The 144179-nt window shown below is 34.6% G+C and overlaps 2 protein-coding genes and 1 pseudogene across 2 annotated transcripts; 1 reads left to right on the forward strand and 2 right to left on the reverse strand.

The window, feature by feature from the left end:
* Positions 1 to 8431: 8431 nt before the first annotated feature.
* LOC129244260 (ecdysone receptor-like) lies at positions 8432 to 36096 on the reverse strand. The gene is made up of 2 exons (XM_054881877.1): positions 35194 to 36096; positions 8432 to 8511 (listed from the first exon to the last, which is right to left on the reverse strand). Exons 1-2 carry the CDS (start codon positions 35822 to 35824, stop codon positions 8432 to 8434), a joined length of 711 nt encoding a protein of 236 aa, XP_054737852.1. The 5' UTR covers positions 35825 to 36096.
* A 348-nt stretch (positions 36097 to 36444) lies between these two features.
* LOC129246455 (putative transcriptional regulator cudA) lies at positions 36445 to 96804 on the reverse strand. The gene is made up of 2 exons (XM_054885304.1): positions 95217 to 96804; positions 36445 to 36482 (listed from the first exon to the last, which is right to left on the reverse strand). Exons 1-2 carry the CDS (start codon positions 95515 to 95517, stop codon positions 36445 to 36447), a joined length of 339 nt encoding a protein of 112 aa, XP_054741279.1. The 5' UTR covers positions 95518 to 96804.
* Positions 96805 to 115143: 18339 nt separating this feature from the next.
* Positions 115144 to 115261, forward strand: LOC129246609 (5S ribosomal RNA; annotated as a pseudogene).
* Positions 115262 to 144179: the final 28918 nt, after the last annotated feature.

Genomic DNA, 144179 nt, shown 5'->3' on the forward strand with positions numbered 1-144179 from the left:
GGGGTGAAGTAGATCTTTGGCAGCAATTATTTTTGATATATTAATTGTTTTTGGCCACCTTTCGCGTTAATTGAAAAGCAAAACTTGCATGCGTTTTGTTGTTGTTATAGCATAAACATTCTCCATACATGTAAAGAGAACAAGAGTGATAGATTTCCAGGTTTCCCCTTCAGCCATGATGAACAACAAAATTTTGCGAGCAACTTCGGCTGCCTGCCACCAGGTACTCGGCAGCAGAATTCTGTTCGCTCATTTCATACGTAACTATTCACACATCCGTCCAGTCAGTAGTTGTTCAGATGGCAACGAAGCAAACTGAGTGAGGATTGTGTTAATTTTTTTTTCACATATCACCAACACAATCTCCGTTTTTTCGTAAACAGCCCGCTGTAACAGCCAATCAGCTGATTATCTCCAATTCGCTGAGAGCCGGTTAACGGTTTGATCCTGGCCACACCTTCTGAATACTTTTCACCATTTATGGAGATTACTGCTGGAGTGACAGTTCTTGTTCGGGTTACTCCGGTAACGTAGAACCGACCAACGTGGGAACGTGGTATTTTGTTTTTGCATTTGGTGAGTGTAATGTTAAAATCAGCTGATTAATACTAAACTGAATCACGGGCGGAAAAACACTAAAAATAAATATGTACCAGGTATATACCTATGAAGTGAGACTTTCAGCTATTAGTCCATAGATGTCGCTAGGAGTATTTTTAAACCTTCCCAATTTTTTTTCGTTTGTCATCTGTCAACAATATTCAGTTCATCGTTTGTTACATTTCATACAACAATGCATTTTTGTCGCTCTTAAAAATATCGAATTTCGTGCCTTCAAACTACGATTTGCGAGCATCGTGAAATGCTGCTCTCCCGGTTCAAAAGAAAGTCTTTTTTGCATCGAATCGTTACGGGTCATGAAACATGGGTGTATTTCTCCAATCCCAAGCGTAAACGGTCGTATGGTCCGCCCGGCCACAAGCCACAAACAATGGCCAAACCAAATCGCTTCGTCCGCAAGGCAATGCTGTGTGTTTTCTGGGATCAGCGTGGTATGATTTGGTACAAGCTATCAAAACCAGGTGAAACAGTTGACGGTGCACGCTACCAACGACAATTGGCCGATTTGAGCAGCGCTTCACACCGAAAACGCCCAGAATATGCCGATCGGCGTCACAAAGTAATTTTTCTTGATGATTTTCTTGATGACAATGCACCGCCACATCGAACAAGAGCGACCCGGGAATTGGTGGAGACGTACGATTGGGAACCGCTTGGGCATGCGGCTTACTCACCAGACTTGGCGCCTTCCGATTATCATTTGTTTGCATCGATGGGCCACGCACTTTCCGAGCAGGGCTTCAATTCTCACGAAGAAGCCAAAAAATGGCTCGATGATTGGTTTGTGGCCAAAGACAGCCAATTTTTTGGCGCGGCATCCACAAATTGGCTGAGAGATGGGAAAAATGTGCCGCTAGCGATGGCTATTATTTTGAAGATTAAATTTGCAACCCTTTTTTGTGTTAATAAACGTTTGAAATTGAAAAAAGTCTCATTTCATAGGTATACACCTGGTTTAGAATGAAAATTGAATTGAATTTTATTTTTACAAACAAAATAATTGAAAAGTTTTCTTTTTATTTTTAACAAAATTTAAAGTCACTGTATTGAGGATTGAATTTTTTTATAAAAATAAATTTCTCGCTAACTCACCACTAGTCTCACAAACCCACTTCAAATCAAAATGTAAACCACGAGAACGTAAACAAGGAATTACAAACAAAATATTTCATTTTAACAATTTAGCCACAAAGGCGATGAACCAAATTTCGGAGCAGCTGTTCTAAGGCATCACCTCATATGAACTCGCCTTGAACTACGTAGGAAAGAAATAGAAGCAGTTCGAAGAGGATTTGTATTAATTTAATTGCCTGGTGTTAACAAAAATAATTTTTCGATGTTCTAAAGAGATAATAAAATATAAAAAATTAATTTTTTTTTTAATTAAAATAAAAACAATTTAACTGCTGCTAATCAACCCCTGTTTGCTTGCAGGTGATTTACAACTCTCCTTAATTGAAGGGAACGTGAAATCAGCAACCTTGTGGTCTATTTTGGTAGCAGCTTGCGTAAAAATTTCAAATTTATGCTTTATGTTTACTTTTTACAGATTAGCAAAGGGCTGCATTTTATTATACAACAAATTCTAAGCCAAAAATAAATAACAAGAAAAACAGCCACTATTCTTGCAACGCTAATCAGCCAATAGTAAACAAAAAATAAAATAAAAAGGGCCAACAACAATAGGTATGACGCTTAAAAAGGGATTTATAAATGTCGAGTTAAAGCGAATTAAATAAATAAATAAATGTGGGAAGCCGCAGCCTTGTGGCATTACTTGGCTAGTGCTACTGAGTAGCTTCCGTGAAATACCCGCATTTACGCTTTTATGTTTATTATTTACAGGTCACCGAAGCTGTTTTTTATGTGTAGCTGAAATGTAAGGCAAACAGCAAAAAAAGCAAATACTTACTTTTCTTTATAACACCGTGCAACAGCAATGTAGTTTTTTGATTGCCCAACGAAAAATTTCGTATGCGCGTGAAAATATAGATTTTATAGAGTTGTGCTGCATACTCAGTTTTTCCACTTTCTCAGCAATTTAATTTTTGTAAGAACTTTAAGGCTATTCGGTTGGGGAATAAGTTCATAGCGTTTTTATATTTTATTTTGTTTTAAAACGATTTGTTGGCTGTTTGGCAAAGGATAAGCATTCAGTCAATTGAATTTTTGATTTATTTAACTTTTTGTTAGTCTTGAGGCTGAGAAATGGAATACCCAGGAGGCAAAAATCAACACTTTCGACACCTGCTCTTCTTTGCTTTTCATCGAGCGTAAAAAGCTGCCGAAGTAGCCCGAGGCATTTGCGACACGTTTGGAGAAGGTGCAATAGGTGAGTCTACAGCACGGAAATGGTTTGCGAAGTTCAAAAAGGGCGATGGAAGACATTCTGAATTTGATGAAGAACGTCTCAAATCACGTTTGAAGGAGAACGATCGGTAAACCAGTCGTAAATTGGCGGAAAAAATTAACTGCGATCATAAAAGATAGATGAGAAGCAACAATACGAAACAAAGAAAGGATTGGGTAGCAGCAGGAGATATGCAAAAGTCGAGAGTCAAGTCAGATCTTCATCCAAAGAAGATCATGATATGAGTTTGGTGGGACTGAGGGGGCATGAAGGAGCTCATCATTACCCTGCTACACCGCGTAAAAAAGGCTATATGACTGAAAAGACTGATCGACATGGTCAAATTATACTCCTTCACGACAACGCCCGGCCCCATGTTGCACAAGTCGTCAAAGCTGCACTCCAAGAGCTCGAATGGGAGGTCCTTCAGCATCCACCGTATCCTCCGGACCTTGCACCGACCGCTTACCATCTCTTCCACTCCCTGTGAAACCATATGAAGGGTCCTTCCGTTACCTTTGATAGCAAAGAGGTCCTTAAAAATTGGCTCAACAACTGCTTTGACACCAAACCAGGCGATTGTTGGAGGAACGGCAGCAACAAATTGGTCCAGAGGTGGGCAGAGGTTGTAAACTTACACCCGCTCTTTGATATTAATATGAATATGAAAGGAAAGTGGATATATCCAGCTGTTAAAGCATTAGATGATGGAGAGTTTAGCGAAGGCTTTTTTTTACAAAAACACAAAGAAATCAAAAGACAAACCCTGGCATGCCTTACTTCCCCTAATGACTCGTGAGGTGACTCGCACTCAACACTTTGCTTGGTGCAGAAATTCGATGGGCAGGCCAGAGAGAGAAAAATTACAAAGGCTTAAGAAATTATCTTCGTAATTTTAATATATAAAAGTTGTACGTGTTTCCTTATGTGTGCAATCATTTTAAGTTAGATGTAAGAAATTCAATTCTAAAAATTCAACGAAACGCTTCGAGTTGCTGACGTTAGAGCGCGCGAAACGGTCCCGAGTGTAGAGTGTAAATTGGCAATCCTAAGATTTTTTCTCGTATTTACTCCATAGGACGCAAATTTTCAAACTTTGCACAGAATTATGCAAGATTTCATTAAATCTATTAACTTTTTAACAAGAATTTATAGAATTTTTCTGGGTATGCGGTTTTGTGGATGCTTAAAATTTAATACGAGTATATCCAAGTGCAAGTTTTAAGCGACTACAAAATTTCTTTGATTGTTGACAATTTTTTTTTTTATTAAAATGGTAAATTTTATTTTCATGAAAAAAAATTCTTTTTATTAAAATGGTTATTTTTTTCCATGCAAAATTGTATTTATTTTTATTAAAATGGTTAATTTTTTCATGCAAAATTTTATTTATTTTTATTAAAATGGTTAATTTTTTTTATTAAACATTTTATTTATTTTTATTAAAATGGTTAATTTGTTTTTTATGAAAAAATTTTATTTTTTATTTAAATGTTTAATTTTTTTCCAGGCAAATTTTTTATTAAAATGGTTAATTTTATATTCATGAAAAAAAATTGTTTTTATTAAAATGGTTAATTATCATTTTTATGACAAAAAATTGTTTTTATATATTAAAATGGTTAATATTTTTCTTGCAAAATTTTATTTATTTTTATTAAAATGGTTAATTTTCTTTTTATAAAATTTTTTTTTATTTAAATGCTTAAATTTTTTCCATCCAAAGTTTTTTTTGATTAAAATGGGTAATTTTATATTGGTTAAATGGTTAATATTTTTCATGAAAAAAATTGTTTTTATTAAAATGGTTAATTTCTTTTTTATGAAATTTTTTTTTTTTTATTTAAATGTTTAATTTTTTTCCATCCAAAGTTTTTTTTTTATTAAAATGGTTGATTTAATATTCATTTCCATGCAAAATTTTATTTATTTTTATTAAAATGATTAATGTTTTTCCATGCAAAGTTTTTTTTTTATTAAAATGGTTAATTTTTTTCCACACAAATTTTTTTTCGATTTTTTCTATGCAAGAAAAAGCCTGCATCGCCGTGAATGGGATACGAATTAATAGCATCGAATTAATAATTCGTCTTGCCACCCAGTTAAACCAGCTGGAACTGCTCCGCGGATATAGGAAATTCCAATTTTCGCACCACAAAGCAAGCGCCCGAACACGCACGTCTCAATAATAAAATAAGAAGACGTAAACAAGAACTACTCGAAAGGCCAAAAATGGCAGAGACCTAAATTTTTACGCTCACTTACAAAAAACAAAAAACATGCCACAAAAAAAAAAAAGACAACAACAAAGATAATATACATATATCATTTCGCAACTTTTAAGAAGGTAGATAAGGAACTAAATAATGAAACAAACAGGCAAAAGATTAACAAGTAAACAAAAAAAAAAAATACTCCACTCTTTTACGCTTGCCTGAAAAACAACAAAATCAAAAAAAAAACACTGTAAGTTTGTGTAAACGCTTTTAAGCTGACATTGTAAAATGCGAATCCATTTACGATTTCAAAAGCAGACAACAAGTAGAATTACAAATAAGAAATGAAAAAAAAATGCAAAAAAAACACAGTTCAGAGTAAAATCCCAAAACATATGTGCATATGTATGTGTGCAATCAACTTAAAGGCTTTTAAAAAGTATGCCACCAAGCCAAGCTGTGTATATTTAAAAAGCAAAGTAAATAAATAAATTGGGAAGCAAGAATTTTGGGTCACGTGCCACAAACAGCGACTCAGATTTCATACGGCAAAGCACGAAGAACGGAGATCTCGACGAAGCTGGGTGTCCAGCAGTGGCACGCATAACATCGATCGACAGGGCTGTCATGCTGAAGGTTGATATCCTATGTAGATACGTATGTATGTATGTATGCATGTGGACATACGACGAGCAGCCGCCGAAAGAGTAAGCGCGGCAATACAACAAAAAGTATCATTGGAGTAGCCGCACCGCAGTGGATTTGTAAATAAACAATCTAGATGAACGGGCGCTTGTAGTGGGCGCTGAAACATTTATGGCGTGAAAATGTTTGTGGTTGTGTATGGAGCGAACGCTTTCGAAAAGGCTGTTTAACGAATGTTTACGTGTTTTTATTGCTTCGATTATTTTACGTTGTACTCTTGTTTTGTTTTTATTTTTAGGGTGTAAAAGTGATCGTAAATAACAAGTGAACGAGCTGAATGGAATGAGTGCATGGATGTACAAGCACACACATATACACATCCTACATAGATGCATATGAAGTTGTATAAATTGGACAGAGACAAGGAGAAGGAGAAGGAGAGAAGGAGAAGAACGAAGGAGAAGCCAAGTGCAGCATGCCGTGAGTGGTGTGGTGGAGAGGGTGGCTGGTGGTAAAAATTTCAAGGTATAAACCAGCAAATTTGAAGAAGCTTAAATGTAAGGCTTCGCAAGAATTGCAGATCAACGTGTCACTGACCCAGTTTCTTTGCCAAAATACGGTTCTGAGAAGCGCCGCACGCTGTTTGCGCTGTTGCAGCAGTAAAAAAGAAAAGAGTAACGGTAGTTTTGGTACTTTGTTTTTTTTTTTTTTTGATTTATACAAACGTAATATTTTATATGCCTGCAAAATCACGAAGTAAACTAAATAATTATGAAGGAATAGAAGAGAAAGTATAAAACAGAAAAGAAATTTGCATGAGTTTTAAGAGAAGAGCGCAGCTACTTCTACTTTTGCGAAGTATGGGGGAACAATCTGAGCTCGTTTGCCATTCTATTTATCAAAACTCAAAGGGTATGAGTCAATGTGATCTTAGTAAAGAAGATTTGTAGTAAGGAAGAAGAAATGGAATTTGAAATAAACAGCTGATTTGCTAATTTGAATTTGCACTTATTTTACTGTTGTGTTGTCTTTAATTTTTATAATTGTTTTAATTTTGATTTTTTTTTTTTTTTTTCATGAACGAATTTTCCCTACAATGCCGTTTTCTTTCTTGCTAATTCACCTGTGTTACCACAGCAAGAAATACTCTCACGGACGTCGCAATATTGTAAATGATCATTCTTAGGCTTGGCACATCGCGGCATCACTACTCGATTCTTAGTGAATCAGACCGTTAACCGGCTCTCAGCGAGTTTGAAAGAATCAGCTGATTGGCTGATGTAACTGGAGTCATGAGAGAGATTTCTTTATGAAAAAACTGAGATTGTGTTGGTGGTATATGCAACGCAGCTTTTGTTACTTCGTTGCCATCTGAACAACGGCTGATTGGACGGGTGTGTGAATATGTGTGAAATGAGCGGGCAGAATTGTGCCGCCGAGTACCCCTTGACGTGGCAGCCGAAGTTTATTCGCTCAATTTCATTTTTAGTCGTAACTAAAGGCCAAACATGAAGATTCCCATGACAGTCGGTTCTACGTAACCGGAACGACCCGGATTTACATATATCCGGCCAAGAACTATCATTTCAGCACCATTTCCCGTATATGTATGGTAAATGTTTATGCTGCTACAAGAACAGCAACAACAGCCAAACCTGCAAATCTATTATTTTCGTTTACTAGCACCTTTTTGCTTCCTACTCTCATCTTTATTTACTTTAACCTAACCTAACTTGCCTTTTTCATTTACCAACGTTCGCTATTTTGATACTTCTATCGGCCAAATGACTCAGAAAATTCTATCTCAGTTTGCGTAATTGGGTATTCTACTATTCTGAAAATTGTCAAGAGGTATTTCCAAATATATGGCAGATCCAAGAATGGAAGAAACAAGAACACAAGAAAAGGTAGAAATTACAACAACAACAACAACACGATAGCCCTGGTAGCTTGTGCTGTAGACATATTACTTTATAATTTTAATTACAATTTAATAAATAAATAATAACAATAATAAATAATCACAAATAAATTGCACAAGTGCGGTGTCACACACACCGTGATTCTGTCAAATTCGCTGCGAACAAAGTAGCGGTACCACGATCGGCGCCTTCTTATTATGCTCTCCATCGTACGGCAGGTCTATAAATTACTTCATAAGTCTGTTGAGTATTTCAGCGCTTATGAGAGGCGCATGAATTATTAAAATGAATAGTGCGGTTCGCTTAGATAAACTAATTCATGGATAGCGTTCAGCTGCACTTCAGTCTGGAGTGGAAGAATTTTTTCTCTTACAAAAACAAATATTTAGATTCTAATATCTTAGTGCTCGAAACACTACCAATACTCCTAAGAATATTTTTTAAATTATTAAAATAAATTAATGAATTCACATTAATTTAAGTTTTAGTTTTTCTTAAAAAAGGACACTAATTCGACACTTTGGCCAATTTCCTCTCTCTCTCTCTCTCACTCTCTCTCTCAGCTGACCTAAAACTAACACACCATAAATTAGTCTCACATAGCATTTTCTTTTCCGTGTTTTATTTCTTTCTGTGTTCGATCCCTCTCTGGGACGATTACTATGACGTAACTTAGGCTAACTTCCAAAATAATTTCCTGCCAGCTTACCCATTTCAACTTCCGAAAAATAGTCAAATGAACCTGTTGGAAACATACCTGAAACGAGACGAAATAAAGAGAAAAAAATTAGTTTACTATTTAAAAATTTACTTAGTAAATATTTTTTAACCTCAAATGCATTTAAATTGGGTTTTTGTTTTTAATAATATTCTATATATAATAATTATACATATGTACGTAAATTGTCATTTGCAATACTGTTTTTACGCACACCTTAAATATTTAGGTGCCAGTAAAGTGAAATTTTTTTTCAAATTTTTTGTTGCAATGAGACAAAAAAATGCGCTTTACAAAGCTTAATGAATAATACATGTATTCGGCGTGCCCATTACGCCCAGCTGTCATGAAGCTGTCACTCAACAAAACAAGCATACATTCTGTTTATAGAAATTGCGAAATTTTTCGCGTAAAAACTCAAAATTTACAATTAAAAAAATTAAAAGAGTAATTATTTTCTAGAGTGGCAAATGGCTGAAACAACCACAAAAAAGAAAGAAGAACATGCAATAGGGAAGAATGTTTCAGAAATAGCTGAACAAACGAATAAAAGTACAGCGAAATTATACGCACTCTGCCTGCATGAGAAAAGAACAACTTGGAAAAAAGTGAAAACACTTTCCGCCAGCGCAGAAATAAGAATTATATCATTTTTATATATGTATGTACATAGATAATATATGTATGTATGTAAGCTTATGTGTGCATATTTTTAAAAATATCAAAATGAATGAATCGTCAACGAGTATGAAGGCACGCACGAAGAGCGAGGGTATATTTTTGATAAGTGGCTGCAATGAATTTACCACACTATCCCACCATAGCAGCGCTTGCATTTCAGCACATACATACATACCCATACACACTAACAATTAACAATTACTCTCTACACTTTGTTGCGCACTCTCGTTGATAATTCGCCACCGCCGTCGCCGTCGCCGCTATGCATTCGTCGCGTCGCTCGTGCAGCCAGCCATACGCCGCAGCAGGCGGTTTCAATAAAATGGATGCCGGCACCACCGCTCGGTGGAATGGCAGCGCGAATTGTCGATTATATATATGTATGTACATACATATGTATATGCATGAACATTGCTGCACACCACATGTATGATGCATGCGCTCGTATAATAATTTTTAATTGCGCTAATTGCATAGTGCCACAGAAATTCTACACAAACCTACGCAAGGCTGAATAAGATAAAAGGAGCAAATAATACGAATTTTAGATTGAAGCGATAATGTTGCTAAATTTCTTTTTCTGTTTTTATTTATTTGTCTAAGACTTAGTTCATTACCCCACTCAATAGTATAGAGCACATTTGATAGAATTTGTAAAAAAAAACAAAGTTCGTTGCATTTTAATCCATTTTATATGACGTCATTTAGCAGCACCATACGAATATTATTTTTAGAAATGTGTAAATACACATTTTTCGATTTTAGCCTGCCATTGCATGCTGACTTTTCATATTTTATTACATGCGAATGCGAATATCTCCCAGTAAACACATAAAAACACGGTCCCAAGCATGTCCACCAAAAGGGCCAATCCACTACCAGTATATAGAATAAACACGTTGCATTGCCATCAATTGCCTTGCCTTGCACTTTGCACTTGTAATGATTTTCAGTCGTTCGCCTCGCTAAAGTGAAAAGCGAAAAGATGAATGTTAGAGCGAGACAGTCACTTGTATATTACCTAGATATTCAGTTACTTGCATATGAGCGCGCGCGCCTCACATCAGTCAACTCAAGTCAAGTGCATTGCTGTTCTGCTTACGAGTATTGTACATTGCAGAGACGTTGACGCCGCTGCTTGCGTCATTGCCAACAATACTAGTGCACTATAGCAAATATACAAACAACGCTATAAACACACAAATGAGAAATCAGTTCGTCGTTTATGGTTACCGGTGTTTCGTGTGCTAGCCGATCGACCAACGACCACCCGGTTCATGTGTGCTTGCCGCGAACACGTTTTTATAGGTTAATGACACAAAATGAAATTAAAATAAAATACAAATAGAAAATGGCAAAACTACAACTGCTACTACTTGGCGACGCAGGCGGCTTCAACCAGTCGCTGCAATAATATACATACATATATAAGTATGCACTAATAATAGTTGGCTGGTTGTCGTAATAATAATAAAAGTGAAAGAAAATTATTTTTTCTAAACAATAACAAAAACAAAAGCATAAACTAGACGATGAGTACGAGTAGAATTTATTGCGGGCTAAGTGGCAGCTGGACATAGCAAACAAGTGCATGCATGCATACATACATACATATGTACATATGTATATGTACATATTCTTAAGTTTTAGTTATGAAGACAGAACAAGTAGGCGTTTAGAAATAATTCAGGTATTGAAATAAGCCGCACGTGCGAGTATTTATTATTGCCAAAACTTAATCGTAGACACTGTTAAGGCATGTAAGCATATGGATGTTTTTAAAAGTAAAGTAAATACATACATACACACATATACATATATTCACTTATATGTATGTAGTTTTCGCAATCAAAGTCAAATGTCAATGAAGCAATGAAATAAAACAAGCGAGCAGTGTGACTCGTGACTCACTACTTGGAAGAGTAAATAGTTAATTTATGCAATAATTTATGCAAATGCAGTAGGAACATAAACAAACCTTTAACCTTTTTTTAAGTACTTAAAATGCGGTATATATTTCTACGAATATTGACATTGCATTTGAGCTGAAATAAAATTCTTTAGAATAGAATTTTTTACAACAAAATGCGATATTAATTTTTGAACTATAAAGTCAGCTTGAGTTTTGTTATGCAATCAAGTTAGTATAAAGCGCTTGAGGAAACACAATAAAAAAGACTGGGGTAAGAGGAAGAGAGTGCGTGATCGATACAAAAAGGTTTGAAACATTGGTTAAGCTAAGCGAAGTAAGTATTGAGGAGAAGAGAGAGATCTAAGCAGGTCCTACTAGCAGTAAATGAAAATACGAAGGCAGCTCGGCAAGTGTAATTTATCCGGCATTTAGAAGGTACGAGTTTAAATAAAAAGTATTAAATTCATTTGAGAACTCAAATTTTATCTGAAGAACTTAAATAATAAAACTGGCGCTGCTATGAAGAAATGCTTAGCGTGAATTCTTCTCCTTCCAATGCAATGCAACTCGCTACTGCAAGCAAATCTGTGCAATCATAGCCTTCCTACGCATTAAATCTGTTTTTGCGCTGTATAATTCAGCCCTGTATGCAGAGAGGTATCTAGCCAAGTAAAACATTCGTTGCGATTTGTAACAGTTTCTTGAGTTGCAATTTGCATTTAAACGAACAGGATTTAAGTCTGTTGAAGTTGTGAGAGAGTAAACGGTGCACGTCTGGGCTCGTGTGGGCCGTTGTAGAAATGGAGGAATGTAGAGAAGTATATATGTATGTACATCGGTATGTATATATGTATGAAAAATCAATATTCACTTGTATACAAAATGTTTTGTTTTACAACCTTTGTCCCGTCATGCCTCCCAGTGTAGTTCTGCCATGGAAAAGCTCCTCATAAAAAACCCTTAGCCGTTGGGAGTCAGCTTAAAAAACTCTACGTCCCTCCAATTGTGGAACAACATCAAGACGCACGCCACAAATAGGAGGAGTAGGTCGGCCAAACACCTAGCAGAAGGGTAAGCGCCAATTATTTATTTATTTTCATTTTAGTTTTAAGCTTATGGAAAGCAATTAGTACTTTTTTAAGAATTCCAGCTTAGAAAAGCAAAGATGAGTGCTTAACTTTCTTCATTTATAGGTGGAAGTGGAATTTTCAGTTGAAAGCATTAGCTTGATTTCAGTAGGAAAACAATTTTTTTAATTTTTGGAAATTTAACTTAATTTATTTAGGTTTAAAATATATCGAAACAGAAGCTATGCCTTCAATATTTCAGAATTTTTGAATCACTGCAACATATAACAATTTTCAAAAATAATGAGCTGCATAATTTGCTAGTTTACCAAAGTTTTAAAAATTAATCGGTTAATAAAAAATATGAGATTTTAATCGCAGCTTAGTTATGATGAAATGTCGTCTGTCAATAATCACTACTTAATTTCTCGTTTATTTACATATTTTACATTGTAGTACTTCAAAGTACTTCTTAATGCTGCTATTTACTATCACCTTGACTTGCACACTCACACCCACCTGATGATGACTTTAAAATTAATGTGATTGTGTATGCGCCATAAAACACACTGCAAATTCTATAGATCCGTACTTGGACAGTTGCAAAAACAACATATGGGAGCGCGCATCTGTTAGCACGTGAAGATAAGGAAATACCACAAATATATGGAATTACATACAAGAAATCAAATGCAATACAATAAGTTTTTAAGCGAAAACATTTATTAAACATCAACCAAAAACTTAGAAGCATACAAATAACAGGCATTAGAACATTCAATTTACTTAGGCAGTGCTCCCACACAGCTGACTCTGAATATCTCAAATATGTGGCTCCATTATGTACTTATATGTGGCTGCATGTATAGTAACATTTACATATACATACATACATACATACATACATACATACATACATATACACATATCGCATACAGATGTATGGGATCCATTAAAAAATTATTATCAGCCTATTTGTCGGTTAGCAAAAGTGATATGATGAGACGCCGGCGGTGGGGTGCAGCTAAATTACGTGAGTAACGACCGCGTCAAGCTGTGTGCTAGTGAAAAATGTAGGCTTTACTGATAAGCGACTATTTTGAAAAAGTGCACAAAGTAAGAGCGAAAAGCTAGAGCTCGTCAAGGAGATTAAAAGCAGCTCAGTAAAAGGGCGCCTACATAAAACTGTTGCATTGCCGTACACTTGCAGCTGAGATGAATACGAATTCATGCATTTATACGAAGCTACGCGTATTCATATAGGAAATGCCAACACGCATTTAGTAACGCAAAAAGTTGAACAATTTGCCACTTTTCGTATGCGTTGAGAATCAGCTGATGTAGAACAAAAATTATTTAAAAAATTCACGGTTGAACGTATTCAGAGAGAGAGTTGAGCATATTGCGATAACGCCACTCGGCTCTCAGTGAGATTGAAAGTATCAGAGAAGATGTGGAGAATATAATACCGCTATTTCCAAAGTGGCGGCCGTGGCCGAATGGGTTTGTGCGTGAGTACCATTTGGAATTCAGAGAGAGAACATAGTTTCGAATCTCGGTAAACACCAAAATTAAGAAAAACATTTTTATAATAGCGGTCGCCCCTCGGCAGGCAATGGCAAACCTCCGACTATAATCTGCCATGAAAAAGCTTCTCATAGAAACCATTTGCCGTTCGAATTAGGGCTTCAAACTGATTCCCTTTGTGGAATAACATCAAGACGCACAACACAAATAAGAGGAGGAGCTCGGCTAAACACCTAAAAAGGGTGTACGCGCCTATTATATATATAATAAAAAATCTTTATTTACTTGCTTGAGTTACAAGATTTTCTACGCCTAATTTCTTCCTCAAAAAATATATAAAAAATGTCTAACTCTTTAAATTTCTTGCAGTAACCTAACCTAACTTTTTTTATAGCAGCTAACTACCTTAACACTCTCTCTTTGGTTCTCTCCCACATCCCATCTATGTGGAATGTTTACCTTCTCTCAAATGTGCGCTCTTTTTTCCATTTCAATCTGCGCAAACTTGTGAGTACATCTTCCTTGTATGTGGATACCTCCTTTAGAGAAATACTCACTTTTTTATTTGTTAGAAATTAAAACCATCGTAAACTCTATGTGCAAACAATTTTTGAAATGAGCATAAAAGGTGGCGCAAAATTAATCAACCAATATAGCGTGTCGACTTAATACAGAAAATGATTTTATGTAATGGAAATCTTTATTTTGACCTATACGCGCTCCATTGCTTGTCTAATCATTCAATATTTTTTCTTTTAATAAATTTTTGACTAAATAACAAACAAATTATTTTAAATGATGAAAATCTCACGTTGCAGTGCTTGTCTGTTTGTATACTGCAGCTACATAATTTACAAGTGTCAAATATGATTGACGTACGACGCCATTTGCAAAAGTAATAAATCTTCCTATAGGGTGATTAATTTTGTGCCACCTTGTACAACTAAAATGCCTGTGTAGTGCCGGCAAGACAAGCAAAATAAATAAGAAATAATTCAAATAATAAGATAAGAAAATAAAAACAAAAACAAAAACAAAAAAAAACAAAGCACAGCACAATTTAGCTATCATGTAGCCGGAGTGAAATGAAATAATAAAAAAAGTTAAAAAATGTGATATTTATAGCGAATTTATAGTAATAAATTGTTGTTGCAGCAGAATTTTTGCAATACTGTTTGCTCAGCTAAACATAAATAGTAATAAACTGGAGAGCATTTGCACTACTGACACAATTATTTCGAAACGATTTTTGTGGTGATGGTGGCAGAAATTTTGCGCCCCTTCGCACATTGTTGTTTTCGTCGTCGTGTTTCCCCTTCTGCTTTATGAGATTAATAGGTGAATTGTATGACGATTGCGTGGTGGTTAATAGGGTACCTACATTTACTTATTTGTGCGGACGCAGCGATAATTAAGTAATGAATGAAAAGGAATTAAATAAAAAATATAATAATGAAAGCAATAGGAAAAAGCAAAGAATGGCAGCAGAAAATATGACAAATATTTACGAAGTGGCATGCAAATTCAAGCAGATTTGAGAAAAAATTTGCTAAGAATAGCAAAAACACGCCTGCATGGCATGTATGAATATGCAACTGTCAACGCTTGACAATCATTTTATAAGATTTACGCCACGAAATTACTTTCTTTATAGATGTTTCAAAAATTTTAAATCCTCATTTAAAATAGCAACCCACTCAAATGTATTTCGTGCAATGAACGCATTTAATGGCCGCCGCTGTTGTGACAAAAGCGAATGTCCACTCGGAAAATGTGAGTAGCGGTTCTTTAATAGTCCACATTAATCAAAGTGGAAATGCTGTAAATTTTTAATCTGTCAAGAAAAAATTTGCAATGACTTGCAAAAACAACAACAACAAAAAACAGAATTTATGGAGACAAAGAAAAAAAATACTTGTGCGTATAAATAAAATTGTAAAATGTAAAAACAAAAAAATTAGACAGTAAAAATTGTAATGTAAAAAAATTTGTGAAGTTAATAACTGAGAAGAGCAACAGTTATCGTTCCGCTGATATGTAAGGCAATAGTAAATCACATTTTATTTATTTATTTATTTATTTTTTAGCCTAAAAGTAATTTCAATTTCATCTAAAAGCTCATTAATGATGCTGATTACTGTATTGCTTATACACTGAAAATATTGGGAAAACAAGTTGTATTTATTTTTAAATAAATATTTAGAAAAAAAGTTGTATTTATTTTTAATTTCTCTTCCCAAATTCCACCAAACTTCATTTGAACCTGTCAGTTTACTACGAAGAATATACCCAAAATATACCAAACTTCATTCTAACCTAAGAGCTTGTCCAAAAGGAGAAGAAAAAGCACCCAAAAGTGGCAACACTGCAGCTCAGTGAAATTTTGCAACAGTGCAAAAGCACCCAAAAATGGCAACACTGCCGCTCAGTGAAATTTTGCAACAGTGCAAAAGCGCCCAAAAATGGCCACACTGACGTGAAACCAGTGCACCAGCTCTGAAAGCTCTGCTAGCAGCTCCTCAGCCTATGCAGATTTGGCATATGAGTTTTGTGCGCATCTGGTTTCGTGTTCTTTCTATTACTTCTTAAATCTAAAGGCTTATTATTTTTACTTTTATTTAAGTATCCAGTTTTTGCTTTTATTTCTACTTATTTTCATCGTCCACTTTGCTGCAGCTTCACTTTATTGTGTTTACTTGTAATTCACTTTCTTCTGACATAAACTCTAGTCGCGACCAGTCTTACTACTCGCGTTGTAGAAGTCGCTTACAAACATTCAGACACACATACATACATTCAATCGATTTAATGTGACTGCTTCTTTCGCTTATCGAGACAGGCCAGGTTCAAGTCCCCAACTCAGCCAGCAGTTGTTGGCAGAAAAACAAGTTTTCATCTTCATCTGTTCAGCTGCTGAGGTGTTTTATTGAGCGGCTCAAAGTAGAAATTTCGTACAACTGAATACACAAACAACAGCAACTAGCTCACGTATGTATGTACATATGTACGTGAGTTTGTGCCTGTGGTCATGCAACGGTATTTATTACTTTTCTTTAATGTCAGCGTTTTCTTCAATATACATACAGTTCAAGTTTATTGGTACACTGGCTGTGTATGTGGTTTGTTGCTGTTGCTGTTGTTGTTGTTGCTTTTGTAACCAATCGCATGTGTTGTGTGGTAAATAAGTAAATGGTGAAAGTCTTGAAATTTTTCTTTTCTCCAGCGTCGCACGGCACACTGCACTACGCCAGCACCACTCTTTTGCGCTCCGCTTCACCTCTTTTCGCGCACGTTTCACTTTGATTTTTTGAAGCGTATAATTCTTGTGTTTACTTGCAGCAAGCAATTGGCTAGAGCAAAAAACAAAAACGAAAGCAATCAGCGTAGTGAGTGAAGCTGTATTGGCTGGTTGGCTGCATTGGTTTCTTTTTTTTCATTTTGATTTTGCGATTGCGGTATTGTTTAACAGTTGATTTATGCATTTTTATGCATTTCACGGCAATGTTTTGGCGAGGTATCTGTATGTATGCATGTGCGAGCAATATTTTGTGTGTGGGTATTCACTGCCTGGCTGACAGCTAGATTTGAAAATTAAAGTAGCAACTTTCGATTGTTTCAATTTAGTTTTTGTACAAACAAAAAGAGAGGATGCAAGATTTGAAGTGGAAGTTCTCTACCAACCCCAGTTTTTCTGTGCAAAGTTAATAACATTGAAAAATAGCAACTAACCAAATAGTATAAAAATAATAAATCTAGCAAAAATGTAAGATTAACCCATTCACGATAAAAAACAAATATATATATAAAATAAAAACCAAAAAACAAAAAAGAAAACAATAGTCCTTTCACAATCCTTAGTTCTCACATAAATATAAAAAAATTCCAAAACAATTATACTTCTAGCAAAGGAAAGTGGGAACTAACCCATTCACGATCAACAAAAATTAACCCTTCCATGACCCTTACACAAACAAAAGCATAAAAAGGATTAATTCGAGGAAATCAGTGAAATTATTGTATACATACAAAAAAGTTTAACCCTTTCACGACCCTGTATTTAAACAAAAAGAAGAATAATTATAGCAAGTAAAGAAAATTAACGCATTTGCGAAACTGATTCTTACATGACCACAAAAGGGCATAATTATAGCAAAATGAGAAATTAACCCCGACACCGCCAAAGAAAAATTAGCGCTTTCAGGATACTTATTTGTAAAATAAATATAAAAAAGTCATAAAAAATCATTCAAAATCAAAGTAACCCACTCACGTCTCAAACAAATTAACACTTTCGCACACTTACCCAAACTTAAGCATAAAAAGGTATAATTTTAGCAAAACAAAAGGGATACCTATAAATAAAATCCAAAAAATTAGCTCTTTCGGCATTCTAATTTCGAATATAAATGCAATCAATTAATAAAAAAAATAGTTCTAGCGAGAAAATATAAATTAACCCATTCACGACCAAAAAAAATAAACCCTTTCTCGCCCATTATTCACATACAAGCATAAAAGCGAATACTTCTAGCAAAAAAGTGGTACTAACCCATACAAAGTTAACGAAAAATTAACCCTTTGATGCCCCTTACTTCACATAGAAAAAAAAATTGTTCTAGGAAATAAGGAACGGAAAGCAAAATTAACGTATTTAAGACGCTTGATTCATACGAATTCAAAAAAAGGTATACTTCTAGGAAAATATAAAATTAACCCTCGCACGGCCAAAGAAAAATTAACTCTTTCACGATCTTGATTTTTAACATAAACATAGAAAGTCATAAAAAATCATAATTCTAACTAGAGACTAAAAATTAACGCATTCACGACCAAGAAAAATTAACACTTTCACGATCCTTAATTCAAACATAAAGAAGAATAATTCTAGCAAGTAAGGCAAATTAATTCAATTGCAACGCTTGATTCATACATAAACATAAAAGGTGTAATTATAGTAAAATGTGAAATTAACCCATACACCACCAAAGAAAAATTAAAGCTTTCACGTTCTTCATTTTTAACCTATATATATATAACAAATCATGAAAAGTCATAATTCTAACAAGAAGCTGGAAATTAACACATTCACGACCAAGAAAAATAAACCCTTTCTAACAGAAATATAAAAAAATCATAAAAGGTCATAATTCTAACAAGAAACTGGAAATTAACCCATTCATCATCAACAGAAATTAACCATTTCACGCCCTAATGCATAATTTTTTTTTTGTTTTTTTTTATTTATTTTTTTATTTTTTAATTTGTTATTTTTTTATTTTTTTTATTTGTTTTTTTATTTTTAATTTGTTTTTTTATTTTTTTAATTTGTTTTTTTATTTAAAAAAAATTTTTTTTTGCTTAGTAAGCTACTTACGTGGTTTAGATGTGCTTAAAATATTGCTTCTGGCGCATTTTTTCAGTCAATCTCAGACAGGTCGCCATTTTTGATATCGCGGTTACATACAAGAAGCGATATTACTTAAAAACCGCACCTTATTTCAAATTTTTTCTTCTTCTTATTAGAAAAATTTGAGGAATTTCGATAAAGAAATATAACTTTTCCGAATTTTTTTCATTTTCCTACTAAATACAAGTCTGGTCGAGCTCAAAAATTTATTCGGATAGCAGAATTCTCTAAACCAAGGAGATGTAACTCTGTACAAGCCTGGAATGACACACACTGTAACAGTTATTTGCAACTTTTTGCTCGTCATATTGAATTATGATATGGAAAATTTGTTAACTAAGAAGAATTTATTGCATGTAAGCACACACATACATACAAACGTTTCTACCAACACAACAAGCATTATCATTAATTACAAAACACCGCAGATTAATTAAAAAAAATGATGATGTACAAAAATACTAACACATACGTGCATGTGTGTGTGTGTTGGTGATTATTAATATGCCATAATTGGCTGGAATTTACACAAAACTAAAAATAGCAAAAAACCAAAAACAAATAGGAGAAACAAAAAACGCGTTGAATAATGACACCATCAGGGCGGGCGACTAGTGGCGCGCTTGTTTTTCTTCTGTACAAATTTTTTTTTCTTCTGTGACAAATCGCGTGTACATTTATGACAAGCAACGGATGGCAGTCCCACAAGCAATCAACTCACCTGACTGGGACGCTCGAATGGCATTAACTGCCAAGCAAGACCGACTGATTATAATAAAACAGTTAAATAATTGGGTACACACACAGACATTTACATATACCTTCATATATATACGCGCATGCATGTCGTCGGTGAGTTGTTGTGTCCAATATAAATTAATTAATTAAGATGCAACGTACAAATAAACGAATAACGGAAAGTAGAAAAAGAATTAAAGAGTGTAGCTTTGTTTGTAAGGCATAACGCGGATTGCCCAAACTTGGCGTGTGTGTGCGTGGAAAAGGGATGCCGCACAGCTGATATGCATATCACACACCCACATACATATTTGCCTTAGCCAACTAACAGTTGACAACTGTAGAGCAACATTGTGATTATTTCTTTTTTTTTGTTTTTTTTTTGGGATTTTAATGAGCTCATCGCAAATTGCTATCCACAAAAAATGCAAAAAACAAACAAAATGCATGACTAAAGAAAAATTGCAATGGAACAGGCAAAATTAAATTATCTATAGAAAAATTGTGAAAAGAAAAAATTTAAATGCGTAAAAATCATATGTAAAAAAAGTGTATAATCTGTTTTAAGGTAAAATGTATGTATGCGATTAGTTAAAAACTGTATTTTGAATGGTAAATTTATTTATGCAAACATACATACACAATATATGTATATATAAATACATGCACAAAACGAAAAACATCCTAAACAAGCAAAGGCGCGTATTCGCCTAGTCATAATTGCAAATTACAATTTTTTCAGCTGATTTTTGTAAGTTTTATAAAATGTTTTTTGACACAAATCGTGCTTTGTGCGCATGAATCAACTAAATTACTGCCATCAATAATATGACAACTTCAAGGTGCATGCAACCCTGTGCAGCGCACAAAAGTCGCCGCAAATAGTCGTACAGCAAAAATAGCCTTTTGTCTAGTACTTTTGCAGCAAATTGTGTCAAGGTTGCGACTTGAAAGGTTTTTTGCAATATGCCATTTTTTTTTTTTATTGCTTTATAATTTTATACTTTTATAGCTTTCGCATTTTTACAACCTTTTTAACTTTTTAATACAGCTCATGTATGTCAAAACACACCCACAACAGCAAAAACAAATAAATAAATACAAGAAACGCACACACTTGTACTTGTATGCATGTACAATATTACAATTTTCGGTTATTTATTTAATTTTTCTTCGTTTTCGATTTTTAGTTTTTACTGTTATTCGACAACAGTCAGTCAGTCACGTTTCGTATACGTATACAAGTTTTAAGCAGATCTTTTGTGACAGAAAAATACAATACGCTTATGTATATATGCTTGTACATATACATGATACATATGTGAGCGCTCTGCTTAACAGCCAGTAAATCCGCTACATATCCAAATTATCACGTTATTTTGCGTAAAAAGGCATAGAAATCACAGCTGCAACATTGCATTTTCATGTTCACATACTTACTCACATACAGTTTTGTTATTGTATATTTCACTATGCGCGCATTGTGAATTTGAAAGCAAAAGTCAAAGTCGCACCGCAACAAGTCAATGTCAAAGTTATAAATACAGCTACTCATTTGTCTACATAATTTTCGTGCACACATACATACATATTTATCTACACTTGCACATAATTCGGTATGTTGTACTTTTTTTTTGTTATTTTTTCCCCTCCTTTGAGTGAACACCGCATGATGCTGTCGAAAATATAATTATATGCGCGCTGCCGTCAAACCGGATTAGCAGAAAAATGCAGAAAAATATTTAAGTTTTTTTCTTTATTTAGTTAATTCAGAAAAACCCCAAACAAGTAACCAAATAAATAAATTAAAAGAAAAATTCATCATCTTTCACTAAATGGCGGCGTTGAGAAGTCTTACTCAACACCGACTTAATTGACCAGTTACAAGCAAATGTATGCATACGATTGCAATACGTGCATGTGCATGTGCATATGTGTGTATGCGGGCTTTCATCATTGTTTTTGCACTTTTTTCTGCAATACTTCTCAAGTCACCACATTTAATTTGTACAATTTCCAAGTAATCAAACCATTGACCTCAATTTTGTCTCTAGATATTTCTGATGCACGTTTACTTAATATTGTTGTTGACATTTTTTCTCTTTATTGCTTTTTATCATTGACAACATGTCGTATGAGTAGTCCGCGTCGTCGTCGTCGCATTCGCTTCTATTCGCTATTTGCTGCTCGGCTCTCGCTATCGCACATTCAATGTGTGTGGCTCACTCACTGCACACTTACGCCGGCCAAGCATTCATGTATGTACGAGTACAGTGTTTAGTTGGGTGCAGTTGTAACGGCATGCTTGGAATTACCAACAACATTGCATTTCCATGCGGGAATTTCTGTATGCATACGAGCAGTATTTTGCGCACACACCGAGCAACAACAGCATGGCTTTTAGTAAGCGATAGTTGATTATGGTAATAAATTCATGCATGCTGCACGCACAACTTTCAGCCCAACTATACGTATGAATGCATGTACGAGTATGTTTGTAGGTACATATACAACTACATATACAATCGTGTTGTCCGATTTGTTGTGCATTATGCTAGTACTTTTCATTATTGTTTCTAGTTAAAAACGGTACTGGCATTTATTTAGTTATAGACTGCTAAAAGCTATTGACATACAAATTGAGTCAAGCTATTCGCCTTTCTTCGTTTCTTTCGAGTGAGCGTACGTATAAAATGACGTAGTTGGTTTTTTGGACATGTGACTTTTGTTTTTGTTTTTTATTCTTTTATTTTTATTTTTAAAAGCCACAGCCACGGCAAACCAGTTTGCGGGCTACTAATGAATTAATTAGTTAGTCAGTCAATGCATTGCTGCTTGGCATACATAAGTGCGGAGGCCAGTTGCTGACTAAGAAGTTATTGTGAGTATTTGCATTAAAAACCTGAGTGACATTTCGAAGATTATTGCTAAAAAGGGAGATACAATGCAGGCTTTTCACAGCAATTCTGCGAATTGAAGAGGCAGTAAAAATTTATACAACGGGTTTGCTGTCGACCTTAAAGACTAAGATTGCATTATAAGCATAACTTGAGCTCAAAATTTAAAAAAACTATAAATTCGATTGATTTGTAAAAAAATAATAAAATAACAAAAAACTACGAACTATTAGCATCCCTCACAATGGGAGCGCTGGTTTAAAAAACAAAGTAGTAAAACGAAAAATAGTAAATATAAAGTGCGAAATTTTTTATATTTTATTTTAGATAAAGCCACAGGTTAACGACTAAGATTGACATAGTTAGAGGTTAATAAGTATTACGTAGTCATGGGTCAATAAACTGGGAAGCAGAAAAAAAGTTTTTTTTTTGAAATTTTCGCTCCAGTTTTTTAAGTAGTTTAGTGAAGAAGAAACTAGTTTGTCTGTAATCTGAATAGATGGTGTCATTGACTCTCAAATTAATTTTTTTTTTCACGAGTATAGGACGGCGTTTAGCTCAACGGAAATAATTTTTTAAGATACACACATTGTTTTTTTTGGCTTGGAAGAAACCCGTAATGGTTGTATGACAGGTTGGCCTAAGTTCAGTAAAATTAGGAAAAATAAATTAAATTAAAGTAAAGTAAATTAGTGAAATTGGTAAAGTAAGAAAATCTGCACTAACACAGTGTGCAGATCCATACGTTTAGAGCACGAACGTTTCAAATAAATGCAGTTCAACTGTTTTGGCTTTTGTAATGCTTTTTTCGTGATTGTTTCTCCATTTTTTTTTTTTTTACTTTTATACCACAGTTTTTTTAAAGACTGATAAAAAATATGAAATTAATGATAAAAAGGAATGATAAATCAAATGAATGATAATTTGTTGCGTAAATGATTTCTTAATAAAATTTTTTTTCATAAATTTTTCTTTTATAAAAATAATTTTTTTATAAAAATTATGTTTTTTTAATAAAATTAGTTTTTTAATAAAAATAATGCTTTTTTAATATTTAATATTTTTAATAAATTTTTTTAATAAAAATTATTATTTTTATAAAAATTTAAAATTGTTTACGAAACTAATTTTTTAATAAAATTTTTTTTATAAACTTTTTTTTATATAAACATTTTTTTTGATATACAAATTTTATTTTATAAAAATAATTTTTATTAAAAAAACATAATTTTTTATTAAAAAATATTTTAATCGCGGGTTTTCTTCTCCCCAGATGTGGCAATTTTGTTTGTTTACAAATGCGTCCAGTGTGAAATGGTATGAATGAGCGAAAAACCAGCATCATTTTCAAAGAAACAACGAAATTTCTGCGTTGCTACAGATTTGTTGGCTTCAAAGCTTTGGTTAATTAAATTTTGTAAGGCTGCAACTGCAAATTCTTATGCAAAATCCACCATACAGTCGATTCTTCATGTGTGCCTAATTGTTGAAAATGTCGAAATGGGGCTATTGAAGGTTGTTCAGCAACACTTGACGCTACAGTAGCAATACTCTCAATACAACGTCCCGTTTTTGGTCTGCCAGTCCTTTTTCTATCCACAACAGAACCAATTTCTTGAACTTTTTTCAACAACCATTGAATGAGTCGACATATTTGGATGATTATTTCCACCAAATAAATCACGAATTCTGCAATATTTCGTTGTTAAAGGTCGACCATTTTCATTGTACGACCAAAATTGTCTGCTCAACAAATGTTAAAGGTGACATAAAACGGGCACCGTCTAGGAATTATTCACTCTTGACATCTAGATGTCACTTTTGATAGACTCTGTATAACTTTACGCAAAAGTATACTGTTTAAAGGAATTTGACAATTTTGTTTTTATATACCGGGTAGTTCAAAAACAACTACTTTGGCTATGCATAGAAAACAGAAAACCAAAAAAATGCTTTCGGCATTTTATTACCGGAGGTGTGAAATGTTCTTTACTCTTAGTTTCTGCACATACGTCAAATCTTGTTGCATTGTCGGCAAGGCCTGGGTTATTCATAACCTATAAAGTGTTTTAAGTAAAGTGATCTAGAAGTAGAGGCAAAGTATCAGCAACATTCCAGCAATTAAGAAGTTGCTTGATGAAGCTGTTTGAATGCTAAAAGGTAATTTTCAATCGCTTCAATGGTGGCACAAAATTAATCACCCTATCGGAAGATTTAAGATTTATGATTTTTGAAAACGGCATCGTATGTCGATCACAGTTGACACTTATGAACCAGAAGCTGCAGTAAACAAGCAGACAAGCAATGGAGCGCGTAGAGAACAAACTAAAAAATTCAAGATTTCCATCACTCAAAATCATTAATTTTTTATTTAGTAAACAAGTTATTGAAAAACATAATTGGATGATTAATTATGCGCCACTTTGCATGAAGTACAGTTAAAGTTTTTAAATTTATTCCTGGCAATCTCATACCTGCATACATGGAAGGTGAACTTGTTCGTGTTTGTATTTTTTTAAAGCAAAGTCTTCCCCTTTGAAGAGAAAAAAAGCGTGCAATGAAAAAAAAGTTTAATACATCTTAAATCATATTTTGTAACGACTATTTAAGCAGATGATTGATTTGACAGCAGTACAAGCAGTGGCACAAATTAAGAGAAGTACAAAAGAAATCGAAGCAAAGCAAACAACAACTACACACAGTCATAAAACAGCAAACCGTTATAAAGCCTTGACGAAACGTCACTCAGTGACGCCCATACCACACAAGCGAAGTGACAAGATGGATGGCTGGCTGAGAGGCAAGCGAAAAAATCGATTGTAAAAACTTGAAAAGCGGAGAAATACCGCAGCTAAGTTTTAAAATAAATATCACTTAAGTTATGACGAAATGAAAAAAAGCAAGAAAAAATAAAAGCCTTGCACAGTGCAAAATAAAAGCAACAACGGCGAGTGAGGCATACCAATTGCAAGACAAAAGGAGTGCAAAAATAAAGAAAAAAATAAAATAAAGAAAACAAAAAAAAAATACGAAAAAACAGAAATGTACTTTCTGAAAAGAGACAAAGGCAGCAGCAATTTAAATAAAAACAATAAAAGGAAATAAAAAAGAAAACTTAAACCAAATTGCGTACGATTCGACGAGCAAACGAGGTCGGCTGCACACAATGAGCAAAAATGAATGGAATAAAAACAAAAAGCTGCCGCGTCATCAACGCACAGCGCGCACTCGCTTGCATCTCATCGAGTGTCCATTAAATGCAGAATTTCTTGAGGTAGGACCTAGCGATCAAAGTGAAATGTGTGCAACACGTAGTGTATGCAGCAGCAGCAACAACAACATGCGAATGGGAAAAAACCAAACAAAAGCAGAACAAACCAACGTAGCGTTAAATTGACGAGCAGCCACATAAACAATGGCGAACATGCAATACAAAACACGCACACATACACATGCATACATACATATATTACAAACATGCATGCATAAACACTTATCCATATCAGTTTGCGAAAAAAGCGATATGAGTGCAGCGTGCAACGCAAAATGCGCTCGAGCGAAGCCGTAACCGTGCCAAACTGCAATTAGGCGCATGCAACCCTGCAAGGCATTCAATACATAGGTGTTATGTGTTCGTCACAAGGAGGGAATGTCATTGCATGCGCATGACTAAAAACCAGCACACACACAGCCACACGGACACAGACACGCAATAAAAAGTGCTGAAAAGAAAGAGCTGTTGATGTATAGCAGCAAGAAACGTGCGGTAGAAGGCAGAACGAAGAACAACAAATGCATTTGCGTGCTGCCAACATTTGCTCGCTGGTCGGTCGGTCACCCCTTTCAACAACAACAACAACAGTGGCAGCAGTAGCAGCAGCTTCGTTGCAACGCATGCAACAGTCGTGCAGCATTTCAAGAGTGTTGTCGTTGTTGCTCACTGAAACGAATGCGAATAAGCGCAAAAGGACGACAAAGCATCGAACGCCAATGCATTGAAATAAAATGAATGCAATGAAAAATGCAAAAAAACAAAAGCCACTACACAACAGGAATACCTTTGCATAGAACAGTGCGAGTGGGTATAAAACGGAATCCAGGCAAAACAGAAAGGCAAACAAAAAAGGAGAAATACGTGCATTACTTAATTTTGCACGCTCTTGACAACAGGCATCGAGTACAGTGTCCTTCATACTTGGCAGCAACACGAATGCAAGTGCGAGAGCCTGCTGCCGCTGCCGATGACCGACTGCCACTTGCGTTATTACACGGCACTGAGGTGACAATGACATTTTCGCCCGATTGGCATATACATGCAAACAGAAAACAAAAAAACAACTAAAAAACAAAAACAAAACGAAAATACCAACAAAGCACATTAACGCAGAGAAATTGCATCATTGCATGCACCGTTATCGGGTTGCAAATCGGTGGTCATGCGTTCGCTGGAACGATCATTGCCGATTGGTTGACGCAGAACACACACACACGCACACACAGCCAAATACGTTGTGCGTTTTTGCATTTGCTCCTCCTCTGTGGCTGTATGCAAGTTGTTCGTGCACTCGTCAATGCACCTTCGTCGTGCCGAAATACTTCATTCATACAATCGCACAACCGCCGTTAGCTGAATTCGTGTGCTCGTGCCTGCATGGGTTCGTTGCATTAACATTGAACTGGAATTGGGTTAGTGGCGCAATGTACGAAAATTTTGCTCCTTCGGTGCGTCCTTGTGCGCGATATTGTTGTTTTATCTTTTGTGCTTGTTTTGGTTTTTGATTTTGACGTTTTTTTTTTGTCTGTTTCTTGGTTGATGTGCTGCAGTGGCCTAAATTTTGAGGGCAGTTGATGACCTGAATTCGTGAGTATGAGAATAGCGAATTTGATCTTGACCTTTTGAAGGTGAACTATGTGTGTGTGTGGGGGTGGGGGTGTTTTGAAGATTGCACAAGGTAAGAGAGAGAAATTGATCACTTTTTTACGAATATTAAACGAGGAAGTAAAGGAAAGTTTGCAGCATTGGAAAAATTTGTCAAAATGTTAAATAATGTAATGTAAAATAACAATAATAATAGAAATAATTATATTAAGCCCGCTTATATATATTAGATAACGGAACACCTCAAATGGTGCTTTTGTGGTCCTATTCTTAACTTTTTCAAAATATTAGCAGAAGAACGTGCAAATGTTTGGGAACACCCCTTATCTTGTAATTTTCGAATCACCATCGCTCATTGTTTTTTTGATTATTATTATTATATTTAATTAATAGCTGAAAATATGCTTGGTATAGTAACGGGTGTTTTGTAAAAGCTTGAAAACTTAACATGATAAAGCATTATGACTCGCCAAACTTTACCTAACAGAAATGCCAACACGATTTGCCATTCACAGCTGTTTATGGATATTTATAGCAACATTCCCCGCGCAACAACAACAACCATTCTTAGTAATCCCTGAAAGTTCCAAAGTGGAATTCCGATAACCTAGTGACAGAGCACCAGTGAAAAGTACTGCGAATTTGCTTGCTAATGTACGTAGCGTCGTTTGATTTGAAAATGAGCGCATTCAATTTTTTTCTCAATTCATGTCAGTCGCCTTTATGCAAGCGTACAGTTTTTAGCCACTGCGAAAAGCCTATGGCTTTTATAAGATTGCTTTTCTTTTTGTATGATACAATGCACGAGAAGGCCGTCGGCTATTATAAAACAATTTTTGATGATTTCATGCTTAATTTTGTTGCGAGTTTCGAGCAGGCACCAAAAGGTGGTCCATATAACTCAGAAATTGAAGATTTGTGTAAAATTTTAACAAACTTAAAAACTTTTTTTCGAAATGAATCTTTTGTGCAACACATTCAATTTTGTTATGTTTGGTACATCGAGCGCCTGGATTGTTTATAACATTTCTTGTTGACAAAATGTTTCTTATATGCAGAAAATGCACAAGACCACCAGCAAACACAAAAAAACAAATGTCCAAAAATCAATGCACTTTAAAACAAAATTCAATGCGGTTAAAACTGCATACCCAAAATTTTTGCTCCAAATTCTGCGAAAAAATTTTAAAATTTGTTAAAATTTTAAATTTTGTTAAAAATTATTTTGTTAAAATTTTTGTTAAATTTTAAATTTTCTTTAAAATTTTAATTTTTTTTTAATTTTGTTAAACTTTTTTTGAGTTTTTTTAATTTTGTAAAAAGTTATACGGTTCTCGTTGTCGTATGAACCGTATAATATTTTATAAAAAATTATAAGTATAAAAATTTATTTAAAAAACTTTGTGTTAATAGTAAAATTGGAATAATAAAAAATATTAATTAAAAAAGCCGCGAGGACACAAAGGATCATACATCACATAGCTAAGTATTATTGTGAACCCAGGTGTAAATATGCAACACTGCACCGACATCATTACGATGATGAATGAAGAAGTGTAAAGTGAGGATTAGCTATCGATTTTCGATAACTTTTACAACTATCACTAATAGTTTTTTACGCTCAAAAAGAAAGCTGCTAGATATTTTATTTCGAGGCGACAACGTAGAAGCATGACCGGGCAGTCCCTTGAGTTTCATTTCTTTGGATTGCTGTAATGAATCCATTTTTCATCACCCGTCACGATGCGATGAAGAAAACCCTTCCTTTTTTGCCGCTGGAGCAGTTGTTCACAGACGAGAAACCAACGCTCAACATCCCTTGATTTTAACTCATAAGGAACCCAAGTCCCCTGTATGTTCTGAATCATTCCCAAAGCATGCAATCGCTTGGCAATGGATTGGCGACTCTTCTTGCGTTTGACACGGATACTCATTGAGCAAAATAAAAAACGCAGCTAAGGTACAAAGGAAAGGCAAACACGTCAATACGAAGCCCTCTATTCATGTTAATCCAACTAATTGGAGCAGACGATTGAAATGCAAAACAATCAAATACTGAATTGACGAAACAGAATCACACCTTAAGTCTTGTAGGGACCTCAAATAATCAATTCAAAAAAATTGCTAGTTAGTTAATAATATTTTTCTCTGTAACTAAACGCAATGTAAACTTAAAAAAAAAAAAATAAATAAAAAAAAAATAATAAAAAAAAATAATAAAAAAATGTATCAAAAATTTGACAAAACTAATGGTTTGGTGCAAGCATCTATAGCTAATGGCCGCACATTTGTCTAATTCGATGCTCCTTTTACGAATTTAGTCCATGCCGTCACTCACGTCGAAAAGCCGCTCTTTATTCAGCGAAATTCAAAGTGCGCCTTGCCACAGCCTGCGACCAGTAATAGAACAAAAACTTTTACTATCATTTCCTGCATTTTTAGCTGCAATAGACCTACACTGTCAACACGCCATGCGCAATTGCGCTTACCGATAATTACCACATTTAAAGAATAACCGTTAAATACACAAATAGACCATTACAGTAAAACAAACTAAGCGGCAGGCTGAGCATTGAAGCTCACCAATGCAAATTTCACTTTTAAGCGCGGCCACTTTTCGCTTACAGCCAACGCATGAGAGCGAGAGAGTAACCAGCCAGCAGTCCGGCAATCTGGCTAATTTGCATAATTACGCGATTAGTATGTAAGCCCGCAATTTGTTTGTAACTAATTTATTTTATATGTATGTATGCGTATGGCTAGCATTTCTTTTTCTAAATTTGAACTGCCGTTTTGTTTTTGTGCCGCTCTGCAGTTTTTACGCTCCAATTCACGAAATTTGCCCACCAGCAGAAAGTGAAAAAAGTGAAAAAAAGAATACAAAGTAATTACTGCCAATACAAAAATGAAGTGGCTGAACGATTTCACAAAATGAGGAAATGAGGGTGAAACACCGAAAAAATTTAAGAAACAAAAAAAAAAAAAATTAACGCTCCTAAAGCGAAAGCAAAGACAAGCAAACAAAAAACTGCAGTAAATTTGCGAGTGACCCTGAAATTTGGTAGAACAACAACCAGCGCGGCAATAGCGCTAATAGTGAGGGTAGGGTAGTAATGTGAAATTTGTGGTTGCTACACGTGACCTTGCCCCAGTTTGGATATGTACAACGAGCAAAAACCACCACCACCAACAACAACAAAAACAACAACAACACAAGTGACACACATAATTGGCATTATTGACACACAAATAACGAAATGGTTTAGTTAAATATGTCACAAGCTGATAAATAAACTGCACACATACGCACACACACACACATATATGCATATATGCAGCTATAACTAGTAACAGTAAAAACTTTACAGCTGAGTATATATGAGTTGCTTCACCTCGTCCTTAGCCAAAGTACAAAGTAGTGCATATGCGGTCAAGGGCGATCGCCCAGGCTGACGAGTGGTGCATGTGACCAGGATGCCACGCAGCTATGTATGTACCTACGGTGTAGTGAACCCATAGCAATATTGCATTAGTATGCACATACATACATACGTGCATACTTACATACATACATACATAGAAATATATACTAGAGTTTGCTCTAAATTTGAAATCTCTCTGCTTATTTATAAATGTCTACAACAGAGAGCAGCTGCTGCAGCATCGCCTCATAAAGCAGGGTCAGTGGCGCATTATTGGTATAACAGCAAGCAGCCTGCTAACCAGCAGCGGGCAGCCTCGACCTCAAAATCACAGTTCATCATCCATGCAACGCTGCGGGTGAGCTTCACATGCACTGGCGCCACACAGTGTTGCTGCATTTCCGAATGACGAAAACAGTTGTGTATCTTTTATGTCAATGACAATAGTCAAGCATATGGAACGCATTGTTACTGGGGAATGCTGTTGCTATTTAACTGTTAGTAATGGAGGGTTGTACTTTTTGTTGTAATAAAACATTAGTGCATTAGTAGATGTCTATAAATTAAGAATTTGTGCATTCTATAGCAAATTTTGTAGTCTGCAATTTAAATCTGCGTTTCGCAAATCTTTCGTTAACCAGATTTGAACCGTAACCCTATGAGGCTAACCAAATTTCGTTTGCATTTTATATAGAAAATACATTTTCGGACGTGTAGATTATAGAAAGATATCAGAGCACATGAAATAAATGAAATAAAGGATAAAAATGCAGATGGCTCCATTGCAAAAATTTCGTCACGACAGAGCATTAAATTGCCTTTGAATACCAAATGAAATATGTGGGCTATGCATACATTTTTCTCAATGCGTAGCCCCCAAGTGGAGCAGAAAAAATAAAACTGCTGGAAAAAGCTAAGATTTTTTTCATTTGAAACTTAACTTATTGCATTTCTTAGGCGGAGTAAAAAATTCAGAATATTTTCCGCAAACGAATTTTCCGAATCGAATCGAAATGCTACTTCCCAAGTCTATCATCGCATTCGATCATAATAAATAGCGATTTAAAGGTAATATTCTGCTTCACAACAAATTCTTTGAAAATTTTGTGTTGAATGAAGCCAGTTTTGTGTTAAAGCTAGTAGTAACTTCACGGCCGTGAAATTTCGCCAGCCACAGATATTTGGCTTGCCCTAAAATGCTACTCGTAACGTTGATTGTCAAATGAAAAGTAGCGTCAAATTTATGAGCATCACTTCAGAAGCAAATTGCATCGCAAATTGGAAACTTTTGGTGAGAAAAGTATTTTTTTTTTTTAATTTTAAATTAACACACAAAAAATATAAAGAATAGGTAAATCTTCTTTCTCTTTGCAAAGACGTTGCACTTAAACATGCCATATCTTCGGAGTACTCGAACTCAGGCACTTCACTCGCAAACGAGCTGTCTGTTTTCGCCCAATTTTAAATGGCATGTGAGTTTCGAATAGGTGTGGAAAAAATGTTGCTGTAATCATGTTGCTGGCACGTTGTTCTCACTGAGTACAACTTCGCCGTAAAACACATATGAAAGTTCCCGCGTATTTCACGGCAATGCAACTTATACGGATTTTGACAGGCATTTCACATGAAACGCGAACTTAGTGCTATGCTTTGTAGGTAAAAAAGAGATACAATTCGATAAACTTCTTGATACCATTAGGATTATGCTAAAAAGTCGAGGCAGGAGGACAAAAAACTGGGTGCTGGTCATGGACCAAATGTAGTACCGAATGTAGTACGAAAGCCAGGTGGTGCCAATGATTCCATTGTGGTAACATATGTAAGCCATGAAGCACATTCTGGTAGGACAATCGTCGAAAATTCTGTTGATAAAATCACGAAAATGGTTAACTCGGATCGGCCTCTGAGTATTCGCAAGTGTGTTCAGCATAATAGCAGTGCGATATATTGCAAATTTATAATAATTTTTATTTAATTTTTTCCCCCTTATTTTAATTTTGATTTTATTTTATTTTTTTCTTTATTTTTTTATATTAATATATTTTTAATAAAAATATAATATAATAAATATAAAAATTAATATAAATATTTTTTTTTGATTTTTTTAAATTTTTTTTATATAAGCGTAAAGTTTTGACTATTGTTTTACTTTTTATAATTTTTATTTAATTTTTTCCCCCTTAATATTTATTTTCATTTTTGTTTTATTTTTATTTTTTTTCCAAATTTTTTTATTTTAATTTTTTTTTTTATATTTATATTTTTTTATATTCACTTTTTTAATTTTTACTTTTATTTTCATATATTTATACAAATATCATTCATACTATAATAAAAACCATATACCATAAAATTTGAAACTTTGTACGATTTCTTTCAAGATTCAAAAAATTTTCAGCTTTCTAACCAGAATCTATAGAATTTTTCAGGGTATGCAGCTCAATTTTAGTATAACAAAGTGAAAATGTGAAGTGACTATAAAATAACGTTGATTTTTTTAAATTTTTATTTGATAACTAAAATAGAAAAAATTGTTTGTCTTGCTTGAATTTTTTCTTCTATGGCGAAAATACGGAAGACCGCCAGCAAAACTTTGCAAATTTTTCTCTTTGCACGAAAGAAAAGTGGTGACAGGTCAGCAAAAAAACAAAAAATTGTCAAAAAATCAGCAGTATTTTGTAGGCATTTGAAACTTTAACTTTTTTAATTTTTATTTAATTTTATTTTATTTTTCTTACAAATATAATTCATATAACAACAAATACTGTATAACTCAAAGTATCAAATTTTGAACAAAATTTAAAATAATCCAACAAATTTTCAACAAAATTTCAAGTTTTTTAGTCAGAAGTTTTAGAATTTTCATCAAAATTAGAAATTTTTGGTCAGAATTTATAGAAAAATTTTAATTATGCAATTTTATAACCCAGCCAGCTTAAAACCCCACAAATTTGGCTTTGATTTTGATAATTTTTTTTCTTGTCTGTGTTATGCAATTTTTCGCTCGAAATTTTCATTGCAAGGCACAAGACCGTCAGCAAACAAAAAATAGGCAAAAATCAACTCAATGTTTCAGCTACTTCAAAAATGTTTTTATTATACCAAAATTCATTTGGCTAAAGAAAAACATACAATAAAAAATTTTAAATTCTGTTGGAAAATTCTAAAACTGCTGAGTCTCTGCATACTCGAAATTGTTCTAAAAATTCTTATTAAAAAGTTTGAATTTTGATGGAATTTTTTTGTTTTGAATTTTTAAAAATTTTGTACAAAGTTTGAAACTTTAACTTAAGTAGTTCTTATTATGAAAAAAATATTTTTTAGAAAAAGTAAGAAAAGTAAAAAAAACTAAAATTTTTGGTTAAAAAATTTAAAACTTTGGATGAAACTTTTTTTTTTGGTTTTTAAAAATTTCGTACAAACTTTAAAACTTTAAGTTAAATAGTTGTTATTGTAAAAAATAAAAACATTTTTCGTATAAAAATACTTGTAATTACGTTAACTTCAGCACCGAAAGGAAAGCGAAAGAGGTGGGCAAATTTTTACTTCCCTAATACCACATTGGGCAGAACTATCGTTAAAAAAATTAATTAAAAAGTTGTTTAAAAAATTAATTAAAAAGTTAACTAAAAAATTATCTAAAAATTTAATTAAAAAATTAGTTAAAAAATTAATTAAAAAGTTAATTAAAAATTTGTTAAAAAAGTAATTAAAAAGTTGAGAAAAAAACTATCTAAAAATTAAATTAAAAAATTAACTAAAACATTATCTAAAAATTTATTAAAAAGTTAGTTAAAAATTATTTAAAAAATGATCTAAAAATTAAATTAAGAAATTAATTAAAAATGTATTAAAAAAGTTAATTATAAATTTAGTTTAAAATTAAATAAAAAATTATTGATACAATTTGCGCCACCTTGTACATACATACTTCCTACAATACCCTATAACTTAGGTATTAACCATCGCCAGATATGCAATTTTATCTATTATTTACGTTGAAAAAATGTTTTCCCACACTCGAGTTGTTTCTACATACATAATTTCCTCACACTTATTTTTAAATAAAAAAAAATGTGCTTTGTTTCAAAACTTCACGCCTCGTTTCTCATTTGTTACTCGACGAGTTTCCTCAACATTGCATCGAGCGCACACCCCCTATCTCTCTTTCCACTCACCCCACGAACTTACCTGATGATATCGAATTCGCCGAATCGCTGCGCGGTGTGTGCTGCTGCATGCTGAGTCCATTGTGTTGCATTCCCACATTTCCACCCAATACACCACCCATCAAACCATTCATTAGACCCTGATTCAGAGTGGCATGCAACATATTGCTGCTATTATTCAGATTCAGATTACTACTATTATTATTTTGTGCGTTTTGCTGATTTCCAAGATGTCCATTGCCCAGCTGATTGCCGTGAGCCAATGCAATGCCACCTACACCACCACCGCCGCCCCCACTTCCGCTGCCTCCGTTATTGCCATTACCGAAATGTACACCATTCGCGGCATTGCCAGCACTGTTGACATTCATATTGGGGATGCCACCTAATGGGTGCAGGGGAATTATGGAGGTTTGAGGTGGCAGCAAATTGGCACAGCCATGAGCCGACGTGATCACGCTGTGGCCACCATGCCCATTGAAGGCGGATTCGTACCAAAGATCCTGTTCGCCATAGACAGGCGAATCGAGCGGTGAGGGTGAGAGTGTGGTGCTAAGCACAAGGCCGGTGGAGGATGAGCTCACTTCGGCGGAAGATTCTTCGAGCATGCGAAAGGCGAAACCGCCGTTATTCGACCAACGTCGCTTCATCATTGTTGTTTGCCTCTGACCAATCAGGGTGGAAATTTTTTTGGTTTGGTGTGCCTGTGGTGTGGACAGCGTGGATGTTGATGAGCGACGAGTTGATTTTGCAGTTTCAAACTGCAATATTTTATTGCACTTTTGTTTTCACTAATATTTTCTGCTACTTTTGCTACAGTTTTTCACACTGACTTTATGTATGTACTTAAGCAATTTTTCTAATTTTTGTTAACTAATTTTTTTTTTTAATAAAATTGTATTGTATGCTCTCTGCTGCTTTCCTAACACTTTTGTTTTTTTTTCTTTTGGATACCTTTTTTAATTTTGGTACTTTTTTCGCACTAATTTGTGCACAAAATACATACTTGCAGTTTTTTATTGGCGTAAACAAAATTTGCTTTCAAAATAAATGCCGCTTTTGTAATCTAAAATCGTAAGTGAAAAACAAAATTTTAAAAATTAATCGATTGAATTTCAACAAAAAAAAAAAATTTCTTATTTTTTTAGTTTCTTTTTTTTTTTTTTTTTGTGAAATATCGACAACAATTCTGTGGCTCGTGTGTATTTGAGTGGCAATCGGCACCGAAAAAATCTTATTAGTTTAGCTGTTTCTGCGATTTCTTTGAACGACTTCATTTGCTTGCTTGTTTTCGAAATGCGCGCTTTATCACTGAAACGAGACACAAAACAGAGAGAGAGGGAGAGAGAGAGGGAAGAGAGATATAGAGAAATCCAATCAAGTTAAAACTGCTTTCTTTATATTAGGGTACATACTTTTTCTTTCTCAAAGTCGCTTGAACTGGTTGAACATTTATTAGTGGTTTTTTTACTCCTTTTGACTCTACTTATTTATTTATTTCGTTGCAAACTTTTATTGTGTATTTTGCACGACGTGTTATTGGTTCGTCATTTTGCATCGTTTTCTTTTTCTGTTTATTTATTTTTTTTTTAATGCTGAAAATACAGTTGAGTGAAAAATGCGGTTTGAATTCTTCAACTCGACTGCGCTGCTAACAAATTTTTAAGAATTTTTTTTTTACCCACAGAAAAAAAATTTTCGATACAAAAAAGATTGGGTTAAGATATTTAAAAAACAAACAACAAAAAAAAAAAACAAAAAAAAATTGTGAATAAAATATTTTGTGATCGGTTTAACTATCGCTTGAATGCACTGCTTTCGGCTGAATTTAGTAACTCGGCGGCAATTTAGGTTTATTAAATGAAAATGAGTTGCATTTTTGTTGTTGTTGTTGTTTTTATGTAAATGGCATTTAATTTGTTTGGTTGTATGCTATTTGCATTTAGTGAACTTGAAAATTTTCGTCTTGAAAATGGAAGTTTCTTTGTGACTTAAATGTCAAAGATTGGACAACAAGTTCAAACAGCCGTTAAACGGCATTTAGTGAACTTCAAAACCTTCACCTTGAACATGGGAAGTGTTTTTGTAATTTATATGTCACAGATAGGTCAACTAGTTCGAACAGCCGTTAAGCTGGTACAATTTCAGCTAATAAAAGTCTGAGACATATGAATAAATTACAAAAAAAAAAAAATTAAAAAAAAATTAAAAAAAAATTCAAAAAAAAAAATAGATAAAAAAACAATTAAATTAAAAGTTTCTAGTCTAGGCAGCAACAAAGGCCAAAAACGAAAACAAAAAATAAAAACTAAGGCAATAATTTATGAGCTTCCATCCACGCTATTTTTGATACAGATAATAACATTTTTCTAGACATTCGGTTGCCATTGGTCACCTAACCGGTCATAATCGACTACCACATTTTTAAATGCATTGGTTAGGCCTGCCTGCTTAGCCAGGTTGCCGGCTTTTCTTGAAGTATGAAGATGAGAAGATCGACCATATTTTATGCAAATAGCTGGCCCTGATCAAACAGAATTGGAGACAGACAAGCGTTAAGAATGCATCTATCAAGAAACTTTTACGAATGCTGAGCGATTTCTTGAGATAAGCGCTTATTATGAGGGTACAAAGAATCTTAAGTTTCCACTTTACCTTCAGCTTCTATAGAAACCCACTTCTTTCTCTAACTGTGTTTGTCACATTTCAGAAAAAAGCTGTCAAAAATTTGCATGAGCGAAACTATTAGCTCAATACATTTACAACTCGAGAGCATTACTGTTTCAGAAGTTCAGAAAATATATTTTAATGCAATTGCGCGCTCAGCAACTGTCCCATTTCCCCAACCAGTGTTCCAAAGTTCAGTATTAAATAGACAAGTATTTCTGCGAAGATATACTCGTATGCAACATAATTATGATGTTGGGGAAAATTATTGTATGGAGATTTTTGTTTCCATTAACAAGAGAGACTGTATTGGAGGAGGATTGTTGATGAAGCTATGGTCCGCCACAGACTGTGAAGCTACGAGAGAGAGAGAGAACATTTTTTACATCTGCTATGCTTTCATAACCTCAAAATAAATAGCCCAACTAGCAACACCATTCAATAAGCCTTCTTTAGAGCAAAGGTCAATGTTGTATGCTTTACGAATCATCGAATTTTGGTCGATGCTTTAAAACTGCGGAAAACATCGGAAATATAAAAATGTTAAGTGAAAAGCTACAACAAAAAACACTTAAAGCAAAATTTGTACAATAAAAGGCAATGTCAATGTTTCGCAACTTCAAAAAAAAAAAACAGCGTTAATATAAAAAAGTGCTTCAAATAAGCTTTGAACGCAAGGAAAAGCGAAAAATTGCACAAAAAAATACACCAAGCTAAATTTGCACTAGAAACACAATGTTTTGCTTAATTCAACATGAAAGAAATGCCTGAATTGCTTCTTCCTAAACATGCGATTATTTTTAAAATACAAAAAAAAATTCTAAAATATGCCCCTGAAAGTTCAACCAACTTGTTGCATTGAAGGGGGAAAAAAACCAAATGGCAAAAAAAAAATGTATTTAAAATTAATCTCTCACTAGTCGGCCCAAACATCACAGCAAATTACGAAAATACACAATTTCGAGTATTTAAAAACAGGCAGAAAATGCATGAAGAGAAAAAGATTGCGAGGAATGTTTGGGAAATGTTTAAGAAGAACACTGGGGACACTTTGCCAAAACACTCAAAAAAGGCAGAAAAAAACGCCAAAAACAAACAAACAAAAAAAATATTAAAAAAAATAAGAAACTGCCGTTTCGCTGATTTCTCAGCACTCGGCTGGCGTTTTATTGTTGCATTTAAGTGTCACTCACTGGCATGTTAACGAAAATCTACGATCTATAAATGCACATACATAGAAACATATGTATAAGAGTACTCGCACTGTCACATGCATGTACATACATACATATATTAAAGTAACTTTGGTCAGCAGTAGTCGTGTTTTTTCGTGCATCCATTTAAAACTTAATGCGTCTATGTAGACATGTGCGCTCGCTGCTTCTGCATTAATCGCACAGGTATGTTACGTGCTGTGTGTTGGTGTGTATGTGTGTTTTGGTGGGTTTTGGTTGTGCGTTGTCAAACGCGTTCAAGGTTAACCTGACGCTGACGCTGACGCCTTAATTAGAATGAAATGGTGCGCTGCATTGCACTCGGCGAATACGAAGGCGTTGAACTTTACAACGACGAAAAACAACAAATCACATTGAAAAAATGAAGAAATTAAGCAAGATACAGTATTTTTTTTTATTTAACACATATACGCGCCTTTCAGAATCGCAGTTAATTGCATTTTTGTATTTTTTTTTTTTTGTTTGTGTTATTAAGATTATCAATCAAAGCAGGTGATTGTGTGGTTTTATAGCAAATTAAATTTAATTAGCCTCTTAACATTTTTTTTTTGTTTATACTACTTTCGGGTTTTTGCGTGATGTCAAATTCCAAAAAGTTTGCGTAAAATTTACAATCTATTTTGAGCGATGTTTACAATATCGATGAGTACAACACAGAAGTTGCTGCAAAATTTTGATTTTTGGATGACTAGTTATTCAAGTCGCTCTCTTCTCATCCGCAAAATATCTCGTTTTGGCCATTTAGCGTTCTCGGAAGCATGGCGTTTCTATTTTTTAGAGTATCGCTGCGATGCTGTTGAGCTTGTCGCGCTAATCGACATCAGGACAGTTCGCAACAATTACGCGCAAATAACCTGGCATCATGGCATTTGCAAATTACCACGCCAACACAACAACAAAATGGTTTTATTTGCATTCATAACTTGCAAATGCCATGATGGCAGGTCATTTGCAATTTATTTTGAATTGTGCAATTTTGTTTTCTGAACGACATTAATTTTTATTTATGTGTTTGATTATTTTTATCAGAGTGCAAATAAATGGAATAATTGAAATTTGAAGTAATAAAAAGGTAAAGAAAATGTTAAACTACAAGCAATTTGGGACTATGCCTGCAAACTATCAGAAGTGCGGAATGCAATGCGCATGAATTAAGCCCAGCGTAGCATAGGGGAAGGTATCCTCCCGAATTTCCTATAACTGACGGGAACTTATTTTAATTCCAGTTGCCGTGCATATAAAAAATAGCAGTAGCATCAAATAGTAGTTGAGTAAACATTTGTAAAGTACTAAAATATGAACAAATAAGAAGAAAAAATGCCATTGATTGTGCTACGATAATGCGCAATAGCAAATACAGACATAGAATTTGCCCATCAAGCACCATCCACATGTGTATGTACAGAATTTTTCTTAATTGATAAAGCTCACTAAATTTTATTTCATTTCAGCCAATTTTTACGTCACCAATTAGATATGAGCCAGCTGATAAGCAACTTATTGTATGAAACGGCAACGGAAGAACGCCACAAGAAATAAAAGGAATAAAAACAATAAAAAATAAATGAAAACATACAAAGAACGCATAAAGTTTGTGAAAAAAATATAGCAACTCCAAATTTTGACGAGGTTTGACTGTTTATTTATTAACTTTTAAATTTAAATTATTTTAAAATATTTATTTTTACTAAAATAAATTTGAAACAAATTTTAAAATTTGTTTAGTGTAAAAAACCAATTGGGAACTGTTTACTTACTTATTGTTTTAGTTTAAATTATTATTATTATTATTATTTTTTAATAAAGTTCATTCTATTATAAAAACTATACTAATTGAAGTTTTACACTTTTTTCAACATTTATAAAAATCGAAAAAAATTATTTATTTTTCTTTTTTAATAAAATATTTTTATACAAAGGGTATTTATTTATTTATTTTTTTTTTAATTATTTTTCTTTTTTTTTGTATTTAAATACCCTTAAATATTTTTTATATTATATTAATATATTTTATACAAAAAAGAAATTTTATCCAAGGCTTAAAAACACATTTTGGTCTACTTATTTATTTATTTTTTAACACAGTTTTTTCTTCCCCAAAACATACTTCATTCTATAAAAAAGGCCACACTAATTAAAGTTTCGAACGGCGAACGAGATTTTTTTTTAAATTCGAAAAAATTCCATCAGAGTTAAAAAAAATATTTGTAGCAATTCATTTATTTATTTTTTAACTTAAATTTTTTTTTTTAATAAATTTCTAACCGGATTAAAAAAAAAACAAATTTGGGACTATTTACTTTTAAATTAAAATTATTTTTTTGTAAAAATAAATTTTCAATCGGAGCTTAAAAACATGTGATTATTTATTTATTTATTATTATTTTAATAATTTTTTTTGTAAAAATATAGTTCATTCAATAATAAGGACCATACTAGTTCAAGTTTCAAACTTAATATAAAATTTATAAAAATTCGAAAAATGATGATGAAGATCTAAATTTTTAAGCAGTGTAAAAAATCTAAATTTTTAAGCATTGTAAAAAAACACATTTTGGACTATTTATTTATTTATAAATTTAAAATATTTTTTTACAAAAATAAATTTTTAATCAGAGCTTCCAAAAGCATTTGTTACTATGTAGAAAGTTTTTTTTACAAAAATTTAGTTTATTCTATAAAAAAAAAAACCATTCAATTTCAGGTTTCAAACCTTGTACAAAATTTATAAAAATTCGAAAACTGTTCATCAAAATGTCTAAACTTTTAAGCAGAGTTAAAAAGAAATATATTGGGCATTTATTTATTTCTAAATTTAAATTACTTTTTTATAAAATTAAATTTTTAATTATTTTTTAGTTTAAAATTTACATTTATTTTCTGTAAAAATATAGTTGATTCTATAATAAAGATCATATTAATCCAAGCTGCAAAAGTTTTAATAATTTTTTTTTATTCAAAAAAATACGCAAAAATTTCTTCAAAATGTCTGAACTTTTGATTAGAGTTTAAAAAACACTTGGAACAATTTATTTACTGATTTTTGTAAAGCAAATAATTTTAAAAGTAAAAAAACATTAAGCATTATTTTTGTTTAATTCACATTATTTATGTACAAAAATAATTTTTTAATCGGAGTTAAAAAGAAATTGAATTTATTTTTAATTTATTTATTATTTAAATTCGGTTATTTTTATAAAAATATAGTTAATTCCATAATAAAGACAATATTGATCCAAGTTACAAATTTTATAAAAAATATATAGAAATTCGGAAATTTTCAACCAAATTCAGAATTACAAAAAAAAAACAAAAATTATCAAAACTCAATGAGAAGTACTTGCTGAGGCTTGTAAGCAATTTAGTTTACTTAAATTATTATTTTTTTAGTTCTTACTTAAATTATTTTTTTAATTTTATAAAATTACTTTTTATTCATTCTCACTTAAATAATTGTTTTTATTTTATCAAATTATTTTTTTTTTATTTTTACCTACATTCCTTTTTTTAATTAATTAATTAAAAAATCAAAATTGAATTATTTAAATTTATTTTTAATATTTCATTTTTTAATTTAATTGACTAAATTATTTTTTTAATTTTATTAAATTGTTATTTTTTTAATTCGTACTTAAATTATTTTTTTAATTTTATAAAATTATTTGTTATTAATTCTTACTTAACTTATTTTTTTTTATTTTATCAAATTCTTTTTTTTATTTTTACTTAAATTACTTTTTTTAATTAATTTATTAAATAATCAAAAATGAGTTATTAAAATTTTTTTTATTATTTAATTTTTTAATTTGATTTACTAAATTAATTTTGTTTTTTATTAAATTGTTATTTTTTAATTCTTACTTAAATAATTTGTTTAATTTTTTTTTTTTTTTTATTTTACCAAATAATTTTTTTTTATTCTTACTTAAATTACTTTTTTTAATTAATTAAATAAATAATAAAAACTGAATTATTAAAATTTTTTTAAAATATTTAATTTGTTAATTCCGAAATCGAACATTTTGACGAAATTTTTTCGAATTTTCATTAATCAATTACAATAAATAATCAAAATTGAATTATTTAAAATTTTCTTTTAATACTTAATTTTTTAATTCTGATTTCGGACATTTGATGAATTTTTTTCGAATTTTTATTCATTTTTTATAATATTTGAAAATTAAGAAAAAAATTCTGCACACTCTTTTATAGCCCATAAAATATTAAAATATTACTTTATTGTACTAAGTTTAAGCAACTTTACAACCAAGTAATTTAAGTTGATTTTTGATAAGCTCTCGCCCTGCCGGTGTCGCGCATTTTCTCCATATAACAATTCCAAGAAAATTTTTTTAAAATACAAGTGGCTTTTTTAGCAATTTTCACCTTATTAAGTGTACTAGAATTTAATGGGGCTATAAAACTGCATACCCAATATTTTTTTGTTTTTGTTTTTTTTTTTTTGAGTCTGACAAAAGTTTTGAAATACTAATGTAAACGTGTCCAATTTTTCTAATTTTTGTATAAAGTTGGAAATTTAAATTTATACGACTTTTTATTAGCTCGTTCGCTATACTTTGATAAAACAAATTAATATTAAAAAAAACAAGGAAAATTTACTAAAAAACTAGTCCAATTGTTTGCCAATTGCCATATTTTCTACGCGGGCTGTATTTACAACGCAGCTTGTAACACATACGCACACACACATCTACCACAACGAGCAATGGAATTTACCCACAGAATTAGCCTTGAATGCGAGTTGGATACAAACAAAATAGTTTCCAACAGCAAAATAAGTTAAAGAAATTGATTCAAGAATTATTTGAACGCAGCTATTGCCGCCTTGCATAGATCAATCATTTACGAAGTTGTTCACTTTACACAACCGGTAGCGTAGCTTATCGCTGCGAAGGTGTCGGAAGATATATTCGAGCGTGTGTAATCTGGCACAGGCATGAGGTGGATATGGATGTGGAACTTCGTATAGGCGCGCCAGAGGCCCCAACGCTAAAGGTAGGTAAGTACTTTCCATGATTTTACGATGTGTATCCATGTAATGCGGTGCGTTCGTAAGTGTAAACAAGCAGATTGTAAAAATAAATATAGAGTAGTGGAAAAAGCACAAGTAAATAAGACAAAGTGTACATATGTATGTGCATATAAAGGAAAAGTCAATAGACTTATCAAAACAATGTGCGAGTACACTTCCCCGTGGACAGAGTGAGGCATGACTCTGCGTCAAGACGCGCAGAACGTTTACAGTATTTATTGTAAGTAGTTGAGTAAAGCCGCCGCCGTCGCCGCTTTACTGTTTACTAATTTGTAGCTTTTCCTATTCAAGCTCATTATGTTCTTTTTATTTTTATTTTTTATTTTCAGATATGTACTAAAATATTTGTGTTTCGATGTATTTAGCGTCACGCAGCGGGGCTGTATAAATATTCGTTACTTGGCTGAAGCGAGTTGCACACTATGAAACACTTAAAAATAGTATTTTCCCTATATATACCAGTGCTTTTAGAGTCTTCACTAAATGGTTGGCTGGTAAACTAAGTAAACTGATGTTGACCTTCCCTACGTTATTTTCATTTTTTTTCTTTTTTCTTTTTTATGCTTATTTATTTAGCTTTTTACACGCCAAGATAGCTGCGACTGTGAGCACTATTGTTTGTTGTTGTTATTATGTATGTAAATAGGAAATTTTTACGATAAGGTTTATTGGCTTTAACAAGCCAACATATGTACATATGTATGTATGTCTGTATGTATAATAAATAATATTTTTCAGACTGTGAGTGCGACGGTTGGACAGTAGCGTAAAATATGCGTAAAATAAAGTCTTTGAGTAATTAGTGAATTGAAAAACTAATGAGCGGGCGACAAACTTCTTTGCGTAAAAGTAAGACTACTTGAATAGGCTTTGCGGACTGACTGTATGAATGGAAGTTTAAAGTGGAAGAGGAAGTATTGATTTATTGGGGGTATACTCGTATACAGGTTTTATGGCAAAGATATGTAAAATGAATATTAAGCGAACTTAAAGCGAGTTGGCATATACAGTCAGTGTCAAAATAAAGTATACAGCACATGATGAGAAGTTTTTATTGTATTTTTTTTAAAGACATAGTTTATACTACAACAACTACCATATAAAGCAAAGTTTGCATAAAATTTTGAAAAAAAGGGAAAATTCTCATCAAATTTTTTACTCAGAGTTTTTAGAAAAATTTCTTGTATGCAGTTTTATAGATCAGTGAATTTTGATACAATAACACGTACAAAGTTAGAGACCGAACCGAATTGAAGTGCGTGATTCAAAAAAGTTGAGAGTGAGAGGTCGAGCGAGAATTGGAGGTAAACTGCAGACAAAGTGGACTAGCATTGCTAGGCCTCTGGATGCTGCATCATTAGCAAGTGAAAATATCCCCGCTATCAAATCCAAAAATCAAAAAAAATTTTGCTCATTAACATCTATAGGCAAAAAAAAGTTGAAAAATTAGTGTATATGAGAAGTAGCTGTTAGTCCACATAAAAAATAATAGAGTAGCTTCCCTATAACGAGGATGTGGCAGGAAAATAGTGCGGAAGCGCTAGTTGGATTCTGGATGAAACACCGCTCTAACCAACCAACCAACCAGCCAACCAGCTTCCCTATATAAATGTACATTTTTCAATCAAACTGACGTGTATCACCTCCTCAGGCGAGCGGTTTGAATGTAAGTGGTGGTAGGCGGGCGCACTAGGGCTCAATATTTCAACTTTTCTAATATAATGTTCCACCAAACGGAATCGAAATAAATATATATTATGCTTATGCTTCATTTCCACTTCTACTCAACGCAGGTGGCTCTACCTACATACATAAGTATATGGCTACTTTTTAACTCAAGTTGAAACAAGAATATAGTTAACACCTGCGCCCGATATTTATTTTATTTTGGCTCATTTTGCACGAATCTCCTTTTTGCTATTTGGTTGTATCTTATTTTTATCTTAAAAAGGGAAGTTGGGACTTAACTTAACTTGAAAATTATTTATACAACAAGTTGTAACCCGAGTTAAGTTACAAAGTTTGTATGCCGTATACCCTCTAGGACCGCAAGTTTATAATAAAAGACTAAAAGTGAGAATTATATATAAGTATATACAAATTTTAATCAGAGTTAAAAACTCAACTGGAAAATGCTCTAAACACAAACTCAAACAGAAACTTAATTCAGCTTGAAAATCATTTATGCACTATTTTAAACCCGAGTTAAGTTGCAAAATATGCATGAAGAACACTCTCTAGAAATGTACGTTTATTAAAAAAAAACTTAGTTTCAAAGTCTTTTATGTCCATTTTTTAACCCGAGTTAAGTCACAAAATATGTATGCAGGACACCCCCTAGAAACGCAAATTTATAAAAAAACTCTACTTGAAAATCATATATGCACTAACTTTAACCCCAGTTAAGTTTAGAAAAAGTTCAACTGGAAATTACCTTATACACAAATTCAAATAGAAATTTAGCTTGAAAAAGCTGGAAAATCTCTTATGCACGAATTTTAACTCGAGTTGAGTTACAAAATATGTATGCGGCACATGCCTCTTATTGTCGTAAAAGGGTTTCCCTTAATTTTATTGCTTTTTAAGGCTCATAAGTTGGCAACGCTGCTAGCAGCAGTATGCACTCGTTGACTATTTTACTGATACCCTAAATCGCTTTGCGCCACCTTGTATGTGCTTTAAGGTATTCACTTATCTCACTATTTTGACCAGCAATAGCGTTTTGAAAGCGTAAAGTTCTAGAGCATTGAATGCAATGTTGTTGGGGAAATACTTAGAAAAATATGACCTCATATTTCTAGAGATTGCTAATCGGAATAATATCAACAAATTCGAAAATAGTGGGCCGCGTTAATGTAAGGCCATCTTATTTATGGATATCACAGAAAAGCATAATGCAGAAAAAGTTGAGAAAACCGGCAAACACCGCCAACTTTCAAGTAAATAAAGAAATGCAATTTATTTTTAGTTCACATTGACTATTCTTTGTATCTTCAAAGCATAAGAACCTCCGCCGCTTATTACTTTACTGGGCAAATCCTCCCAGCTAATTGACAACTAGATTACGCGAAGCAAGCACCTTAATTACCAACGTCACAAGATCAGGAACAGATAGGCTCAGTAATGCCACCATTACACCAAGAACTCATCATTCATTGCAAGGAGGCGTGTAACTTTTCACAAACACTTTAATTGCACTTTATTTGCAATTCGCGTGCAAAAGAAGAATGCAAGGCAAATAAGAGTAAAACAAAAAATTTAATTTGACAAAAACTCATGAAATTTCTCATGAAATTTTTACGCGCTGTCTATCGTTTACCGTCATGGTCATTATCACTGGCGCCTCCCCCTGCGCGTGCGCCGCCATCAATGATATTCGAGTTATGCATGTAATGTTGATATTAATACGCAAACATGAGTACGCATTACAGCAATTAGCTTTTTTTCATAATTTTTAATTACACCCTATTGTTTGTTGTTATCGTCAATGATGAGCAATGTTGATGCTGCTCGTTTTGATAATAACGACTGGCTGAGTGACTGCTTGCTAACACGCCGGTCCATACAACAAAAGGGGCGGGCAATTACATAATTTCTTAACAACCAACTAAGAATGAAAATATTTACAATAAATATAGTTTCGGAAAATTAAAAAGTCGTTTGGGGTACAATACACTTTTACAGTCTGTAGTTATTCAGAGGTGCTCAAAATAGCTCTGCTGTATGTGTTGTTGTTTGTTAAGTGGTGAGCAGTAGAACAGCTGCTATGCACAACTTTGCTTCGCCACATTCTATGAGTATTCTAAGCGTCTCGGCAGCGGTCGCATACATGCATACATACATACATACATGAATAACTACACCCCTGCAGGGAAAAGCCAAAATAGTATGGAAACATTCCAGTTCATATACTATATTTTTTATAGAAGAAATCATACTAGTTCGCCATTGACTCGAACAATAACAGTAGTAAAATAGTCAAATTGGTTTTTTTTTTTTTTTTTTTTTTTAAGAATGTTTAGGTTTAGATACGAAAGTAGAAGCTGATGAATACATTTATTTGAAACAAAACTCAAAAATCACAATCATCAAAATATCCAAAACCATCAAATAAAGGCTGCAATTCTAATGTCTACTTGAAATTTATTTACTTTATTCTCGAATGTAGCCTCGCATCACAAACCAGTAAGATTAGAGGAACAGTTGAATAATAATTTCATTTTTATAAACATTTTATAACATAAATATATTAAAACGCCATTACGCTAGCTCAATTTAAGATTTAAAAATTTAATTTTCAAAATAAATTCAATTTCAAAATAAATAATTATTTCACACCATTTACCTATGACATATTTCCACACACTAACCGTACAATATTTATTCCCTACTTTTGCCGCAACTAAAATTTTTTTGCAAGCACTCGCAGCAGTTTTAACTCTCTGAATCATATGCCGTTTACCCAGATGTCTAATTAAGAAAGGCACTTCATCATCATCATAAATTCCTAGAGTTAAAAGTGTGGGACCATAGGGCCATGCAAGGCACTTCAAGTGTATAAAAAACATTTTTTCCAAAAACCAAGGACACATAAAATATAAATCTGAAAATAATTAACATTAATTTTATGTTTGTTCCTGCAGTGAATACCTAAATTTTACTTATTTTTTTTTTGTTTTTGTTTTTTTTTTTTGCTTGGTACGAATTTGATTTAATTTCTTACGTTTTTCCACTACGAGGCATACTCAAGGTTCATACCCAATGTAATACCGCATAGGGAACTTTTCTGATCGCCCTGAAAGCAATGCGAACTTTTCAAATATTTTTGAAGATCCCAGGTCATTATCTGAAGTGGTGAATCTTCTTCTGGAAAAATTAGGATAGCGACATAGAAGGTGCATAGAAGGCGTTGGTCGTCTCTTCTCTTACTCCCTTACACAGCTCTTACAGACACATCATGTGCTTGCACGCCTAGCATCTGAGTGGGCCTGCTTATAGGAAAAAGCCTCGTTATAACAGAAATCAGTGCGTTAATGCTATGCTTATTTTGGCTTAGCAGGGATGGTTAGCGTTTACTATTGAGAGTCGGACACAATTGTCGAGCGATTCTGCAAGATGGGGGATTCGTTACAACATCTTTCATTCGGTTTTCATGAAAAATGTCTTAAAAATAAGTAGATTACATAGAAGTATGCCAACCAATAGCATTTTCAATATTCTCATTAGAAAGTATAGTTCGGCACTATCGCTAATTCAACGGTCCTTCTATTCCCGCCGATGTTGCAATGGTCTGAAACCCATGTTACATTTGGGCGTAATGACTCAACCATCTGCGGACTGATTTATAAGGGACTTACCTACTTTTAGTGTAGGTAAGGTTAGCTTGTAGCAGTTGCCCACTATGGAACACACTCAGGTTCATAGCCCATTGTGATGCCCTACTGCTCACACTGCGCCAACACGATCGAAGATGCAGAGCATGTTGTCTTCCAATGTGACCGTTTTCTAGACGAGCGTCAAACACTGGAGGTACTACTTGGACTTGCAGGTAAACAATCTGATACCAGCCATTTGTGCATCAATCAATTACTGGAATGCTATTAGGACATATTCCACAAAAATAATGCAGTACCTCCGATATGCGGAGTGGGCGGTTGAAGAGTAGCAATTCTTGAGTAAGGAGGTACTAACTGTTTGACTCACGACTATATCAGACGGGAACAAGTCGGTACTAACAAATTTGATATCGCATTCTACCGATATCTCTTTTACTGCAAAACGCGGAGCAATTGAGACTATCGACGGCATGAAATCTCCACATGTCAAAAGGAGAGGACATAGGAACCAATTGTGGTCAATAGACACAAACGCGGCACAAATAGAGATATAGGAAGACGAGCCTACAGCAGGAAGCTGGCTAAAAATATAGTGGACCCAGAAGTGGGTGAATAGAATTGGTCCTTTATGGACGTCGTTCTGGGCCTTCCCGAAGTAATGCAGAAAGTAGTTCCGGGAAAGGAGTCTCTCTATAAGAGGAGGAGGGATTGTTTTAGTGGACACACCATCCAACGCAGTAGACGACAGTCGCTGTAAGTGCGAAGGCATTTGGCACCCTACCTCACCCACCAAAAAACGAAAACAAAAAAGCCCTGAAAGAAGTGTTACTTAATTTAAAAAAAACCATAATGTGAAACAGAATATTTGAAAACATTTGAAAATAATGAAGTTAATGTTTTTTTTTTATTTTAAACTGGTCTAAAACTAGTAAGTTTGGAATAATATGGGGCTGGGATTTTTTTGTGAGCATGAACTGATACGAGTTTTTTGCTGATTCGTGGCCTGGCAATTGATACTTCGTGGGGCATCGCCTAAATAAAATATTAAAACTGCCATTTGCTAACATGGAAAAATATGCAGCACCAACCGCTTGCGCCGAAAAGTGAACTGGTAGTATTCTGGTACACAACTGGTATTTTTCCCTGCAGGGCAGTTATAGAATTCATTGTAGTCGTAAGCCGCGCCACTTTAATTGCATCTCTATGCGTATTTTGATTTTATTCTTGATAATTGCATGTGCGGCTATGTGTGTGTGTAAGTGTGAGCGACTATTTGTCGGGTGAAACGAAAAATGAGGTTAAGGTTAATGTGCGCACTTCTCACAGCTGACAATGTAGACAGCGCGCATTTTTTTATTTGTACAATATTATTTAATACATTAATTAATTGTAAATGGCTAATGAAATACTTTTTTCTCACTATCAAATGTAATTTGCATGATAAAGTAGGTGTGTGTGCATTTGCATTTACTACTACACCTGAACTCGCGCGATCTCTCTTCTTCTCTCTCTCTCTCTCTCTATTGAATCGTGACTGCCCGTTAACCTTTTACTGTAGAAAATCTGCTGTCCGAGCAAAGTGCAATGTAAATGCTCGTTATGACTAATTATACTAATACATAGAAAGGGAACTATTTGAACTTTTGGTAAGTGGAATTTTGTGAAGTGGTGGGAAGTGAATTAAATCTCAGCTAAGCCTGTAGAATTTAGTAAGGAATAGCGCGAGAAAGGCAAGCAAATATTTTAGCAAATTAAATTATGAAGATCAAAGCAAGTACGGCTTAGCTGCTGTAGCTATTTTAGGAAGAAAATTACGGTAGAGAGATTTATCTAAGCGATCAAAATAATTAAACTAGGCGTGACTTTTAAAGTAAAAGTAAAATCAAATTATTCAACTTTGCTGCGTTTCCAGAATAGCAAGAAAAGGATAAACAGCAATAGAGCGAAATCTTAAAATAAAAGAAATAAAAAGAAAAAAGGTACAGATAATTAGAGCATTACGAAAAAAATTAGGGCACAAAGCAGCTGGACAAACAGTAAACAAACAAACTTAAAACGGCGAGAAGCGCAGTAAAACAGATACAAACCTACGCAAATACGATACAGCACTGCGGCAAATGAGAAATATTAAACACCACAATGGGAATCACTTAAGAAACTCATACGTGTAGAAAAGTAGTAGCAGTTGGAGACAAGAACTGAAGAAGAAAGTCAAACCAACTTTGAATTAGTAGGCGGCTAGCCTAAGATTTGTAATGGAAAGCTGCTTAAGTGGCGCGCCAGCAGACGACGGAGGCTGCATACAAGAAAAAATTCAAGGACATACTACAAAAGGCAGGAGCTGCAAGACAGTATTGAGAAAATAATATTCAAAAAGGCTAAAGCATGCACCTATGGCGCTGCTAATGGAAATATGCCAACGAATGGTTTCAGTTTGAGTGTGCGAAAGTGTGTTAGCGCCAAAATTGAAGTGCATTGAAGGAGAATGCTAGTCAATCTTAGGCGAAAGTGAACATATGGCATCAAGGAAATCATAAGTAGCCTAGCTAAATTACAAGGCGAAAGCATAGGAGAGCAAACAGCGGGCGGCCGCCAACAGGAAATATAAATGAAAAATAAAATGGGGCACGGAAAAGCAAGAGCAACACAGCAAGCAGCGCATATACACTTATGGGCAGAATAATAGAGTTGCATGTTTTGTTTATTTTAATTGATTTTTGTAAAAAAGAATAGCTTATTTTTATTTTTATTTTGATTAATTTTCTTTTAAAAAATTTTATTTTGCCATTTTTTTTTACTTTTTATTATTTTTTTATTAAAAAGTAACTTGTTTTGCTATTAATATTTTTTTAGTTTTTATTAATTTTTTGTTAAAAAGTACAATAACTTATTTTTTTATTTTTAAATTTGTTTATTTTTTTGTTAAAAAAATTTATTTTGCAATTTTATTTTACCTTTTTTTTATTTTTTGTTAAAAAATAATTTATTTTGCTATTTTTTCAATTGTCTTTATTTTTTTTTTTAAAGTAACTTGTTTTGCTATTATTTTTTTCAGTTTTTATTAACTTTTTGTTAAAAATTAACTTGTTTTGCTATTATTTTTGTTTTTTAGTTTTTATTCATTTTTTGTTAAAAAAATTTATATTGCTATTTTATTTTACTTTTTATTATTTTTTGTTAAAAAAATTTATTTTGCTATTTTATTTTACCTTTTTTTATTTTTTGTTAAAAAATAACTTATTTTGGTATTTTTTTCAATTTTTATTAATTTTTTGTTAAAAAGTAACTTGTTTTGCTATTATTATTGTTTTTAGCTTTTATTAATTTTTTGTTAAAAAGTAACTTATTTTTTATTTTTAAATTTATTTATTATTTTGTTAAAAAAATTTATTTTGCTATTTTATTTTACCTTTTATGATTTTTTGGTAAAAAATAACTAATTTTGCTATTTTTTCAATTTTTATTAATTTTTTGTTAAAAAGTAACATATTTTTTTTATTTTTGATTAATTTTTTGTTAAAAAATTTTATTTTTTATTTTTTTGTTAACAAATAACTAATTTTGCTATTTTTTTTCAATTTTTATTAAATTTTTACTGAAATATAACTTACTTTGCAACAAATACAAGTTTCTTACTTTGTACAAGATTTATAAAAGTTCTACAAATTTTCAACAAAATTTCAGAATAAAAAAAAATAAAAATTAGATACACAGTTTTATGGCCCATTAAATTTTAGTACAATAAAGTGCAAGTTTCAAGTAGCACAAAAATGGCGTTGATTTTTAATCATTTTTTCGCTGGCCGTGTTGCGCATTTTCTCCATTAACGAATGGACTTTTTCTTATAAATCTTGTACAATACTTAAAACTTTGACTTATATGATATTTATTGGAGGATGAATTATATACTTATAAACAATTTATGAAAACAAAAAACCAAAAAAAAGACTCAAACTCTCAAACTAACGTGACTCTATAATTTGTCCCATAATTGTAAGTAAATAAAATGAAATAAGAAGAAAAATCACTTATACAATAGCAGTGGGTGGCAAACAGCTATCAAGTACGCTAAGTGCCACCGCACGAAGCAGGCAAGGAGTTGAGGACAACTCTGCGCGCAAACAATCGAGTGAATCTGCGCACGAAAGAAAAAGTGGTAAAATACTTGAAAATCATTTTGATTATTATGCGCAAACACCGCACGCCCTTAATTGGTTTTGTTGGTCAATAGCGGAGCAAAAACAAAAAAAAAGTAATTACGGCCATATGAAGCGTCCAAAGGGCATTAAAGTGAGTAGCGCTGACATAAATTGCGCATACACGCACGTATTTATGTATGTATGTATGCACGTTTACATCTATGTATGCATGTATGCAAGGAAAATGTGAAAAATATGTCAAAGCGAAGAAAAATATGTCAAAGCATGCGGAATGGGAGTGGCAAAAGCATTTAATTAACCCATCATGGTCAGTGCTGCTGAGTCTATAAGTAGTTTTTAATAAAAAAGTACAGGATAATGGACGCTGAAGGTTAATGTAGACTGGACTCTTGCTCACTTGAGCGCCACACGAAGAGTTTTTGCCATTTACAGCTGTTGAGAGCGAGTGACTATAAGGCGATGTAATTAAAGTGGAACTCGTACAGTGCGCATTTTCTAAGAGGGGGAAGGGGAAGAGAAAGAAAAAGTCAAGCGATTTCAAGTGAACAACTGGAACTGAAATGTGTGCGCCATAAAAAAGTCATAAAAATTATGCGAGAACGAAAGAGAATAAGTTGAGGCGTAATAAACAAATAACGAACACTGAATTCTACAAAGCAGCAAGAATGTATTGTAAAGGTGTAAAGGTATAAATTTAAAAAATAAATACTACAAAAAACAAAAATTAAAAATAAAAAATTAAAAAAAAAAAATTAAAAAAAAATAAAAAAAAAAATTATAAAAAAAAATTAAAAAAAAAAATTATAAAAAAAAATTAAAAACAAAAAGTTGCAAAACCAGAAAAATAGTAAAACAACGTAAATTAATAAAAACGACTCGCTGTAATTATGGTTGACACGAAAAGTCTGAACTTGCGCCACTTAAAAGTAAAGAGACGGCGTATTATTTGCTGCACGATCTTCAGCAGGCTCGTGTACTTTTTGAGATTTGCGTGCTTTTTTTGTTTTGGTCTGTTTTTGCTCAAGTTGAGTGAGCAACAGACAATTTCAAAAAATTAAAGCTTGCAGAAAAAATAAAAAGCCATAAAAAAATCACAAACAAAACAACTGCACGCTTAAAAATAATGCGATGAAGATAAATTGTTGAGGCGCAGCGAAATCTACCACCACTAGCAGCATAGCCGCGGCAAACGCGTTCAGCAGGGTGATCTCAATGTCGCGCCACTTTAATGGATCTTAGGCTGCTGCTACTACCAATTCGGTGCTATGGCGCTTAAATGCTAAAAAAATGATTCGGCCGAAAGCGCAAACGCTCGGGTATCAGCACCCTGAGAACACTGCAGTGGAGTTGCACAAAATTGTACAGAAACGCTATAGCTATGTATGGGTATGCGTGTGTGTGAGTGTGTGTGTGTACGCTTTCATTATAAGCTGATGTTAATGATGATCAAAATGCGATGACTAAAAAGAGAAAATGAAAACAAGCAAAAAAATAAAATAAAATAAAATAAAAAATTATAAAAATAAAAAAAAATTAAAAATAAAGAATTAAAATCAAAGCAAATACAACAAATAAAACTTACACAAAAACCAGCATCTTTTGTAAGCCGCACAACAGCTTCGTCGATCAGTAATAAGATCGCATTCTTTTAAAGGCTTACCGGAGGGTGTTTGTTTAAGAGCTTGACAACTTCAAATATTAATACAAAACGGAAATATTGTTAGAATGATTTTTTTTGTCTTTTTTTTTTTTTTTTTTTTTTTTTTTTTTGGTTTTTTGTATGGCATTTATGTTTTGAAAAGAGATCTGGTGCATGTCAAAAATTCGCCTACTTTTCCCAATAAATCGGCATAATAAATCTCAATGTGCCCAATCAGCAAAAATGCGACGCAAACGACGAGTATTTGGCTGTCATTCTTACACGAGCTGTATTTTATAGGCACATAAGCCAAGATCCTTACGTAAAATTTTCCATGCAGTCGAGGAACGACGGCCAACAACTTGAGAACGACGACGAATCGACATTTCGGTGTTGTTGCTGTTGTTGTAGTAGCATAAACATTCCCTATACAATTACGGGGAAGGCCACTGGAATGATAGTTCTTGACCCTGCATAAATCCGGGTCGTTCCGGTAGCGCATAACCGACTACTGGGGATGGCATTTCGCGATCTACTTCAACAGTTTGCTCTATGAATTTCACGAACAGATTTATTTATTTTTTTTTGTCAAAGTAAGTGAATTTGCACAACTTGAAAGCGCTGTTCTGGCGTTAAACGATTCATGATGGCTTGCCATAGTTTACTGAACAGAAGTTCCAACACAGTTGGCCATGCTCAGCTATCAAACCATAGCCAAATCATGGATTAAAAAAAAATACAAAAAGAGTTCTCCTGCAGCTAAAAAAACACCCGATACCATTTATACTTTTTACTTTTTATATCTTGTGCCTTTGCCTTTGTGTGTGTGTTGTATGTGTACGCACTGCTTTGTGGGTTTCACCATGCGCCGCCTTGAATGTCCAGCCATATCGAAGAAACCAGTCTTGATTTTAATTTTTTCGTTACTTATTTTTCCGCCAAGTCTTTTTCACAGCACTTTTGGAACAGGTTGTTTTTGTCTGTGGACAAACGCAAACCGAATGCGCAGCTCGTACCTTCAGCATACAGCGACGATCATCAAGTGCACGTTTAAGACTATGGCGACAGGTAGCCATAGAAGGCTTTTTCCTTTCATGCTTTGTTTTTGCATGGCATTTGTGGTATGCTTTATGGCTTTCGCGCGCGTTCTAGTCAACCAACCAACGAACTAAAGCAGCTTTACTTTGGATTTTGTTTACAAAAATGATCGACTTCGATTGCTGTGGCGTATTGAACTACTTTTTCGCACTCTGCCATTCGAACAATAGACTTATAAATTGAGAGTGTGAAGAATGTAATTACTATGGGATGAAAAGGCGGTTTTAGTTACATGGAATACAGGCAACTGCTAATCACTACTCGCATCAGTTTAGAAAATGAGTAGAAAGAAAAAAACCTGTTGATAGTGGGGTTTGTGATCAATTCAAGCTGGAGTGGAGACGAATATGACGAGTGAACTTTTTAACGATCACGAGGGGTAAAATACTTCTTTGAAGTGCGCAATATTTGTTTTGTGTTAGGCCAGAGGAAACATTAGTTCTTAATAAATTTGATAACTAGAAATAGTTTTAAGTAGAGTTTGGCCCAGGAGTAATAGCTAAAAGTTTTTTGTAATAGTTGTTGCCCCTCGGCAGGCAATGGCAAAGCTACGAGTGTTTTCTGCCATGAAAAAGATCCTCATAAAATAAATCTGCCGTTTGGAGTCGGGTGAAGTCTGCAGGTCTCTCCATTTGTGGAACAACAACAAGACGCACTGCACAAAATAGGAGAAGGAGTTCGGCCAAACACTTAACAGAAGTGTATACGCCAAATTTTTTATTTTTTTTTATGACCAAACTTTGTAATCTGTAATTCTTGGAAGGAGACGAAACACGCTAACATCTTTGCCATTCTCAATGAATTTGTGAGAATCAGTGAAATCTTGTAATATATCAGCTCTAGAAGGAGGCAAAATACGCAAACCGTTTTTCCACTCTCAATGAATTTGTGAGAATCAGCTGATTTTCTAGCATAATAATTGAACATTTATATTTATTTTATTGTTGTATTGTGTTCCATGTTTATTGTTATTAAAGAGAAAATTTACCGTGCTGCGGCGTTCTTCTTTGTTTTTGTCGAATTGCTATGTCACATACTGAAATACTCTCATGAATATCATAGTATTGTGATCTCTCATTCTTGATGTAAGCGCTCATTGGTCAGTTTTACACAGCTGCAAATTTATGTGAGAGGCACAGAGCGTGCATAATTATGTGAGAGGTTCTTAGTGTGGCATGTGTTTACAGATCGGTTGAATTTCGAGTCTCGATGCATGCTTAGTTACCGCAACCTATTCGAAAACTATTACATATTTCGTCTGCTGTCTAATGAATATTTTTGGTGAACTGTATTGTTTGTATGCCAATAAAAAAGGAAATCATGAATTTTAGCTCTCTTGACTGCTCAGAATCTGTCTGACACTATTTTGTAAAAGAAAACTAGTCAGAATATATTGCTACCTATCGTGGTACCCGTACTTTGCCCTCAGCGAATTTGACAACGAGTTACATGATTTTAGCTCCAGTATGGCCAGATTACCATTTTCGTAACTTGATTTAGCATTTTTTTTGTTATTTAGTCTCGGAGTTTTCTTCATGACATTTTTCTAGCCTGTTGTAATTAAAAGTTAATGTTTATAATTTTGTAAAATATACATTTTTTAATAATTATTTAAATAATTCACTCAATTTTATTTATCTTTACTTTTTTTAACATCTGGTGGCATTGCCCGCGATTGCAGGTGTTGTTGGTATTCTTCTGCTTTCGGCAGTCAAATCTCTCTCTCGCTACTGCAGTGTTGCCTAGCTTTGGATAGAAAAACGCACTAAAATGCCCATTTAAAAAAAATAAAACACCAAATTTCTATTGAATCACTTAAAGAACTTTGTATACGTGACAAATTGTCTTAAGAATGTGCGTTTTTTTTTTAAATAAATGTGTTATGTTTATGTACAATTTAATTTATGAGTTTTTTTTTGTTAAGCGAGACTCTTTTGTTAAGGGAACGACTTATTTGCTATATCTGAGGTTATGTAACTAGATAAGGTACTCTTTTTGTAAAAATGTCCGTATGGTTTCTTTAGTATTTTCTGGTATTTTGTGGCCTATTTTTACAATGAATGATGCCCTATGTCCCACTAAGGATTGATGGCCGGGAGGAACGATTACACCTCTATGGTTTTAATCCACATTCAGTAAATTCAAACGTCTTTTAAAATGTGTAAAAAGGTTTTCAATCTTAAGAAGAGTTGAGAGAGGGGCATTTAATATTCTTGCATAACCTTCAAAGGAGCAAAAAATCAAATTCACACTTTCAAAATATCAAATTTTATAAGAACCAACTAATTTTCATTAGCACTAAAATCTTCTCAGAGTGGCCTTTTTTAACCTTTTTTTGTATAATAATACAGTTTTTTTTTAACTTAAAGTTTCCGTAGCCTTAAATTAAACAAAAGAATCAAACACGAAACTTCATTTTTCGCATTTTCGGTATAAAAAAGCACTAAATTTATTGCGAAGAGCAAATGGTTGGGAATACTGCACAACTCGGAAAAACGTGACGTCACTCACTCTCTGATGGGCGCAATCTTCTTTCTATCATTCTTGACTGCTACTGTATAGTAAGTAAAAAGAAAATGTACCGCAAGAACAAGCCATGAACAGCAAGTGGGTTGTGTGGGTTCTTTTATGTATATACACAGCTTTGGCAAAGGGTCCAACAACCATGGGACGGTACACATCAGTAAGTTTAATTACAATGTAAATGAAGATACACACACATGCGAACAATTATACACACACAGCCATATGCATATACAGATTTAAGCATTCCTTGTATTGGATTTTAAAGTAGTCGAGCATAATTTTTCTAATATAAATATTTTATATGGTTATATACATACGCACGTATGCATGTATGCTTGTGTTTGTCTAACTATAAAAATATTATTATTACATATAATGTGTTAAAGGTGCGTCAAAGCTCATTTTAATAGTATTTTTTAACTTAACTACTTTTAATGGTGGTGAGCTCTTCGTTGCTATTCTGTGGAAGTTGAAAATCTAAGTCGCAAATTACTTGACAACAACGAAATGAGAGGTAAAACGATTACATAACTTTGTTTATAGCATACATACATATACATATAGTAGTGCCAATAATAATACAAGTCCACTATTTTTTACGTACAGATATTTAATTAAAGTGAGACGTGTGTGACCGAAAGTTGAATGACCAAATGAAACAAATTTGATCATTTTTAATTCACGAAAATTACTACGCAAAAATGCCGCATAGGTTTCTTATTGCTTTCAAAAGGAATTAAAATAAAATTTGTGTAAATTCTGAAACCCTCATACATTTTTGGTGCAAAAAATTTCATAAACAAGTTGAGAATTGAATATGCATGGCGTTGTGAGAAAAAAATGTATTAACACACGAGTGCCTCTTTTTTGCATTCTAACATTTTTTATTTGTTGCGTTATGCGCGCTGTACTACTTCCTCTGTGGGCAGGCTGTGCATTCAAGCGCCTTGCTTGTAGCCATTCATGTGTGGAAGAGAGAGAGAGGGAGCACGCGCGCTTACTGAGCTGGGGAATATCGCAAATTGTAGTGCAAAACTTTTCACCTCAAAAGATAAGTTTGAAGATCTAAATTACAAGCTGCTCACTGCTTTTAAGCAACTGTGTTAAAAAAAGGAATTTGACAAAGCTCTCAGGTAATCACAAACAAATGAAAGTTCTTGCAAATTCATTCAACAAATAAATTTTTTCATCTTTATGTTTCGCATTGAGTAAAGGCAACTTTTTATTTATATTCTTGCGCATTTCTTACGTTAATACAACCTTTTTTCCTGCACTCGACCCCTAATACCACATTTTCTCCCGCTCTCGAGCACACAAATATTTAAAATCTTCACACATCCGCGTATTATTAGCACTTGATGCCGTTATTTGTGGCACACACTTGCATACTTTCGTGTACTGTATACAGAGCTACATATGTAAATTTAAAAGGGGTAAGAAGTTGGTCAATTGAGGAGGTGGGTTTTAAATTGGAAGTCAAACGAACAACTGTCAAATGAAACGGGAAGTCGGGAGAGAGTGGCGAGCATAAAATATGCCAGCAAAATAAGAGAAAATAAGCAAATTAATGCCATATAACAGCGAAAAGGTGAGTAAGCCGATGAAAATTATGTGTTTGTAATCAATATCACCTTTTTGTACGACATCAAAGGAATTGACTAGAGCTCAACTACACAGCTTTGCAATAACAAAAATTGTAATTAAAAGTAAGAAAAAGAAACTAAAAAATCGCAAATAAATTAAACTGCGGACAAGAGGAAGATACAAATCACCAAAGCATTAGCAGAATCAACCACTGCTATAAATTGTATATTTATATATGTATGTATGTGCCACCACAACGCTGTGTATCTCGCTCAGCAACATTTTTGTAGGTCAGTTGTGTGGTGTGTACCTTTCCAATTTTGACCCTCCGACCAAACAATAAACCGAACAAACAGCTACAGTCAATCTGTGATTCATAGCAGGCGAAGCAGACAAGAAAACGAGGAAGCGGCAGCAGCTGAATAATGACAATCTGCAGCGCTACGATTCTGTGGAATCATTTTACTCGTATGTACCAAACTCTCTCGCTTCGCAATCAACCTGGTAGTAAACAAATCGACTTCAAAAAGGAGATACCAAAAATCAAAAAACAAAACATAAAAACGCACTAAAATTTCCACTTTTGCTGTAGAAGAGTGCAATGCGGAAGCGTAAAAGAACCCATTCCAGTGAATGCTGGAGGAAAAATAACAAAATCATTACAAAAACAACACACGAAATCAGTAAGCTGTTTAAGGAACAATCGTGTTATATGAGCAGGCGAGTTCTGGAAGCCAACGGGCAACCAACAACAGATGTGTTGGACAACATGCCAGCGCAGCGAGTGGAGTAATGTTTGAGCAGTGAACAAAACAATACAAAAACAAAAAAAATATATAAATACAAAAAAAAAGCATGTTTATTAGAATTTGCTGTCTGTGAAGTGAAAATGGCGTTGTGATGCACACTGACGCCCTGAAGCGTTTTTAGTTTTAGAATAAATAGCAGACAAAATTTGAGCCAAAAGGGAATTGAAAAGTGAGAAGTTATGGTCGAGAATAGTCGTGCAAGGCAGGGAAAAAAAAAGAAAGTTGTTTTTCAGAACAAGAACGCACGCACACACACAGCAAGACACATAGAAGCAGCGCAAATGGCTACAAGAAATCAGTGACGCATGCGCCGCCGCTATGGTTGAGAGAAAGTGAAATCAATTTGGAGAAAATTAAGGAACGTAGAAGATAGTACAGTGATGAGATATTGAGATGTGTACATAGAATGAATAATTTTGTTTTTATTAAAAATACTTTGATTTTAGAAAAAAAAAAATACTAGAGATGCTAATTATAGGGATGAATGAATGGATATGTTATTGATTACCAAAAGTTGAAAAAGTTAGTGATGATATCAGCTTATTATTTCGTTCTCAACAGGTTTATGAGACTTTAAATAGGCCAGTGGTTACAGTGGTCACATCCCTTGAAAAACAGGTATTAATACTAGCCGTGTTGTCAGTCTATTAGAGATTAATTAAATTACCTAAAAGACAGTAGATTAGTCCTGCGCCGTCAGGAAGAGAACTCGGTCTAGTCTGAAAAAACGTGCCTTGAAATAAAGCCCTTTTCGTATTGAGCCAACCAATGGGTGAAGGGGAAGTGCTTTGTTGTTGTTGTTGTAGCAGCATAAACGTCTCCTCCCTCTCCCTAGTGCTACCGGAGTGACAGTCTTTGGCCGAATATGAATCCGGATTGTTCCGTTAACGCAGAGTCCCGACTGTCGTGAGAATTGAGAGAGGTGCCTTCATTATAGAGAATTTGACTCTCTACTCTACTCTCTTTTGGGCTGGCAAAGTACTTGGAAGTTTGACTAGCAATTTAGACTAGCTGCCGCATAGCCATCAGCCAGATTTGTTAACAGTTCAAGAATTGAGTTCAAATGCAGAGCACGCATCCATTTTTTTATGTAATCAATGGTGCTGAGTTTTAGGATAATATATAGTACTTCAAACTGGCATTATTTTAACGGGCACCAAAGAAAAATTCCAATAAATCAACTTTCTAAAACGTGCGAATTCTTATAGTAAACATTTGTGGGCGAACTGTGGGAAAAAGCAATATTTGGGTAAAGACATCGAGTGCAGCTCGAAAAATTGGAAACAACGCAGGCATCTCAAATTTCAGAGCTTCAATTTTAAATTGAAATGCGTTTATTTCCAGAAACAAATTTTTACGAGACCCAGAGAAAAAAATTATTGATCCGATGGGAATAAAATTTTTGCTGCTTATTCTGCTTCTGTACTTATAAAATTAACTTAATACTTTGAATTCCGCCATTTTATATTTTTTTTTTTTTCAGTATTTAACCAAGTCGAGCTTGTCAAAGCGAAAGGTCTACTCGTTACTAATAACTTTTTTTTTGTTTCATTTCATACCCTGTGGTGTCAAACATTTTTTAATAGGCAGCCATGCCAGCCGTAGAGAGAAAAAAGTTTTGTTTTTTGTATCTTTGAAAAAAAACCAAAAAAAACATTTTTTTTGTTAGTCTTTGAACAAACTAAAACAAAAAAATTTTGTTCTGATAGTATTGAAAATCCAGCCGGACTTATCTTTGAAAAAAAAAAAAAAAGAATGTGTGTTAGTATTTGAAGACAAGTCGCATTTATCTTTGAAAAAACTAAAACAAAAAAAATTTTTGTTCTGATAGTATTTGAAGTCCACTCGGATTTATATTTGAAAACACAAAAAAAAAATTTTTTTTGTTAGTATTTGAAGGTTAGCCGGATTTATATTTGAAAACACAAAAAAAAATTTTTTGTTAGTATTTGAAGGTTAGCCGGATTTATCTTTGAAAAAAAATTGTAATTTTTTTTGTAGTATTTGAAGCCCAGCCGGATTTATCTTTGAAAACTCACAAAAACTTTTTTTTTTTTTGAGTTAATATATAATATATTTGAAGTCCAGTCGGATTAATCTTTGAAAAGATCAAAAACCATTTTTTTTTTGTGATAGTATTTGATGTTCTCTTTGAAACAACAAAACAAAAAAACATTTTTGTGATAGTATTTGAAGTCCAGGCGAATTTACCATTTTAAGCATTTTTGTTTTTTTTTGTTTTTTGTATTATAAAAGCATTTGAAGTCAATATTCATGAGCAAGCGGCATAAATCAAAACAATAAATTTTAATAAGAAAAGAATTCTTAAGAAAAAGTTAAAATTTTGGTATCACCTAATTCGCCGACTTCGCCACTATCGCCGAGCAAACAAATACTCATATTGGTGAACTTAAAGCAACTCATCATACTGAGACCATGAAAAAAATATCTTCTCCCCTCTAAATTTCGCCAAGCTTTGACTATTCCTTTATTTATTTTTTAATTTAAATCTTTTTTACCAAAACATAGTTCATTCTACAATATAATAAAAGAAAAAAATGTCCGGCATTTTCTATTTCTTTTCAGAATTGGACTAACTATATTAATTTAAATTTTTATTTATATTTTATTTTTATATTTTTTTTATATTTTTTGACATTTTATTTTTATATTTTTTTATATTTTATTTTTTAATTTTTTTATATTTTGTTTTTATATTTTTTATATCTTATTTTTATATTTTTTTATTTCATTTTTATATTTTTTGATATTTTAGTTTTATATTTAAATTTTTTATATTTTATTTTTATATTTTTTTTTAATTTTTTTTTTCAATTTTTTTATATTTTATTTTTATATTTTTTATGTGTTATATTTTATATATTTTATTTTTATGTTTTTTATATTTTATTTTTATATTTTTTTTAAATTTTATTTTTATATTTTTTGATATTTTATTTTTATATTTTTTTATATTTTTTTTATATTTTTTTATATTTTATTTCTATATTTTTTATATTTTATTTTCCTATATTTTTACTTTTTATTTGTATGTTTTTTTTTTAAATTGTATTCGTATAATTTTTTATATTTTATTTTAAAATTTTTGTTCATTTTTAAGAAAATATGATATATGTCCATACATACATATATTCTCATCCAAGTACTTGTTAGCAATAAGATAATTTCAACTACAAACAAAAATCGCTATACATAACGAAGTGCATAGAAGTTGGTACACTCCAGTGGCGGCAGCGCTCGTTTCCAATTAACCATAAAATATGAAAATTATCTACAGAAAAGCGCATTTTACCGCACACATATACACATGCATGCATGTGTGCATAAATATGTAAGAGCATACCTGCATATTTGTGCATGCAAATATATCTATTTTATACATACACACACATACATACTTGTGCTTTTCATCTATAAATAAAAAGAGAAATTTTCTACTTTTAATAGCGAAAATGAAATAAATAATTTTATTATAATCGCAAAGAAAATATGAGCAGCAAATTAGCGATGAAAGAAGGCAAAGCTGCCATTGCAAAACTCCGCTAAACCAAGAGCTGCAGATAGAAGCTGAAGATAGCGTTGCAAATTCCAGGGAGCTGGAGCAGAAATCGCTACGAAATCAATAATTCATGAAGTTGTGCGAAAAAAAGTGCATAGACACAGTAATGACGAAGGTATGGAGTGGAGTGGAGTTCAGGCCGCAAAGTGAGAAAAATTTTGTTCGATAAGCAAATGCAATAATAAAATGTGTGTATGTATGTAAAGAAAATTAATATATATTTATATATGCACACATACATATATACCTATATATAAAAGAAATAAAATAAATTGATGTTATAGGTAGACCAACACAGTCGCCCCACAGTCAGCTCAACCACAAAACCCGAGACGAATGCGCAGAAAAAATAACTGCAACAGCAACCAGTTGCATTGCAATCACATGCCGTCAGATATGCCGTCAAGAAACTCACACAAACATACGCGTAAACACATACACACACTCGCCTATTCACCGTCTTCACCGTCGCTGTGTGTGTGTGTGTATCAATGTTTTATTTCTTTTTTTGTGTTTTGCCGCTTGTGGCAGCAACTTTCCATAAATCGTCGCGCTTGCAACAACACACAAGACTGCACCAACGCTAACGAATTTATCTCACACTTCGCACAGCCAGCGCGCCATTGAACTTGGGCGCCATTGAATGCTTGGCTTTGCTTATTATGTGCTTTTCTTGATTTTTCTTTCGCTTTCTTGTAGCTGCTGGAAAAAATTGAAAATCCGCTACATTTACCCCACAAAACTCTCTGCCCTCACTTAGCGCAATGTTGCTTGCTGACATACAGACAAGCAGTCAGGCAAGTTGCGCGCGCATTTCGATTTCTTTGTGCTGGTGATTGTTGTTGTTGCTGTTTTTATGCCTTAAGCTTTTGTTGACTTCTGGGTTAAGTTTAGTGTGTCGACGGACGGACTGACTGAGCGATGATGAAAAATGGAGCTCGTAAAAACTCTCGAAAAAACAGTATTATCTAAATGAAGCGATATGGAATGGAACAGAATGAGGGGAAATGCAATCGTGTAAAGTTGAAATGATTGGAATGAAATAAAATTGAATCGATTGAAATTGAATAAAATATGAAAAAAATTATTTAAATAAAATTAAATTAAGTAAAAGAAAACTAAAATTAAACCCAATAAATAAAGGAAATACAGGAAAACAATAAAAAGTGAACAAATTAAAGATGAAAAAATAAAATATAAATAAAATAAAATAGAATAAAATATAATAAAATAAAATAAAATAAAATAAAATAAAATAAAATAAAATAAAATAAAATAAAATAAAATAAAATAAAATAAAATAAAATAAAATAAAATAAAATAAAATAAAATAAAATAAAATAAAAAACAAAATAAAATAAATTAAAATTAAATTAAATTAAATAAAATAAAAATAAAATAAAGTAAAATAAAATAAAATTAAATTAAACTAAATTAAATTAAATTAAAATCGATTGAAATTGCAATAAACTAATATCATTAAAATAAACTAAAATCAAAATAAACGGACGAAGACAACTAAATTAAATGGAATTATAGAATGTGAAAGAAAATGAAATGGAATGAAGTCAAAATAAATGGATCGAGATAATTTTTCGAGTTAGGAAAACTCCATTCATATCCTTTCTTCATTAATTTGCGGGATAAATTCGCTTTTTCTAATTAAATAAAGTACAATATAATAAAAAAATTATTGAAATAAAATTATGAGAAAAAAATTTAAATTAAATTAGAATAAAATCGGTGGAAATTACACCAAATTAAATAGAATGAAGGAAAATGTAAGAAAATGAAATGGAATAAACTCAAAATAAACGGATTGATAATTTTTAGAGTTAGGGAAACTCCATTTATTTCATTCGTGTGCGGAAAAGAGCGATTTTTGTAATAAACTAAACAATTTTTGGAGTTAATGAAGCGCCATTCATATCTTTTCTTTATTGATTTCCAGAGTAAGGCTGAATTTTGTTATGAAGAGACTATTTCCAGTTGTTATATATCTTCGAGAAATTTATTAAACTTGAAAAATTTGGCTTCGATTATAGAATTTTTGCTATAATTATCATGTTTGGTATGAATTAACTTTCCGTGAGTTCAAAAAAGCAGAAATTTAAATTATTTATTTATTTTGAAGTAAAATAGGAGTAAAAATAGCTAAATAACCGAGAACTGTGGCCTTCAGCATAAGAATAGAATTAAATCAAGTCAAATAAAGTTTTTTTTTGTTTTTTTTTTTTTTTTTTGAATTGAAGAACTCGACATTAGAATAGAAATTAAATAGCGTAAATCATTTTTTTTTTGTTTTTTGCTTTTGAATATTAGAAACTCAGCTTTAGAATAACTAACAAAAAGTAAAATAACAAATTTTTTTTTGTTTTTTTGGACCAAAGAATTTCAGAAACTCCAATTTAGAATAGAAATTCAATTAAATAAACTATTTTATTTCTTTTCGTTTGACTTCAAGAATTTCAGAAACTCAGCTTTTTCGTATTTCGGTCTGCAATACTGCCAAATGAAAGATAGAAAGATTTTTGACGATTGCTATAATTTTTTTATACCTATGCAGTATTTATTTTATTTTTCTTATTTATAAATTTCTTTACGCGTCTACGACACAGTCAAATAGGTCTTATCTGTCCTTCCTATGTGTTTTTTTGTGTTCTTTTTTTTTTGTTGTGCCCAAAAGATATCAACATTTTCTTAGACCTCCACTTTGTCTTTGAAGATTTGCTGCCTATATTTTCAAATAAAATTCGTGTATAAAAAGAGGCGACGAAACAAGTTTCTTTTCGTTTGTTCCCTCTTTTTTAAGCCCCCTTTATCGTTCGTGATTATCAACTGCAAGTAACTTCAAAACAAACAACAAGCTTTTTTCCACTTCTTTCAATTCCTCGCACATTCTACACTCCAGTGCGCCCTTCTGCCACCCCTTGCCCATATGCATATACATATGTATCTCTTCCTTTTTTGCATTCGCCACATAATTTGTTTTGCTGCGCAAGCATTGTGGCTTTGATGCATATTTTTTCATTCAATTCGTTCGCACCACATTTCATTCTTGGCGAACCGCCTAAAGCTGCCAACAACTGCCTTTTTCAATACAAAGCGCAGAGAACAAAAAAACTCACATTATAACAACAAGAACAAACATTTATGTATCAAATGCATTCCATGACTACGTCACTACTGGCATTGACTATGCCAAATGAGTTTATCCGGCGCCTTTTAGGAGCACAATAAACCTACAGTGTGAATTTGCAAGAGACACACATACACACGAATGCATACGTACATATGTATATATGATTTCCAAAAATAAAAAATTAATTGGACAAATTATATAAACTGAGTTTTTTGTTTAGCAGCAAATTGGCGTAGATACTTTTTTGTTTTATGTGGTATTAAATATTTTTAGTTTGATGCAACTTAATATTGGATTTGAGATACATTTTCAGAGCTCATTTTTTAGGCTTTGTTTGTGTTTTCCAAAAATGAGTAATGGAATGAAATGAAATGAAAAAAATAATGAAATTCCATTTCATTGCCATTCCGAGCCTTGAGAAACAGAGATTGAAGAAAAGTAATTTACTAAAAAAATGTATTTTTCAACACTTGCAAATATTTCCATCTTTTTCATTAAAATGTTTTCACATCTGACTTAAAACTGCCAAATTTCCAAAATTCACAATAGTATTCGAACTGCTGTCAGCTGCAGAAACTTTGCAATGTGTGCGAATTTCTTTTGCTTTTGTTTTTTTCTGTTTCTTTCAATTTTCATAATGAACTAATTAGTTTTACGCAAATTTTGCCAAGAAAGACAAAACAGAACGTGGCAGCTAAGAAAAAGTAAAATTAAAAATAAAATTAAAAAAAAATATTACAACTATAAAAAAACCGTAAGGAAAACTAGAAAAAAATATTAAATCTATAAAAAAACTAGAAAAAAATATTATAACTATAAAAAAAACTAAAACAAAAACCAGAAAAAATATTATATTAAAAGCCTAACTGATTTTTTTTGTTTCTTTTCTTTCAATTAACAATTTAACACTTTCCGCTTTTCAGCCCATCTGGCTGCTACTCAATCTAATATTTATGGAAATAGCATTTTAATGGACCAACATTACAGCCTTCATTTGCTGCCGAAACTTTAAGCAGCGCGTGGCCCATTTGCTGCCACCTAATTTTTTCGCTCCTCTCTCTCCTTTGCCTCTCTGGCACTCAGCTTTAGACGGCTCGCAGAGTTGTTGGTCTAAATAAAATTACGCCTGTGTTGTAAATGGCAACGATATTTGCTGTTGTTGCTTGTCTGAGTAAAATATTTTAATTAATTTTGAGAACGAAAAAAAAACGAATATTCGCACAAATTTGCGTTATTGTTGTTTTATGATTTGTTTGGGTTGGTCCTTCACTAGCCGCATGTCGTTGGTGCTTCAAAGCGTTTTGAGTTTATTTTTCCATCCGGAGGCTAAGTTTATCTGTAGGAAATATTTATATATGGTAGGTGGTGGCAAAACGTTGTGAGGTAGCAAGAAATATTCCGACCCCACCTAACCTTGCATTTCCTGCTGCTGCTGTTAGCCAATGCATACCAATGCGTCTGACTACCGATTACTAAATGGAACGATAACAATATTTTGTAGTAAATTGGTGGTAATCTTAGGTGAAGTGCAGAATATAGCTATGAGAAGGCAACAGCAGGGATCTTCCATAATTTCACAGACATCTTCAGAATGCATAAATATAACTGATTTTGTGTTATCTTTTCAAAATGTTGAGAAACGTATCAGCGCAGCGTTGCTTTTTTACACCTTGCTTATGATCTACGGCTATGAAAATGATTCCTTGATCTTTTCTAAATCTTGCCACTATAGTGAATAAAATATATCTGGCACAGACGACGGATGACTATTCAAAATAATTCAGCTGAGAAATATTAATTTATGTGGAGAACTATTATTTCACAATAGTGAATATTTTTCTTCATTGTTTTATCTAGAAATAAAAACTAAAAAAAACTAAACTATTACACAGTGCGACATCAAAAATCAAACCGCATCGGACCTTTTTTTTCTGAAAATATACCTATTCAATAGCAAAACCCTCGCCGGGGTTGCGTTTTGAAGTTTTCTATTTTCATGAGATTTTGGAGTTTTACCGGTACGCTAAATTTGACTTATAAATTTTAGTCAACAATTGTCGACAGAATCAGATGAGCAAGGAGAGCACTACCATCAAACTGCGATGCCACTTGAGTCAAGATACCGAGGAAAACGAGCTCCAGGTGCCATACTATCCGAAATATGTTGGTGGAGTAAACATATTTTTCAATACGACCAGGAAGAAAATGAAGGAAAATGGAGTAACCAGGAGGAAAAAGAATATGAGGTAGAAGAAGAAGAGACAGGCATGGAATTCTTTACTGATGAATCTGATTACTCTGATAATGATGATGTTGAAATTCAATCATTGTCGAAAAGAGCTCGTCTCTAAGGTTTTAGTACGTAAAAATTCTTTATTTTAATAAAAAAAAAAATTATAAGAATTCAAGTCTATATTCTTTTTACTTAATCTATTTAATATTTTTACCTACAGAGTTTTTAGATATTTAAAAAAAAAATGAAAGCAGAGTATAAAAAAATTATTTTTATGAAGAAAAATCTTGTTAAAAATTTATTTTTTTAGAAAATAACAAACTTAAAGTTCAGTTTTATGTTTTTATCTTATAAATGACTTTTTTAGTACATTTTGCAACATTTTTGCTAGAAGAAATAGTGAGAAATTTTAATTATTTTCATAATTACAGTAAAAAATGGTAAAAACATACAATTTTTCGAAATTTTGGTATTCAAAATTGCGTATTGAGTAATAGGTTCTTCTCAAAATAAGTTTATTTGTACATGTACGAAATTTCTGCATCAAGCTATGACAAAATAAATCGATTAAATCAAACAAAGGTCGATTTATAAGTCAAATTTAGCGTACAGGTAAAACTCCAAAATCTCATGAAAATAGAAAACTTCAAAACGCTATAAAAGAAAAAATCGAGCTAACTTTTAAAAACACAGCGAGGGTTTTGCTATTGAATAGGTATATTTTCAGAAAAAAAAGGTCCGGTGTGGTTTGATTTTGATGACCCCAAAATTGTCGCACAGTGTTATAAAAGCGAAAAAATATTAAAATAATAATGAAATATTAAATAATAAATAAAAATATTTTTTTTTTTTTTAATTTTGCATTTTTCCTTTTATCGAGGTTTATGTGTTCTATAAATATAAGGATGAAACGCTGAATTTACACGATGCTTTATAATTCGTTATATTGACGTTCCACTGTATTTAAAATTTTTTTATTTTTACAAAAATATTGTTAATACTACAACAAAAACCATATAACTCAAAGCGTCCAACTGCAAATACTAAAAACATTAAAAAAAAATATTAACTTTTTTTTTATATTGAAAAAAAAAATTTTTTTAATTAAAAAAAAAAATTTTTTTTAAATTTCAAAAAATTAAAAAAAAAATTTAACAAAATGTTCAATAAAAAAAAAATTCAATAAATTAAAAAAAAAATTCAATAAATTAAAAAAAAAAAATTTCAATAAATTAAAAAAACAAATTTTCAATAAATTAAAAAAACAAATGATCAAAAATTCAAACTTTTTAGAAAAATTTCTGGGTATGCAATTTTTTAGTTCATACAATTTTTGTATAATATTATGCAAGTCTGAAGTGGCTCAAAATGAGCATTGATTGTAGTTTTTTCTTGTTTTTTTGTGACAGAGTTACGCATTTTGCTCCAAATAACCAATGCATTGACTTTTCATATTTTTTTTTTTTTTGTTTGTTGATAGAATTATGCATTTCCTTCCAAATAATGAATGCTTGGAATTTTTGTAGGTATAGGCCAAAACTCAGCAATCTGATGCGCTGCTATTATTTCAACCGCCACTGTATGTTCTCCAATTTTTTCTAACAAATTTGGCCTTACAATGAAACGACAACAAGTGAAATTTAACCTAACCTAACTTTCTACAAAAATTGTATTGCAACTTCATGGCTCCATAACTGAAATACTTTCACGATTGTCTTAGGCAGTGCGGGCGTTATAAAGTGTCACGACAAAAAAAAATCGCATTTAAAGTGAGTCTTCTCGAAGCAATGCTTTTGCTCTGAGGTACAGTAGAAATAAAGTTCTATTCCACCGATTTTCGAAAATTCAGATTTGCTTTGAAATCAAAGCAGTTACTTTACACCTACCATACAAATTTATATGTAACCTCTGGTAGTATTTTTCATGTCACACTTTTTTAGTAAGTTTGCGTAATTAAATAGAAATACACAACAACTGAAGCTGCAGCTACAACAATTCAGGAACTTTAAATTATTTTTGACAATTTTCTGAATTGACAACAACAGTGCCATAAGAATATCTAAAGTAAAACTATAACTCGCAGCACCATCAACGCGCAGCAAAATCACAACCGCAGCTCGCACTAAAAACAGCTTAAAGCTCACTTAGCTAACTTGAATACTAACAAAGCGAAGTAGATGCAACACAAAAAAATCAAAAAAATCCAAAAGGTCATATCTTCTTCACAAAAACTATCTACAGCTACCATAACAGTAACAAGGCTGGATACACAAAAGAAATTAGTCAGCACACACACATACACAGTTACCAGTGTCATTATTGTGTCAAAGCCGCGTAAGAAAAGGCGAATAAGAAATATAAAAATACTATGCATTGAAAAATCATATAAATGCATAAAACACTTCAAATAATAAATCATATAAATCGTATACAATACAACAAAAATGCAAATTGTGTATAAAAAAAGTATTAAATGTTTCTTTCAGCGCGCTTTTCTTTCTTTTTTTCCTTTGCCTTTTTAGGCAGGAAACTGACAAATGTGAGAAACAACTCACAGTTCAGCGTCGAGCAGAAATGCAAAGCCAAAATGCAACGTCGCTGGCTACCCGCTGCCACGCTGCGCGTCTCTAACACGCTGAGCGCAGTTTTTGGCGGATGACAGTTGGCAAGGCACACACATTTATTGTTTTTGTTTTTTGGTTTTTTTTTTCTCTTATTTCGACTGTTTGCCTTTGAAGGTGTCGTTGCTGCCATTGAAGACATGGTTTTGCTTTAAAATACCAGTTTTTTGCGCTGTCCTTAAGCAAAAAGTAAACAAAAAAATTAAAAATTAAATAAAAATTAAAAAAATTAAAAAAAAACTAAATAACAAAAATTACAAAAAAAAACCTAAAAAAAAAATAAAAAAAAAAAATTTTAATGTTTCGCTGTATTTGATCAAGTGATTAATTTAGTATTTGGGCAACATATGAGCGTTACAAAAAGCTTCATAAATTTGCTTGGTTGCTGCTGTTATGTGCGACGTATGTGTGTGTGTATGTGCATGTAGAGTTCATATTTTGTAACCCGCTGTGTGCAAACAAATTTTATCTCAGTTTTGGAATTTTTGCATTCCCTCTTGCGCTGTCAAAATTAACGGATATCCGTAGGGGAGCAATTTATTAATATTTATGCAGATATTTTGAAGTAATAAAATTTTATGCGCACTTAAAGGATGTTTTAAAAATTGTTGAGCCATATTTTGGCAGCTTTTTCAAATTATGTGGAGTTTTAAGGGGACAGATACCTGTAAACGGACATATTATTTTAACAAGCACTCCCTATTTAAACCCAGCACTCGAACGCAAAGAATAGCGTGGTTTCGGTTGACGATATATAATATAAGAAATACTTAAATTTACGTTCTGAAGTTTTTTTGACATATTCTTAAAGGATTATATTAACATTTTATGAAAAAAAAAATTTCGAAATTTTACAGGTATCTTGTATGAGTGAAATTCTGACCACTTTAGCAAAGGTTGGACAGTAATTGCAGCGAGCTTGCACTAACTTTTGCTAATACTTCACGAGCTTTCGGCAGCTTTTGGGGAGCTTTCATAGACACGCCTGAGTCCGCAATAATTCACATCCAAATATTAGAACTCCAGAATAATAAAACTCCTGAAAAGTCGCTAATTCACAATGACTTCAAAAAAGCGCGTTGCAAATCGAGAAAACTCGGCGCTTTCGAGTGACGCAGAAGTGACAAAATTTGAGACTTCATAAAAATGCAGACAAAACTAATTTTTTATACAACAAATGTGCGATAAAACCAATTCCAACATTTACTCATTTCCTTTTCCGGCACGAATGACCAGTTAACAATGTGTGACCGCAAAGAAATAAATAAATAATAAAATAATTCAGACTGCCGATTGCCGCTTGCCGAAAAACAAAACAAACGAGGTACATAACTCAAATATGAAATCGCATGAGGATGTCGCGGCGACAAAGAATTTAAAGACATCATTCACACAGTAAATAAAATAAATCGTAAAAAGTATAGATAATAAATAAGTAAATATAAAAATACAAGAAAAAGCGCCGCTAACAGTAAAAAATTCAATAAAAAAAAACACACACACACATAAATAAATACTTCGAAATGAATTTGAAATGCAACAAATTACCAAAAAAGCAGCCAAAACAACTAAAACCGATTGTGTGGGGAATTTGAAAATACGTAAAATTAAAATTTGAAATCACGAAAATAAACACATTTTTTGCTAAGCTCAGCTCTAACGAAAAAAATAAAGCACATAAAAATATTTTATGTAGTGGCCGATTCCGCGAAACGTCGCGCGGCCAGGCGGTTGAATGACATTTGATCGAAGCGCACACAAAACCAAAATAGCCATACATGAAATTCAATAAATCCACAGCTAAAATTTTTGTTGCTGTTGATGTGGAATTTGCATAAGACTTCTGTGTGTTTTGGTTGTTTTCCAAAGCATTTGGTTGCGTGCTGCTTTTAATATTTAATTTATGTGAATTTTTTCGATGTATCAAACTTAGTTATAACCTTTGAACGGCTTTTTTAACTACATTTTTTCCGACTAGTTACTTGTTTTTTGTCTTTTCTTGTTGTAGAGCAGCATACTAATTTGATATATGCATTTTTAATATATAATATAAGGCCGACCTTGATTCTTAAAAGGTTTGATTAGATTAGGCTGAAGAATTTTTAAGCGTTGAAGAATTTTTAAGCGTTGAAGAATTTTTAAACGCCGAAATATTTTCAAGTTTTTTAGAGCGCATACTGAAGACACTTTTGGTTTGTGGGAAAATAACAAATTGAGATAAACAAATTGAAAATAAAAAAAATATATATATATAAAAAATTAATAAAAAAATTAATAAAAAACTTAATAAAAAAATTCATAAAAAAATGTATAAAAAAATTAATAAAAAATTTAATAAAAAAATTAATAAAAAACTTAGTAAAAAAATACGATTTTCCAGCAGGCACACGTTTAGAAAATTACTAGAATTTCGTAGAATTTTTAAGATCGCGTTACCTAAGATACTATTGGCTGGCGAAAAAAAGTATAAATTGAAAATAAAATATTAAAAAAAAGTAATAATAATAAAAATACTATTTTCTAGCAAGCACAAGTTTGTAAAATCACTAGAATTTTTAAGACAGAGCTACTGAAAATACTTTTGGGGGGTGGAAAAAAATTATATAATAGATTGAAAATAAAGTATGTGCGTATTGGTATTACTGCATTTCCAATTAGATTTTCCAATTTTCCAATCCAATTTATGCTTTCTAAAATTTAATTTACACCTTCTAAAATTCAATCGAGTAGTTTAAAATTCAATTGACGCTTCGAATTTAAGCTTTTCTAATTCCAATTGCCTATTCTAAAATCCTTTTGACGCTTTCTAAAATCTAACTCATCATTCTAAATTTCAATTTACGCTTTCTAAATTTCAATTGACTGTTCTAAAATCTAACTTACGCTTTTTAAAATCAAATTTACGTTTTCTAAATTTCAATTGACTATTCTAAAATCTAACTTAGCTTTAATTGGACAGCTTTTTAAAATTCAATTAAGTATTCTAAAATCCTATTGACGCTTCCTAAAATCCAATTGGCTATTCTGAAATCCTATTGACGCTTTCCAAAAGCTAATTCATCCTTCTAAATTTCAATTCACGTTTTCTAAATTCCAATTCACTATTCTAAGATCTAACTTAGAGTCCAATTAATGCTTTCTAATATTCAATTAAGCATTCTAAAATCCAATTGGCTATTCTGAAATTCAACTTACTTTCCTAAACTATAATTTACGCTTTCTAAAATCCAATTGACGCTTTCCGAGATACAATTTGCCCTTTCTAAAATTCAGCTGATTATTCTCAAATCCAGTTTCTTCTTCTTCTTAGCATCATAGGACTTGGTGAATCATTGCTTCATTAACAAATTTTCGCCACTCGTCTCTATCAAAGGCTACTTCCTTCCACCGTCGCACGTTCAGCTTTGCAAGGACATCTTCAATGTCTTCGAGCCATCTTTGGAGGGCGTCCTCTTCTTCGGGTGTAATTCAACTGCCTTTCGAGTGGGCATTCTCAACACGTGTCTAAGCCATCTTATCCTCTGAAATTTAATAACTCTTTATTTAATAACACAATTTCGTGTTTGTTCAAATCCAATTTACGCTTTCTAAAACTCAATTGACTATTCTGAAATACAATTGACGCTTTCTAAAATTAAACTGCAACTGGTTTAGAACACACCAAAAAAAATCAAAATAATATGTGACAAATATTTTCAAAATCAAGAAATAATTAAATAAGCTGAGATATACAAAGTGCCCTCACAAGGCTTCTCCAACGTAAGCGATTAGACGCTATCGAGTAAACAAAAACAAAAAATACAAAGGCAATACATTATTAAAAAACACATATTTTATTTTTACTTTTTCCCGCCAGGATATAGACTCTTTAGCGCACTTTTTGCCCATCACATTGAGCAGTAGATTCTATGCTCACTGGACTCACTGCGAAATAACTCATCAAAATGTGATAAACAGTTCTTTGGCCAATCGGCTGAAAAGAGTAGAACCTTCGAGTGCATTTACGTCATTAAAAATCTACAATTCACCAATTCAAAAAAAAAAACAAAAACAAAAATGACAATGAACACGCAGCACACAACAATTCGTGATATGGAGTTTTTTTACTAACTGGACTCTAAGCGTCAACACATTCAGAATTCGCCATGTAGAGACTTTTGAGTCGCCACTTCGTGATATAGAGGCTTTTGCTGATAGGACTTTCACCGTCAATATATTTCGGAGGCTTTCATGCTCAAAATCATTTCGCTATATCTATGGAACATTTTTATTGGTACTTTATTATATTGTAAATTCCACAACGAGACTTTTTTCAGGGGACTTAGAAAAAAATCCTTATTTTTCGTATTTCTAAAAAGTATTTCTATACTTCCCCAAAGTGCCACATAATTCGAAAGATGTTGAGGTAGCGCACAACTAAAAAGTATCAATATTTTTTACAACTCAGAAATTTACGCATACAACTTTTTTCTAAAAATAGCAAAACAAAAAATTAGAATCAAGAAAAAAATTCGTTTATAAAAAAAATTGCTTTAAATGAGACCAAACGTAAATGAGCAACAAAACATGGAAAGTATAATTTTGCGTTGCAGCAAATTACAGTCAATTCAAATTCTTGGTAGACACAAGAAATAACCACATAAATAGTTGGAGACAACAGCAAAAGCAACAACATTAAATCACACACTTGCGACCGGCAGGCAGCCAAACGCATTCTAAATGGTGTCAAACTAAAAATAAAATTTCCATTTCCAAATCTAAGTATGTGCAACAGCAACAACCATATGCATATGAAAGCGACATATACATACGTATGCGTGTGTGTGTGTGTATATGTAACAACAACAATAACACACGCAAATAGCACCACTACGACACCAGAATGACAATGTTTCTTTACTCGATGTCTGGCAAACGAACTGAATAACAAGTAGCTGCCGCTCGAAAGCAGCGGAAGACGAGAATCAAAAGTACGAAATAAAAAAGATAAAACGAAAAACAACAAAAACAATTAATGTTATAGGAATACAGGAAGCAACTGTAGGTTTGTGCGCGTGTGTGTGTGTAACTAATTGAGTTGCAATATGTTGTTGCTGCTTTGAAATTGGCATTTAAATTTGATTTGCATGAAGGAATTCGATGATTTTGAGGCGATTTTTTTTTGTTTTTGCATGAATTCAAATTATTAATCACAGTAGTGCTACTAATTTAGCTATGACTGTCGCTTCAGCAGAAATTTAGGATAAAAAATGAGCTTGGCTTTACTTTGTGGAAGATTCAGCGCTTTTCTCTGTTAGTGGAACAGCTGGGTATGCAAAGTGTCTGTGACTAACTTGAAGCCCTATTCAAAGTTATTACACTAAAGTAGTATTTATTTATGCCTCTTACTCTTTATTTGCAAACATTACAAACCCCTGCACCATTAACACAAAATATGTATACGTTTTGCTAGTTGATTTCATAGAATTTAATTAATCTTGATTACAAAGGATTTATCGCTTTAATATCCAATAACAGCAAATAGGAGGAGGAGCGCAAGTGGCAAAAATATTCAGCGTATTTAATTACTCGCACAACACATTACAAAACGCCTCATTTAATTTGTGAGCAGTCAATAAATTTTCATTATGACAATTTATGCTGCCAACGCTAATAAAACCTTGCATATGAAGAACCTTCATTGAAGTAGTACAAATTTCCAATTTCCCAAAAACAAATACGAAAGCATCAAACACTAAATAAATATAATGCCCATTCAACACGGCATCAAGCCACAGTCAGCCAGCCAGCCAAACAGCCAGACAATGCAGCGCAATGTCAGGCAAATTGAAGCAAATTATATTGAAGTAAGAAAATTATCACACTGAGGTACAATAAGGGTATTCAGCTGAACGTATAAATTTAAGCGCTGGAAACGTCGCTGGAACCAACGGAATTTGTATAACAGATTTCTCATACCGATTTGAATAACTTCTTAAAAAGACCGTAAATTTACGGGGTTTGCATGGCTTAATGGGCATGAATACCCCCGATAAATACGAATGTCAGCTGAGCGCATTTGGATGGAAGACAGCAAAGAAAATTGAAGCGGCAGCGGTGCAGAGAGTAACAAAGAGAGGGAAAGATATGCAGGGAGTTGCAAAGCAAAATAAAATGCACACATTGTTGTAGCCGAAAAAGGAAACGTGCTGGTGCCCTTGCGTGCTTGCTGGCGGTTTGTCTCGCAATAAATATGAGTGCGAGTGTAGGTGCATGTGTGCATGTAGCGATTGCTGAGTGGCTGTATGTGTGGCTGGCTCTTCAGGCTGCACGCTGACTTTAATTGCACGTTAATGCAACGGGAGGGTGTTACAAAGCAACAAAGAAAACAATACTATGTATGTGAGAGAGGCGGGCGGACAACAGAAAGCACACATATCGGCTGATAATGAAGTTGGATTGTCGCGTGATGCAAAATAATTCATGAACCAAAGGAAACAATTTCAAATGAAATGCAACAAAAAAAATGAAATTAAATATTACAAAAAAAATTGATAAATTAAAGAAAAAACATATAATAAACAAAATAAAATAAAACAAAATAAAATAAAATAAAAAAAAATATAAAAAAAATTAAATAAATAAGATTATAAAAAAAAATAAAATAAAATAAACTAAAATAACATAAACTAAAATAAAATAAAATGATATGAAAAACAGATAAAAAAAATTATTCAAAATAGATTAAAGGAAATTATATTATTTAAAAAAGAAATAAAATAATAAGCCAAAATTGAAACAAGATTGAAACAAAATAAAATACAAATAAAACAATTAAATATACTTAAATAAAATTAAAAAATATAGATGATTAAATTAAAATAAATAAAAAAAATAAACAAATAAATATAAAACATAAACTACAAATTAAAGTATAAATTCAATAAAAAAGTCAAATAAAATAAACCAAATTAAACCAATTAAAATAAATTACAATTAAAACACAAAACAATGCAATAAAAAAAAAATGAATGAAACAAAGCAAATCAAGAAAACAAAACTAAAATATTCAAAAAAGTGAAAAAAATAAAATTAAATAACAAAGCAAATTAAATTCAAAAACTTACACAGAATAAAAAAGTAAAAATAAAATAAAATAAAAGATCATTAAATAAAATCAGAAAATAGAATAAAAAAAATAAAGTAAAATAAATAAATCAAACAAATAAATATAAAACATAAACTACAAATTGGAGTAAAAATTAAATAAAATAAGAAAAAATAAAATAAACCAAATTAAATTATATTAAATCAATTAAATAAAACACAATTACAAAAATACAGTGCAATAAAATAAATAAAAATGAATAAAATAAAGAAAACAAAACCAAAATATTAAAAAAAGGTAAAAAATAAAATGAAATAACAAAACAAATTAAATTTAAAAAATTACACATACTAAAAAAGGAAAAATAAAAAAATTAAATAAAGTAAGAAAGAAAATATAATAAACAGATTTAAATTAATGTAAATTGTATTAAACTAAACTAAGTGAATTCAAATAAATATATATATACATATGCATATTATATATATATATATATATATATAATTGGCGCGTACCACCCGTTTTTAGGTGGCCGAGCTCATCCTCCTATTTGTGGCGTGCGTCTTGATGTTGTTCCACAAATGGAAGGACCTACAGTTTCAAGCCGACTCCGAACGGCAGAAGTTATTTTTCTTTTTTTTCTATGAAGAGCTTTTTGCATGGCAGAAATACACTGGGAGTTTTGACATTAAAACAAAGAAAAAAATAAAAATAAATTAATTTTAAATACAATAAAAAAAGAAAAACTTAAAAAGGATAGAAACAATTTTTTAAATACAATAAAAAGAGAAAAAAATCAAAAACAGAATAAAAGAAAAACTAATAAATTTAAATATAATAAAAAAAGAAAAAAATAAAAAATAATATAGCATCGAAAAAAATTAATGCATTTAAATACAATAAAAAAGAAAAAATAAAAAATAGCATAGAAAACAAAAATTATTAAAAAAGAACAAAGTAAAAAATAGCATAGAAAAAAAAATAGAATTCAAATTGGCATAAATAAAAAAGATAAGTAATACAAAAAAAATTAAAAATAAAAAATAAAAATAAAATTAATAAATAATAAATAAAAATAGAAAAACTATTAAATGAATAGAAGTAAGAAGAATATATAAAAAATAAATAAATAAATAATAAATAAAAAAATATACATTACATAAAATTAAAAAAAAACATTCACATAAAAGCGAATAAAATAAAAAATATAAAAAATAATATAAAGTAAATTATAAATAAAAATAGGAAAAAATATACAAAATTAGATGGAATAAGTAAAGTATATAAACACATTAAATAAATAAAAAAAAATTACATAAAATGTGATATGATAGAATTAAAAAAATTCAAATAAAATAAAAAATATAAAAAAAACATAGCATATCTATTTTCAGTCGGGTCAAATGTGTCCAATTGTGCATGCCTCATGGAATTATCAGTAAAAGGATTTTCCTGCCACACACAATCCGAGCTACAATAAATAAAGGAGAAATCGACATACCTATAGCTCAAATTTCTGAGCTAAACTGCCATTAAAATCCTGTACATAGTACACACATTTGTATGTGTATGTGTCACATCACGCTATTTCATTCACATTTTATTAGTTGAGACAGTCTGCCAGTGATTTCAGACAACGAAATTTTTTTTCGTTTGTTGCTAGTGAGGCTTCTACCGCGGGCAAAGCGAGTTACATGCATATAAAAGTACATACAAACTAAGATATGGACTTTCATGAGTGCATATGCGGCTGACTACTTTTCGACTGCTTTCATATATAAGGGAATAGGTATCATGTACACATATACATAAATAAATGCATATGAAATATGGATTGCATAGTCACAAAAGATAGCTCAGTACAATAATTTTTTTCAGTTTTTTATTTTATATTATTTTGTTTGTATGTGAGTAAGCCACTCAGTTGAAGAATTGACAATGAAATACAAAGTTAAATAGGAAAGTTGAATTGACAGCCACTGTCAAAGTCTGTAGATCAGAGCAGAGTAAATGATTTCATGTTGCACTTCTGGCTTCGTTTTTTTTTTTCTACTTGCTCGTATAAAGAAAATCTGTTTCCTTGTACTATTTTTGTGTGCGTGTATGTGTGTATGGTGCCATGTTTGTATATTTGTTACACAGTACTCTGAGAATTGAAAATGAAATGCAGTGCCATAGTCAAACGAATGCACTACAAATTCTGTTATTGCGGGTACAAACTTAAGTACGAGTTGAAGAAACGACAGAGAGACAGAGAGAGAAGGAGGTAGACGAAGTGATGGCTACACAGAGCGGCCTGTGCAGTTAGACAATAAATGTGTAGTTTGCACCGAGGCAATGGCTTGCCGCTGTTTACGGTGAGCCTGAGTGCAGTTCGTGTCTACTTTTTGTTGCTGTCAGCGTCATAAATCTATGCTTGCAGTAGAAAAATATAAAAATATGCCTGGCAGACAAGAACCAAGAGCAGATGAGCAGCTGAAATCAGCAGTTCAAAATTAAATAAATACTTTTGAAGTAGTGTAAAATACAAAATATTCTTGAAGATTATAAGCAAGGGATGCAAGCTGCCTTAGCAGGTAGGCAACAAGCAACGCAACAAGCCGCATTTGTGCAAAATGCCATGCCGACAACAGATTGGAAACACATGACTAACGGCTGGGCTGGCAGGTAGATTGCAGAAGAGCATGAGGAATGGAAGAAAATCAATAAGAAAAGAGCAACGGGTCAGAGGGCAGATGAAGAGGGTGAGTAAACGCAAAGGCAGGGCAAGGAGTTGCTTGCCTTTCAGTGCAACAAAAGGCACCTTGAATAGTTCTATGAATAGATGAGTGTTCGTATTCGATATGGCTTATCCTTTTTTTCGTATGGGTGCAGAGATTTTGGCGTCATCATGAATACCAAAAAATGCATAAATACATTGCATTAGAGAATAAAGAAAATGTGTGCAGAAGTGGAAAATTAGCAGGAAAAGTGACCCAAAAAAAAACAATAAATGAAAATAGGACTAATTAGAGACGTAAAACCAATAATACTTCTGCATTGTAAAATCAATTGGCACAAGTTAAGGGATTTTTTTTGGCGCATAGCGTGAAAAATAAATCTTGAAAAACTGAAATGTATATTTTAAAAGGTGCTAAACTATTAAAAGTCTGAATTCGATAACGAAAATCATAGCAAAAAAATTATTGATAATTTGTTTTTGAGAGAGCTCAAAGCTGAAGCGAGTGATTTTAGGCGCTTGAAGGCCTTCAGTTGGTTTTACAATGCCTCGGTGGGAAATCAAAAACAAAATTACGCTTAAATAGTCAGTTAGGTTAGGTTAGGCTAGGTGAGGCTAGGTTAGGTCAAGTTCTCCACAAATTACCAACGTTGTGAAGTCGCTTCGTCACTCTATAAACAGCAAATTGCCGTAGACGGTTACAGATTCTAAGTTTGCCAGCTATTCATGAATGTCAGCTATTTCGCGCTCCGACGCTCTCCACTTAAATCCAAGTAAATCCGCACAAAGTCACACCTACATTTAGGCGCAATATTTTTCAATACTCTATTATTTCTGAGTGAGCTGATATTTTTTCCACTTACATATAGCCCTACAAATGGAACATACGAGTTAAATTTGTGAAGCTGTTAAATCGAAAGTGAATTTGCGCAAAATATATTTAATTTATATTTAGAAATGAGGAAATTTCACAAAAATCAGCATTGCCAATGACATTAGCATTACGCGAAATGTATTTGAATGGAGGAAAACATTTATGTTTCGGGAATTAATAGTCAATTTGTCTGCGAAGATGAATGGCTTTCCAATTTTAATGGCATATACATATTTTTCTATGTATTTATTTATTTATTTTTTGCTTAATGTCTTCGGAGCTAACAAACAGCGGGTGGTGACATACGCGCAATCAGGACGTCCGAAAACATGTGCACATTAAAATATCCCACAGAAAATATAATACAATAGAAAATAAGTAGAGAAAAGAAATTATTTGTGTATACGCCGCACATTTCCAGATGCCCTGCATTGGTCACGCATGTGTAAGTAATTCAAAAGGCTTTAGGCACAAAGATATTCTCATTCGAACAGAAATCGAAATTATTTACCACAGAGCCTACATATAAGTAAGTATTAATATGGTTTGAATACAGTTCTTACATAAAGTAGCTGTGAGGCGAAGTCAGGCATTCAAGTATTTGGAGAAATGTTTATATTTATATTTATTTCCTTGAAATACATTTAATCAAATTATGAGGTGTTACATACATATACATACATATATGTAATAATTTAATTGAGCGCTAGCACACAATATTTCGGCTTTAAACGATTTCTTGTACCATAATTTTCGGCATTTTTTGGAAATTTAAAAAATAATTGGCAACCCTATTCTCGGAAATTATTGCAAACAATTAGTCGGCATACTACAAAATTGTTTCCACTTGTATAGACTTTTTAATAGAATTTTTAACACAATTTTTCGAAAACTAAGTTTAAAGCTACCCTACAGTATTGCCAAACATATGTACATACATATATAGAATTTTCGATAAAATCCTTAAAGATTTAAAGATTTTTTTCACAATACTTATACGCCCATAATTCAGTGTTCATTTCATGACTATCTGACACTCCTATTATCTTTTTAAATTTAAACTGAACTAAAAGTTGGCAGCTCTGTCCATAAAAAAAACGTAAAAAATTATACCAAAGCTCAAAAGGCATTGAATATTTACCGAAAGTAATTATATGTCTTGCGAAAATATTGTTTTTTGTTTTTTTTTTTTAACTGCTCTTTCTTTTGAAGATACATGGCAATACCAGCAAATACTACTTTCAGTTAAGGCTTGTATAAAAGTTTTTATGAGGATACACATCACTAAGTGTATTAAAATTTTAAATTCCTTTCAAGTCAAATAAAAAACAAAAAAACTGATAGCAACCCTGTACATAAAATATAATAAATCATTCAACAAATTCATCAACTGATTTGAATAAAGCAGCATTTGTTAAAAAATAATATAAGATGGTGATATTTTTCACCAACAATTTGAAAACAAAAAATGCATGGTAACCCTAGGGAATATTAATTTTGAAATAGAGCTGGTGCAATATCCTATGACTGACCTACATAATAGTATAATACAAGTATAATTTAAATTTCTTTTTTTTCGAGATAAATTTAACGATATGATGGCAACTCTGTCTTTAAAAGATTCAATAAAAGCATCAAATGCACATCATAGAATCTTTAAAAATAATATTATATAGAAGAAAGTGAGCAGATGCCATGAATGTAGCAAATATAGAAAATTATATTTTGAAACAAAAATTACATGGCAACACTGGAAAATATTGATTTTGAAATTAAATTGGCGCAAAATCCTATAACTGGACACACATAATATAAGTATAATTAAAATTTCAAATTTTTTCGAGATAAATTTAATGAAATGATGGCAACTCTTCCTATAAATAAGATTCAATAAAAGGTTTAAATGCGTGTCGTAAAACATTTACAAAATAAAATTGTATAGAAGAAAGTGATCAGATGCCATGAATGTAGCAGCATTTACTAAAAAAATTATTATTCATTAAATTTATTTGGAAAATTTAGAAAATTATATTGAAAAAAATTGCATGGGAACACTGGGAAATATTGATTTTGAAATCGAGCTGGTGATATAATTAAAATTTTAATTTTTTCACGATAAATCTAACGCATTAATGGCAACTCTGTTTGAAAAAATCTTTTCAAGTTAAATATAACAACAAATTGATGGCAACACTATCCATAAAAAAAATTGGAAAATAATTAAAGCCATGCCATGCCGCATTCATTTAAAGAAAATTAAATTCTCTCCTTTCTTACAAAAAAAAAAACCACATACATGGCAACACTGGCACTCAAGTATATTATTTGTGAATTCAAGCCAGTGCAAAAGCCTTTCATTGAGCGCCTAAGTTTGTGTGCTTACAAAATGTTTATCATTCAATTTTTATTATTCGATGGCAGGCTGCCTAAAAAAGTTATAATTTAATTCAGATATTTATTTTTCACTGATGGATTTTATTTTTTATTTTTTTATTTATTTTAACAAAAAGGTTTGGTTTCGAAACATCTCTATTCGCACATCCCAATATTTGCTGCTGAGTGTTTTACTATTTACTTTCCAATCTAAATAAGCCAGTTCTACTCATTTGATCCACATTTTTTACCGCCATTTGTGATACTGAAAAAAGTATCGAATGCCAAATACTTTAGTTGCACAAATTTTACAGATTTTTCTTTTCCCACACTCCTACACTACCTTCATATGGTAGTTCTTATACGCACACACACACACACTTATACATATGTAACAAACGTCTATGGGCATATAAACGAAGCCCAAAGAAACTCATTTTATCGGTTGTGCCTTGACGACTACTACTAAACTGTGTAGCTAAATTCATACATTCATTGAGTAGCCACAAATCGAAGCTTCTTATAATAGACAAATATACAAATATACATACATACACATTTGCATGCACATATTCCATTTTACAGCTGTCACAGTGACAGTGGCAAATATGCAAATTTTTTCATGGCAATTTATGAGCACAAAAAGAAGCCAGTTAAAGAAAGCTTAGAAAGCAACCAGCAGGAATAAAAAATTTATGCGCATATGGAATACCAAAAAAAAAAAAAACACAAAACACAGACAATAAAATAAAATAAATTTGCAAAACTTGCGGGTACAAAATTATGCTTTGTAGTTTGCTGATAAGAGTTGAAAAGTGGCTGACGTTTTTTATTTGTTTATCTTTATTTTTTTTTGTGTTTTTCCAAATAGCTGAGGAAATTTTATGGAAGACAGGTTTTATTTGTAAATATTTTTATGACTTTTCAGGGTACATCTGTATGTATCTTTGCATTGGCAAATTTTCTTACTTCCATTGTAAAAGTAAATTAAAATATTTGAAAGCACAGAAGAAATGTGTGAAAAATATATTTTTGTGGGCTTCAAATGTTAATATTTTATTTATATTTTTCCTATTTTGATGGGCAAGCAAATTGTGGCCACAATACTGTGCAACCTTACAGGAGCTCAGCCGCAATTTATATTCAACTCTTCCAAGCTTATTTCTTACAGTTTTTTGCTTCATTAAATAACAGAATTAAATTAAATCCATTTTATTTGTACGCATTCGGTTGTGTACTTTCGGCAATTGACAGACATTCCTTCATATAGACGCCGCACCTCGGCTAGCAGTGACAAACCAACGAGAGAAAAACGCTCCAGTTTTTCTCTTTAACATTTGAACCATTGCGTTAACAAATACCAAAGGCAAAGGAGGCGCAGATCGGCCAAACATTTTGTACACATTCGCCATTATTTTAGATATTTTAAGAGCTTCAAAGTAGCAAAAACGGATCACACACGCCAAAAATATACAAAAAAGAAACTGGAGGAAGCGACTTGAAGTGTCTCAATTGGCAGTTAAGCCTCTTCCGGAATTAACGTTAGGGAAGATAATGCTTTGATTGATCAGATTGGAAAGAATGCTTTCAGATTGCAAAGCAATAGTTTATCGTTTTAGCAGACGATTGATTCTGCCACCTACTGCCAACAATTCATGAGATTAAACTAAGCAATCCAGGTAAAGCGATCAGAGTTGATCAACAGGAAGGAGACCTATTCCATCATCACAACGCCGGATTACTATGTTTTTTGACAGACATGGCAGTAACTAAGAAAGCTTAGCTGAGAAGTTTGGTAACATCAACCATACAGTGCTGCCTTACATCCTCAGGCTGTCAGAACTTTCCTCTTCAGCGAAATTTCATAGTGGAGTAAAATTCAATTCAATAAAGGTGTGTAAAATGTGTTCCAGCAAGTGTTTCTTCAGAAATTCCATATTGATGGAATAACGTACATATTTACTAGAAAATGGCAAAAGTCCGACTATCTAAATGGTATATATTTTGTTTAATAAAATTCATTAAAATTATTAAGTTGACTCACATTTTTTAGCCAGCTTTATAGGCACAAAATCTATCAAAATTTCCATTTAATGAACCATTCCATGAACCTGATTCACAAGTCGATATCGAGTAGATTTAGCCTCAAAAACTAAAAAATTTCAGGCCAAATTAAGCTTCGTCATCGAGAAATTATTAAAAACATGTCTTAGTAAATTTTATGGTCACAAAATGTATCAGAATTTCCTTGAATTGAAGACCTGGTATACCAAACTGATGTTCATCATTGAGAAATTAAATTATTTTTAATTTAAAGTAAAATCTTCTTGGCATTATTGGCTAAAATATTAGGTCAATGATGGTATCCCACAAACTAGCGAGGTAACTTAAACCTCGACCACGACGGTAGCGTATAACACGAGAGTACAGCTCGAAATCTCGCCTCAACTTAGTAAAGGTTTAACTCAGAAATACACAAACTCTACAATATCTTCTGAACACATGAAAATCGGACACCAGCAAAGCTGAAGCCATTGCGTAAAGCAAGCAAAAGATTCCAACAGCAAAGGACAAGTTAATTAGCGACATTTCTAAAACCTACGTTGTTATTCGGCCACTTTGGGAATGCCTCCAGGGCATGCAGTCACAAAAGGCTCACATATTTTTCGATGTGAAAACACTGCTAAAACTCAGCTTTAGAATTGACAGAACTACCTATCATCATTACTCTTAAATGCGTAGTGGTAAAGTCAGACTGCCTATAGTCGCAGCTTCGTTTTCTTTGTTCTTCTATTTTTCTCTTTTCTTCAAGCTGATCTTCCATCAAGATCAACTCAAAGGACCTGATGACTAAAATGCGCATGACATCATAAAGAAATTAAAATCAAAATATTTACTCTATCACTAACCACCATCCACTCACACGCTTGAGTAGAACTTCCAAACCACATTGATTCGCGAAAATCAACAGAGGAAAATTTGCACAAAAGTTTTGTGCTCATAAAAAATTATTGCAAAAACTTTTTAGACATTTCATTGACAGAGGTTCATTAATTTTACAACGATAAAGGCGGTTGTGATTGTTGTTCTCTTTTCCATAGTTGTTTTGCCGCCAGTTGTTGTTAGTGCCGCTTTAAAATTGCATTCAACAAAGTTATTGATGATGAAGTAGTACAAAGGGGAATGCGAGCAAAAATTAAACGATACTAAAAAATCAAGAATCAACTGGAGCCTCAACAACACACCCAATAGCCTAAACTTTACTTTGGGTGTTGAGCTCGTAGCTGTGCAACCAATAAAAATGGCTGCTCACGAGCAGAAAAAGTGTCATTAACAGGTAAGCGAAGGAGTACGAGTAAAGGCCGTGAAGTGGTAAGTAGCAGAAGGGAGGGAGCTGCGCGCTAGACAAGCAAATGAGCAGTCACTAGAGAGCAAAAACACGGCCACAATAAGTACACAACACAACACCAGCAACGATGAAAGCAAAGCGACGTGAAATGAAAAGAAAGAATGGACTATGTAGAAGACGGCACGGCGTATACGCAACCATATTTTTATATACTCCACTATAAGTACATGCATATATTCACTTGTATGCATATATATACGTATATACTTGTACATAGTGTGCATGAGAAAATCCTTTAAGATAGCGCGACTTGAGTTAGTGGCTAGAAAATCAAGGCAAACGCGCCGCACAAGCCAAACCCAACTAAAAGCAAACGCCAAACAGCAGTTAGTGGTTAGGCGAATAGAAAAGCCGAATAATAGTAATAAAAACAACAGCAGCAACAACAACATCAACAGAGGCGCGCAGGAAGGTGTTGCACTCAAACGAGCGACCAACACCCAACTCTTTTGCCGCAACGAATTCATTAATTATAATTAAAATGTAGCGACGACGAAAGCCAGCGCCGACAAAGAAAAGTACGAAAGGCAAAAGTAAAGTCAAGTTAAGTGTATGTGTGTGTGTGTATATGTAAGTAGCAGAAATAATGGTTAAAGTAAATAAATAAATAAATAAATAAGAAAAAATAAAAACCGGCGGCATTAAGCGTTTCGGTTATCCTGTTTATACACTCTAGCCTCGTTCGCGGTGTGAGGGTCCCTCGACGCTTGTAGCAAATTCCCTAACTCATTATAAAAACAAGTGTAGTAAAACCAAAAAAGTTGTACTAAATTCTATTTATGCGCAGAATTCAAGAAGTTTGCAAGTAGAAATGTAAACTTGATGTATACAAATTAATATCAGCAAAAAACCAAATTGAGCTGCATGGCGTATGAGCAACACTGGCAAGAGATACTTTTTAGTGTTGAGATTTTTGAAGTGAAAACTTGAGTATGCACAAGCGGAATGTTTGTGTGTAAGACAAATTAGAAGAAAGTGATGAAGATTATGCAAAAAAAAAGCAACAACACCGCCAATTAAACTAAAATTGGTTAGAGCGCGAAGAAGCGATAAAATATTGCACGTAATTAAAATGTGTCTGCAACGACGGCGGTAATTGATGTTGGAATTTTGTAATAAGCAACAAAGCCGCAGTAGATGCGACGAATTGATAATGATAGAAGGAGGTAATAAAAGGTTAGTGATAAAGGCAGACGAATGGGGCCGGGGACTTAAAAAATCACTCATTACAAGTAGGGAGCTTAGAAAATAACAACTAAGCAACAAAAAAGAAGACAAAGTTTAAGTCCTGGAGACGGAACATAGTTCCACTAACTCCAAAAGAGCTCTTATTTTGTAAAAGCACAAACAAAGCATGCTATAAGAGCTGCTAGCATGGTCAAGCCCAACTCCCCCTCCCTGAACTTTTACTTATCATGAATATTGAATTTTTTTTCTCACTGGTCGAGAAGGGAGGAAAGACCATTAGTTAGGTAGTGCAACAGGGGGCGGTGAATACAACCAAAACCAAATATCTACAACCAAAGCCAACCAATGTAGCGAAGTCTAATAAGTCTGCATACAAATGTTTCGAAGCATTATTTGATTGAAGGATAAGACCCCATCAGGCAATGACGCTTAGTGAAATAGTTGGCACAAAAGCAGTGGCAAATGCTGGTAAAAAGGGGTAGTTAATAGAAAAATTAATGAAATGAGTAGAATAAAGAAAATTCGGAAATTAGGAAGGAAAAGAAAAAGGAACGCAAAGCCAGCTAAAGTAAAAGCTGGAAAATGAAGTTAAATTCAAGGCATTTGCTTAAGAATTCGAAAGCAGTGATTACTTTGGGCAATTGCTTGCGCAAGAATGTTGTCCCAAATATAGCAAATTACAATAAAGTCTATATACCCGTTAGTGAGGTACAAAATACAATAGTTTCGTTTAAATTTATTCACTTTTATTTAATTTTTTTTTTTATTTCTACTCTATGTATGTACAAATATTGTGATCTGAGATGGAGGCAAAAGTAGGCGTGTCAGCACATTTTCCATGCAATTAAATTTGTTTGCAGTTAGCAACAAGGTCGATTAGAGCGCTAAGAATTGAAAGAAGTAAGCTGAGGTACGAAGTAGAAAGGCCAGCTATGTAAAGCGGAAGAGATACGTTTGTAAGTATGTATTTCATTGTATTGTATATACAACAAGTACAAGCACAGGAGCTTTTAAAAAATGAAATCACACAACAAAAGTCTACTGAGTTGGCACTTTTTGTCGTCATTAGCCTACAGTCAATAAAAAAGCACATAAGAAAGGTAATACAAATTTGTTCCTATGGAAGAAAGGAAAGAAAATGCTTACTAAGCACAAATTTCGAATTCATTGAATGGATGTATTGTGCCACAGGTATTTTTTCATCCAAACACATCGGAGTAGACAACAAATAAGCAGACGTTTTGTAAAACACAATTTTTGAGCAAAATTTATTCAAGCAAAATTCAACTTGTAATCGTTTGGATGAATTGTTAAACAAAACTTTTATATCACGCACGAGACTTCTATAGTGAAATTTTCATTTCAAAAATATGTCATGAAAAGATTTTATAAAACCGTAAGCTTTTGCTAAAAGCGAGAATAGTGCGAAAAAATGTTACATTCGTCGAATAGACGAACCGAAGCACAAATATTTTTTCGAATGAGTTAAAAGAACAAATTTTTTGTGTCTTGTTAATATCTGTACAAGCAAAAACACAGCCTACATTCAAATTAAAATCTATTTAAACCAGCTAAATATCAACTCGTTAACTCCCAGGCCATTTTGGCATTTCTTTTCTCCCCACTGAGTACCGAGAATTTATCACCAAACCAGTTTGTACACCAATTCGACAGTCAAACTAGCAAGACTAATTATCAAAAATTTCGCTTCATTCATTTTAAATTATTTATAGGTAGCGAAATGTGTTCAGTTATTTAGTAAAAACCTGACTCAGCTGAATATAAAAGGCATCTAACAGGTTCCAGTTTGGCTCGAGAAATAATAATTTGTGCAATTAAGTTCAATAAATATTAATCTTTGCATTTAAAAATATTAATGCAAGCATTCAGTGAGTTGCTGATTATCTCAAATTGTTTTCAAATTAATATTTTAAAAATAATGGAAATAAAAAAGTACAACTCATACAGCGAATGCCGAACGGTGACCTTCTAAGTAACCAATAACACAAACTACAAAAAGTAGAAGGTTTTAATTAATTAAAATTTCAATCGAAATTTCTAATTATGCGCTTAACGCAAAAAAAAGTTGTGAACAAAAAATGTCAACCAATTAAAGGACTACGGAAAGAAGTCAATACTTGTAACTTAGGTATAGGGAATAGAGTAAATAATAATGATAAAAAATAATGCATTTTTAGATTCAATTAAACAGATAAATTAACCAAAATATTACTACCAACACAAACGAAATGCACTGTGACTACGAAAAACTACTCTGTAAAGTAACTCCTATGTGCTTGCCTTCATTCGGATTTTGCAGGCGAAATATATAAAAATACTTTTTCATACAAGAAATATAAATTATTTAGTAAGCATACAAAACTAACTTCAAGCTACTTTTTCGAAAAGTTTAAATTTGATAGTAGATAAACAATAGAATATTCAATATTAGATGTGCTTAATTAAATAGGAAAGATAGCTTTAAGATACTATTTTGAGAAATTTGTGAAAATACGCAGGCAAGCGGAATGAATGCATGATAACAGAAAAGTTAGTTAATTGAACTACTTAAGATTTTTTTTTTGCGAAAAGCTACAAAATAACTAGAAGAAAATTTTTCAACTTCACTATATCGCACTTTCAAAGTTTCACACTAACAAAAGCTGATTTAACACTAAACCTACCATGGACGGTTAAACTTTTTGTCAGAAGTTCTTAGAAATAACATTATTAAATCGTCGTTTGCCTTCACGACTTTTATTAAAAAATACATCGAATGTATTTTTCAAGATTTACTCTTCTGCTAATTGTTTTGCCGAGAAATATATGTGATCTTAATAATGTATATAATATTTTTAAGACGGGTCATTCGACCCACTTTGGTAGGAATAGGAATACATAAAATATCGGTAGGTTTAGTGTTAAGGCTTCGTATGCACAGTGTACGAAATTTTATCTAATTCGCTAAAATTTATTGAATTTCTTAAAGAATTTGTGATTTGTAGCAGAATTGCCAACTTTCATTGTCTAACACTAGCACACAAGGTGGCGCAAAATTAATCATGCTATCGGAAGATTATTAATTTTTGGTACTTGTGAAGCAGACAAGCAATGGAATGCGTAAAGATTAAAATAAAGATTTCCATCACTCGAAAATATTTTTTTTTTTGTATTTAATAAAAAAAAAGTTATTCAAAAACAAATTGGATGATTAATTTTGTGCCAACTTGCATATATAGAAGTAAAAAACTATATTTTCCACAACACTATCTGCTCGTATTTCTTATATCATGATAGATACAAAAGCATCTTGCAGGTATAAAAGTATCTTGGAGATACAAAAGTATTTTGGAGTTATAAAGGTATCTCATAGATGCAAAAGTATCTTGCAGTTATAAAAGTAGCTTGCAGATACAAGAGTATCTTGCAGTTATAAAGGTATCTTGTAGATGCAAAAGCATCTTGCAGTTATAAAAGTATCTTGTAAATACAAAAGTATCTTACAATTATAAAAGTATCTTGGAGATACAAAAGTATTTTGGAGTTATAAAAGTATCTTGCAGATACAACAGTATCTTGTAGATGGAAAACTATCTTATAGATACAAAAGTATATTGCAGTTATAAGAGAATCGTCCAGTTGTAAAAGTATACTGTGGATACAAAAGTATCCTGCACACACAAAACTATATTGTAGATACAAAAATATCTTGAAGATACAAAACTATCTTGCAGTTATATAAGTATACTGTGGATACAAAAGTATCTTGCAGATACAAAGTTATCTTGTAGATACAAAAGTATCTTGTAAATACAAAAGTATCTTGTACTTATAAAAATATCTTGCAGATACAACAGTATCTAATAGATGCAAAAGTGTCTTGCAGTTATAAAATTCGCTTTTTGGTAGATACAAAAGTAACTCGCAGATACAAAAGTGTCTTGTTATAAAATTCTCTTGTCGATACAACAGTACCTAGTACATACAATAGTATCTCGCAGATACAAAAGTGTCTTACAGTTAAAAAATGATCTTGCAGTTATAAAAGTATCTTCCAGTTATAAAAGTATCTTGTAGATACAAAAGTATCTAGTATAAACAAAAGTATCTTGCAGATATAAAAGTATCTTATAGATACAAAAATATATCATAGTTATTTTAGCGAAAATCCATGTAAACAGATTTAGGTCTCTGGCGTATAAAATTTGGAACCATAAATTTTTATAAGGAAAATATTTAAAATTGTTAATTTTTTTTTTTCGAAAATCCATTTATGCTGCTAACAATCCGCTATCCAACGCAATATGCCCCTCAGTGCACAATTCAAAGCAAAAACTGCAGCTGTTTACGTGTAGTTGCAAAAAGCAACGCACAACTACTAACACACGAGCACAATTGCAGTAAATGCGCTTAATAGTAGCCGCAATAAATTTTTAACATGAAAATCTACATTTCGTTTGTCGGCTTGCTTACTTCAAAAATGTATTCAAACACAATTACGCTAATTCCAAGCATTCAACTGCTACTGCTTTTCATTTTTTAAGTGCATTTCGTTTGTTTTTCTTTCACTTGTGAATTTTCAACAATTTCCAAACAAATTTTCCTTCTTTTGTCTTGCATCAAAAATGCACTAAAATTTCTTAATAAAAACTTTCACAAAAATATCTCTGTCAAATACTATGTATACGTAGTAGGTATGTTTCAATATTCACCTCTGTCACTGTAGAAATCGAATCCTCGTTCCAGACCAATACAGTCACCAAAATTTGTCGCTGTTGTTGTGGTTGTCGTTACCGATGAACTATCACTATTACTATGATGATTGTAATGATTACTGCTATTATTGTTGTTGCTATTATTATTGTTGTTGCTACTGCCATTCGTATAGATATTGTTGAAGTAGGCATTGGTATTATTGATACCGCCGCCGCTGCTGTTTTGCAATTGATGCGGTCCAACGGGATAATCCATGAGTGAGGCAGGTGGTGTCGGCTGATAGCAATATAAATCCATTTATGTTGTTGGTAATTTAAGCGCTTTTTTTATTGTTAAGCGAAGGTAATGCGTTGGTTACTTTTCAAGTACTCTTTGTAGGTGAGGTGTAAAAGGTTTGATTTTATGCGAAATTAAATGAGATTTTAAAATTTGTTTTGAAAATAAACGAGAAACTTTATTTTAAGGCCATTTTATATTCTGTTACATTTGTGCCGCCTACTGGCAGAAAATATGGAGCGCGTGAAATGTAGTTTGTTTCCACTTTTTTTATTTTTTTATTTTTTTTGGCAGGTGCAGGGTTTCTAAATTGTTTTAATGGGTTGGCTCAACAAATAACTCGCTGCTTCCTACGTTCTTATTGCAGTTTCATTTTAGTTTTCGAGTTATTATCATTCGTTTAGTTTTTCTTGCTAATATTTTTTTTTGTCCCTTAATATCCTTCTTTTTTTCCACGCACACTTTCTTGACCTTTTGTGCCAAAATTTACTGTGATTCTACTTGTAAAAGTTTGCTGTATATTTGCAATCTCTTTGCTCCTCCTCCCTGCTTCTCAACGTTTTTACACATTTCTCTCGCCGAAAACCCCCATCAGTTGGCCAAATCCTCTTCGTCGTTTGTCTGCTTGCGCCTGTAAGCTGCTAAGCGCTTGTTTTTATTGTTGCTGTTGTTCACTGTCTGGCGTAACTGCGTACACGCATACAAATGAGCCCGCAGGGAGGCACAATTAAGCGAGTATCTGCAGACGCAATCGAGCAAAAAGAAAAACTATTTATTTTTATTTGCCATTTCTGTTACTAGCAGCTCTTAGTTTATTTGGCTGCAAGTGGGTATTGTTGTTGTACATGCAATACACTCTCCGCTTTCTTAAACAGAGCAGACACCAAAGGAATTTAAACTTAGTACAGTTCAATTTTGCTTAGCTGTTCGTTCTTCTTTTTTTATGATGGCTGACTGTTGTGTCTATGACAGGCTGTTGTTGTTTTTTACTTATTCTTGAACAGACCTTGAGCAGACAGTTACAACCAGCAGCAGCAGCAGCAGCAGCACCAGTTATGTCGATAGTTAATACGAACGAAAAAAGAAAATTAAGTGAAATGCCAGACGCACCTTCGGGATGACGACACATACGCCAAGCCAAGCACAACACCGCAAATATTCTGGCGCATCGACAAGCAAGTGGGTGGTGGTTGGTAATGTATCTGTCGGATGCTGATATCTAACTTTTATGTAAGTTTTAAACGCCAGTGGCGCTAAAGTCGACGCAGCCGGCAGACAAGTCAGCAGTCTGTTGATAAGCAGCGAATATTACTGGAAGCAGCAGACGCCAGTAGAGGCGACTAGGCAAGGTGGCGAAGAAGCGGAGTACAATTTCTACGTGTCGGCTGCTGATCCTTAAGACGAGTAGGCAAGTACGTGACGCTTCTGCTTACAAGTGTTCTTTCTTGTTGTGGTTGTTGTTGTTGTGCATTTTATTATTATTCTTGTGCGACACTGACTTCTTCATGCGCCTTTTTATGGCAGTGTATTCGTTTTGTGTCTTTGCGTTTTGGTTTCTTTTTGTATTTTTTTTTTTATTTTTTGTGGCTTCTTACTTTTCGCCAACACACGTCGTCGTCTGCCTTGCTTCTTCTGGTTGCTCGCTCTCCGTTTTCGGCGTAGCTTGCTTTCTGCAATCGCTGGCTGACTGTTTGCTGTCCTTCGCTTGGCTGCTTTGGAAAAATTTTCGGTTTTATTTTGTTATTTTTATTTTGTCGCAAAATTTTTTATTTAATTTTTGTTTAATTTCTGATATTTATTATTTTTATTTTGTTGTTTGGTACGCTTTTGACACTGGCGTGTATGCTTTGTTTTTTGGCTATTTATGCAGTTGGCGTATTCCTACACATTTGCAGCGCTGTCGAATTCAGTAATAAAATTGTGAATACGAAATTTTTTTGAAATTTTTTATAGCAATTTTTTGATCTGAATTTTTTTTATTTTTAATTTATTTGTTTTGTTTTTGTGAAACTTTTAATTTAAAATAAATGCTTTCCCTTTTTGCATATGCGTAAATTTTCTCTTAAAACAAATTTCTTTTTAAATAATTTGATTTTTATTTCCACAAAAATATTAATTTAAAATTTTATTTACGCACCAAAACTATTTTCGTACCCAGCGCCACTTCAGCCAGCTAAAAGCATATCGGATTTTTTTATTTTCACATGTAATTAAAAAAGTATTTCACAATTACTTTTTCGAAAATGTTTTTATTTTTATTTCATTTGCTCAAACAAGCGGAAATGCACTTTTCCCACGCGATAGAAGCCCGTCCGCAACGTTCCAACTAGCCGCTAGTCAGACACACACACATTTCGAATTGAAGGCGCGCACACAAACACACACACATGAGCCACTGAGTTGTTGTCGTTGAAATTGCACTTTTGTGGTAAATTTTTTAAACCAAAAATAAGTGAACAAAATATTTAGCCGCATAGGCTGCTATTGTTGTTGTTGTGAAAATTGCACTTGATATTTGCCTTAACGATTTTGCATGCACTCGTAAACGAGTTGTTGTTGTTGTTGTTGTTGCTTTAGTACTCCAATAGCATGTAGGTAGTCGCGCTCGATCGCGCCGTAATTCACACCAAATATCGCGCCGCGTCGAAACTAACGTCAACGCAAAAGAAAAACTTCCGAAAATCGCTAAATATGTTTTTACAATAACAACAGCGCCGCTAACGAACACGCGTTTTCACAATTGCTGGTTGCTTTGTTTTTGTTATTGTTATTCTTATTTGTATTTGTATTTTCTAGTTAGAATATTTTTTTCTAATATTTTTTTTTTCAAAAGTTGTAGGTACTTTGTAATTGGTATTTTTCAGATACTTTTATTGCAGGTTCGAAAATATATTTGATTATTTCTTAATGCATCACTCAAATACACATCAATAAAGATTTGATGTTTTCTTTCACATGTCCCTATGTAATATGTTTATACACATTTAACTATGTATGTATGTATGGATGTAACTATATTTGTAGTGTCGCAGCACTGTGAGTAGAGTATAGTTTCTAATTTGCTATTGTTGGAAAACGGTCTCGCTCGCCTCTGCCTCTACGCTGCCGTATGTATAGTATATGTCTGTATATTAACCGAATTATACACCGTTAGCGTTGAAGTCCAAACAAACACTGAAATCAATGAAAGCGATTCCAAGCAGACAACACCAATAGCAGACGATGATACAGGCGAGGCAAGGCAACACAATGCAAAGCAGCGCAAACGCTGTCGTAGTGAATTGTATGTATGAAAATTCACCATAGCTGGCGTCAAACGCTCGCGCACATGAATACATGAACACACACACACACCCATACAAACGCACACCCTTGACTTTCTGAGCTCTGTTGTTGAGTTGCTTGCTGCTCACAGCAGTTGATAGCAGCAGTTAACTTAACATTTGTTTATTTTATTATTTTCTTTGTAGCGCTACTGCGGCCTCTCTTGCCACCACCGCCGCCACCATTATCAGAGCTGCAATCACTTTCTCAACATATCATATATTGCATTTTAAAGACACTTCACCACTTGCCGCTTCACACAACACTCACTCACGATTCGCTCATGTTTCGCCCACCGTTCTACACCACGATAGCTCTTACTCATTACGCTGATTACACCTTTTCAATGCTCTTTCTTTTTTGTTCCTTTTGCACGCTTTATCGGTCATTTTTACTTTACATTTGACATTATACATATTTACTTTGCACCTTGTACACCGCGACCGTAGACAACTAAATGCCAGAGCAGTTGGTGCACGCTCTCTCATTCAACACGACCACTTAATAGAGACACAATTCACCACACATTCAATTTAGTGAAGATTTAAAGTGTGTTGAATACTTTGGAACACAATGCGTAAAGTAGTTAGAATGAATTGGCGACGCCACGACGTTGCTGATTGTAGCCCTACAACAAGCCGAATAGGGTGCAGTTAAGTGTGTTTGTTGTTGCTTCTCATTACAGATGACCACCTCACCATACACACATAAAATCTCTGAGCAGAACAAATGCTAAACCTAACTCAGCTGTCATGCAAATCTCTCTCTTTACTCTGCAGACTTCTCGTATGCCGCTCACAACTCCGCATGAAATAAGAAAATCATCACATCAAATAAGAAAATCATCATATCAATTCAGCGCACATCACATCGGTAGCAAGCCGCATACAAATTGTCAGCTATTGCTGCATTCTTTTGCATCCGAACTGTAAAAAGAATATCCAAAATCGGTTGTAATTTCCATTTACTTGCAGTTGCTCCATTTCGTTTAGTTTTATTTGCATATCCAGCGCAGTTGGACGTTTCGTTTTAGTCAAGCGGAATCCACACAACGTGGTAGCAGTACCTCAAAAACAAAATGTGCAGATTTTTGTTTTTGCACGTATTTTGTTTTTGCAACTTGGTGATTTGAGTGTCAAAATTTCAATTAGAATGTAAGCAAATTACAACAAAAAAGCAGGTCACTCACTGAAATCACCAAATCGCATGACAAAGAAGTAACGTTCCCACGACTCGTTTCCAAGTCACGGAACGACGCGAATTTATATCCGGTCATGGATTGTCACTCCAGCAGCATTTCCCGTACATGTATGGGGAATGCTTATGCTGCTATAACAACAACAACGCCAAATATTAAAAACAACCTCGTGGAGGGAAGGGCTGATTACATCATCCCAACGATAACATTCAATAGGAATTTTGCCACTCTCCTTCCATCTCCAGAGAAATGGAGTAAGGAACTTTTACTAAAACCTTCGACACTACAGCCAATACAAATGGTTCAAAAATCGATTGTAGTGCTGAAGCTGTAAGTTATTCTGTTTTGTTGCTTTCCTTGTGTTCCTTTACAGTTCGAACGCAAAAAGAATATGGATTATGGCTTATGGATTTCAAGAAATGTAAATATCACATCGCCTCCTCATCACATCGTAAATGCGCAAGCATCACCTGTGCGATTTTTCTTGTTCAATAGACGTGGCTGCTTAAATGCAAATGTATGTATGTATGTATGCCCACATGTGGTTGATATGTGTACTAAACATAGATCTCATAGCACTTTGATAAGATTTTATCACGCTTTCCTTACATCATGTAATACCCCAACATGTGATACCACATCATATGATACCCCATCACGTGATGCGTAAATATAAACTTTCAAAAATTAGCGCGATTTTTGAACCACTTGAAACTTTTACTTTATTATACTAAAATTTAATTGGCCATAAAACTGCGTACCTATTTTTTTAATGGTGATTAAAAAATTGTAATTTTTATGAAACTTTGTCGCGTTTTTATAATTCTTATATGTGCAATGTTCGAATCTTTGATTTGATATTTGTTATAGAATGAACTATGTTTTTTATAAAACATTTACAAAAGGAAAAAGGAAAAATAAAAAATAAATAAATAAAAGTTCTCACTCTTAACCGGTAAAAATAACGCCTATTTATTATTGTGATCATGGGTGTATATATGTATATAGAAATTGCATTACTACACGAATGGCATATTTTAAAGCTTACAGCAGTTTACTTTATACCGCATATGAAATTACAATGCACGATATCATCAAGTTACAGTATATCAAATCGTATCATGTATATAGCTCCCATATCATATCATAGTTCAACATATCACGTCACAGCTCATCGTATCGCATCACAGCTAATCGTAGCACATCACAATTCATCATATCTCATCTAACACAAAGTCCAGCAGCAAACCAAATTGCATATATTCCATGTCTTATTTTCAGACAAACATTTATTATTAAAGCCGAGAAACTGCTAATTTATCATATCACATTCGCGATATCACATCACGTCGCTTCAACATCGCATCACATCACACCGACATGACACATTACATCATCAACATACAACAAAATTTTTCAACGCTCTATACATACATATATCGAAACCTTTTCTTATCACATCATCCTTAGGACATCATATCCATCATATCCACGTCAAAGTGAACATCATTCGCAAATCACCTAAACATTATCAACATTACCTGTAAATTCTCCGCTTTCCGACTATCGCCGCTATATTCTCTTTACATTCATATTCTTGAGTATTTCAATTGCATTGCCTGTCTCTCTACGCTCTCTGCACAGTTTTATCATGCGCTCTCACACACACATGCATACATAATTGCCTTTTTCCCACTTTGCAGGTTTACATATCTCAAACTTGAACTCGACCGCAACTTGCCTATGCCGCCCGTCGATGAATGAAAAATGCCAATGCAGTCAGCCACACTGCTGCTCATACGCGAACTCAACACCGTTGCACAAATACTACAATAAACACCAATCCACACACATTCCTACGTACTAACACTATCATACGAAAAAATCGCATTCAAAATTCGTCTTGTTTGTTTACATGTATTTTTGGTATATTCCAAGTGGTGTTTGTGTGTTCGTTTGTGTATGTGTGCCATCAACTTAGGTGTGCAGTGAGAGTGGTGAGGGTGAGTAGTTCTATTTTTTCTGCACTCTCATTCTACCAACCATCTCTCTATCCCCCAGCAACAACCATACAATCATCTGACACCTCACACATCTCTGTCTTTTTAAAATCTACATCTTTGCATTGCGCCGGCACACACACACACACACATAAGTGCAGGTATTCTCATATTATATGTATAGAATTTTTTCTGCTGTTCTTGCGCCGTCAAACTGACTCGCAGCGGTTTTTTGCGTTTTCTTCTCTTTTTTGAATGCGTTTGTGTGTGTGTGTACAAGTGCAAAGGTGGCATAGCAATAATAACAAAAGGTAGCAAAGTTGAATAAAAGAAAGACATATGTATGTACATTTGTAGAATAAGTAGAAAATAAAAATTATCTAGCAATGTGTGTGTGTGTGTATGTAGCGCGAAAGAAATCGGTGTTTTTCTGTTTGTATGGCTGTATGCCTAAGCGAATCGGCGGCAGCGTACAGTGTAGCAATTTATTGGAATTTTTGTGCGATGCATTGAACTCATTCACCTGACGCAGATAGAGTGATTAGAAAAACAAAGCGAAAGAAATAAAACTTTTACTTTTTTCTAGCGCAAATGCACATGATGAGGTGTGAACACATCCATACATACAAATGTATGTGCGAATATAATATATAAGTCATAAGAGTTCATATCGGCACACGAAAAATGTGCAATTTCATTTCATCATTTCATTTAGATTAGAATAAAAGTTGAATATTTTTAGTTCGTGTTTATAAAAAGAAACCCAAGTGTGTATGTATATGAGTGTACACGTACATACGTACATACATAAATGAGTTTTTAGTTACTTTTCCTAATTTTAAATTTGCCATTAACTATTGAGCTGAATCATCCACTGGGTCAATGCAATCTATCAGAATGCAAAGCTGTTCAAGTTGGGTGGGCGAAAAGTAAAACTAAGGCGAGCAAAAATTATGCATTGCACTTCTCAACTGACTTGCATAATAAAACTCATCTCATAATCATAGAAAAGTTTGTGAAAAATGAAAAAAAATGGGAATTTTTCGTATTACCAAGCAAACGTCGCCGAAATGCGATCGAAACCGATGTGGAGTTTGGGTGGCAAGCGCAGCAGAAACATACTTCGGGTCCAGGGTAACGCTCAAAGCCAGCCCTAAGAAGAAGTATTGGGAGCAGCCTTACTGAAGTCTTACAAACGAAGGATGAGGTTCAACGCATTAGGCAAGGCTAGTTTACTGTAGTGGCAACCTTTATTAGGGCGGCTCTTATACTCTTTGGCATATCTACTATATTCTTCTTGATTGGCGCTATAACCGCATTCATGATTTTGACCGGAGGATGGTGCCATATGTAGATGTCCACGCAAGTGGGGAAAGCCACTGATTGCCATTTACTTGAGATTGGCTAGAACGATTCTTTTGCATATGATCCAAGCAGCTCGCACTTACGAGCTTAGCCCAAGTATCCTCTGGGTAGCTTCCAAACACCCACTCGAGAGCGAGCTAATGTGAGAAGGCGAAGCAACCCAGGAAATCTGGTTGTGCGCTAACCAATGAAAACGAAAACGAAGCCTCGGATGAGAACTGCCTATCTACTATATTGGGGGCTCTAATAATTAACATGCGAAAAGTCACCGTTCGCGCTCGACCGAAAGATTGTTTAAAACTTTCCAAATTTCTGTGCACCTTCCGATAGGCCATTTTCTCTAATTCTGCCCACAAAATGCAGTCCAATGGCTTCAGATCTAAACTTCCAGACGGTCAATCGTCTGCAGCTATGAACCCAGGAATATTGTTTTTTAGCCACTGCTGGGAGGTTTTTGCCTTATGGGCTGGAGCGGAATCTTGCTGCAAGAGACGCAACGCTCTTCAGTGAAGACAGTACTGCTCAACTGCCTCACCACGTCTTCCAAGACATCCTCCTACTACACTCTTGCCCGGTCTTAACTTCTTTTTCGCAGAAATGAAGAGATGTAACGCTTTTACAAGACACTTCCTTAAAAACATTACGGAGGCTGGATTGTAGCCCCGCTAAACCCTTCCAACAACAATTTTTGCGTTTTTAAAGTTTCAACTAGACTTTGTAGTTTTTCTTATTAAAAACTTCTTCAACAGTGAAAATTTTCTCAACTGTGAAAATAATAATTTCATGGCCGTTAACCGCGTACGGCCACTTCAGACGATTGGGAGACACGACGAAACAAACATTCTCGAAACGGAACTTATTCATAAGGTAGTACCCGGTGTGACGAGTTCAAAAAATCGAATTTTCTTTTTTACATTTTTCGGAAGAAAAACATCTTAAAAATCTATATATATAAAAAGAAGTTACATTTCCTTGGTAATCTTATAACTCAAGAACCGCCGAACCGATTAACATAAAAATTTCAGAGTTCTTTTCTATCTTTGAGGAGGTGGTTTGTGTGAAGTTTGATTGAAATCGGTACAGCCGTTCCTGAGTTATGACATTTTATGTGAGTAATGGTTTCCTCTCATACGAAATGCCTGTATGGGAAAAACAACAACAAATACACAGCCGCTTATGAGCGTTTCTGTTGTACTGTTGTGGTTGTAAGTGTATTATGTTAATATTAATTTTGGACGAAAATATAATAAAAACTGGAGCATTCAAGGAACTGGAAAAACATTTTTAACTTTATTTATTTTAGCATAATTTATTTAGCGTAAAAAATTGAAATGGAAATTAAAGAATCAAAGTTTAATTACAAGTTTTTATCGGCTCTTTCACCTTACCTGTATATAGGTGACCACCACAATCAAATTTAAAAAAAGTACAAAAAAGGCTATTGTGACATCTTTAGAAAGTATCTTGAAAAAAATCAACTAATTCAACTGTTTAAACATTTTACGAGTTCTATAAAGAAAACTTAATATGAAAAATTTCTTGCGATATAAAAAAAACATTTTATGTATGGTGGTGCGAAGCCCACTGGGAAATGCTAGTATACTATAAAATTTTCAGACAGAAATTTTAATTATTTTTTAATTTATACCTAAAATAAGAGAGCGCGCCATAGTGTGTATGAAAGCGTGTGACACGGCAGCAGCAGCTGCTCTGACCGTCTTTAAACGCGTTTTTCTCAAAACCATGTTTTCGAAATTTCGGGGAATCACTGACTCCAAACTATTCAACCGATTGGGCTCAATTAACCGTTATTCTAGACACACATATCCAGATCCCGGACCTTTAAAACATTTAATTTTTTTGTAATAAACTATTTAATTTAAACAATTTATGAAGAAAAAAATTAGATTTTGAGAACTTTTTGCACAAGACCGCCATTTTGTTTTTGTTTTTTTTATTTTTATGTATAGTTTAGGTTCGGGACCTAAAATAAAGTCTGCACAATAATAATCTCTTTGAATTTTCTATTTCAGATGACTTTGGAAGGCTGTGTGTTTCCCCGAACCAACTCATCTTTTTTTTAGGGACTTCACTTTGACGTCAAAAATTTTAAACAAATTAATATAAAATTAACTTTAAAAAAGTTTTTTTACATACTTCAAAACACCAATAAAAACATGTAAAAACTTTAAAACGATCGCATTTTATTTTCTTTTTAAAAAAGATTCATGAAAAAACGTCGAAATTTCGGTCGTTACACCGGACTACTACCATAATGCATAAAATGTGTCACAGAATTTATGGCAAGACAGAGTACATACCTATCTCCACGTCTGAAAACTCGATATACAGGTCTTTCAAACGACGTGCCTATGGGTTTAAAATAGGATTTGTAAAAATGTATATGTTTTTGTTTTTTTTGCAAAATATTTTTTATTTAATTGTTTTTTTTTTGTAGGTGGTTACTTATATGATGTAATTTTCACATATAATTATTAAGAGCCGTATTTTTAAGAAAAATAATAATAATAAACCTGAAGGAACCTATATTTTTACATGTTTCATTTTACAACAACTTGTAGGCGCGCCTTTTGAAAGTCCCTTCACAAACTCATTCGTACACAAAGTTTTCCACGGTACGAGGCTGAATTACCTTTCCACATCTTTTCTGTGAAATACGCATGGAAACGCACAAATTTTCTGAGATATTTAGACTTACATTTTTTTGATCTTTCACGAATTTCTCCGTGATTCAGTTTATTCGGTATTAAGTCAAGATATTTCTTGAATCTGTTTATATGCCAAGCATCTGTTCGCAATTAAAAATCAATATTGTCAAAAATAACGTTAGAAATATAATCATTTTGATATTAGCTGGATTTTATAATAGAAATTCCAGGCATTGTGATTCATCACCGTAACTTTATCGTTCTTTTACTCGCAAAATTTGATTGGTTTATTCATTGACATTTACACCTCAACAACGTTTACATGTCGTAAAATTGTATTACGAAAATCGACGCTATGTGAAAAGTGTTCATCGTGCGCTTAATGGCTACGCCAACGAAATTGCCGCATCTGGGCTGAAGAGCAACCCGAAGCCAATCAAGAGAAAACAACCGTTTGATGCGGCCTATGGACTGGAGGAATCATCGGCTCATATTTCTCCAAAGGCGAGACTCGCTCCAATGTAACAGTGAAAGGCAAACGCTATCGCGCCATGATAAACGACCTTTGATGCCCGTGATCTCTACAATATTTGGTTCCAACAAGACGACGCTGCTTTCCATACAGCCGTGAAACAATGGATTTACTGTGTCGTCGTTTCGGTGAGTAATGGATTGGCCACCAAGACCGTGCGATATCACACTTCTAGACTTTTATTTGTGAGGGTATGTACAGTTTAAATGCCTTGTAGATTGTAGCCAGCTTCGATTGAGGCCCAATGCCTCACAACCAACATTACTAAAGTTATTCACGCGATACTGACCGAAGTGCTCCAGCGAGTCATTCACAATTGATGTTTACGGATGGCCGAATTACGGCGAAGTTGGAACCAATATTTGGAACGGTTTATTTTAATAAAAAAATATATGTCAAGAACACTTGGTTCTACACAAAAATAATAAAAATTGCAATTTGAATTTTCATTGTTTCATTTCAATTTAAAATCCGATACCTCTAAATTGATCACCCTTTATGAAAGTAAACACGAGTCCATACCATAAATTGCATTTTTTTATACTGCAGTTTATTAGTAGTTACTATAAATTATTAATTTTTTCCTTCTGCCTTTCATACTTTTTGTTTCCTTTACTCAGCATTTACGGCAACTGTGTGAATGAAATTAATGAAGACGTAATACGTCGAATTTTTTCACAAATCCAGCAATAAAAAAATTATATTTATGTACAAAGCAACGATGCCAACAAAAAGCCATAAACAATAAAAATAGCAAAGGAGTGCAAAAAGGCGCAAACAAGAAAAGGAAAAAACAGAAAACAAAAGAAAAATTAATGCGCTTGTAGGCAAACGTTACAGACACTTTGTAGGAGCCTACTTACATATGTCTGTCTATCCACATATTTACATATACATAGGTATGTGAAAAAACAACGAAAGCATGCGAATGTGCATTTTCATATCCCGCATGGAAAACTTCAACCACTGAGCTACAACTCCCCTCTTACCACCACTCAAGGATGGTAGATTATTCTCTCCAAAGTATTTTCTCCACCAGGCCCACCCCCAGAGGCTGCCTGTCAATGGCCAATGCAAGGTCGCTGCTTCAGATAAGGCTCGATTTGAAAAAGTATTTGAAAAGTGAAAAAGTACTCGACCAGCGAAAACGAGCTCTATACGATCGTTCCCACGACAGCCGGTTCTACTTTACGGGAACGACCCGTATATATATCTGGCGAAAGTTTAGGCTGTTACAACAACAACAACAGAAATGTGCAAGTGAATACTCGAAAGTTTATGCTGTTACAACAACAACAACAGAAATGTACAAGAAAATACTCGAACTGGCATAAGGGGTTAGGGGGAGTTAGAGGCCCGAAAAAAATGATGATTTTCAATAAATTTTTTTTGCTAGTAAATTGCTTTATTTTACAAAAATAAAAACATATCATTAATATATCACGTTTCGACTTAACTTTAGCAAAATTTCAACAAAAAAAATTAATAATTGCAAAAGTTATCGGTGTTTGAGTGGAGGCCGTTTCTTCAGAAGTCCCTTCCGGTGATCATTACAAGTCCTTGGAGATTCATCTAAAATAAATCTTATGGCTGATCGAAACTTTTTTTTCAAAATTAACACTATGGCGGCAAAATTGGCAAAAAACGGAGGAGGCAAACGCCGGACAAAAACCGTGGCAACAACGCGCACTACTCCGAGCGTTTATCACCCGCACAAGCGCAGCGATTCCAGGACCACAGCAACGGCACAAATTACCGCAAGGCAATACCAATAAATCCGACGCCGGAATGGATAGCACTTTATAGTACGCACAAGCACTAGGCAGGAAACGAAAATAAGCGCCAAAAAGTAAGCACCAAAAAAAAAACGCCAAAAAAATTGGGACCAAAAAAAGCCCCAAACAGTAGGCACCAAGGAAATATAACGCCAAAAAGTAGGCACCAAAAAATGATTTCCTACAAGTTTACACCAACAAACAAGCGCCAAATAGTACGCAGTGTTGTTTCTCACTAGAAATTAGCAACCACAAGGAAAAACTCACGAAAAATAGCCTAAAGTGTATCTAAGATATATATATATTATATAAGGTATAGCTCTCTCTCTCTCCATTTCCTCTACGTTTTATCTTTTTCTCCCTCGCGGAACGCAAATGCCCAAAACGTTGCATGGCCTTGAAACTTTACTTTCCATTCATGCTCGTCCATCGACGCCTAAGAAGTTTCACTTCAAAAAAATCCTTCGATCAAGAGCGGTTTCTTATGTTTTTAAAAATCAATATAAATCTTATTGAAATCTACCAAGCGGTTTTAAAATTACAGTGATCATCAGTTCAAAAAACATAGTTTTGGGAAAAACGCGCCCTTTGTTAATTGTTGAATAACTCGAAAAGTATTTGTCAGATTCACCTCAAATTTTCACAGAATATTTTCTGAGATATTATACTTTAAGAAAATCCAATTTTTTTAAACTTCTGACTACCCCTAACCCCATAATTCGAGCAAAGAAAAAACTTGTTTATGATCATCCATACGGTTTTCGTGGCCATTTTCTGGACTGAATTAACTTCACAACATGGGCTGCTCCCCAATTATGTTTTGTAAATAATTTTTTCACACGAATCCCAGAAATTTGTGACTCGAACCGCGTTGATGACCTTAGCCCAGGGTAAGTGATTATCTTTGCCAATGGCTCAAGACTAAATAATAGGGTTGGCTAATTTTTTCGTTAATTTCAAAAAATTGTCATCAAAATATTCAACTTTTAATAAGAACCTTTAGAAAATTTCTGGGTATGCAGTTTTATAGTCCATTCAATTATAATTCAGAAAAGTGGAAGTTGAAGTTGCTTGATTTTTTTTAATTTTTAGCGTACGATGTTGACAATTTTCTTGCATACATCAAAGGAACATGGAAGCCTTTTTTCGTGAATTTTGTACAAAGTTTAGAACTTTGATTTAATAAAGTTTTTGTTACACAATAAACTGCATTTCAAAATAAATTAACTATAAAATTTGGTATAAAAAATTTTGTGAAAATTGTGAATGTCGTAAAAAGATAAGTGATTTATTTATGAAAAGTAAGACTTCCTGATATTGTTATATGATATCGCTCCGGCTGGGTGCGCAAAGTGCCAATATCAATAAATTCCACTGGGGTCGATTTGTAACTTTTGACTTTATCTGCAGCCAAGTGAACGAGTCGTCAGACATCGTAAATTCGTCATACAGGCTTTGTCTCCATGTTCCGTCCTCTTCGACGAGAGCCTTGTGGATTTTAGTCTAGGGACATAAATTCTGTGGATGTCAGTCGCAGGTTTACGGATTGTATGGCCTATCCATTCCCCCTTTCGTTCGCATATTTCAATCTCAACCGGACTTTGCTTGCTTCGAGCAAAGAGCTCGTCATTAGAAACCCAGTTATCTGGCCACCATATGCAAAGTAAGATGCATTTGCAAAGAAACTGTAGGAGTTTACCCTGCACTGGTACACAGATGACTGGAAGACACCAGAAGGCATAAGCGCTGGAATAATGACCCCAGAACCAAGCGTTCTGTGCTGATGGTTAGGTTTACTGAGCGACAGTCCGGCGGAACTCAAGGCACTTTAATCATGTAAGATTAAGTCCTCAATGCTCTTTGAGTGCAACAAGAAACAACAAGAATTTGTAGGAACGCACAATCGCATCCGACTCATTTGGGTCCCAGCACACAGGGGTATAACTGGGAACGAAGTAGCAGATGGATTGGCAAGAGAGACTGGAAATTAATACGACATGAGCCCATCCTTGCTATGGACAACACAGGACAAGGAAAAGCTTAGGAGTGAAGAGCTAATGCTAAAAGAAGATAGCTGGCACCAAACCACGCGAAATCCTTACATGGGGATACAAGAGGATAAACTGAGAATGTTCATGGGCATTCTCACAGACCATTGCAGATTGCGCAGTATCTGCACAGGATTTGGCTATGATTCACTGACTCTTGTCGATTCTGCGACAAATCCTCCAATACACCTTCTCTATGAGTGCAGCGCGGCGAAGGTTGAGATATCTCGGCCAATTGTAGCCAGACAAAAAGGCACAAACAATCAGCCCAACCCAGCCCTATCTTAAGTTTAATAAGGGAACTGGATTTGGATGTGGTACTGTGATGAGCAGAGCGCAAAAAAGTCTATGAGGTCGAAGTGCGCACAGCAAATTAAATCTATCTGTCTTCTTAATTGGCGCGATAAACGCTTATCCGATTTTGGACGAGTTTAATAAAGCGCGCCAGACGTTTCTTTCTCGTACTAACCTCCGTCACTTGGACACACAAATTGACGCCAAGTCCTTCCCCACCTGATCTTTGCAACGCAGAGGAGGTCTACCTCTTCCTCATAATTCCATCGTCTGCGATATTCGCCGTCGTCCGTCAAAGTGCAAAGGCCCAAAAGTCTTCCACAGAATCTTTCTCTCAAACAGTCCAAGTGGCGCCTCTTCGGATATTGGCATCGTCCAAGCTTCTCCGTTACACGATAGGACGAACATGATGAGAGCTTTGTAAAGGTGAGTTTTGCTCGTCGAGAGAGGCCTTTACTACTCAATTGCCTACTTAGTCCAAAGTAGCACTTGTCGGCAAAGAGAGATTCTATGTTGGATTTCAAGGCTGAGATTGTTGTCGGTGTTAACGCTGGTTCCCAAATTAACGTGCGCCCACTGTTTGTTTGATGACAGGATATAGTTTATTTTGTCCTTTCGCTTTACTTCTTTATCCAGTTTGGAAAAGTCATAGGAATTAAATCTATCTACCCATCTCTAAAAAGATAGAGAACCAAAACTGGTCATAGTCACAATTTCTCTAGAAAGGACACCACTTTCAAAACGATGGATTTTCCTGCTGGGTTGAAATGCGTATCAATTTTTAAATGACTGCATTTGCTAGCGAAATGCACTATTTACTGCTGTTAGTTGTGTATGGCACGCATGTGTGAACTGCACCGAACCTCGGCTGCACATGTGTTGGCTGGCTATCACAGCAAGAAGCACGCGGGTGGACCGACAGGCATGAAAGCCAGTTCGATGAATAGTTTGGGCAATAAATAGGCACACATGTGACGCCATCGCGTATGCATACGCGCAGAGACATTACGGAATACAAAATCTGATATGCATGCGCGTATTTATAAGCATTAATGCAGAGACGAGTAGCAGTACGTAGTTGTGCGGCAGAACGATTGATGGTAAATATGTATGTAATTATTATAGCACAAGAAAAACTTGCTTTTGGGCCATTTTGGCAAGTTCAAGTGTATGCAACGAGCAAACACATACACACATGGGGATTGGAAAATGTAAAAAAACTGTATCATACAGACATGAAATAGAAACACACACGCATATGTATGTATGTATGTTAAAGAGGCACATACCATAAGCAGCGCTCCACTATTGAATAGAGCTGTTTCTCTATAGAACAATAAAAAAACAAAGCAGCGCTCTACTGCAGAAAATGCATAGAATCAAACCAGAATGCCGGCAAGCAATATAAAGAGGCATTAAGAGCGACTAGAGTGGCAGAGAGAAGGGAGTATATTTTTTTTTGTTCGAAAAACATACTGGACAAACTGCAAAAGTTATGTGAATTTAAAATAACATACTTTGGAACAATGGAAAGCTCTCAAAACATGGTAAAAAATTTTGCGTTTTAGCAAAAAAATACGGAATAAATATTTCACCGTGTCAAGAGAGCAGTAAAATCTAAAGTAGTTGTGAGTGAGAGTACAGACAGGGCGGTAAAACGGAGAGCAAATGGCTGAATAATGCTTGATGTGAGAAAAAACAGTTAATAGGGAACATAACTCAAGCAAAAACCGAGAGAGGCGCACAAAATCGTACATAAGGGAGTATAAAATGGGTGGCTGGATGAGTATATCTGTAGTTACCCCGCAGAGAGAACTTGCACCAATAAAAGAAATATATGTTACGTAGCCAACGAGTGCCGAATGAAATGCAGACTCTGACTGCTTTAACCAAACGGGCAGACGCTATTTCCGGCAAAAAATTATGTTGTTATTCTCATAGCCATTATTAGTGAAATTTGTAAGAACGGGAAAGTATTTTTCGATGTGCATATAAACATAGACCCGATTTTTTAAACATAGACTCAGACTTACTGCGCTTACCGTCTACAATGCGGCGCAAAATTAATCGCCCTAGACAGCTGCAGAAGCGAACAGACAAGCAACGGAGCGTCTAAAGATCAAACTAACGATTTCCATGACTCAAATTCATTTTGTTTTTGATAAAAAAGTTATTGAATGATGATTAATTTGTGTCAACATGTAAAATCATACTTGCTTCGGCAACTTAGTGTTGACCACACCGGTTACTCAAGCGAGTGATACGACACTTAGGGCCTTAAAGCAATATTTTGGAATCAGCCAAAGAATAACTCTTATCGTCCATAACACAAATGAAGAAGAAGAACTTGAAGCAAAAAATTCCTGGAAACGAGCGCATAGCCTATGTTTTACAAGCACCCTTTGCTGCTCAGAAACTGATGGTACTATTTTCCTTGCACACATCATATTTCACATATCTGTATGTAGTATACTTTTTATTAGTCTAGCCGTCGACTGCGTAGGTATTGGCTAATTTACGATCTGATTTTGTTAATCAACCCGTACTTTCCTCTGTTTATTTGAATTCAACTTTACTGGTTAGTAGAGGACGTTTCCTTCAAAACTCGATTTTTTTCACACGAATCTCCAATCTCTCAAGCCGAACTTATTTCGTGAATAAATCTTTGTTTTTGAATTCCATCTAAGAATGACAAAACGTCCCATGTCTCTTTGAACGTCAATTATTAACACAAAATGCGCAAATAAACAGTTTCTCACCCCTCTGTGAAATATGTGCGTCTACGCTTGGTAGTGGCGCAAAATTATTCATCCAATTTTGTGCAAATAAATTTTCTTTCACCCCTCGGTGAAATATGTATAACAAAGCTTAAAAGTGGCGCAAAATTATTCATCCACTTTTGTGCAAATAAATTTTTTCCCCCCTCTCAGTGAAATATTTGCGACTTAGCTTAAAAGTGGCGTAATATTAATCATCTAATTTGGTTTTTAAACAACGTTTGTACCAAATTTTTTTGAAGACATAGTGGCGGTATTGGGATGGCACCACTTTGGATTCTCTACATATATCGTGGAATAAAGTGCCAAAAAGCTAAGAACAGAGATTAAAGCGTACACAGGTGAGGAAGATTTGAATTAATTCATCGAATAAAAACTGACTGACAACTACCAATTCCTCAAAATCTCTGGAATGCAAAGAGTATCATGAAAAAATAGGTGAGTGAGAACCACAACGGCTAAAAACTGAGAGAGAGAGAGAGAGAGCGTTTGATGAAACAGCGTAGAGCACCAGAGCGCCTCACTCACTTGTTTTGAAAATATATGAATGGATGTCCTTTAGTTTTTCCTTTTTTTTTTTTTGAGCATACAAAGTGACCACAAAAACATATTTATGAGCGTCTATGGGTAAAACGACAAGAGTGGTGGATAACGAGATTTTTCGAGAGTGAGACAGCGAACTGAGAGCGCATGGCCGTGTCAAAGGATGCGGATGCGCCTATTGCAATACGAATGACTCGGTCGCAGTCAGAATAACGACGCTATAAAAATGTGGGGGTGTGTAGTAAATTATATTCTAATGTGGCCAGCCATACATGTATGTGTATGTGCATGTGCTTATGCGTGTCTGTTGGCGTCAACGTTGCTACAATTGCTTATCCATTATTTCACAGTGTTTATTTGTTGTATTTCTGCCGTTTTGCGTTCAAGCTCAAGGTGGTGGCACAACGCACTCTTCCATTTTTTCCATTTACCAACCATGGGTGCGTACATCTTGCACTATGTACTATAAATATGTATACGAGTGTGTGCATATGTTTCAGTAGGTTATGGTGTATGGAGCAGACATTATGCAGGATAAATTTGTTTACATTTGTGTTGGTGTAGATGATACAGTGTCAGTTTTTGCTGGTAGTGGCGCATCATAAGATTCATTGGGGTGTGTAAGCGGTGTTGCGGGATGGCCTAAAAGGGGAGAAATAGGCACAGAGTGCATGGGACTACGTTTTTTTTTGTTTTTGTTTTTGCCTTTTAGTTTGTATTCAAGGGACTAGTGAACAATTTATGTTTACCGTTGTGAGTGAAGTAAGCGCACCTTTAAGCTTAAAGTCACAAATTAATTTGAATGTATGTAAACATATGTATGTATTTACATTAGAGTGTCATATGAAAAAAGTTGCGATTTGTCCACTCATAAATATAAAAATAAAAAAGCTAAATAGAAAAAAATTTTTTTCAATAAATCACTTCAGATGATAGAATTCTACAAGACCACTGAGTATAACATTTTTTTTTTGTGAATAATTACAAAAGTGCTTAGCAAACTACTCATTTTTGTTTTAACCTCGGGAAAAATCTGAGTACTTTTCCCCTTAACATTGTGGTATATTTATTTTACTTTCATGGCAATTACATATAAAGAATCTCATGACTCCTCTTACTGCCAAAGTCGGCCATTCCACGCTGAAAAAATAGTTCTCGTCCGATCACCGAAATTAAGCAGCGTCGGGCGCGGTTAATACTTAGATGGGAGACCGCTTGGGAACACCGCGTGTTGTTGGCCTCCAACAATACTGATTGAAAATTCATTGTTGACAGCCTCGTGGCTAATGTGCTCAGCAGTGCACTGGAAGTGTTTAAGCTTAAAAGACCTATATACAAATGTTTAAAAATTGTATCAACGAAATCAGGATAAGCAGATTTTTGCCAGTTTCAAGTGACTGCAAGAAACCGCTGATTTTTTTAAATTTATTTTGCTGAGGTCTCACGCCAATTCTTCTTCACAAAATTTAGATTTTTTTGTATGGGAGGAAAATACTAGCACCGTCATTAAACAACAAACAAAACCAAGCGTGCACTTTAGGGCGATGAAAACGAATTTTCTTCCCAAACTTACACTTTAGGACAATGAAAAGGCATTTTCTTCCAAAAACTTTTATTGACATTGTCTGAAAACTTTCTTCAATAGAGAGTCTCAAATTACAGATCTTTCTATAAACTCACTTACGGCATTTTCCAACAGTTCAAATAGGTTTTCGCGACTTCTTCCAAAAAAGCTTAAGATTGTGTTGCTTACTCCCTGTGGAGTTCAGCATTCCTCAACATCTGCCAAGCATATTTTTTACTCAAAAAAGGGTAGGTTTGTTGTTGTTGTAACAGTTAACTAGGACCTGCCAGTGCGGTGTAGTCACCAATCGTCATCGTCTATCGCATGTAATGGTAGGCTCAGGAAACATGCTGTGTCGACAGGTTGGGTTCAGACGGAGAGGAGTCTTACTTGAGTAGATTGAAGAGGTCATGTGAAAATTCGGTTAGTCTCGTGCGATGTACCTTCACATGCCGGACATATATTGAGTATTTCGCGGTCGATTCTGGATAAGTATGAGTTTAATCCGCTACAATATTCAAACCGTAATTGAGCCAAAGTTACGCGGCTATCTCGCGGTAGCTGTAACTCTTCGTCTGCAATGGGTGGTGGTTAGACTCCGATAAGAGCAATATGGGGTCGGGAGTTTAAGAAGGTGGGGAGAGTCTCCCAATAACAAGACCGCGGATTGTCCAGTCCACTCCCTATGGAATTTATCATTCGTGAAACTTAGCCTGGTTTTCTTGTGTCATTCACGTAGTGTTGGTTTGTGATTGAACTCCTTGACTTAATTTTAAAAGAGATGAGCGAAAGTCGCGCCATGATTCTGATGAAGAACAAGTATTGAAAACCTACTGACACTAATCTTGGAGTATGTGTCCATCTTATGACTGTTTTACGGCTCGGTAATGCCAGCTGGCGAGCACAGGGATTTAAAGCTCGTTTCCACGACAGTCGGTTCTGCGTTCACGGAACGAGTCGAATTTATATTTAGCCGAGGACTATCATTGTTTAAAACTACTGTTTTCAGAAAATATTTTATTATGTTGATACCAGATGTGCTAGTCTTTAGTATCCTTAATGTAAAATGCATTTTCATCGTCATCTCCCTATTTTATAGTATCAAAAGTTGCAAAATGTTTGGTTTACAGCCTTTCCTAGGCATAGTAGTATTTTTTACCCAATTTGAGGTCAAGGGTCGCACAACCTAGCTTTCTTTCGAAACACGCAGATATACGGGAAAACAAGGCATATGGATTCCCACATTTTAACACCTTGGGGCATATACTTTTCGGACTTGTCATATTAAAAGACAAAAAGTAAAATGCAGATTCAAATGCTGCTGGAGTGAGAGTCCTTAGCCGGATATAAGCCCAGGTCTTACCGGTAACATAAAACCGACTGTCGTGGGAACGAGCAAATTTTGTAGGAGAGTCTTATGTTATGAGATATGCAGATCGGTTGAAGCACCTTGAACAGCCTTTCACACCCATCATGGTACCAAAATTATCTCAGCGATTTCCAGTTAATTTAGATATGCAAGCTTACCTCCTACAATCGCTTTTTACAATTATCTTTATTTTTATTTAAACTTCTTCATTGTACACCCACGCTAGGCCCGAGCGGACTTTTTTCCACTCATATTCCCTCAAGGAATGAGTGAGCGGGGTGTATTATTCGCCGGCAAGCCATGGCAAACATGTTCATGGATGGCTCGAAGTTGGATGGAAAGATTTGTGAAGGAGTATTCTGTGAGGAGCGCCCCATCAAACTCAAATTCAGGCTTGCGGACCACTGTAGTGTTTTCCAAATGGAGGTAGCCGCAATTAAGGAAGCAGTAGATTGGTTGCTCACTTCGGTAATTACCGTTAAGGAAGTAAATATTTACTCCGACAGCCAAGCGGCAATTAGGGTCTTGGGCTCGTTGTTTGTGCGTTTGACATTGGTCGGGAAATATCTGACTTCTCTTTCGATTGCATCCGAATACTTCGATATCAGGCTCATTTGGGTTCCTGGTCACAGCGGCATAGAGGGAAACTGCTGGACTAATGGGCTGGCTAAACAGGGAACTTTGGAGACGGTTTCGTCGCAAAATGAGAGGATTGGGGTTCCCTTAAGAACCTGTGGCTTGCTGCTGGTAAGATGGGCCTCGAGTCAACTCAGCGAGCTCTGGGCTAGTGCGCAAACATGCAAGGCCGCGAGATCCTTCTGGCCACGGGCAGATCGGGAACGCTCGAGGGAACTCTAGCAAAGATTTAGACATCTGGGCTCTCACTTTTTCAGCGGGTTTAAATACCATACATCTGCTGAAGTTCATCAGTAGCTTGATGCGGGTAATTACGAACGTAAATCAGCCACCGTCGGCGTCGTCATAAATGTATGGTTATCGTCCTATAACCACAAAGCTCCTTCTTTCCTCCCTTCGCCTTTCTCCTTTCCCCTGTATGGTATCACAACGGACGAATTTTTAATTTCTGTCCAAGTGGGCCCCAAGTAGAGTAGCCATTTAACCAAACCTAAACTTCTTCACAATTACTACCAAGCATTTTCCTTGCTCCAGAAAAACGTGTCAACTTTTCGGGTAGCTTGATACGCATTTTCCACCATAGAACTTTCTTCGTGTGCCAATCGCGGCACTCAGTGTTCTATCTTCATCGCAATCGAAGTTGGTATTAGATGCCCAATTTTTATATAGTTACTCACACTTGTAGTATAATTGCATACATTTTCTTCCATTCAATTAAGTGACATCCTGAAAAAACTTTAAATTTGCACAATTCGCTGCCACCTGCCGCTATCGCATAATTGAACCAACCGGCCATGAGCGAAACTAGTCCAGGCAACTTACAAAAACTAAGGCACAAAATACAAATCGGCAAGGGCATCAAGTGAAATCAGGGTGAGGAATCAAGTAGAGCAAACAAAAATAACCGAAACCATTAACAACAAAAAATTTGTGTACACATCTACCCCCTATGTGATGTGCAACAACAAGAAAGTGATGAAGGCAAAATTAAGAGACTGTGCACATATAAAGCCGTTGAGCTCGGAAATTTATGCGAAGACACACAAATCCAGTGAACCACCTACAAATAACCAAAGTGATGCGCCTAGACGTACTGCAAGGGGATGCTTCGAAGAGACGACAGAAGCCCGAAAAGAACAACTGTGAGATGAAAAAACACGAAGTAAAAGTAGTAACAATGGGATAAAGTAGCAAAAGTGGAAGTACCAGGAGCAAAAACCACTGTAGTAAAAAAAATAAAAATAACAACAAAAAATAGTGCATAAATATGCGCACATCTGTATTCGTATAAGACAATTTGTTTGGGTATACGTTCCAAAAAAATGAGCCATTTCTTCTTTGTGCCAGTAGCAAAAGCAATAATAGCAACAACAACAACAACAGGACTGACAATAATAACACAATCAACAAAAGTTATAACAAAATAAAAATGCAACTAAAATCAACAACAGCCGGCCGCAGCCGCAACGCCAGTCTGACAACTATCGACTCCGACCACCAGCAGAAGTCGCAAAGTGTATGAAAATGGAAGAATTGGGAATGTCACAGTGGCTGGCATATTCTAACGGGCAAATGCAAAACACAAATGACAATAAACAAGCAACATTTGTGCACATTTGGGTTTATACAGGGGGCATTCCCAGTCAGGCGGCACCAATTTGTGGAATATTAAGAATAAAATGCATAGCAATGAGACTTTTAGGGAGTTTATACTCCCAAATTGATAGGGTGCCCATCTTGGATATGCCAAGATTTGCGTTTTTCTCCTTATTACAAAAAACTAAGAAAATTTAAAGGTGTCACAATTCAGATTTTTTCGGAATAAGGTTTTCAGAAGTCATTAAAGAAATTTACTGTTCCCAAATAGTATCAAAGAGAAATGCATGGGAAAACTGCTTCTTTGGGAGGAATGAATGAAAGGCCTCAGGTGCATGAATCTAAGATCCACCGCCATTTTCATATCGATGGCTTAAGAGCAGGCATAACTCAGAAGAGGAGCTCTCACTAAATCATAGAACGCACTTTTCTGCATGCTGGAGCGTCTTTTAGACGGAACTAACAGCAAAAAGAAAGATGCCTCTTTGGATCGTTCCCACGACAATCGATTTTTCATCACCGGAACAATCCGGATTCATATCCGGTCAAGGACTGTCAGTCACTTCATTTTGTGCAAAAACAACAACAACAATAAAGAATTTTTTGCTTAGTTGACCCCCACCTCTATATCGTCATTCACAGGATATACTCAGCTTGGCTCTATGAAATCTATACTATACAATAACACTTCTTTGAAGGTAACGACAGTATGTAGGACGTCCTTAAATGAATTGGTTGCGAGGTGCGTTACGAGCGTAGTATGAGTCCCGGGACTTATGGAGGAAGCTGCACTGCAGACGAAATGTCAAGGAAGAAAACTAATGCCTCTATCCTCATACAAACTTCGTCGTACATCGTCTCGCTAAACTAGAAAATGGCAAATGAACTGGGGTACCCAAACATATGTTGGCTGAAAAAGTAACTCTGACCCAAGATCAACGAGAAAATACGCGAATCGCTCTTGGCCATTTCTGTTTTAGTTCAATGGTAGATATCATGACAGGAAACTGTGAAATTAGGCCGCAGTGCGGCATAAGGGTTCTATGGTTATTGCCGTTTTAGCAGTTCTAACACCTCACAAAACTTGCCTAATATAGAAAATTCATCGGTCTTCGTCAACTAACTCATCTCAAGGTAGACTGGTTCGACAGAGTATGACCAATATACCATATCTGCAGCGAGTTGAAGCAGATATTCAAGGAACAGGGTTGGAAATTTTCTTGTCACAGCTCAACTCATCATCATTATCATGGTTTCCTCAAGGGGATCATAGGGCACCAACAACACCTACGCACCATCTCATTCGATTACTGTATAATGCCCTCACCTGCGTCCAGCTAAACCCGAGTTGAGCCGTCTCACGAACCACAGTTTTTTTCTAGTTTTCCCTTGGCCTGGCAGATCAAAATCTATTGGCAGCACATGCGCACCAGATGGGAATTGCTAACATGGACAAATGCAGGAAATGCAGAGAGGATGTTGAGGAAACTTTAGAACACCTTCCGTGCGTTTATCCGGCATTATTAAAAACGCGGTTAAAATGCCTGGGAGGCCCACTGTTCGAAGGTCTGGCGGACGTCTCAAAAGCGGATCTCCCAGCTATGCTTAGATTCGCCAAAAGCGCTGACATTCTACATGATGTCTACATTCAGTATTCCTAGAGGTCGGTCTCCATCTGGTATTCGCTAGGGACCAAAAGGCCTATTCGTGGCTTAATGCCAACCAAGCTAACCTAACCTTCCCTAGGCTTGCCAGGCACTCTTTCTCTCGCTGTGCGTGGTTCCATACCATTGCCTTCTTCACTATATTACCGTCTTCTTTACGTAAAGTGTGACCAATCCTCTTCCATTTCTGTCTTCTAATCCAAATGTCTAGCGGTTCCGTGTTTGCTTTTTCGAGTAGTTCCTTTTTTGGCGTTGTTTTTGGTAGAACTACTGTACAGCAGATTCGACAGCGCATTCAGCTTGAAGAGCCTAACCTCTAAATTGGAACTCAAGTTGTAGTTTCACCGAATGCCGCTGTGGCTTTTCCGATACGGGAGGGTTTGTCTACAGTCGTCTGGGGTAACTTTGCCGTTGAGGTAAGTAAGATAAGCTTAACTCACATACCGTCATTTTCCATCCTTATAGGTACGCAAGCCTTGAAAGTATGACACGGATAGGTCACAGAGTTGTGTGACGCTGAATTTAGTCCGGAAAATTTTTCACCGAGATTTCCCAATACTAAGGTTCGCTGAGCGTTTGTCCAGTCTCTGAGAATTGCAAATCAACGAATGTTTACTGAGGACTACAAAACTGACTCTAGATCAGAAAGGTGTGAGGTGTAGTTTAAGTGATGGGCATACACTTAACTTTTTCAAAGGGTGCTAAAGGCATTAAAAAGTTCTCTAAAGAATTCTTATCAAGTTTTAGAAATTAAATTTAAGCTTGAACTATTTTGATTAACTTACATAATTCATTTCTACTATGAGACCCAGATCACACTGGAGTAGGTAGGTAGGTGAAATGGTTGAAGTGCCGGTATGTCACTCCTCAAGTAGCACTAAAGTGCCTGATACCATTTTGAGACCTCCAACAGGCAGATATCCAGCCAGAGCTGTTGATATAATGGAGGAGATTGATTGGATTCAGGTTGGCACACTGCTCCAGGCCGTCGAAGAAAGGAGCGCCCAATGACCTTAGTCATCTATCTGCCAAGCCCGGACATTTAAAAAGAAAGTGCTCTACAGTCTACTTCTCTGAAAGGTCCCCATAACTTCTGCAATGGGGGTTAAATGGTAACCCTAGCTTTTCCGCGTGTGTGCCGATCGTCCAGTGACCGGTAAATACAGTTACGAGTTTGGAAACTGACTGGCGAGGAGTCCAAAGGACTCTCTGAGTCCTTCGTATATCGTATTGGCGCCAAAGGGCCCCAATAGCTCGTGAAGAAATGGAGCTCCATCTTTTCTGCGCTTTCCTGAGAAATAAAAAATAAGTAAAAAATTAGCGAATTTCGTATTAGATTAATGTTGAAGGCTATTGAGCGGTGAATACGACCTGGTTCTCTTATGTTCAAATATATACCCCAAGCCTCAAAAGATAAAGAGAATTAAGATTTAGTGGATTCATCGGCTCCGTCTCCAAGTCCTTAATCACTCGTGGGACGTAAGACATCATAAGATTCATCGGCTGTCACATATTCATGGAATTGTCCAGCGATATTAAGTACTGCTCGGGAATTAACCCGGCAGGTTGGTTTTGCAGGCGGCAAAATTAAATGGAGAGCCCAAGTCGATAAGGATTAGTCTAAATTGTATGTATGTGGTAAAATCTTCAAGAACTATATATTTATGTAGTAAATTGGAGTACGCCATATGCCTAGACATATTTTTCATACGAGTACATCTCCTCGAAACGAATCATGCACAGAAGGCGCACCCCAAGGACTAGAGAAGTAAATAGACCAACGAAGAGCTTGCTGAAGAACTAAACCCAAGGGTATGCCTTGGCACTGTGTTAGCATGAATTAGGCGAGGCAAAGCCAAAAGCAGCAACAACAACATAATTGACGTAAAGTAGACGAAGATAGGCGACTCACTCGCCAACAGATAAAACACATAAACAATCCTGCCATCGGCGAACAGACTTTCAGTAGGCAATGCGAAAAGCAATAATATCAGTAACAACAAAAAAAGCAAAAACAAAACAAAAAACGACCTAGGGTGCATGCAACAACATACTATGTGTACAACAAAACACAACAAAAAATACACCAACTAAGGCGAAGAGGTATCCATCCACCAGCAATGCCTCAATCCCAATAAAGTAAATAAATAGAGAATTCGAAAATCATAACAACAACCAAATGCCAAGCAAGTGAACAACGAGGCTGAAAAATGCCAAACGGTCACTAGACGCCACGAACGCCAGTTGAGCCGAGCCGCAACAGACATATGAGCAGGTTAAAGGGGCAGCAGTAACATAGCAAAGAAGAATGGCACAAAAACAACAATAAGTAGTAACAGTGGTGTGCAAACAAATAAGCCAGTGGCATACAACACATGAGATACCAACAATTGCATGTATGTGTGTGCGTATGTATGTATGTATGTTCGTGTGTTAGGTATGCATGGTTGTACATGTGCGCCTGCCTGCCCGAATATGTATGTATGTGCCTCTGTCTGATTCTGCATTTTTCACTCTGTGTGTCAGTATGGAAAATGTGTGGCAAAGTCAGGTTTAATGTCAACGGCATGGAAAATAGAAAAAAAAATGGCGAGAAAATATAAATGTCTGAGGAAAACCATCCGACTTGGGGCAGTCGGAGCAACAGCAACAGCCGCAACAGCAACAGCAACATCAACAATAATACAACAAAAACAAAAACAACTACACTGCTAGCAAAACCATCGCCTGTAATAGCGATAGCAGTAGCAGCAGCACCAGCAGCAGCAGCAGCACCTCATAAATGCGTCAGCAAATTGTTTGCCTTAGTTGGATGTTGCTGCTTTTTTGTTGCTGCATTTATTGCTGCTATTAGTAGCAGCTATCATTGCCTTTGATATTAAAGTTGCTGTAGTTGTTTGCACTTTACTTTTGCTATATTTTTGCTTGCTCATTATAGTGGAGTGTCTGGAGCGTTAAAAACGTTAAAACCTAGGATGTCTTAGGGACTAGATGAAATTAAATTATCTTTGCGAAAATGTGTTGTGAATAACATAAATAATAATCTCTACCTATTTAAAAGTTGTGCATTTGATTTTTAAATAGCAAAAATTTATGATTGCAATAACTTATGTGCTATAATGCAAAAAACGTTGTAGAATTTATTGTTTTTGTAACAGAAGTGGAAGCAAATGAAAAAATAAATAGATTATGGATAATTAAATGTTAAAAAAAATATATTATGTAAACTATTCGTTTATTTAAATAATTAGCATACAAAAAAAAAATAAAAAATTGTTTTCTGTTATTATATATTAGCATAAAAGTAAAATCGAATTAATTATTAAAAACAAAAAAATTATGACTATTTAAAAGAAAAAAATGAATTAACAAAAAAATTTGTCTATTGAAAAATTTACATTTTTTCAAATATCATCTTTAATTTCACTGATGTTAATTATAGGCGCTACATTTAGACAGCTGTCGTCGTGGCACTGTAGGCATGCTACACTGCAGTATAATCCACTTTTTCGCCATCCGCATGCAGCTCCACATCCTTTTTTGCAATTGCAAAATAACATTTTTAATAAATTTTCCGGAGCAGGTAATTGATTCGTAAATATTGGATGATAGGTATTATTGGAATAGTTCCAATTTTCGATGATTAAATCATTCCCTAACCACATCTGGATTTGTAGGTAAACCCGTTTTAAGTGTTTAAATGCTGCATCAGATGTGGGAGGTAACGAAGATAAAAGAACACTTGTGTCTTTGACAGTTGCTTTGATGAAGGAATTGAACCTGAATGTATTCAAATCTGCCATTTTTGCCGAAGCACCATACAGTCCCAAAATACATGTAATACCAGCTTGAAATATATTATTTGCATCTTCATGTACATTTTTAAATACTGCTGCTGAGTCATGTAGATCATTCCGCTTCTCAAAATTTTTGATAAACTTAATTTTTCCTTTGTTGTAAAACGCAGAAGTAGTATCACAGCCCGTGAAAGCATGTAAAAATAGAACATGTTCTTTACATGCTGGTAGAGATTTTTCTAAACTTTTCGATGAAAATATTTGTTGGTTAACTTTGCCTCGGGTTGGTTTTAAAAAATATATTTCACGATCAGTAGGCGCCAATGCCGTTAACACAACCAAGACGTCAATGTCTTCAGAAATTACAACAATATTTTATCTTGAGCGTTTTTTAACGGCATATTTTCATCAAATTCAATATCTGTACTTATATTTTTTAGTGCGCGACGATTCCTTTCAGCAGATTTAATACCGTCCTTCTTATATCCATCAAATACCACGTATGCGTTATTATAATTATTCCTCAAATATCTTACGTAATGTTCGCATATCATTTTGAATGTTTCATTTAATTGCCATTTGCAACGATACATGCCTCCATCAATAACATAATGAACATTTTCTAAGCTTTTCAAATTAATCTGAATTTCTGGGAATAATTCGTAGAAAGTTGATTTTTTTGTCTTTCGCATTTGGCCATCTTCAAACAGAGCAAGTGGATATGGTGCCAGTTCATAATTCATATAAGTTTTTAGTTCATCATCTGTTTTTTTCAACACACAAATACGTTGAAACAGCAACAATGGATCAACAGGAATAACATTGTTATGAAATTTTATTTTATTATTTTTAGCCAATAGAGAATTTATTTTATCTTTCCTTAAAAAAATCAATTCGCGTACATTTTTCCCTTCGATTTTCTTCATAACTTTTAAACCGTCTTCAAAAGCATTGTAACAATTTATACTTTTATCACCGGTAATTCCAGTGGCAATTAACATAATTGCATCTGTATCAGGAAAAGGACTGTGTTCTTTGAAAAAGTCTACCAATCTTTTTACATCGATACCATCCCTTTCTATTCTAGCATCTGTAGAATCACTGTGTTGATGACTTTTATTGAAAGATATGTCACAAAAATTTTCTATGCTTTGAATAATATCTTTACTATAAATAACTCCTCTGATCCATTTATAAACTACACTTTCAGTGGCACCTCGTTTAAAAGGACCCCCTTCGACGCTCATTCCTTTCATTAAAGTCTGCTCAATAGTCTGATCACTTGCAATACCAGGAAAAAAAAATATCTGATCGCCTAGATGTGAAATATCCTGTTGTATATTTTTCGAACTCTGCTGGATCCATTATATACTGTAATTCCTTCATATCTTGCAGATAAATTTGTGCAGCCTTCGCATAGGGAAAATGTCCTGATGCGTGGAATAGTGGAATCATCAGCTCAATACTATGTAGATGTAAATTCCAATCCCCCATACGGTCGGCAGCAATGAAGTCTTTCAATATTGTTACCATTCGAAAATACGTAATCCATAGTTTTGATGTTTTATTTTTATTTTCAAGCTCAACTAACTTATCTTCAAAAATTCTACTTAGCATTTGAAATCCTTGGTTTTCTGTAATTTCATTGTAATTGAACATTTCAAAAAACATCGATATTTGTTCGTCATTCAATACATTTAAAAAATCCGCATTATTCTCCTTAAGATCTTCAAAAATTAATTGTGCTAAAGCTTGCTGCAATAAGGTATGAGCACGTAGGTACTGCTCTAGCATAGGCACGTCCTGACGTTATGTGATCAATCGTATTTTCTGCATAAATGGTAGAAAGAACTTCTTTTATCCCACCTCCAGCCATAATATAGCCAATAGATCCCATGTAAAACATTAGAGTATGAAACGAGCCTAATCTGACTACAACTAATATTTCATCTGATAAACACACAGCAGAAGCTGCCGTTCCCCTCTTCCACTCGGTAAAAAAACAATTGTTCGTGAAACTGGCGTCAGAAATATGCGAGGTTTTCAAGTTGCTCCGATAACTAAACACTTTTGCAAAATTTTGGAAGTTTTAAATAAAATCCCAAAATTTTCACTATTACGTATTCACAACATTCGCTCAACACGTGTCACTTATAACTGATTTAGCCAGAACAAATTCATAGTACGCCGCAGCTGTCGGTCTCCTTGCCGCGGGGATGAGGCTTAAGTGGCGAGTTAACCCCATTCTATGGAGATTAACCTACCACGAACTAAGAGGGCAGCTTCATATAGGAATTGGGTATCCACTCATCCGCGGAACGGCGGAATTGGTGGCCACCCAAGTACTATGTGGAGAGTACCGTACCGACAACCTGGCAGGAGGGATAAAATGCATTTCTTTTATTTAATGTGGAGGCTAAACATGGATATTTCTGCACGAGGTAACCCACTTTTGGGAAATCCTCCCGTCGAGCAATCGACGGCTCGGGCATCGGATGTGCAGGCCCGAACCCCACATTCCCCTATGACCGGAACTGACACCCAGGGTTCCGGAGGAAGCGCACTACTAGTGGTGAAACATGGCACATTGGCTATGCCAATGGAGAGCCGAGTGAGTGTGAGCGATACACCGCCGTCGAAACGATCGGAAGCAACTGAACAAGTTGCGGAGGATGTGGAGATGGCGGACAATCTCTCAGTAGACTCAGACGGATCTCTGGTACCGAGTAAGTCATTGACAACGGTTAAACCTGGTGCGAATCAGGTAAGTACCGGTAAAAAGACCGAAGTTATTGGAGATTCAAACGCAGGTGTTGGTCTAACCGCAAGGCAGATCAAACGAAGAAGACAGAAGGCGAGGCAAGCCGAAGCACTAGCTGAGGCAAGGACTCAAGCTCCGTCAACTTCGACACCTGTAACGGAAACGGGAAAGCGTGGCAGAACAGAGGACTCCTCTGTAGCGCTGCGCTCTTCCGGAAACGAAACGGGGTCTGTGCCAACGACCGGGAAGAGGAGAAAGGCAAAGAAGAGGAAAGTTGAGAGACGGAATTCGGAAATGCCTGCATCCTCGACCCAATCCAAGGCAGACAAACCTTTGCCTGACAAGGCAGAGGCTAAGGGACCTCAAATGTCGAATGACACTCTTCCGTCAACGTCTGGCGAATCATTCGCGAGAATGGCAGCAAAGGCAATGACGGTGGAGATACACACCGACAAACAAGATGGTCTACTGTCCAAAGGGCAACAAGACTATCTTGACAGCTATCTTTGGAAAGCTATCGGTGAGTCGAAAGACGCGCCGACGGTCGAGGGGAAAAGCGTGGTGGACGGCATCGTAAAGGTGCACTGTTCCAATGCTTTTTCCCGAGAATGGCTAGAAAAAGCTATAGCAAAGATTCCAGCCTGCGAAAACAGCAAGTTTATTCTTGTTGAGAGTAGCAAAGAAAGGCTGGTACGAGCGAGTCTCTGGATTCCGGGTCCTTCCTGTAATTCAGCAGAACTCCTCAAACGCATCCGTGTTCAGAATAAGGATCTTGACACGACTCTCTGGAGAGTATACTCGTGCACCAGGCAGAAATCCGCTACCACTTCGGAGGCGGGTTCCCACCTGGTACTGGGTATCGATCTTGGGTCCCTCAAGGTGCTTAAGTCGAAGTACGGGTGCCGTCCTCACCTACATCTGGGGCGGATCCAGTTCCGCGTCCAGGATAAGGTGGAGGACAAAGCGTAAATATACTCAGTCTCATGACTGAAGTAATATTTACACAGATTAATCTGCAGCATAGTAAAGCGTCTACGGCTCTCTTGTGCCGTAGGCATGCAAAACTGCAAACAAACCCACACATAATACTTATACAAGAACCATGGGTATGTCACAAGCGTATCTGTGGTCTAAGTGCTATGTCGTGGGGACAAATACTTCATTGTGAAGGGAATGTGAGACCGCGAGCATTCATTATCATGCCGAGGTTGATCGAACACACGATGTTAAAAGAGCTATGCTCTGGAGATATCGTTGCTGCAAAAATAAAGTACTTGAAAAGTGGGAACAGTGTCGAAGCTATCATAGTTTCGGCCTACCTACCCTACGACTCTTTACAGCCACCTCCTTCGAGGGAGCTAAGAGAAGTGGTCAAGTACGCAGAATCCAATAATCTGGGGCTAATAGTGGGCTGTGACGCAAATTCACAGAACATTGTGTGGGGAAGCAGCAAATGCAACCCCAGAGGTCTCAAGTTACTGGATTTTATCCTGTCATCCGATTTGGTCATCCCAAATACTGGTAACAAACCAACTTTTGTGACCAGAAGGAGACAAGAGGTGATTGATTTAACACTTACCAATAGGTCAGTTGGAAATCAAATCAACCGATGGCGAGTTTTGGAAGAGGACTCTCTTTCTGATCATCGTCTTATCGAATTCCGACTGGGAATTTACACAATATCAATACCTTCCGGTAGGAATCCTCGAAATGTGGACTGGGACAGGTATGGTGAGCTTGTAACAGAGCGGTTACCAAACCTGAAAAAACTCAAATCAGCAGAAATGATTGAAGATGCTACTAAGAAATTAGAAGGTACTTTAATCAATTGCTTTAAGGAACTGTGTCCACTCAGGCAAAGCAGACAGGGGAAAGCGGTTCCTTGGTGGAACCCTGAACTGTCGAAGCTTCGTGTACGGTCCAGGAAACTTCTTAATAAGGCCTTGAAGACCAAAACAGAAGAGGACTGGGCCAATCATCGACTTACACAGAGAGAATATAAGAAAAAAGTACGGCAAGCCAAACTTGAATCCTATAGAAATTTCTGCAGTAACGTCGAAGAAATGAGGGAAAGAGCGAGACTTTGTAAGGTCATTCATTTAGACCGCTCAGTAAGGCTGGATTCCATTCGAAAACCTGATGGTTCATACACCATTTCCAAATCGGAAACGTTTAATGCTCTACTCGAAACCCATTTTCCGGGTAGTAGAACTCTCTCTGAAGCTGAGAGTGGCATGAACAATGACGGTGGCAACGGTGGAACCTCTAGGTACAGCTGGTATATTGCTAGTCGGATAGTGACAAGGGAATCGATAAGGTTTTCCTTATCTTCCTTTGAGAACTTTAAGTCCCCTGGACCTGACGGAATATATCCAGTAATGCTTAAAAAAGGAGGAGATAGGCTGATTGAGGCCCTGAAAAGGATCTTCACAGCCTGTCTTGTTATGTACCATCCCAATGGCGACGCGTAAGAGTAGTATTTATTCCAAAACCAGGAAAAGATGACTATTCCCTAGCAAAAAGTTTCAGACCAATCAGTTTGACATCGTTCATGTTGAAAAGTCTGGAACGAGTGGTGGAGAAACATATTCGAGTGGGGGTATTGCCGAGAAGTCCACTTAGTAGAAACCAACACGCTTACCAGAGTGGAAAATCATGTAAATCAGCCTTACACGATCTTGTTAGCAAGATCGAAGCTGGGCTGGAAGCTGACGAATACACAATGGGCGTGTTCGTGGACATTGAGGGGGCTTTTGATAATGCCACTTTCGGCTCGATATGTTCTTCTGCCGAACGACATGGAGTTAATCAAGCCATTATAAAATGGATATACTCCATGCTCTCTGAGAGGCTGTTAACCGCTGGTAGGAGCGACGACGAGCAAATCACAGTCAGGGCCAAGCAAGGATGTTCCCAAGGGGGTGTTCTTTCTCCGCTGCTGTGGTGCTTCGTCGTAGACTCCCTATTAGCGGAGATGCAGGAACTCGGATTTCACGTCCAAGCATATGCGGACGACGTCTGTGCGCTAACATCGGATAAATCCTTAAGGAGGCTTTGCACGAAAGTGCAGAGGATCCTTGACAAAATCGATGATTGGTGCATGAGACAAGGTCTTTCCGTTAATCCGAACAAAACAACCATAGTCTTGTTTACGAGAAAACGGAAATTGGATGGACTCAGTCTTCCAACACTGAAAGGTGTGACACTTGGTCTCTCCAACGAAGTTAAATATCTAGGAGTAATCTTGGATAAGAAGCTGACCTGGGAGACACACGTTTCACTGAAGGTGAATCGTGCATTGAAGATTTTTCAGCAATGCCGTAGAGCCTTTGGCAAAACTTGGGGCCTGAAACCTGCTGTGGTCCTATGGATATACACGGCACTTATCAGACCAATCATCACTTACGCTTCTGTGGTCTGGTGGCGACGGAGCATGGTTAAGTCCACAAACCGGGAACTATACAGGCTGCAAAGAAGTGTATGTTTATGCATCACGGGTGCCATGAGTACAACCTCTGGTGATGCCCTAAATGCTATGCTTAATTTGCTCCCCCTGGATCTTAAGATACAACAGGAAGCAATAAAAGCAATGTGTAGACTCCATAAATATGGTTTCTGGCACGAAGATGGAACTACGGGACACAGAGAAATCTTTAAGTTGCTGTCGGAGCAGTATCCACTGTTTTTGGCACCTAAAGATGACCTGATACCCACAGTTTCATTCGGAAGGAAATTTGATGTCAGATTTCCATTGCGTGAGCAATGGAGCAATCCAGAATGCATGCAGGGAGGTTTGACGGATATTATCTTTACCGATGGGTCCAAGACTGAAATAGGGTCTGGAGCCGGATGGTACTTAGACGATAGTTATAAGTATCACTATGCTATGGGGGGAATGGCAACTGTTTTTCAAACAGAAGTTTTTGCCATCCTAAAAGTAGCCGAATGGATAATCGAGAGGAGATGGAGCGGGAAACAGATTGGAGTCTTCAGTGACAGTCAGGCTGCATTGAAGGCCCTGGAGAACGCGAAGCAAACCTCAAAGATTGGTCAAGAATGTAAGAAGAAGCTTAATTCTGTCGCAAGACAAAACAGGCTTGTACTTATATGGGTTCCAGGACACTCCGGTGTTCAAGGAAACGAAATTGCTGACGAATTGGCCAACCGTGGATCAGCGGTGCCCCCACAGGGGCCCGAGCCAATAATCGGAATCAGTCCCGCAGGAATCAAGAATTGGATCAACGATTATGCAGGCAATCTACATAAAGAGCGATGGTCCGGTCTAGAACGCTGCAGAACTGCAAAGTGTTTTGTGACAAGTCCGAACAGAAAACTGTCAAACTTTCTACTAAAACTTAGAAGGAAAGACATTCGGTTGATGGTCGGCATCATTACGGGACACAACCCATGGGGTCAGCATATGACCACCATTGGAATCATCGAGGACCCGGTATGCCTGTCCTGCTTGGAGGAGGCGGATAGCACTGAGCACTTTCTCTGTGAGTGTCCTGCCTTTGCTAGAGCGCGACTACGGGTATTGGGTTCAGATGTCATGGGAATGAGTGATATTCGTTCTCTAAAACTGGAGGATATTTACAGATTCGCCAAAGAATCTGGAAAATTCTCACAGGACTAACTATCTCTATCTCTGTCTCTATTCTTTCCTATCTTTTTCTCTGATACTTTTCTCCCTCCCTCCTTGACTATCTACCCCCTTTCCAGAGCTTTAAATACAATGGGCTTTTTAGCCTGAGTGTTTTAGGAGCCACCAAATCTCCTGGTGCTCCTTGGCTCGACCTCTTCAAATTCATTCATTCACGCCGCAGCTGCCGTTCCTCTCTTCAAGTTTGACTACCTGCTCAAGGTCTCTTCGACCCGTCAAATAAAATGGAATGTTGGGAAGATGTTTGTCTTTATCTATTTAAGTGAAATTTAACGTAGAACTAAAAAAAAAAATTTTCCAACTCAATATTATGCTCCAATATATTAATTTTTCATATTTTTTTGTTTAAACAATGAAAAAATTAATTGCACAATATAATATTGGTAGAAGTTACAATTTAGAGCATACAAAAGAAAATCCTGTTGGTTACATGGCAATTCATTCAGTCCCTACGAGATCCGAGGTCAAAACCCCTGGGCACTCCACTATTATTGTGGCATGACTTTCCATGCTCATCTACTTCTTTCTGTTGTTACCGGCGGTGCGTGCTGCATGATGAAATGAAATTAAAAATACCTCGCTGGTATGTTATGAAAAGCGAATTATGAACAATCAATAGATGTTCGCATACATGCCGCGGTGAGTATGTAAATCTATGGTAGGCTAAATATAAACTAAGCAGAAGAATGAAGATAAAATTGGTTTTACGGACTAAACTGAATTTAAAGTTTAAGTAAAGGAACCGGGTTTTCATGACTTTCAAAGAGAGATTTTCTCAAATGAAGGCACGCTTAGTTAAATTTCCACAGCGAACAGCGAAACTAAGTCCACTATCAGTCCTTTTTAATGCCCAACTCAGCGCTTAATTTGCACTTGAAAATCTAAATTGAATTCTAGGGATATAATGAATAAAAGTACATATTGAATTTCAGTTTTCCTATGCCACGAACTCGTCCTTGTCCATGAATCTGGCCTTAATTTTGTTTTTTAATTTTTAATTTTAAATATCTTTTATTATTATTTATTATTTGTTAGGCCACTGTGGATGCAGAAGCATATGGTATAAGAGTGGAAGGAGGCAGCTAAAGGTCTGTATTGCAAATAGCAAGAAAGAAAAATGGGGAAAACTTCGGGCAGATCTAAATAGGGACCCCTGGCGACTTGGGTATAAGAATGTGCTGAAGAAACTGGGAGCCACGATAACTAAACTGGAACTAAGCTCGAATGCGATGGACTACATCGTGAAAGCACCCTTTCCAAGTCACGAATTCAGAGAAGGCATTGAATGTCAAATAAACGTGACCGAAGAGCCCCCAATATTCTGCAGTGAAGAACTCCAATCAGCCGCAAGCATGCGCAAAAACAACAAGGCACCAGGACCGAATGGACCACAAGTCTTACTAGACAAGTAGAACGCCTGTCTAAGAGAGGGAGTTTTCCCAAAAATGTGGAAAAAGCAGCAGCTCCTACTAATAACCAAGGGGAAAGGCAACCCGAACCTCCTTTCAGCATATCGGCCATTATGCATGCTCAACATAGCAGGCAAGCTCCTTGAAAGATTGACTGGCCGCATCCATAGATAACGCCGGAGGACTATCAGCAAAACAGAATGGTTTTAGACGCGAAAAGTCTACAATATAGGCAATGGAAACTGTCATAAATAGCATAGAAGCAGCGTAACAGGGCAGTTTACATTCCAGAAGTATTGACCTCACTGACACCTTAGATGTAAAGGACGCTTTCAAGATGGGCGGACATACATATTGGCCGTCTCAGAGCTAAGGTTCCGGCAAATTCCGGCATACCTACAGCGCATAATGAGGAATTACTTACGAGACCACAAACTCGTCACATCCGGAGCGGCACAAGGATCAATTCTCGGTCCGGACTTATGGAACATTAAAAATGACCGGTAGTTCCTTTCTAATCGAGTACGCAGACGATATCGCAACAGTCATCACAGCACGAAACCTTGAAGAAGCTCATAGAAAACTTAACCAAGTTATGATACGGACAAAAACGTGACCAGGTTTACGTGGCCTTAATTTAGCCACAAAGAAAAGGTAGCTAATACTTCTAACTAAGAAGCACAACCCGTAAGAAGTTTACTTCAACTTGCTCAAATATGCCAACCACAAAGTACCTAAGCATAAGACAGTACTCAAGACTAACTTTCTGGGCCCAAGTAAAACACGCAGCAGAGAAAACCGCTAAGATGGCATCCCTACTCAGTAGTTCAATACCGATAGATTTACTAGCGAAAGTGCGGAAGCAGTTCCTGAGTGGGTGACGGTTTTTTAGCTTCCGGACATACCATCGCTGCGACGGCAGCTTTGATGATGCATTAGGCATTTTCAAAATTCCCATCCGCAGCAAAAAACAAAAACAAAGAATTATTATTCTTTATTCTTTATTAATTGTTAATTATTATTTTTTATTTAATATTTATTATTTATTAGGTATATCAGAACGCTTACATCTAAGGACAAAAATAGAACTAGCTGTGAGGGCGTATTAACATATATTATATATTAATATTTCATTTTAATTTGAGTTATGTTAGGTATGCCATTTTTTTTTTGTATTACCTTGTGTCAAGTTCAATTATTTTACTCTTACATTTTATTTATTAACTTGTCCTTGATTTTTTGAACCGTTATGAATACTTATATTATAATATATTTATAATATTATGTCGTATTATGTTTTATAACGTTCTTAGTTTATGTTATGTCGCTTTTATTGTTATTCTATGTTTGATGCTATAATGTAATATGTTTATTATGTTATCTTATTTTGTGCTATGCTACGTTATGTTATGTTATGTTATGTTATGTTATGTTATGTTATATTATGTTATGTTATGTTATGTTATGTTATGTTATGTTATGTTATGTCATGTCATGTCATGATTTAATTTATTATGCTAAGCTCCATTATACTATTTTATTTTCGTTTCTTTTATTTATCTTAGACTTTATTTTTTCTTTTTTCATTGAGTTTTACTCGTATATGTATGAAAACATGTATGCGCTTGCATAAGTATATGGCAATTAGCAGTTATGCAACGTTTTTTTATATTTTATAAGGCTGTCACCTTATTTTTTATTATGCTATGTCAAATTATGGAAAGATGTTTTGTTATGTTATGTTATGTCTTTCCATGTGATGTTACGTTGCGCTGTGTTCCACTTAGTTATGCTATTTTAGTTTTATTATCTTTTAAGGATGTCACTTAATTTTTTATTATGCTATGTTAAGTTACGGTTATGTTTCGTGCTGTTATGCCATCCCATGTGATGTTACGTTACGCTGTGTTCCATTTAGTTATGCTATTTTATTTTTATTATCTTTTAAGGTTTTCACTTAATTTTTTGTTATGCTATGATATGATAGATTATGTAATAATAAGGTGCGCTTCATAATCATAAGACACCCCCAATTTTACAAAGTACATAAAGAAAATTTTTAACAAAAACGTATTTCCAGGAGTTTCAAAATGATAAAACATTGTTTAATTAAAGTGATCATTCAACAAAAGTATGCTTTTTCGAATTTTTTTTCTGTCGTCTAGAAAATTTTAGTATTCTATGTATGGACCATTTGTTTAGCGACACAAAATAACCTTTTTTTCATCGATTCTGCTAACTTTTTAAGTCTATTTACATCTAGCGAAGCCCATTCTGCCTTAATTGCCGCTTTAAGCTCGTTGGTGGTGTCAAATTGGCGATTGTTGGTGTAAACTCTTCCGACTAATATGCCCCATATGCTTTCTATTGGGTTTAGAGACAGAAAACACACCGGCCAGTTTGTTTCTATGCAACAATCGGTCAAATACTGTCTTGTTTCCCTGCTTACGTGTATTCGGGCGTTGTCTTGCTGAAAAACGAAGGGGACGTCCCGATTATCCAGAATAAAAGAAAGGAGACTATTTTTCAAAACGTTTTTGTAGTCCCCACTATTCATTCGCGAGGACGTAAACGGTATACCAAAAGTTGCTTTCGATGTAAATGCACCCCAAAACATAACAGAACCTCCACCGAAGTTGGGCTTGAAAAATAATTTTGCGCAAATCTCTCCAATAATTAAAAAAACAACGGGTCCATCAAGGTTTCATTTTTTCATGCGAAAATATAACCTTTTTAAAAAAATAATATGAAATTGGGCAACATTAAAAATATTCCGAATATCTTACTGTGTCCCAGTTGGTGTCTAGATGTTTGTCTGCAAGCTGATGACGCGCCAGCTTGTGCTGTGGCAAAAGTTGGAGGCCTTTTCTTACTTTTGATAATTTTAAATGATTGCACCTTTTCAATGTGTGTCAAACTGTTGTTTTTGAAACCTTATTTCGAACAACAGCGGTCAAGTTGGCACAAGACTTAGCCGAGTTAGAAACTTTTCTTATGATTGCTCGCTGTTCTCGACTTGACAGTTGTAATTTTCTTCCTTTTCCCCAGTGTAAATACTTACATATCTACGTACGAGTTATTATTATTGCAAATACATAAAATCCTTTGTACGAGTTATTTTTTATAATTATTTAATTTTACTTTCATTTTTGTAATATGCTTTATTATCTTATTTTATGTTCCCTTATGTCATCTTATGTTTTTTATGTTAAGTCATGAAATGTTCTGTTATGTCAAGTCTTATTATGCTATTTTATTTTATTTTATCTTTCTCACTTTTAAACACAACTTTATTTTATAGATTTCGTTGTATAAATCATTAAATAAGTGCACACACACACACATGCATATATGGGAATTTTCATCAATAGCATATACATATGTACATCGCACAATAAAAACGTGTCAGCAGTGATTTATTACAAATTTGTTGTGACGCATTAGTGCTTCAGATTATGGTTTGTATTGGCACTTCACCGCCTGCTTTTAATGCTGCACGTTTTTCTTTTCATTCATGCGAAGCAAGGCCATGCAGACGAAATATGTGCGTTGATATTTTAATTATTTAATTTTCTGGTGCTTTTATGTGTCTCACAATAACTTTTATCGCTTTTGTGCTACATGGCGCCACCGCAATTATCACTTTTCAATAATTATGCTTAAGAATTTCGAAGCTGCATGCAAGCGCAAAATGTCGTACACTATGACTGGTGGAGTGGCGTCACGTGGTCATTTTATATTATTTAATATGATGATTGGCGATGTCAAATTGCACGGAAAATATTATATTTTAATATTTTGGAGGCAGGAAGTGGAGTAAAGAAGATCATTTAAACGTAATTTTGTGTGCTAAATCAAATTATGAGTCAAAAAATAATAAGATTGGCCATTTTAGATTGCTTAGGTGTCACTCTCCTCTGGATAGCGCATTAATTTATCACCACTTGAGGAACTCATTCGCAATGCTATTTACTTTTCCATATCCACGTATTACGAAAATCCACAATCATCACTAAAATTTCTTAAATAGTGATGAAAAGTAGATACAAGAAAAGTATACTTTGGTAATGGTAATGGTAATGGTTGTAGGGGTTAGGCTAAGGCTTTTATGCACTGCGATTGATCTATTGTGCGCCCCTAATTACTTAATTATAATTATTTAGTATATCGAGAATCTAACAAGCTGCTTAGGACGGAGCAATTGTAGGTCTTCCTCCTCTAGTAGGAACGAGCCCAGGATTCTGTGTCTCCTGTGGCCTAATGCCTCACAGTTGGTGATTGAGTGTTCCATAGACTCCTCTTCAAGACGGCAGAACCAGCATAATCTTGTACTGGATAATCCTATTGTGTTCAAATGTTTATTACAGGCAAAGTGACCACAGAGTAATCTGAGGCCTTTTTATCTAGGCTTAGAGCAGATTTTGCTCTATTGGCATTGAAGTTCAAAAACTTTTTGAAGTAATTAAGGCCGCTTGTGCCGTTCCAGTGTTCCCTGATTTTAGTTTGGATCCTTTTTTTGGTTTATATTATATTTTATATTTTATATTATTTTTGTTTAAGCTGAAAAATGGGGTTGGACCAATAAATAGCCCTTCTGCTATTTCTTTGGCATAAAATTTTGCCATCTCGTTTCCTTCGTGTAAAGTAGACTTTAGTATAACAAGAAGTGAATTTAAGAATTTTGATATTTAGTAAATGTAAAACTGAGTGAAATATCTTCGTTTTCTTTTAAAATAAAAAAATATATATTTTTTAGTATAAAATACTCTTTGCAAACTAATTTTGTTTTACAATACATTTTGAGTTTGTCGGAGCAAAATCAATCATTTAACCGAGACATGCGAAAGCCCATACATATGACTTATTATAAGTACATAACTGCATGTACACATATGTATGTATATGTAAGTATGTGTGAAGAAAAATTATCCATAATAAAATACATAAATGCACAAAAGATAGTTTTACTTACACCCCACTGATTTATCGCAATATTCCACACTTCATTAGATTCTATGTCGATTTGCACAGCGCATTTGAAAACCGGAAACTTACCTGGAAAAAAAAAATCACAAGAAAAAAGTGAGAAAAAATCATTTTCATGTCAAGCTAAGTATAATTAACATTAACATTTGTAAATGTAACAAGACTTTGAATATTCATGATTGCGGCGCGAGTAGACAGAAAAAATTCACTATTGTAGATGGTATGTAAACCTGTAATTGCAAGACACGCGGTATTGAATTCTTAAAAACGCATAAAAGTATATACCCAGTAGGAAATTCTGTTACATAGCCAAGATTACGATCCAGTAGCGCATATTCTTAGATTAAGTTGCTGATGTAGTTTACTTACTAAGCCTTGCCTAAGAAAGTTTCCCGCAAAAAACGTCCATCGATGTCATCTATAAGTAGAGGTAGGCCTTAAAAATCGGTTGTTTCGTAGAAGGTCGAACCATAGGGAAGGGATGTTCGATAACTTGGTTTGAGTGGGCATGCCAAGATGACATTTATATCGTACGTGGACTCTGCTTATATTAGACATAAGTTGTGAATGCGAAGAGACCTGCTATTCATTTAGTTAGTCTATGAAATTACAATTTTACAGGCCACAGAGTAACTTAAAACTAATGACATGTAATAAGTTCAAGAACCCGAAAGCGGTAATCCAAATATTTAAAAACCCTGCCTTTTAAGCATAAAGTCAAGGACGATTGTATACCTAATAGCCTTGAACTCACGAATAGATCGGAAAGAGGTAGTGGTGGGATGGTTAGGAGCGTGTGGATTACGAACGATGACTATGCTGCGTTTGCGTCAACCGCTTTGTGCTGCTGATGAAATTCATCAGATTTTTAATATCAGCGCCAGCTATATCAGCAGGCGTAGCAAAGAAGTAAGAGCCAAGATGCCTGAATCTTAGCCCCGCCAGAGCAGGACATCTAGGGAGAGGGTGCTGAGATGATTCCACCTCATCCTCCATACATCCAGCGCAAAAAGGACTCGAAGTGATTCCCAGTCTCACAGCATGCATTCCTCGCGCACAGTGATCTGTGAGAAAACCCACGAGATTCGAGAGCTGATATTTTGTCAACCTCAGAAGCTTGCCCGAGCGCCCCCGGTCAACACGTGGCCAGAAGGATTTGGCGACATTACAAGTTTGTGTACTTGCCCAACAATCGCTGAGTTAGCGCTATACCCATCTTTCCAGGAGCAGACCGTAGGTAGTCAGGGGGATCCCAATTCTCTCCCTTCGCGGGGAAATCACCTCACATGTCCCTTGTCTGGCCAGCTCATTCGCCTCACAGTTTCCCGTAAGGTCGCTGTGACCAGGAAACCGATGTCTACGGGTACCACATTTAACATTGCGTTGAGCGCCAGAGTAGGAGTCGTTCGAAGCGCCCCACTGATTCAAATGAGTGCCGACCTCTGAACTCTCTCCAGCTTCTTCACCAGTGTCGTCTTCTCTAGTGAGTTCCACCAGACTATGACTTCATATAACAAGATAGGCTTTACAATAGTATTATATAGCCAAAAAAACAACTCTAGGCGAAAGGCCCCATCTTTTGCCAATTACGCCCTTGCACCCATGCAAGGCGATTGTTGCCTTCCTCACTCTTTCCTCAATATTGGGCTTCCATGTAAGCTTGCTGTCAAGGATAATACCTAGATACTTCACCTTGTCAGAAAGCATCAGAGGAGCGCCCCCTAGTGAGGGAAGTTGAGCTCTGGGTAGTTTATATTTTCTCGTAAATAGGACGAGCTCCGACAGGCCGCAATCCGTTGCCCATCTAACTACTACGTTCAGATATCCCTGCATCAAGTTGTAGAGAGTATCCACAAATTTTCCTCTAACGATTAGTGCCACGTCATCCGCGTCGGCAATTACCCTGTAGCCCCCTTTCACCAGCTCCCCCAGCAAGTCATTTACGACAACAACCCAGAGGAAAGGCGAGAGAGCACCATCTAATAAAGTCCGACCCCATCTAATAAAGTTCGACCCCCAGTTAACCTAGAGACCTGGTGATTGCCTCCGGGAAGACCATATTCACCTGATATGGCCCTGTGCACGTGGAAGGAGATTTCAGTCGATGGAGGAGATCAAAGAGAATGCGACGAACAAGCTCAACGCCATCCCCATGTCGGCCTACCAGGGGTTAAACGTTGGCACATGAGTGTTGCTTCATTCAGATGGGTCATATTGACGTGATAACGTCTTATAATTCGATTTAGCCGGCTGCACGCACGAAAAAATGTGTCGTTACCTTGCTCATTAGTGTTACCTTGCTCATTTGTCGTTACCTTGCTCATTTGTCGTTACCTTGCTCATTGCCGTTACCTTGAATGAACTGCAAGCGAAAGCGCGGAACGAACGACAAAGCAAACGAACGGCAACGTTCAACATCTTGCTCTCTCCTACTTAAGTGAGCGTATATATGTATGTATATCCGCATATGTACATACATATATAAATTCACGTATTTGTATTTGCATATGCCTTCTTATTGATTATTATTAATTTGATTTACATGAAGAATTTAAAATAAAACCAAGTTTGTTAATAATACCTGTTGTTTTAATGTTATTATTATTAATTTTTTTATTATATATGAAGGAAAAAATGTATGGTAATGTTTTCCATATACCTTATAAGATATGTGGTATACTAATATATGTATATAAACATGCATATACATATACAATTTCGCGCAATTTTCAAAAAGAACAAATCTATATGTAAAGATGCATACAAGTCATATGGGCATATCAAATATACGAATCTATTCCGTACGCAAGCAAATGTAAGCTAATGTGCTTGAACTGCAAGCGAGAGCGCGGAACGAACGACAAAGAGCACAATCGGCCCCCGCGCTCGGCAACGTTCGACATCTGGCTCTGTCCTACTTGAGTGAGCATATATATGTATGTATATGTAGGTATATATACATATGTAGGTATATAAATTCACATACTTGTATTTGCATATGCCTCCTTCCTGTGTGCATGGTAATGTACCACTTCTCTGTTGAGAATAAACGATGATAGGAAAAATAGGAAATGAAAGGGAGTGTTTCGAGTGTAAAGTGCCTTGAAAAAGGCAAATCGATGATGGTGCCTCTTAGTGTTGTTGACTTATTAACGTCTGATGCACAATCGAAATTGAACATATCTTTCATGAATTTGATAAATGTTTCGTAATTTTTCACGTTTGTGTAAGTGTAACTTGACCTATTCCATTGCAATTCTATTTACCTCCTCCTCTATACCCATACAAAATATCTATCAAACAAATAAAATTAAAATTTTGTTTTGAAAATTGCAACCATTCCATCAATATTTTCTTATGACTTTACAGACAACCTCTTTTTTTTGAAGGAGATAAAATAAATTTGCCTGAAAATTAACTCTGTTTTGTTTTATTTAAGCATTCCCTGTACTTTCAGATCGTAGAGTATGAAACAAGTGGTGATTAAAAAAAAATGTGTAGGTATAATTTAAACTCACTTATTTATTATTTATAATGAATATCTAAATCCCGAGGCCAATCCCGAGATTCCGAGATTGTAATATGAAATCCCGACGATTAAGGGGTCGTAAAAATCGCAAAAAATGAAACCCTAATACATACATACATACATGTATATGTATATGTATGTACGACAGCAACTCTTATGTTCTATCTGCATAGACCTGCTCATAAACTGGATTCCTAGCTGGGTACTAGACATGCGGCATTAAACACAAATACATGCATATAGGGATATATGTGAATATATATAAGTAATTGTATGTGCATACGCTTCTGGTTAGTTACGTTTGTGTCGGCTGATTGGCAGACAGGCGTTTTGTAGATAAGAATGAAAATTGTAAGCGACAAAAAGCACTAAGTACGCGCTTGAGTAGAATTGAATGGAATTACGCTATGAGCACAACCAATAATGCAACAGCGCCAGCACCAGCAACAACAACAATAAAAAATCGTTACATACGAAATCATTATTGACAGGTACAGGCGGTGTTACATGGCATGGATGAATGTATGTAATGAAAACAGTATAAGCACATATGTATGTATGTATGTGTGGAAAAGCATTGTGGATAAATTCAATAGCTATGCCCACTTACTTGCTGGGCGGCTACTTACTGACTGCATTATGTATGATTACCTATGTAAAAAGCTGTTTTCGTATGCCAGCATATATGGGCTTGAATATAAGAATTCCTACATGCATAAGTAAAGGGTGGTTAAATTTCAAGGGCCAATGTTGAATGTGAACCACACCTAAACGTCAACGACACCGTTAGACTTCTTTCTTTGGGGTTGTTTAAAAAAAAAAGGTGTGCGCCGATAAGCCAGCAACAATTCAAGAGCTAATGGATGAGATAATTCGGCACATTAACGGCATAGAACCTCAATTATGCCTCAGCGTCATCGAAAATTTGGACCATCGGATGGAGGTGTGCCGCTGAGGCCGCGGCGGCCATTTGGCCGATATTTTGTTTCATACCAATATTAACATAACAAAGAGAAATGACAATAATTTTCTAAAAAAATTGTACTTTATTTAAAATCAACACCGGCCCTTGAAACTTAACCACCCTTTACATGGAAATATCAGGGGGGGCATGTGTATGTATGTATGTATATATGCGTGCATTCAGCCGCAATTGAAAATAGATCTGCCTGCTTACGATTTATTGTGCGTTCTTACAGAAATAGTTTTTTTATTTTATTATATTTCATTAAACGCCTGCGTGCCACAATGCAGCACATACATACATACACACGTAGGGACAGTAAGTACTCGTATAAATGCATTTATTCTTAAGTTATCTGCTTAGAATCTGTGTAAAGTTAATATCATAGTTGAGAGGGTCTGCTTCAATACCAGGTGCACACCGAATATTTAAGGCCGTAACTACCATTTGGTTAGGCACGAGTTCAATTCCTATCGTGGACATGAAATATCAAATGAGAGAAACAAGCTGCTGTCCGAAGGCGGCACAAGCACAAATCGGAGGTGTAGTTCGACTAAGATGCAGTTCGACTCCTTATAAAGAGCTTAGGCGACAATGAAACTTAATATTAGGTGTCGTAAAAAGTTCTGAACATTTTCTACTAATTGTCTTTAATGAGCCATAAAAATGGTTGATCTTTAAGACCCGTGTGGAATTACCTGTCTGCCATCGGTCGCGTCCCCAGGTGGTGGTTAGGGGAACGCTCGGCAGATATACCGAGTAGGTGGAAAATAAAATACCACTTGCGGACTAAAACAGGCAACACCTGCTTGGAGTTGTCGGTACAGGGTCCGGCACTCGAAGTGTAACCAATTAAAAGGGTCATACATTTAGTTTGGAAAATTACTTTTATTCAATTCTAAGTAAAAAATGTGTGAAAATAATACGAAATTAAGAATCAGTTTACTTTTGCTCGATATGACCACCTTTTACCTTGACTATGGCCTTGAGACGGCCGGGAAACGAATCGCAAGCTGCCCGAATGTGACTTGCAGGTATTTTGACTCACTCGCGGACAATGGCTTTCTTCAGCGTCTCGAGACTGGTGAATCTTTTAGGTCGGATTTTTCTCTCCAAAATGGCCCAAAGAGAATAATCCTTCGAACTCGTGTCTGGTGAATTTTAGAGCCAATATGTGGTCGCTATGAAGTTCGGAACGTTGTTTTTTAGCTATTCTTGGT

This window comes from Anastrepha obliqua, chromosome 4 (genome assembly GCF_027943255.1).
Source record: "Anastrepha obliqua isolate idAnaObli1 chromosome 4, idAnaObli1_1.0, whole genome shotgun sequence".
Taxonomy (NCBI): domain Eukaryota; kingdom Metazoa; phylum Arthropoda; class Insecta; order Diptera; family Tephritidae; genus Anastrepha; species Anastrepha obliqua.

Coding starts and splice junctions, on each gene's coding strand:
- LOC129244260 (XM_054881877.1), bottom strand. CDS start 35,824: ATGATGAAGCGACGTTGGTCGAATAACGGCGGTTTCGCCTTTCGCATG. Junction 8,512..35,193: donor GGCGAATTCGATATCATCAG/GTAAGTTCGTGG, acceptor GTCTCGTTTCAG/GTATGTTTCCAACAGGTTCA.
- LOC129246455 (XM_054885304.1), bottom strand. CDS start 95,517: ATGGATTTATATTGCTATCAGCCGACACCACCTGCCTCACTCATGGAT. Junction 36,483..95,216: donor CGATTTCTACAGTGACAGAG/GTGAATATTGAA, acceptor GTCTCGTTTCAG/TGATAAAGCGCGCATTTCGA.